The following is a 139,743-nucleotide window of genomic DNA, read 5'->3' as shown; positions in this document are numbered from 1 at the left end:
CTCTCTGGTGCTCAGCCAAATCTTAATTTACCTCCTCCCTCCTGGCCTCCTTTGTGGCTCACCCGTAGTCTGATGGCCTAGCTCTCAGTCTTCCCCAGGAATCCTTTCCAACTAGCTGACCTCTGCCTGGTCCCCCCCAATGTGACACAGCACCTGCTTGTTCCTGGGGAGGGGGGCTGAATGGAGCAGGTCCTGCCCACAGATAACCGATGACAACGGTCTGTCTGATCTGTGCACCCAGCGTGCTCTCTCTTCCACGAATTAGGCGGCATCCCAGGAGCTGCATCTGCTCGCTCTCCTCACCCCTCCCCAACGCAGAGAAGTGAGGCTACTACGTTAGTGCATCCTCCCCTTGCTCCCAGTTGCCTAACACTTGCCCCCCCCCCACATCGCTCAGTCACTAGAAGGCCACGAAACAGTCATGATGATTACAGCATCAGCTCCTGCCTTTCAGCTACACAGTTGAAGAGCTGTGCACTGGTCTAGAAAAGTCACCCTGAAAACCAGAGCTAGTAAGGGGTGGTGACACACTCTTGTTTTGTTCCGAGAGACATTCTTCTGCCATCTTTGTATCAGGGGGAGACTCCTGGGCTGGGTGCCACAGCCAGGCTGAGCGGGGAGGGATCTGGTCACCTCATAGGGAGGCCGAATCTCTCACAAATCCAGATGAGACAGGTATTTCTAAATCAATCAAGATTTTTTTTTATTTTTTAAATGTTTTATTTATTTTTGAGACAGAGAGAAACAGAGCACGAGCAGGGGAGGGGCAGAGAGAGAGGGAGACACAGAATCCGAAGCAGGCTCCAGGCTCTGAGCTATCAGCACAGAGCTCGACACGGGGCTCGAACTTATTGTGAGATCATGACCTGAGCCGAAGTCGGATGCTTAACCAATTGAGCCACCCAGGTGCCCCATCAAAAAAAATTTTTTTTTTAAATCTCCCTCAAAGATGCTAATGCTCAGTCAAACCATGGCAGCTACTGAATTTGCCCGGGTACATCACACAAACTCATTACCGCGTTGTGTCCTTGATTGCTTTATGAAACTAAGTAATGTTTCCTGATTCAGAGGTTGCAACTAAAATGTCCTGTAGGGAAACAGAAGGGGCAGCTTTGCTAACCGATGTGCCAGCATTTCAGAGCACAGAACTGATTCTGTGAGCTACTCCAGAAAGCATACACGCCATAGTATTTCAAGCAATGTGTGGAACATGGCAATAAAAACATGTCTCCCTAGGCTTGGGTATTTTGATTTGAAAAAAGGAGCTTCAAATTGTTTTCCTGACTTTTAAGAAGATCTTAAGGAAATCACAGAATCTATGAAATCAAAGATTGTTGATATCTTTTCCAAATGTAAATGAGACTTTGCTCATCTGTCTGCATTTTTGGCAAACGGGGCAGAAGAAAAATTTGGAATATTCTATTCAGTCTATGAACTTCTCACCAAAATTTCTTTTTTACGAATCTTACCAGCTGAATGTCCTGCTTACCTTTTCCATAACAATACAAAGAGGTGTGATTTGCTTACCTGTGATATTGAGACTTTCATAACAAAAATTTTGGTCACTTTTCAGTTTTCTCAAAGCTTGCAGAAGCACTTAATGAGATTTTTTATTTATAGAAGCGGAAGGAGATAGCCTCCTTAGACATATGCCTACAAGATGTCTTGTAGAAAAGACGTGAAAATGTTGGCCTGCTATAACATGGTATTTTCAAAGTGTGGAAACTTCTCTAATTTGGAAATACATTGCAGATGAGAATGGAGAAGGGGGCTGCTGTTAAATGGAAATTTACATGCTGTTTCTCCGAAGCTGTTTGATGACCTTTGGAGAGGCCATGGAAACGATGAACCAAGTGCACCTGACTAATTCCATTTTGGTTTAGGTGTGACAAAACACCACCCAGTGGGGAAAAAAATGACTCATTTCTTGGAAATAAGACTGCTTCAGAACGCAAAAAATTATCACCAGTAAAGGACAGCCAACTTAACAGGACTTTCTGAGTTTCTTTAGTAAAACTGTAACTTATCGGGGCGCCTGGGTGGCTCAGTCGGTTGAGCGTCTGGCTTCGGCTCAGGTCATAATCTTACTGATTGTGGGTTCCAGCCCCACATCGAGCTCTGTGCTGACAGCTCGGAGCCTGGAACCTGCTTCAGATTCGGATTCTGCTTCTCCCTCTCTCTACCCCTCCCCCACTAGTACTCTGTCTCTCTCAAAAATAAATAAACATTAACAACAACAACAACAACAAACTACAACTGTTCTGAAAGCCACTTCAGTTTCACAAGTCCAGATTACCTCTGTGTTTTAAAATGATTTTTTTCCAGAGAAAAGAAGGTTAGCCTGTGAAGACATTTGATGTGCTTCAAATTTAAAATGAGGGCCAGGTTGGTTAGGGGTGCCTGGGTGGCTCAGTCGATTGGGCGTCCGACTTCAGCTCAGGTTATGATCTCATGGTTTGTGAGTTCGGGCCCCGCGTCGGGCTCTGTGCTGACAGCTCAGAGCCTGGAGCCTGCTTCAGATTCTGTCTCCTTCTCTCTCTGCCCCTCCCTACTTGTGCTCTGTCTCTCTCTCAAAAATAAATAAATGTAAAAAAAAAATAAATAAATAAAATAAAATGAGGGCCATGTTAGACACGATAGCTTCTACGAAGGATTTATGAATGCAGAGGACCCGATTGACACACAGTGGGTCTACCAAGCCTGGCAGCACAAGAGAATGGGTCTTTCTGGAGAGGTGGAAATTAATTCCTACAGGTCTAAAAAGCTGTGATTACCTAAGTAAAATCTTAAGTATTCCACGCTCAAACACTTTGCTTGAGAGGATATTTAGCATGACGTCATCGCATTGAACTGACTCTAGGAGCATGTGAAATGAGGGCTTGAGAAAAGCAGAGTTAATTTTACATTTGTCTCTGTCTGCATTTACCACGACATGAAAGAAAAGGATATTCTAAAAGCTGCAGGCAATTCAGAGAAGTATTATCAAACAAGGAAGCCAAAAGAGTAAAAATATCCACCTGCAGCATAGGACAGAAGGAAACACGTCATCGCCATTTTTATTAAATATAGATAATCTCTGTTCAGTTGATAATACTATGTTTACATTTTCCTTTTTACAAGCCTTACATGTGTGTATCTTAAGAATTCGGGGCACCTAGGTGGCTCAGTCGGTTAAGTGTCCGACTTTGGCTCAGGTCATGATCTTGCAGTTTGTGGGTTCGAGTCCTGTGTGGGGGCTCTGTGCTGACGGCTCGGAGCCCGGAGCCTGCTTCAGATTCTGTGTCTCCCTCGCTCTCTGCCCCTCCCCCACTCACACTCTGTCTCCCTCTCTCTCAAAAATAAATAAACATTAAAAAAAAAGGAATATACATTATAAGGGGTTCCCTGAGTGGCTCAGTCGGTTTAGCATCCAACTTTGGCTCAGGTCATGATCTCACAGTTCGTGGGTTCGAGCACCACGTTGGGCTTTGCGTTAACAGTCTTCTCTGCCTGCTTTGGATTTTCTGTCTCCCTCTCTCTCTCTACCCCTCCCCCACTTGCATTCTCTCTCTTTCTCAAAAACAAATAAACATTTAAAAGTTTAAAGGGGCGCCTGGGTGGCTCAGTCGGTTAAGCATCCGACTTCAGCTCAGGTCACGATCTCGCCGTCTGTGAGTTCGAGCCCCGCGTCGGGCTCTGGGCTGATGGCTCAGAGCCTGGGGCCTGCTTCCAATTCTGTGTCTCCCTCTCTCTCTGCCCCTCCCCTGTTCATGCTCTATCTCTCTCTGTCTCAAAAATAAATAAACGTTAAAAAAAAAAATTAAAAGTTTAAAAAAAGAATATACATTATTGTCTATAAAATGTAAAAATCTGGGCACCTGGGTGGATTCTCTCTCTCTGTCTCCCTCTGCCCCTCTCCCCCACTTGTGCTCTTTCTCTCTCTAAAAAAAAAAAAAAAAAAGCAAAAGGAAATATCCAACAGAATTTAAAAAATTTAAATAAGTTACAGTATTGGGGGATCTAAAGAGTATATACAAATAATATATTTCTCTCATACATATTACATATTCATTAGTTCTACTATTAAATAGTATTAATTGCCACTGTTAATTGTTGTTTTGTTTCAATAATAGCATTTATGTAACAAAGTAAACAATACAGAGTAAATGTAACTTCAGATAAACACCTATTTTCATATGTGTATGGTATATTTTTATTAAAGTAATAGCACATATGTGTATAATTATTTATTATATATTGTATTGTGGATTTTTGTGGTCTGGCCTGGTGTGGCTGTGTCTTGGATTGTCTTTCTAAAAGTTGTTCATCCTGGGGGCGCCTGGGTGGCTCAGTCAGTTGAGCGTCTGACTTCCGCTCAGGTCATGATCCCACGGTTCGTGGGTTCGAGCCCCTCGTCGGAGTCTGTGCTGACAGCTTAGAGCCTGGAGCCTGTTTCAGATTCTGTGTCTCCCCGTCTCTCTGCCCCTCCCTTGCTGACGCTCTGTCTCTGTCTCTGTCTCAAAATTAAATAAACACTAAAAAAATTTTTAAAGTTGTTCATCCTGTTTGTCACTCAGCATAATGCTTCTGAGAGCTGTCCATGTTGTGTGTATCAATAGATCTACTCTTCTTATTAGTAAGGAGTATAGTTAATAGGATGGATATACCACTGTTGTTTTTTTTTTTTTAGTTTTTAAAAAGTGTTTTATTTATTTTTGAGAGAGAGAGAGAGAGTGCAAGCCGGGGAGGGACAGAGAGAGAGAGGGAGACATAGGCTCCAGGCTCTCAGCTGTCAGCACAGAGCCCGACACGGGGTTCGAACTCATAAACGCAGAGATCATGACCTGAGCCGAAGTCAGATGCTTAACCGACTGAGCCACCCAAGCGCCCCTTCCATTGTCGTTATTTTTAATCCATTCACTAACCAATGGACATTCTTGCTGTGTTCAGCTTTCGGCGATTATGTGCATGTAGGGATTTGTATGAACGTATGTTTTTATTTTTCTTGAGTAACTACCTGGGCGTGGAATTGATATGCTGTATGATAAATGTATGTTTCACATCATGAGAAACTCCCAAATTGTTTCCCAAGGTTGCGGTGCCATTTTGCATTCCCCCACCAGCAATGCCCGAGTTACTCTACATCCCAGATAGCATTTGATAATTGGAGTCCAATTTTTTTCCCCTTTTTCAGCCATTCTAGCAGATGCTTAGTGATATTTTGTTATTTACAAATTTCACAGCAGCTATCTTGATGGACATTCACAACTGTCTCAAATGGAACTGAGACAAAAAGAAAACAGAAAGAAAGAAAATTCCTCCGGTGAAACCGGAGAGTGGAACAGGTGTGGCGAGGGTCCTGGGAATGTGTGACACTGAGCATATTCTGGGTAAAGAATCTGTTTTTGGCTGAGCTAGTGTAGGGGTAGGGGGATCACCCAGACTCTCTCCTCCTCCGGAAGCTCGCACCAGAGCCCTGAAAGTTCTCAAGAGGAAAGGAGGAATGGAAGAGGGGAGGGGAGACGCTTGCTCAAAAGTTCATTCTCAGAGGGTGGCATCCATGTGAGCTCCATGATCGTCTGCTGTCAATCTTGTCCCCTGCTCTGTCCCCAGAACCTGGCTCGCTGCCTGCTTTGTGACCGGAGCCCAAGAGAGCCGAATGAATGAAGGAGTGTTGCTACACTGCAAGCGTTGCCCGTTGGTGGACGTGACCATGGATTAGTGACTACTTTCCGCCAGCCGGGAAAGCCCCCTATGCTCACCCTAGACCCAATTTGTGGCCCATCTGGTCACTTCCTCATACCTCTCACAGCTGTCTACCCCACTCCTCCTTGCATCTGCAATGGCTCCCCAGTGCCCACAGGAGAAAACCCAGTGGGCAGTCTGGGCCTGCTCGCTTCCTACATCCCAGCTCTTACTGGCCCTCTGCAGGGCTTGGGATTTTGGTCAGACTCCACCTTTATGTCTTCTGTCCTGCCTTTTTTCTGCTGATGCCGCATCCTATGCAGCCTGTGAGGCCCCTCAATGGAATGGAAGAACTAAGGCTTGACAATCAGACATAGGTTTGAACTCCAGTCCCCCGTCTCCTAACCAAGGGGACATTGACAGATTCCTTAACCTGAGCCTCAGTGTTCCATCCTCCAGAATGGGTGATAAAAATATCTACCTTTTATGTGGTTGGAAGGAGATGGGAGTGTATAAAGGGTCTGGCACAGATATTTAAAGAATGGCAGATAATATTTTGGGTAATTTCTGCCTCTAGTAAGAAAGAAAAAGAGGCTAAAAATAGGGATAATTAATTTTTTTCCCCTAATCCCCTCTCAGCCAAAACACTGGGGGATACTTTCCTAAAAACATCACCTGGAAGAAATAGGGCTTTGTGTGTGCCTGCTGATACCTTTGAGAAAAGTGTCCTCACCCTGGCATTTGGGGTCCCCTCACCCAGCCTAATAGCTTCTGTACCCCAGAAGCTGGTCAATCAAGCTGCTCCCCACTACTCCCCTCTACCCCCTTCCTACCCGCTGCCCAGCCTTCCTCCTTGGGAGAGAGATGAGATAAAAGGCCCAGTGCATGATGGGAAGAACAGGGAGACCAGTCAGTGAAGGAGAACTCTCGTTCTCCAGCATGGGCAACTAGGGTCATCTTATGTGGGAGCCTCATGAAGGAGGAAGACAAAGATAAACCAACAGAATGTGGTCCTGATTAGGCGCTCCCTGAGGGCAGTCACTGAGCCAGGAACGGCCAGAGGGGGGACCAGAAAAGACAAATGTTGGTTGGAGTTCTGTCGGGAAGGGGACCCTCAAAACTTCTCTAAAGCCATGGGCCTCCTTGGAGTAGAAGTTCCCCAGCACTGATAGTAGGAATATTATGATCGTGTGCTAGGGAGGAAGGAGCATGATGCTTCAAATGGGCTCTTTGATGAGATGCCCTAGCAAGCCCAGCCTCGTTCTGGGTCCTGCAACTGAGAAGTCTTTGGGATTTCCAAAGGCTTTCAGCTGCTCGAAAAGCACAAATAAACAGAAGATGCTCATACATCAACACTGCAAGCAATTAAGGAAAGTAGGGGCTATAAAACACCAGACAACGTCAGTATAAGAAGATGTGTACAAAGCTGGGTCATTTTTAGTATTTGGTGAAGGAATATTATTCTTTTGACAACAATAATAAAGAAAGCAATTAGAAACTCCAAGAAAATACAAAGCTGTACAAAAAGCCATGCCTGCAAAAGAAACATGACATGCCTTTGAGCAAGGCTTCGATGGAGCATGAGAAAATTGAATACATTTGACCTTGACGTGTTGTTAGTCACCCTTCCAAGTAGCCTGGACATTGTGACATTGGATCAGAAAAACAGGAAATGTAATTCTTAGGTACATACTCCTTGGCTCCATACTCATACAGGCAGAAGAATGTAATATTGGTTTATTGCTTTTTTTTTTTTACTTTTAAAATCTATATATGGACAAAACGCAACTGTCATAACCATGACTTCAAAACAGTACTTAAACATTATCATCTTCTGAAGAATTTTGTTAATGCTGGTTTATTTCTGAGAAAGAGAGAGAGAGAGAGAGAGAGAGAGGGAGAGAGAGAGCAGGGGAAGGGCAGAGAGAGAGGGAGACAGAGGATGTGAAGCGGACTCTGTGCTGACAGCAGAGAGCCCGACGCGGGGCTGAAACTCACGAGCTGTGAGATCATGACCTGAGCCCAAGTCGGACGCTTAACTGACTGAGCCACCCCGGTGCCCCAACATTATCATCTTTTAAGATAATAAAGGCAAGATTTACAGACAGGTTGAGAGGTAGAAGAGTTAGGGGAGAGGAAAAATGGGAAGGGTACATGTCTCATGTTATGCAGTGAGTGGGAAGTCATTAGATAGCATCTCCACTCTAGGGATCAGTAAGTAAGGGGCATTTAAAGCACAAATGTAACCAATAGAAAAACCGAGAACGTTTTAACTACCAAAAACCAGAAGGAGGAAGGGAGGGAAGAATAGAAACACGTTAAGTGAGCTAAAATCTTGTTTTGTAGAAGGGTGTATTAGTTTCCTGGGTGTGCCATAGCAAAGTACCAAAATCTGGGTGACTTACCAGAAACTAATTCCTCTCTAAAGACCCTTTTTCCGAATAAGGTCACATTCTGAGGTAGTGGGCTTTAGGACTTCAGCATATTTTTTTGAAGGGAATGCAATTCAACCCATAGCAGGGGGTGAGTAGATATTGTCTAAAGTTTCCACTAAGACATGGTAGTCTATGCATATAATTGAGACTTATTCAGGTCAAATCACTTTACTCCAGGTGAGGGGGGGGGTCCCTTCCCGGAGCCCCGAGTTTAGAGGGCTCTGCTCTGACCTTCCCTTTGGCCTAGAGTTGCCAGATTTAGTAGAATTTCAGATAAACAATGAATAAGGGTTTGTTGTTGTTGTTTGTTTTGTTTATTTGTTTTTAGCATGAATATATCCCATGTAATAGTTGAGATATACTAAAATGTATGGTTCTTTCTCTGAAATTCAAATTTAACGGGTGTCCTGTATTTTATCTGGCAATCCTACCCTGACCATGCCTTTCCAAGGGGACCTTTCTACTTAGAGCCTATATCCTTACTCTGGGGCAAGCTTTGAGGATCTGGGACCCTGGAATTCTCTGCCTAAATGAAATGGCCTGAGCCTGCTTCCAGGGCCTCTGAAAACCTTTTACCCTGACCAGTCCTGCCGAGGGAGGACTGTACCAAGATGTGTGCTCCCCTGGGTCTGAGTCAGTTTGAGGGAGGTTGGGGATGTGGACAGAGCTTGGGGTGTCTCCCTACTTACGCACAGGTCCCCCGCGTGGTGCGGGACAGAATGGGGTGGGGTGGGGTGGGGAGAGAAATAGGACAGCTGTGGGTGGGGGGCTGGGGACTGGGGGCTGCCTGTCTGTTTCTGGCAGGGGCCTCTGAGGAGTCCAAGGACTCTAAATTTGAACTTGGCCTTCAAGTGGTTATGAAGCACATTTGTCAAGACAGGAGAACGAAACATATTACACAGTTTGTAGGATTTATAACTTTTAAATATTTGGACGTATGGGATGTGTGCCTCCAAATGTCCTTTACCCCAGGCTCTGCAAATGTTCTGGGCAGGCCTGATGTGTGTAACCGCAGCGGTACTAAAAACAGAAACCATCCCAAACTGTTGCCCCTGGGGAGTGGACGGCGCAGGGGGCGAGGGGTGGGGTGGGGGGGGGGGAGGGACAGAGGGGGAATTTGATTTCCTGTGTTAACGTTTGCATTCTTTACTTTGTTTTGAAAATTAGTCAAGTTTCCAACCCCTCTCTCAAGTCTTCCTGACCCCACCTCTCTCTCACCTCCCTTCCAGGAACTTCTGGAACCCTCACGGGCTGTGCAGCTTTCTGTCCGGCCCGGACTGCTCTCCCAGAGGCCTCTGCAGCCGAAGTCACCTCCCCAGGCAGACTGGCTGCCCGTCTCCTCTTCTTGTGTCCCCTGAGAGGGGGCCTCGGGCCGAGGTCCGCATGGCCTGTCGCCTGCCTTCCCCGTGGTCAGCAGCCATGGCTGAACAAGCCCCTCAGGACTGAGAGAAGCTCGGGGACCTGCGGGCTGGTCCTTTCCGGTTGGTGGCATGCAGCGGGGTTGCGTGGAAACCACGCCACAGCCTGACCTGTGGATGAAAAGCAGGGACCACATGACTCTGCCATCAGCGAAATGCTCAGCCCTGCTCCTGGCTGTCCCCGGCCTCTCCGATCCCCGTTCTCTTTATGTGTCAGTCTCTGCCTGCTCCTCTCTCTCTCCACCCCGCCTCCCTGCTTCTCCTTTCGTCTCTCCGCATCCCTCTCTAGCCCTCTGCCCACCGCCTCATTTCCACGCCATGGCCACAGGGGTGATTGTCACCCTCCCATTCACACCTCAGACCCTGCTTCACTGACGGGTTACACTACCCTCGCCCCCACCCGCTACACCTGCACCACATCTAGTCCTGGTCTTTCCAGCTAACATGGGCCCTTGGCCCATGCCCCACAGCTAACACGGGGACTGGGATCCTGACCCTGTAACTCTGGTCCCAGTCTAGAAAGAACCTTAATTCAAACACCCTCATTCCTAACACTCCCGATCCTACCTCTCGCCTTTGGGAGGGGCTGGGGTGGAAAACTGGAATCTGCTACACGCCCTGGGTTGTGGCCAGGGCCTGGATTCCTGGAAACTGTGGGATCGGCCTGGGGAAGAACAAAAATAATTCCCATGAAATATGCCCCGGTTAGTGCTGCTGCTAAAAATGGCCCTGCAGACTAAGGGGAAGTTCAGGAGAGGTCAGCAAGGTTGGTGCCAGGGGAGGAATCAGAATTCCTGGCTGGTGAGGGGCCGCTGAGAGGGAGGGCATAGCCACGTAGAAGGGAGGGGCTGGTGAGTCCCTGGGCAGCTAGGAGGGCAGGAGGCAGAGGCTTCCCGGTGGAAACCCAGAGGCCACTTTTTCATCCATTCGTTCAACAAGGATTTACCGAGCACCTGCTCAGAGCCAAGTGCCCACCCGTGTGGAGCTCACGTTCGGATTGGAAAGATGGATGAAATGGATGAGACATACACTCACAGATGGCAGGGGTGGGTCTTGGGAAGAGGGACAACTAAACTGTGTGTGGACACCGAGAGGGGCAAAGCCTTTTTATTTTTATTTAAAAAATTTTGTTTTAATGTTTACTTATTCTTGGGACAGAGACAGAGCGTGAACAGGGGAGGCGCAGAGAGAGGGAGACACAGAATCCGAAGCAGGCTCCAGGCTCTGAGCTGTCAGCACAGAGCCGGACGCCGGGCTCGAACCCACGAACTGTGAGATCATGACCTGAACCGAAGTCGGACGCTTAACGGACTGAGCCACCCCAGGCGCCCCACAAATCCTTTTTACATAGGCTGGGCTGGGAAGGCCCTTCCAGGGAGCAGGCATTTGAACAAAGTGTCCAAAGACAAGAGGGAGCGGGCCCCTCAAATCCAAGGGGGACAGACTCCAGTTTGAGAAAAGAGCAATAGGGGTGGCCCCGAGGTGGGAGCAGCTGAAGTGTGGACCGGATTCGGTGAGCCGAGCTCGGCTGGAGATGAGGCCGGAGGTAGAGTCAGAGGCACATCCTGGTTTCCAAGGTGGGAGGAATTGAGACCCTCACGTCTGAGTGATGGGAAGGGTGTGTGGAGAGGAAGGTGGCGAGCGGGCGAGCGGGCGAGCGGGCGAGCGGGCGGGGTGGGGGGGAGAGGAGGCATGGGAGGGAGGCACCCGCTGTAGATCAGCCCGGGGCCAGGCCACCTCTGCCCGGGCTGGGCCTCTTGGCTGCAGCTGATTTGGGGGGGAAAAGATGGGGCCCGCCCTGCCGCCGCACGCACAGCCTCAGGGGCACGCAGTGAGCTAATAAACACACAGCCGCACGGGCCCACACGTGTGCACGCACCCACCATCACATACGCAGACCCAGCAAGGCTCACGCGCACACAGCAGAACTGACTGCGCATGAACACACGCATACGTGCAGACTCCTCACGTACACGTAAATGCAGACGTTCATTAGAATGGCAGGGCTGAAGGGCCTTAAGCCCTTTCCTCCATCTCCCACGCAAGACAGAGGAACTGAGACCCAGGAAAGGGAGGGACTGTCTCAAATCCCATAATCTGATGATGTGGGCGGATCTCAGTCCTCCGCAGGCGCACGCACACGCACCTGCACAACGTTCCTTCCGTAACCGCACCTTCTCAAGGGCCCAGGCTGGCCTCTCCCTCCCAGGAAACCCCCAGGAAACTTCAACCAGTCCCCCCATGAGCTGCTGAGCTTCCTCCCAATGATCCCGATGAGCCGTGGAGGGAAGGCAGGGTGGGACTGAGACCCCCCCCACTGTCTCCTCCCTCATGGAGCCGGCTTCAGGGCCCATTGGACCCTCTTTCTCCCTCGCTCTTTCTGGATCTTGAATCCTGTCTCTACCTCGGATCCAGCCCTGGCTGTCAGTGAGCACCTGCTTTCTCTCACTCCCATGTCTGTCTCAGTTCCTCCCCAGTCCTTTCTCTGCCGCGCTCTGTCCCTTTCACTCTATTTTCTTTCCCTCTCTCTCTGGGATCTTTTTTGGCCTTCCAGGAAAAGCTGACGTGGCCGCGCCAGCAGCCCCCTGGTCAGCGGGAGTGAGGCCCCTTTGGGGTGCAGGAGTCACAAGCTGAGCAGCCACAGCTGGGGAGGGGTAGCAGCTCCGTGGGAGGGGGTGCGGAGGAAAAGGAAGAGAAATTCTGGCCTCTGCCAAGGGCAGGGGGTGCAGAACAGGGAGCAGGAAGGAAAACCTCTGTGGGAAGAAGCGGGCACGTCCCCTGCCCCGGTGACCAGCATGCCTGGGACTGTCAGGATTTTAGCACCAAAAGTCTGGCATCTTGGAACACCCCCTCGGTCCTCGGCAAACTGGAACAGTTGGTCATTCTATGATGAACTACTGAGGACCACAGGAGCCAAGGCTGGGGTAGGCAGGAAGGGCTCCCAAACCTGGCCCCTGTTCTCCCCCTCCCCACTCTGCAATTCTTCCTTCCACTGCGGTGGGGCTCTTGAGGATCAAGGGATGGTGGAGGGGTTTGAGGGCCTGAGAAGGGCTCTCCAGTCCTGGGGAACTGAGCCCAGCTCAGAGGAGGCCAGGACTGGGAAGATGGTGGCCCAGGCTGCCGACAGGGAGCTCCTGGGCTACGAGGAGGTAGGAGAGCCAACCTCAGGCTCGCCTCCCGCCTGATCCCATTATCTCTTGTGGGATGGGCTGTTGGGGAGGAATTTTCAGCCTACGATAGTTACGAAGAGATTAGAGGGGGCTGCCTAGGAGGTAATAAGCCCCCATCCTTGGAGGTATGTGAATAGCTGGGGGCTGTGTGCGACCCTCCCTCAGGTATACAGGGGTGGTCAAGTACCTTGGAGGCTCAGATGGGTTTGGGTTGGGGCCCACTTGGCCATGGTAGCCCTTGTCTTCTCATCCTTCCTGGAGGAGACGGGGCACGGCTGCACCCTCAGGCAGGGGTGGGATCTGGACAGTGGGCAAGAGTCGTCAGTGATCAACGTGGGTAGAGTCAGTTCTGCCCAGATAGGCGAGTCCCTGTTACTTTTTCTGCCCTCAGCCCCCGATGGCTCCTCCACAGTGAGGTTCTGAGCGCCGACTAGTGTTCAGCTGTCATCAAGGCCTTCGAGGATGGGGAATGGGGGTGCAAGGGCTCCCCTCCTTCAGGAAGGCTAGTAATGTACTCAACCACCTGACAAGAGTGCGTCTCTCCCACGTTGTGTGAAATGTTCCTCAGATGTCCTATCCAAAGGCCCCTTTGGGGACGTGTAACCTTGGGCACGTCCCTGTCCCCGTCTGGACCCTGAGTGCCTATCTGTAAAATGAGGAGGTAGAGGAGGTGGCCTCTATGGTATTTTCATCTCTGGCATTTGATGACCACCCAGTTGGCCCGTTCATTGAGTCAAGGAATATTTATTGAACATCTTTTCTGTGCCAGAAATTAACAGCAACTGGGGAGATGAGATGTCTGCCTTCAGTGCACTTCCTCTCTAGTGCAGGGATCTCACATTAAACACATAGGAATACATTTCTGCCGAGCGAATTACCTGAGGAAACCGCGAATAGGAAAGACAGAGTCCAAACAAGCTAGCAAACAAGGAGACAGGCAGTGCAGACAGAAGGAAGCCTAAACAGAAAAGAGAGACAGCTATCATCATCTTCACAGAAATAACCTACGGTATCCATGAAACAAGAACTGGGTACGACATATATTAAAGAGAACAGTCAGCAAATTAAAAGGAATCTTTGAAATGTAAAGCTTACAAATCAAACACTCCATTAGAAGGACAGAATGGTAACATAGACGAGACTTCCTAGAAACAGCGACGGGAAGATACAGAAGTGAGACAAAGGAGGGGAAAGATGAGGACGTTAGGGGTTCCTCCACGAAGCACAACATCTGGTTGATTAAGGTTCCAGAAGGAGAGAACAGAGAAAATGGAGATCAGGAAATCATAAAGGGGTAAATCAAAAACTTTTCCAGGGCTGAAGAACATGAATTTCTGATTTGGAAGGGCAGGCCCTCAGCAAGGCACAGCGTAGTGAATTATCACCTCCAAGCTTCCAGAAAGACAAATCCCAGGCGGCACACACACAACTGATGCCAACACAGTGGTGGAGCCCCCCCTACACCAGCCCTATAAGCAACAACAGAGCAACGGCTTTCAAGGGAGGGCCCCTGTAAAGTTCTGGGGAAGACATCTCCATCTGGAGTTCTCTATCCAGCTAGACTATCACTCAGAGTGACAAAGAGTCTTCAGACAGGCAGGTCCCACAACACCTCTCCTACGAACCTTTTCCAGAAGGTACTGGAGGGCGGGTTCTGCCAAAGCAAGAGTAAACTGAGAAGGGGAAGATGTGGGATCCAGGAAGCAAGAGGCCCAAGCCCAGAGAGCTGAGCAATGGACCCCTGAGCAAGGGAGGTGGGCCATCTCTGTGTGACTGTAGCACAGCCGGGGTCCAAATAAACCGAACTGGAAGTGGCTCAGTTGGTTAAGTGTCCGACTCTTGGGTTCGAGACCGGTGTCAGGCTGTGTGCTGAGAGCGCCAGAGCCTGCTTGGGATTCTGTCTCTCTCCCTCTCTCCCTGCCCCTCCCCCACTTGCTCTTGCACTCTCTCTCTCTCTCTCTCTCAAAAATAAATAAACTTAAACGAATTGGAGCAGGTCAGAAGGCTCCGGGAGAGATTTCTCCAAGATAAAATTGATAGAGTACCTTATGGGTTTATTTACGTTGAAAGGAGATTCACCCAGCTGGGGGAGAGTGGGGAATTGAATTAGTGAGAAGCACTAAAAAACCCAAAACAACAAGCCCCCCTTCCCCGCACCCAGATGAAGACAACTCCAGGGAAAATAAGCGTCATCGAGAAAGATGACGGTAAGAACTCCGAAGAAAGGCCAGGGAGGTCTATGAGGACAATTAAGGGGGGAGCCTGTTTTAGCTTCGGTGGTCTCCGAAGAGCTGCTCTGATGAGGTGATGTTTAATGGAAGCCTGAAATGCCAGGTCCCAGCCACAACAGGAGGGTCTGAGGGCTGGGGGGGGGGGGGGGGGGATCTTCGCACTCTGGGCCTGTGTGCTTTGGAAGGGGGAGCCCGGGGGAGAGTGTGGGCTCCTGAGAGCGCCTCAGAGGCAGCCCCCTGGCGTGGGTGAGGCGGTATAGGCGGGTACAGCAGCACAGCGACGTCCCCTCCCCCAGAAAACCCTCTGTGACTGACACTGAGGTCGCTGAGTCTCCCCTCTGGTTACCTGAACTCCCGATGTATGTGCTTCCAGCCTCTAGTGGGCCTACCGAACTCAGGACTTTCCTCCCAATTCCCCAGCACAGCAACGACGACGCCAGACAAGGCTTCACCTGCAGTGGGTCGGAACTCGGACTGGGAGAATATTCTCAGTATCAGACTGAGGGGCTTTGCAGGGGGCACGCGGTGCTTGCAGCCCCGCTTGGTGACAGGGGGATGGCGACACGGTGCGGTGCGCGCTGGGATGGAGGGCTCCCCGGGGATGCTTTCATCCAAAGAGGATACCTGTTTGTCCTTGGCCCTGCCAGGAGGGTCAGGAGAGTGCTGAGCAGAATTCAGCCAGGTATATGGACAGGAGGAAAAGGAAGGCTGGGGCAGGGGGCTGAGGGGATATGAGTAGGCTTGTGCTGTGGAGGGCAAAAGTATCCAGTGCACAAAGTGTTTTCGAGGGGTTCTCTCATCTTTTGGTTGCTCTTCTGGCTCTTTTGTTTGGGGCCTCTTTCTCCTCCCCATTCTGACTCCTCCGGGCCCTCCTGTTTGGGGGGGAAAGCTCAGATATACCCTCACCCTGGAGGCCTATGTCCTTCCCACACAGTTAGTGCTGGGAGAGCGGGGCCCAGAGAGCAGTGCAGCCTCCACAGACAGGCAGCTCCAGTGGTGGGATTTCAAGCAGTGTGGGAGGACACAGAGAATATTCCGGAAGGAGCGAGACCCTCAGCCTCACCTCTGCCTGCCGGGTGGGCAGTCCTGGGTGATGGATCTATCTGTGTGAGCCTGGGTCTCTCAGAATCCCAGTCAGGGAAACTGAAGTCCAACTGATGAGTGTCCAAGGCTCTCTGCTACGGGGTTCGGAGCCTTGTCATACCTCTGCCTGCCTCCCTGATCTCTCCCCTCCCGGCCAAGTGGGGAGCCAGGTCTGGCGCCTTGGCGCCTGGGGACCTCCCTGGACCACATGTGCTTAGAGCAGCCTAGCCTCAGAGCCAGCAGGCAGGCCTGACACAGACGAGGAAGATGTGTTTTCTTACAAAACGAGGACTAACATTTTGGCTTCTCTCTGGGGTGTTGGAGCCTGGTGGGGTTTTCATACACTTGGGCCTTCTCTGCTTTTCATTGAAACACAGCATCACCCACACAGACACATGGACACAAAGACACACTTCTACACACACACACACCCCCTCCCAAATACACACACTCGCTTGTATACACCAGACAAACACAGAGACGACACAAAATGACACAGTCTCACACCTACACGAACACACGCTCAAACATTCCCAAACACACACATTCACACACAGTCCCACACCCACATCCACACAAACACACATACACACTCATCCACGCCGAGAAATGTCGCACGCATGTGCACACACAATCACTCATACGGCCCCAGCTTGGAGAAGACCCCCCCCCCAATCTTTCCTCTTGTTTGAAGCGAGGTTAGAAGTTTCCCACCTTCCGGGAGACTCAATTCTCACTCTTCGCTCCATAAAAATCCTCCTAGCCCCATCTTTTATTGGGTGCTGTCCAGCTAGTGCTGTGTCTTTAAGGAAGTTGAAGCTGCTAAAAGTGAGTGAGAGAGAGGGAAAAAAAGAAAAAAAATTTGGCATCTCTTCCCCCTCGAGTTTCTGGTGTCACTTATGAAACACGGGTCCTTGTTGCTGCAGAGAAGCAGTTGTTTTGCTAGAAGGAGGGAGTGTCCGGGCTGTCTGGGCTCCCTTCCTGCAGCCTGCTCTCAGCGAGGCCCCAGGCACCCTGTCTGGGGAAGGGCGGGCACGGGCGAGCCGTTCGAAGGTGGGGCAGGAACCAGGGTGCCCCTTCCTCCAGCCTCCGCATCCTCCCTGCACGCCCGGTGGCCCCGCAGCCTGCCCTGGGCCAACTCTGTCCTTTGTTGGTCTTTGGTTCCATCTTAGAAGTGGATCCGCTTGGCTAAGAAAGAGTAGTTTGAAGGTAAGCCAGCGGGAAAGGGGGAGGCCTGCGGGGCACAGAGGCTCGACTGCCTGGCACTTTCCCGTTGGTTCGGGGTGCTTGGGACAATCCCTTATTTGGATGTGTCCAGGGGGCGTCTGCCCCTCTAGCAACCGCATCCCCGGAAATCCCGGCAGCATTTGGGTTGAACCACTGGCCTCCCCCAGGCCAGCTGAGAGGTCCTGGCGGGGGTTTATTTAGGCAGCTGCCTGGCGTAGTCTGAAAGGAACAGGCCACGGGTGTGATTCTGTAGAAAGGGTTTGGTGTCTGCTGTGGTCATAGCCTGTAGGAGCGGGAGGGGGGCGGATGGGGTGGATGGGGGCGGTGTGCACTGCACAAGGGGCCTTGTCTGGGCCGGGGCAAAGCATACCTATGGGGGGCTCCGGTGGGAGGGACTGTGGCCAGGATGTGGGAGGGCAGGAGGGAGGTTCCGTGGAGCGCTGGGGGAGGGGGCGGCTGAAAACGGATTTCAAGTCATAAAATCAGCTCGGAGCTGGCCGAGGCAGGGAGAGCTCTCTGCTTGGAGGAGGAGCTGGGGTCCTCTTCCGTCCCGTCTTCGCCCCTTCTGGCTGCGTGACCTCGGGCAAGTCCTGGCCCTTCTTTGGGCCTCAGTTTCCCCTTCTGTAGAATGGGCAGGGGGGCCAGGTGGTGTTGGGTCTTAGCCGGATTCTGTGGGGGCAGGGCCTGGTGAGGGGGAAGAGCTCTGTCTGGCTGGGGTCTCGAGAGGGACGAGTGCCTTGCACGGGCCCTTGGGGTCACCTTGGTGGCGTGTCCTTCTCTGCAGGAGGTAGGATGCAGGAGCTGCGTTTGCTCTGCTGGGCGGTCCTCCTGGGCCTAGCGCAGGCCTGTCCTGAGCCCTGCGACTGCGGCGAGAAGTACGGCTTCCAGATCGCCGACTGCGCCTACCGCGACCTGGAGGCCGTGCCACCCGGCTTCCCTGCCAACGTGACCACGCTGAGCCTGTCGGCCAACCGGCTGCCCAGCTTGCCAGAGGGCGCCTTCCGGGAGGTGCCCCTGCTGCAGTCGCTGTGGCTGGCGCACAACGAGATCCGTGTGGTGGCCGCCGGTGCCCTCGCCCCTCTGGGCCAACTCAGGAGCCTGGACCTCAGCCACAACCTCATCTCCGACTTTGCCTGGAGCGACCTGCACAACCTCAGTGCCCTCCAGCTGCTCAAGATGGACAGCAACGAGCTGACCTTCATCCCCCGGGACGCCTTCCGCAGCCTTCGTGCCCTGCGCTCGCTGCAGCTCAACCACAACCGCCTGCACGCGCTGGCCGAAGGCACCTTCGCGCCTCTCACCGCTCTGTCCCACCTGCAGATCAACGATAACCCCTTCGACTGCACCTGCGGCATCGTGTGGTTCAAGACGTGGGCCCTGACCACGGCCGTGTCCATCCCGGAGCAAGACAACATCACCTGCACTTCGCCCCACGTGCTCAAGGGCACGCCGCTGAACCGCCTGCTGCCGCTGCCTTGCTCGGCGCCCTCGGTGCAGCTCACCTACCAGCCCAGCCAGGATGGTGCCGAGCTGCGGCCGGGCTTCGTGCTGGCCCTCCACTGCGACGTGGAGGGGCAACCGGCCCCCCAGCTCCACTGGCACATCCAGACGCCCGGTGGCACCGTGGAGATCACCAGCCCCAACGTGGGTGCCGACGGGCGTGCCCTTTCAGGGGCCCTGGCCGCCGGCGGCCGGCCTCGCTTCCAGGCCTTTGCCAACGGCAGCCTGCTCATCCCAGACTTCGGCAAGCTGGAGGAGGGCACCTACAGCTGCCTGGCCACCAACGAGCTAGGCAGTGCGGAGAGCTCAGTAAACGTGGCACTGGCCACACCGGGCGAGGGTGGGGAGGATGCGCTGGGGCGCAGGTTCCACGGCAAAGCAGCTGAGGGTAAGGGCTGCTACACGGTTGACAACGAGGTACAGCCCTCAGGGCCGGAGGACAACGTCGTCATCATCTACCTCAGCCGCGCGGGGGGCCCTGAGGCTTCAGCAGTGGGAGGAGGGGCCCCTGGGAAGCAGCCCCCCGGCCTGTTCCTACTAGGCCAGAGCCTCCTCCTTCTCTTCCTCACTTCCTTCTAGCCTTCCCCCGTCCCCACCCCCCCTCCCTCCCCTGACTCTGTGGATGTCCTTTATAATAAGCAACACCTGGGTCTGAGGGTGGCAACTCCCAAGGCCGGTGTGGGGGACTTCACATCTTCCTACCTCCCTTCTCACCTCTTCTGGAACCCTCACCACCCCCGACTTCTAAACTTGCTCAAAGCTAGTGACTAGACCAGAATTTGATCCCATACTCACCGTGTGCGGTGCTGATTGCTGCTAACCACATGGCCCGTGCTCCCCCATCAGGGCAGCTCGCTAACAGGGCGATGCCCTAACCCCCCGGGGGAAGCCCTACCGATGGAATTGCAGGCACTGGGTCCGACCAGCTGGCAAAGGCTGGGGGCACAGGGTTGGGGCCGGGGGCTTGGCAGGGAAGTGACCTGAAGCAGACAGGGAAGAGGGTCTCGGGCAGTGGCTGGCATAGCTTTGGGCTCTTGGTGACCCGCTTGAGTTCCCGCTGCCTCCTGGCATTCTCTGATGATCTGGGGGCTCGGGAGTCTGTGCCCTGATCTCAGACAGGATCGGAGGATCCGGGATGGCCTTCATCTCCTCCCACCCTGTGCCCCTCCACCCTGGACACCTATCCTGCCTTTCTCTCCAAGTATGCATCTGTAGCCTGCCCCTCCAAAGAGGCTAGCCGTCCCAGGGGGCGGCCGAGAAATAAACAGCATTTCTGATGCTCCCTTGCGTCTGCCTGGCATTTTGTCTGAATCTAGGGTCCTCCCCCACCGCCCCCATTCCGGTTGGGGACAGGATAGGGAGTCGGAGGATCAGGACAACCAGCCTGCTTGTCCACGCGTGACGGGGCCTGTGAGGCCCGCACAGACTGTGTAGCAGGTAGCACAAGGGGTTGGGCCGGTGGGCTCAGCGCCGGACCTCAAGCTGAGCTGAAGGGCAGATGATCCCTGTCCTCAAATGAGCCCATAGGACAAATGGGGGTGTGGGCCTGATGAGCATCCCAGAGGCTTCCCTTGGGTCCATGGCCCTGCACAGTGCTTCATGCCAGCAGTGGCCTAAGGAGGCATTGCGGGGGAGGGCAGGGAACGGAAGCACCCGGATTGTGGCCCCCCCCTTCCCAGTCCTATTCCTGGAAGGGATGTTAAGGAATGGAGAGGAAATGAGGACAGACAAGGCAAGATGGGGAGGAAAGAGAAAGGGGGAGATGGGACGCAGGGTAGAGGCGAGAAGGGGGGAGAGGAAAAACACCCAGAGAGCGAGAACAAGAGAGCATCTTTGAGGGGGGAGCCCAGGAGACTAACGGTGCTTTCCAGGAAGAGGAAATGGTGTTCCTGGAGGAGAAGTCGGCCCTGGGCGTCTTCCCCACACAGCAGGTGGATCGGCGACTGACCTGGGGGGTGGCGAGGGCCTGGCAGCAGCCTGAGGGTCTCTTAGAGTGGGGAGCGTGTGGATGGAATCAGAACCTGGAGACTAATCCCCACATCCGTGCCGAGTCACCGATGTGTCTCCCTCCCCACCCGTTTCCAGAACGAAGGGGGCTACACATAGGGACACGACCCTGTGGGAGAGGCTCTGCGGCCTCCCAGGTTCTGCACTCAGGACTGTTGAGCCCAGCAGAGTGGAGGCAGGGAGGCCGAGGAGTCTGGCCAGCTTCCCTTCCCCCTCCTCCTGGTCCACACGCAGCACCTCCCCGCCCCCCTCAGCAGCTTGCAGCTCCTGCTGAGCTGATGTCACCAGCAGCACATGTCAGGGATGTCTGCACATCTGGTGGGAAGCAGCAGGGTGGAGCCAAGTCCCCCGTGCTGTGCCACTTTGGGTAAATCACTGCCCATCTCTGGGCTTCAGTTTCCTCAGAAAACAAAGGACGAGTAGGATGCTTAAGGGTCCAATGGACTCTGATTATCGAAGGCTTGATATCCTAACTCAGCTTGGATCCCTGATGTCTCTGGCTCCCATTCACAGCTGAGCAAGCTTGGCTTTTGGAAATGGGACCTGGGCCTAAGACCTGAGTCAGGGGCAGCTGGGGAACAGCTGTGCTCTGAATGAAACAGTCACTCTCCTGCTTCAAAGTCATCTGTGGCTCCCTGTACCCTCAGAGTGACGCCCAAATTCCCCAGCCAGCCATTCATTGTCCCTCTGCCTGACTCTCTGATGTCACCCTCCCTCCACGTGACCCTCTTGGACCTGCTAATTAATTGTTCCCGTAATAGTCTGTGATGTGTTATCTTCTACATCTTTACATATGCTATTCCTTTGGTCTGGACACCCTTCCCCTCTTCCTCACTTGGCTAAGTTGGCTCAAGGAAGCCTTCCTGGGTGCCCCACCTCCTGGCCCCCACAAGGATGGGGTCCCTTCCTCTGGCTTACACAGCCCTGGGTGTCCAGTGTGCCAGTCTGATCACACTCTATTGTGACTGTTTCCTTGTTAAGGGAAGAGACCCAGTCTGCCTTCTCATCCCTGTGATGCTGTCGGTCACCAACACTGGGTCAGAAAGACATTTTTCAATGGGCTACAGTGGGATCAGAGCCCGCCCTCTTACCCACCCTCGCCCTCCCCTCCGGGGCAGCCTCAAAGGCGGGTTTGAGCTCCCTGGCCCCACCCCTAGCTTCAAGTGTATTTGAGGCCGTGGTGGAGTGTGGGAATGTGGGCGAGGAGAGAGGTTGTGCAGACATCTCTCAAGGCCCCGCTGACCCAGATCTGTGGAGTGGCCACCTTTCCCCCACCCTCACCAAGCCCACAGTGGACCCTACACCCTCAGTCATCCATCCCCCACCTCCACCAGTCCCCAGCAAGGGAAGGGATCCCCCCCCCCCGCCTCCCCCCCTCTCCCCCAAATTCAGCTGCCCTTCCCGGCTGCACACAGGGTCTACTCCTTTTAGGACAGCTCCACCCTGTGCCCATCCCCCCTCTTCCGCTTCTTTATTCATATTGCTTCCGTCTTCCTGAAATCTCTCTTCCCTAAGTCCTGCCCATTCTCAAGGACCCAGGAGAAGTCCTACCTCCAAAGCCAATGTCCACATAGTTCAGAGGTGGCATCATAGGGTCCCCAGTCCCTCTACCACCCAAAAGGATATGGCTATGGGTTCTCCTCTGCCCGCACGGAGTACCCAGCCCCACATGTGACCAGGATACCCCGACCCCACCCAAGCCCCATACATGACTTACTGGCAGTATGGGCAGTTTTCCCCCACGTACCCTCCTCCTACGGAGGACTGTTTCTCAGGGACAAGTTTATTACAAGGAGCACACTAACCCCTTTCATAATATCTAAAGGCATACCAATTGCAAAAATATCAGGCTCTCAAGTGTGGCCAGCTCGGTGTGGGGCCTGCTTTGAGCCATGACTTTGCTGCCCAGTAGGAGCCCATGGCTTCCTCCTGGGCTGCCTCGCAGGAAGGCACGAGGCCCCCCCAAGAGGAGAGGGGGAAGCTGGAGGAGAGAGGAAGCCCTGTGTCTGGTTCCGTGGTGGTGAGATCCAAGGCTGAGGTGGGGCTGAGCTGGAACGTGAAGCTGTTCTGGGCTGAACCTCACCGAGGCCAGGCAGGAGAAGACCGCAGTGAGGCTGAGGCTGGTGGCAGAGCCAGCATGGGGAGGGGCCTGGATGTGGCCTCCCCGGTTCCACTGGCTCCCAGACCAAGAGCCTACACCACCAATTACTTCCTCTGGAGCCCTTGCTGGCTTCCCAAGACGAAGGGTGCAGACCAGAGCCCTCTGGAAGCTCCTGGTGTGGGCAGACCTCCATCCAACCACAGCGACCCCTGGCTTCTGGTGCTGGTCGCTGATCCAGGGAACTTGCTGGCAGAGAGGCTGCCCTGGCTGGGGGGGGGGGGACACTGGGGATGCTGGGGAGGGAGTGGGCTGGGAGGAGGGGAGGACCCCAGCACAAACAAGGACACGGTGGCTTCCCGCACCCTCGGGGCTGGGCTCCGTTGACCTAGGCCCCCGACAGGGCCGTCTTCCGGAAGGCCTGCAGGGCCGGGTTGTGCAGCAGCGTGTAGGCCAGACCCCAGCGGGCCCTGCCTTGGCGGGCCCTGGGCCCTGCTCCTCTGGCCACGGGGTCCTTGGTCTGCAGCAGCTGTATCCCTGAGAGGGACAGACTTCCTGTGAGTCACTCAGCAAACACCCAGCCAACCCCTCTGGCGCCAAACCTGAGCAGTCTGAAAGCCTCGTGTGCGTTGTTGGGGAGGCTGGTGACCCCGGGGCTCCAGGGGCCCGCTCATAGGGTGGGAGGTTGGGAGAAGTGTGGGCCGCAGAGGGGTGTTTGTAAAGGCTCAGGGTGTTGTCCCGCAGGGGGCAGGCAGAAGAGAGAGGGGCCAGCTCTATGGAGGGGACTGGAGGAAGGGCTGGGACAGCCAGCTCGGTACCCACCTCCCTACTGCGAACTTCCCGGGCGGTAAGGAAGGGGAAGACCTCTCATTCTCTGCGTGAGAAGGGTGTGTGTGTGTGTGTGTGTGTGTGTGTGCACTCTTACGGAACGCGCAGAGGGAGACAGTGTGCGGTGGGATCAAGGAAAAAAATTACCTCGAGAGGCACCAGGAAAATGCTCACTTCCCTCCTCCCGCAGGCAGCGGAGGGAGAGAGGAAGTGAGCATTTTCCTGCGGTTCACTCCACTGTACGTCGTACATACGTCCTATGTGTGGCAGGGGGCGGGGGCATGCCTCCTCCCTCAGAGAAGGTGGGCTCAATTCCCGCCATCCCCAGGGGGAAGGCCCACCTTCTTCTTCCTCCCCGTGTCTGAGGCCATCCTGGGGGCCCCGGAGAGGCTGGGGCCGCTGTGTTCGCAGAAGCAGGTCACAGAATGCTGTCGTGGCTGGATGCAACTGGCTGGCCTCGATCTTCAAGAAGCTGCAGTATGTGTGGTAGCCTGCGGTGGGTGGAGGACGGCAGCGCTGGGGGAGGAAGCCCCCCCCCCTCCGCCGCCGCCCCTAACACACGTACCGGAAGTGTCCTGAGCAGCCTGCCGGTGCGCCCCCGGCCCCCTGAGCGCACAGCGCCAGCGCTGCCCGTGGGTCCCCCGCCCACACCGGCCACAGTCCCTCGTGGACTAGCTCGGGGCAGAGCCTCCCTCGCTGCTTGCACAGCCTAAGCAACCCCTGCTCCTGGTCCCTGCCCAGCGGCCCTACCGGGGTCGAGATTGGCGGCTCGAGGTGGCAGCAGGCTGAAGTCCATCTGGCCAAGGTGGACAGCATTGTAGAGGGCAGAGAGGAGCACTCGCCAGGCAGCCACCACAGCGCCCACCAGCACGTTGATGGGGAAGAGAAAGAACGTGACTGCGGAGAGCGCTCGCCTGGGGTGGGGGGAGAGAAAAGGCTGAGGCTGGCCCTCCCCCACCGAGCCCCTTCCTCGGGGTCAGGGTCAGACCTAGGTACTAAGCACAGCCGCTGTTGTTCACTGCCTATCATTTACCCAGTATACCTTCTAAGCACCCTGCCCTGTGCTGGGCCTGCTCTCTTCCCCCCACCACGCTGGGAGACAGGTGGTGGTACTGAGGCCCAGAGAGACTGGATGGCTTAGCTAAGGCTGTCAGTGGCAGAGCTGGGGCTTATGTCCTGGAACTTTCTGTGACCCCAGTGTCCCATCTCCCTCCTCTGGGTCCCTTGTCCGCTGACTCCAAGTCTCTCCTGGGGCTGAGGTCCTCCCACAGCCTTTCCATCTAACATGGAAATAATGTTTCTGTTAACCTCCTTCCTGCAAAGGGGGAGACACATGGTTTTGGGGAACACAGAGGGTCCAGGGGAGAGCGGTGCTGATCCCCAAAGCAGGAAAGCCTCATGGAGTATTTCTGGCACTGTGACAGGTGAGCAGAGAGGTATTCTGGAGTCGGCTGGGCCACTGTTCCCTTTCTCTTTGGGAAAGTCAAGCTCTCCTACTCTCCGCTGGGCTTCCCCAGAGAAAAGGGAGAGATGGCAGCGGAGGAAGAAGGACACAATAGGAAAGACCCCGAAGAAGAAGAGGCTGAGGTCCTGAGGAGACCACAAGCCCAGGAGCTGCCTCACCGGTTGGTTAGCTCTGGGTGTCCATGGCGAGTCTCTAGGAAGATCCAGTGGGCTGCCATGTTCTGCAGGACCACAGCCAGGACCAAGGTCAGCCAGAAGGGCCTGCAGGTGGGGTGGGGAGGATGTCACTGTTGGTGGCCCTTTGGGGGGTGGGCCTAGAGCCCTCAGCTCCTTGCCTCTCTCACCATGAGGACTCCAAGGATCGGAGGAGCAGGAGGTTCCTGCCATGGAGCACGGGCATGAACACCAGGAAGGCAAGGACCATGATCCCCAAGAAGAAGATGATCTGTTGCACCAGGAGCCCTGCAGGACAGGGAGGTGCAGGGGGACAGACATCAGGCTCTGTGGGACCCCAGCCCACCCTGGCACTCCCAGGAACCCAAGGGCTTAGGAATGGGGCAAACCTGGTTCCAGATCCCTGCTCTGCCACTGCCTTAGCTGTGCCAACTAGAGCACGTTACTTTACCTCTCTGAATTTCGGGTTCTTCCTCGGTCAAATGAGGTCATGGCCCCTACCTCAGCAGGCTTGCTGGGAGGATCCAATGATATAATGTCTGTGGCAACTCTTTGAAAACCACAAAGTGCTTTGCAAACGTTATTTCCCCCCAGTTGTCCCCAAGCCCTTGGGGACAAGATTGCATTTTAAATTAGTGTTGCATTCCTATTGGCCAGAGTCCTGGCACACAGTTGATGCCAGAAACTCGTCTATGGAAACAACTGGCTACTTGTTTACACGAGGTCATGTGTCTAAAAGAGCTTGGGCGGTATAAAGTCTACCGAGAGGAGGAATTACAACTTTTTGCACTAGTAATTTCTCTTCTCCTTTGTCATTCTTCTCCTCCTCCCCCAGGGAGGTGAGGACCGAAGGAACCAGTAGGCAGGGAAATCAGGCCCTGGGTTTGCCACACTGGCCCCAGCCCCCTCCCATTTCAGAGGGCTTTATTCACTGCACTGCCCGTGGGGAGTATCAGAAACGTGCTAGAAATTAACCTAACCTAACCCTCTCAGGGCAGGACCCCCTTTGCAGCCCCAACAATGACCACAGAACCCTGCTTGCATACCCCCAGTGATAGGGATCTCATTATCTCCACAAGGCAGCCCACTGTGGCATAACCCACCCTTATGTAAGCAGGAATGTGCCTCCGTGAACTTCCCACCTTCCAGCCCTGGGTTCACCCTCTGTGTAAACACCTGGTGGCAGTGAGGGGCCATCCTCATGTGAGGGGTATCCTTTCCCCAAGGGCTTCTGCACCTGCCCCTCTCCCTCAACCTGAGTGAGCCTCCTGAAGGCAGAGAAGGCAAGGGTGGGTCCCTCTTGTTGATCTCGCCCCAGTTTGCCCCAGCACGGGTAGACACCCAGGGGCAGCCAAGACCTGCTGAGTGCTCTCCCCTCCCCAGCTGGGGCGGGGGAGGGGGCAAAGGGGTGCTCACCAAGGCAGGTAAAAGCAGTCTGGTAGGCACTGAAGCTCATCCAACAGAATATGGCCTGGCGGGAGGGGTGGGGACTCCGGGGCAGGGGGCCCAGGTCCAGGGCAGCCCCTCGGTACAGAGCTTGCAGGTTGACCCTGGTTGGGGGAAGGGGGTGAGGAAAGCAGAGATCTCAGGGAACACACACACTCCCTAAATTCCTCCTCTGGGCCAGTCTCTGGCAGAATTCCCTGTCTCCTTACAACCTATGGCCACAGGCAGGAAAGCCAAGGGCTGTGGGAGCCAGACAGGGCTTCCTGGTGGTATCTGAGTAGAGTCTTAAAGGATGAATGAGTGTAAGTTTTAGTGCAAGGCAGAGATCGAGGGAGATGAGTTCAGGCGGAAGGCTCAACCTGAGCCAAGTCAGAAAGGCGAGGAAACGATTGTAGGAACGGAGAGTGACTCGCAGGAAGCAAGGTTCCAGGCAGGCAGAGGCTTGAGGGCCTTGAACACCGGCCTAAGTAGGGCCAACCCTGTGGGAAAAGATCCCTGGGTAAAAACCCTGAGGCCTGGCAAATGCACACTCTGCCGTTGCTCCCCTTCCCACCCACGCTGCTCCTAACTAGAACCTTCTTCCCCACTCTGCTCACAGCTCACAGTGTGCGGGCAAGCGAGGCAGTCTGGGATTCAATGGCCCATCACAATCTCTTCAGCGCCCCAGCACCAGCCGGGCCACCTCCACAGCCACGCTGGCATGTGGCAGGTTCACTCCAGTCCCTGTTTCTGACACTGTTCCTCCTGCCTCTGGCCACCGTTCCTCCCCCATCTCTTGCCTCTTCCAACCCCCGGCTTTCCCAGGCTGCCTTCCAGCCCACCCAGGTGGTCCCTTCTCAGAGGGCAAAGTCCACACCCCAGTTTGGGGTCTTCCAGCCCTGTATCACTCCCACCAGACAGGAAGCCCGGGAGGGTGGGCACGGCGAGGCCGCGCCTTCTCCACCCACCACAAGGCAGCTGCACAGGCGGACACAGTGACCACCTGGGCCTGCAGTGGCTCTCCCCTCTTCCCAGACCCAGTGCTTTCCCCACAGGCCTCCTGGCTCAGGGCTCCTGCACCTCTTCCCCACAGCTGCACTGGGGAGTCAGAGCCTGCCACTGACCTGTGTGTCACCAGTGAGCGGATCAGCATGAGGAAGGTGAGTGAGCACGACAGGACCAAGGCCGAGATGTAGCAAACTGAAGGGGGAGAGAGAGAGCAAAGTGGACGGCCTCCCCGGGGCCCCCAAACTGCTGCCGGGGCGGTGCCCGGGTAGGAGTCACCCCTGCCCCCCACCCACGCTCCGCCTTGAGTGGACACCCCTTGCCACCACCCCACCCCCTGTTCTCAGATGCAGGGCAAGTCAACATTCTCAGCGGTCTCCTGCCCAGCGACTTGGCGGCCAGGACAGGGAGAGGTCAGCTCTGAGGCTGCAGACCTGGTCTTCACATCTGTCTTGCTGCTTCCATTGCGGCGTGTTGCGTTCAGGCCTAGCAGGGATTGGGGGCTGCAAGCCGCCTGCCCTCCATCAACACCCAGCCTCAGTCTGCACCCTCACAACAACCCCACGGAAGGGGTGCTGGGCTGACCAGGGGGCTGAGGCTCAGCTAGAGGGCCTGACCCACCAGTTGCGCTGCTGGGAAGTGATGGCTCGAGACCTGCAATTGTTTCCAAGCAGACCCAGAATCAGCCCGGCCCCCTGCCCTCTGATCGCATCAGTCACCCTAGGGAAGCGTTCCTGGTGTCTGTGTTCCATCCAGAGACTGGGGAGCAGGAGCAAACACACAAGGAGAGGCAGGCACTGGTTCCCTGTAGCCTCAGGTGTCGGAGAGGTGGGTCTCTGCACTGACAGCACAGCACGACCTCCCGGAGCTGTTAAAACCCCTCGTGGCCCCGGCTGCACCCCAAGCCAATGAAATCAGAATTTCTGGGTGTGGGACCTAGTCCTTGGCTTTTGAATGCAGCCCGGGTTGAGAGCCGCAGCACTGGGGGCTGCGCAAAGATAGAGCCTTAATGATCCATTTCAATCAGCCATTGACTGAAATCAACCAGGCCACCGACAGGTATTGAGGGCCTGCTAACTTCTTGAAGTTAGGCTGGCGGCGGAATCACCAGGAGGGCTTGTTCAGTCATAGAGGCTGAGCCCCACCCTCAGAGTTTCTGGAGTCTGGCAAGCGGTTTGAGCCTTGGGATTTTAAAAAAAAGTTACCAGGTGATTGTCAGGCACAGCCAGGCTTGAGAACAACTGCTACCTAAGAAAGCACTAGGCACATGCAGCTCTGTCCTGCTCCTCTTGCCCTTCAGGAGCCAGCTCAGCACCAACTAGGGGGTGCTCTGGACCACCTTCTGCCAGGTGAGGGGCCTGTCTGTTAGCCTGTGCAGGTGAGTGGATGGGTTAACGCGGGGTGGGGGGGGCAGCCCCCTTGGCCCCAGGCCTGGCCTTTGATCTTTGTCCATCTACCTCCGCTCCTTTCTCCCTCAGTTGGTTCCAAACCTGGGTCTCTCCAAATCCTGGTACCCACAAAATCCTCCTGCTCTCTGCTTCCTCCCCCCAGACAGATCGGTCTTCCCCCCACTGGGTTGAGGGCCTCAGCGACAAGGCTGCCTCTGTAGCTTTAACACCTGTTTTGCAGTGGGGAAAGTCAAGTCCAGAGAAGTGAAGTGGCTTGCCCAGGGTCACACAGCTTTTAAGTGATGGAGCAGGAGTTCCATCTGAGCTGTCTGATCTAGTCCATGTGACTCAGAGGCAAGGCCCTCTGTGAGCGATGCTAGGCTTATGGTCCAGGTGCCCAGTGGGCAGCCGGAAAATAGGGTCTCGGGGTTCAGCAGACATTAGCTCCTCAAGCTAAGCACAGACCAAAGGACCCCTGAGCCCGGATATAATCTCAGTCCCATCCCTGGCTTACTGAGTGGCTTTGGACATAGCTCTGGACCCTCCTGGACCTCAGTTTTCCTCATCTGCGGACTAGGAGAGCAAACACTGCTCTGTTTGGCCCCTGAATCCAACAAGATCCAAAGTGGAAGCATTTAGGTTTGGAAGCTGCAGCAGGTGATTGTAAATGCCAGTGTGGTGAGTAGAAAAAGCCCACCATCCTGGACATGTCGCCTCCTGCCTCTGAGCCTCCGTTTCCTGTTCCTGTGGATTGATGAGGCTGAGCTAACAGGGCTGCTGTGACCTTGGATGTGTGCCGATGTGGGCCACGTCTGCTCCTGCCTGTGGCCCAGCTGGCAGCCAACTTAGAAAACCTCCCTGGAGGTGTCATTTTCAGCCCACCTAGCACTTGTCACCTGTCCAACTTGTAGGGCCACATGTCCAGGGTAGCCTCTCGAATGGGAGCAGAGGCACTCAGGAAGGCGGTGGGAGTGGTGGTCAGGGAAGGAAGTGGTGCCTGCACACATCTCTGCCCACCCCCACTTCCTGCCCCTTTCCGTGCTCGGCATGCCTGGTCTGCGGGGAGAGGATGATGTTAACAGTCAGGAACAGCTGCTGAGCAGTCACACCTCCACCTGCAAGGCTGGCAGCCTAAGTTCCGACCATCCCATGTTCCTCCTCGGAAGCCAGGGCGCTCGTACCAGCCCAGGACCCCCAAGTCAGCAGAGGGTGCAGGCCCAGGACTCCTGACCACCAGGCCTTGGCTCAAGGTGGTGGAGACTGTATTACTCTCTTAGCTCCACTCTGCCTGGCTGTGCGACCCCAAGTGAATGCTTTCCCATGCTTCAAGGGGGGACACTTCTCAGTCTCCTCCACAGGGCTACTGGGAGGGCCTGGGAGGTAGTATAGGTGGATGACAGGACTAAGGGCTAAAGGAGGCATCAGACCGCAGAAGGGGAGGCTGGTATGGTTCCCCGGCCCACAGGCTCATTGTCAAGGGAGGGAAGGAGAAAGGAGATGGCCCAGGAGGATAGGGATTGAGGAAGAGAAAGCATCATCCTGCCCAACCCCACCGGCCCAGTGTCCCACGTCATTGCCTCCTTTCCTCCTTCCCTACCCTCAGCAAGGCTCAACGGGCTGTCCCTTCAGCCCACACATCCAAGGCCTTGCCCATCTCCGTGCCCAGAGAGCTGCACCCTGGAGCCAGGGTGGGAGACACCACGCAAGCTGACAAGGGGCTTGAGATGACTCCTTCGGGTCTCAGAGACTTGGAACTGGATGCTGCAACCAGCCTAGTTTGGAGGGGAGCCAGTTGAGACCCACACAGAGGAAGAGACATACCCACGAGCACCCCGCATGTCCCTGGCAAGCTGGGACTGAGCTTGGGTGTCCGGCTCAGGTCCCCCCAACGGGCCCTCAGGGACTCCGGGGAGGCCTCACCTTCCAGAGCCCACAGCTGATGCTTCACCAGCCCCACCACTTCCTGCCTGTCCTCTGAGAGCACGATCCCAAAGCCGGCCAGTAGGTAGGAGGCGTCCGTGGTGATCCCCGCCCTCACCTTCTGGATGGTGGGTACCACGCCCACCAGCAGCAGCAGGGCCACCTGGAAGAGCCCCAGAATGAAGGTGCCAGGACCTGGCCGTGCTCACACCAGGCGGCCATCCCAGGAGAAGCGTTTTCTGAGCCAGCAGGGAGACTTCGGGGGAGAAACTGCGGCGGCACACAGCTGCATCCACAGGGCCTGCACCCGCCAGAATTGTTGTCTGCCCCGAGAGCGGCATCCTCCTGCCCCTACCCCGCACGCCGCGAGCAGATCTGACTTTGGCCTAACAGGCGGCGGCCGTGCTTCCAAGCGGCACAGCTGTGCCCATCTGTCTCTCGGACAACTGTCTAAACCTCAGAACATGAAATTTCCGATTTCCCATGTTGGCGAAAGCCGCGTCTCATACGGATGAGCCCAGGCTCACCGGGGTTCACGTTTTGGCTACCGTGAGGGATTAGCAATAGGAACTTGGCCAAGTCAAATCCACCTCTCTGAGCCTCAATTTCCCCCATCTGTCAAATGGAGAAAAAAATCCTGCCTATCTCCCAGGATTTGGGCTTTTTGGTTTTCTGGGGGTGTGCTGGGGGGTGGGGAGGGGAGTATTTCTTAAACACATATTCCTTCCTCACTGCCCAAATCTGCCTAAAACTTCCCAAATGCTCAAAGAGGAAAGTAATTCTATTTCCCCTATTTTACAGCTGAGCTAATGGGTTCAGAGATGTTGAATAACTTGCCCAAGGTCACACAGGAGGCAAATGATGGAGTCAGGGTTTAAATCCATGTTTGTACGACTCCAGAACTCATGCTCTGACTCTATCTGAGCCCAGTAGGAGTTGACACCCCCTCTCTTCTGGGTCAGCCAGCATTCCCAAGATGTCCAGAAACAGCTAGACAGGATTGTAGTTTGGGCTTTGGGGGAGCTGAGCTGGGCCTGCGCCATCCCAGGCTTGGGGGTTGGGAGCAGGGGTCCAGAGGCAAATGGCACTGCGGGGACAGGACATACCTGGTAGATGGCTGTCCCCGTCAAGGTCGCCGAAAGCACCAGCTTCAGAGGGAGTCGGAATCCTGCAGTCGCCAAAAGGAGGGATGTGGGAAGCCCAGCACCACTCAGGCCTGGGAGCCCCCACCCCTCCCAAAGAGCCCAGAAAAAGGGCCAGGACTTACAGGACCCTAGACCACCCAAGCCAGGCCAGGGGCTTTCCCCTTGTCCCCAGCTGGGGCTGTTCCTCCTGACAGGGGTTCTGGGGGACGGGAGCTGGCCTCCCACTGCAGCTGTTTCGTGCAAGGAATGGGTGAGGTCACCTGCCACTCTTGACCTCAGCTCCCCACTCCATACCTCGCTGTGGAGTGTAGATGTAGTTTCCGTAGCAGATCCAGACCCGGGACAGGAAACCGTGCTTGGAGGTGTGGGAGCTGCGGAAAGACCAAGGCAGGCAGGTGCCCTCAGGTGAAACCCCTGCCCTGAGCCCCAGCCCCAGAGTTTGGTTTATTCCTCCCTCTGCCCCACCATGCTGCCCAGGGACAGCCCCCCCCCCCCCAAACTAGCCTGCCTACCAGCTCTGCCCACTGGCCCACAGGCAATGCCTAGGACCTCACCTACTTTCCAGCTTCTTTCGGCAAAGGAGGGTCCTCAGATATTCCTCAGAGTAACTGCTCTGCAGCCCCTGTGGAGACAGACAAATGGATGAGCAGATGAGACCTGGAGATGGCCTGGAGCCATCCCTGGGTCCCTGGCTCAGGGAACCACAGGGGGCTCCACGAAACCTTCTTGCCTGTAGTAGGGTGCAGAGGGCTGACCTGGGGGGGGCGAGGTCCGTGCCCCCTTAAGTTGCCCTTTCTCCTCCCCAAATATGAGACTATCAGTCTCCCAAAAATACTCAGTGTGAGCAGTTCTTCTTGAGGTCTGTCTCCAGCTCTCTCCTGCTTTAGCCATTGCTCACTGCTTCCCTCCTGGCCCACAGGCCTCTGCCAGCTGAGACTGGGGCAGAAGGGAACCTATGTCCCACGGGCACATCCCTGACCAGGACACAGGAGGGGGCCATTCCAGGTCACATCCCCCAGGCCTCTCCTCCGACTCCAGGGAGATCACAAGGGTCACGGGATTTGTCTAAGCCCCATCCCAGGCCTTAAGCGGCCTGCCAAGTGGCAGAGGCCCACGGTAAGATGGGGTTAGCCCCTGCCCCTGATCATGAGACTGCAAGCCTGTCACAGGTTGCCATGGCAACCCTGAAACCCAGGGGAAGCGTGGGTCAGCTGGAAGCTTGACTGGGTCCTTTGAGGCTTAAACCTCCCTGACCCAGGGCCAAAGCGAATTTTACTTCTCCCAGGACTTCTCAAGAGGAAAGGCATGCATGGAGGGAGAGGTGAGGCAGAGAAGATCCCTGGAGGGGGAAGGGAAGGGACTAGGCAGGGTAGAGACGTGCCCAGTGTTACCACGTAAGAGCCAAACCCAGAGTCGGGCGGGCCCACGGAAGACCCAGGGTGGCCACTAGAGAACCTGAGCCCACCCAGCCTCTCCCGCCTCACTCCCCTTCTGTCCTTGGGGACCTTGGCTCCCTGTCTAGCTTCAGTCCCAGCCCCTCTCCAGAGCTCCAGGCCCGTGGGCCAGCTGCCTGCCACACCCCCATGACCGCGCCCCATCCCCTGCACACGCACGCACGCACACCCACGGTCCGTATAGCAGCCACCTCCCTACTGTCTGTCCCACGTGCCGCCTCAAGCCTGGCCTTCACCTTCCCCAACTGAAGGGTTAACCAAGCCCTTTTGGCATCTGAGTCCCCAACCTTTCCTGAGTCTGTCCCCCTCCCCCTGAGGGCCTCTGTGGGATGGTTTTCTTCCTCTCCTCCCCCACCAGGAAGAGTCCTTGACCCCCCAGTTCCATGCTAGCCCACGGCTGGGGGATGGGCCCCGTGCTTCTCACAGTGCCCTGCGAATCTTTGTTGCTGCCTGAATCCCCCCAGGGCAATGGGAGCTCCTGGAGGTCAGACACAAGTCAGTGGCTCTGAGTCCAGGGTACCTCGCCTGGGGCCTGACACTTGGTAGGTGCTTAGAAAGCTTCCTAATAAGATTGCCTTGTTTTGTAAGAATTCTCTCTCGTTATGATGTACCCACCCATCGATCTAAAAACTACACAAATATGTGTTGAGTATCTATCGTGTGCTGAGAACTGGCCAGTGCTACAAATTGTGTGTGAACAAAACAGACACAAGCCATCTCTGCCCCTTTACTCCTCTTTTCCTACACCTGCACACCTTCTCTTTATTCTCTCCCTACTCCAAATCCTTCCTGTCCTTCAGGGCCTCTACTGAAGCCTACCTCCTCCAAGAGGCTCCCCATCCCCCCCAATCCCACCCCGGCCTCAGTTCTTCCAGCCCACCCCTTCATCTGCCTTTATCCAACCATATCCAACCTAGAACTGATTCATGAAGCGACTCTGCCCTGGGTGTTTCCTGAATCATGTCGGCATCTGCAGGGCTCCTAGTGGGCACACGGCTCCTGGCCTGTCTCATTTCTCCACCCGGAGCCTCTGTGTCTCAGAAGCAGAGCTCTGACTTCTGCCTTCTGGTCCACTTCCCTTTGTTGGGTCCCCATTGTGCGTCCGGCTGGGTGCCCCAGGTATCCTGGGTGCCAGCTGAGGGCCTGGCCTAACCTTTTTCCTGGGAGGGGGGACTACCCAGTCATTTGGTGACTCAGCAAATATTTTCTGAGCACCTGCTATGTGCTATGCCCTACACGAAGCGCGATTGCCCACAGGGCACCAACAGACACGCAGGAGCTCAGGGTGTCGGGCGTGACCAGAAGCCCAGCCCAGCCAAGCCCCTTTACCTCAGAGCCCGCTCCTGTCCTGAAGCTTCTCACCAGCTGCACCGGGTACCAAATGCTCAGGAATCCGAGGCCCAGAAGCAGAGGCAGGGAAGCCAGCAGGGAGTAGTACTTGTAGATCTTAGGCAGACAGACAGACAGATTCCCAGACACATTAACCTCCTGCCTGCCTCCCCCAGCAGAAGGCCAGGATCAATTTCCCTTCCCATTTCACTCCCACCTGCCATGAGGGTGGCCTGAGGCCTCTGGGTCTTTCATGCCCAACCCCTACCTGGGCCACTCAGCACCAACACTCTCGCTTCCCCTTGTGAGGCCCTGTGGAGATGCTCACCCTCCCCCGGGTTCCCGGACTCCCACAGCCCTGGGAGGAGCCAAGAGAAGAAGCTATGTAATCCCCTCCTCCTTGCAATGGGGTCTGAAACCGGGGACACCCGCTTTCTATGTTCCTTCGTTCCTGGGCTTTGGGCACAGCCCCTGAAAATTAGAAGAAGGCCTAATTTTGTCTGTGTACAATTGCGACCTGGGCATCAGGGAAGTACATGCCCTACCTCCTGGCACCGAGACCTTCCCAGGGTTGGGCTCCTTCTGTATTCACTCACTTATTTGTTAGTTCAATACGTTTTTACCGGGAGCTCAGTAGGTGCCAGGCTCTGAGTGGTGAAAAAGACCAGTCAAGTCCCAGCTCTCAAAGAAAGCAACCAATCTGCATCTCTGCCCTGAAGGATTGGTGTTATCAACTCCGTTTACAGGGGGGAAACTGAGCCTCAGAATGGTGATGTGGTTTCCTCAAAACACTTAGCATCACCTGGCATCATTTTGTATATTTACTTATTGTGTCTTCCCTTCCGGAATGACAACTGTTGGGATGCCAGGGACTTCATCTGTCCTGTTCACAGCTGTGTTCCAGTGCTTGGAAACATCCCTGGCACGGAGTATGTGTTTCAAATATGTTTGTGGAAGGAAAGGAGGGAGGAGGGAGAGAAGAAGCTGGGTTTAAGCTCAGGTTGTCTGGCTCCACCTTTGGGGTTCTAGATGGGGCAGCGTCACACCCCCAGCCAGCAGCCAGTGAACCAGGTTCTGAGGTTCTAGAATTCTCTTTTTACCCTCCAAGACCATCCCCCTACTCGGGGCTTGTCTTCCTCCATCACTCCTCGCCCCCACTCCAGCCTGACCAAAGGAAGGCTGGGGAGTCAATAATGGAGGGATTTCAGGCTCTCCCTTTCCCCTCTCTGTCCCCTCCTAGACGGTGCTGAGGACAGGCCCAGCCTCATCCCCTGTTCTTCCCACAGACGGCCCAGTGTGGAAGGGCCTGTGTTTACAGGAGTGGAGTTCTGTGCACAGTGGAAAGCAGCAGAGAAGCCCAGCACATAGATAAGAGGAGAGGAGCCATGCTGGTTCATGCAGCCCTCCATGCCCCTCTGCCTCAGGCTGCTGTGAGTCCGCGGTTACCTTGGGTGCCTGGGGGCACTCTACCCTCTGCCACACCTGGACCCCGAAGTGAGCCCAGGACAGTGTGCTGCCCAGCAGGTGTGCGGCTCCGTGCCTGACCGTGGCACAGGCGGCCAGAGGGTAGTAGAGGGCAGGGTAATAGAGCAGGGCGAGTATCTTCCAGGGCCCTGGAAGGCAAGAGGGGCAGAGGGAGACACGTGCTGGAAAGGCAGATGTGGGGCCTGGGTCCAGCCCCCCCCTCCTCCCCCCCGCCAGGCCGCTCTCCTGCCTCTGCCTTCTGAGCCCCTCAGCTGGTTCAGTGAGCCAGAGGCCCACATTCAAATTCACGTTCTGACTAGTACCGGCGTTGTGATCTCGGGCAAGTTACCTCTGGGAGCCTCACTTTCTCCATCTGTAAAATGGAAATGGTGGTAGTATATTAGCAAAGACCTCATGAGAAGACACATGTACAGCGCTTAGCACAGGTGCCTGGTCAGCTGTCAATAAACTTAAAGTTGCTACTTTATTACCTTTCCCTTTCCCTTCCCGGACCCTCCTCAGGGTCCTCCGGTGTGAGATGGGGCTACTACCCGCCCTTTGCAGGGTCATTGTGAGGACTGGTTGATCTGAAGAGATCAGGTTGAGGACAGTGGCCCCTCTTGCTGGCAGCTGCCCTTTGTACCCTCGCTTCCTTGAGCCCAGCTCTCAATTCTCCAGAACCCCTCCTGCTTTCTCCCCACTCTCCTCCGTTCTCAGAGGGCTGGGCTGCCTGGGGGATTCAGCCTGCGCTGTTCTGGGGGTGTGGTTTGCACAAGAACAGAAGAGGCGGACAGGGCGGTAGTGACCCAACAGCCGGGACCCACAAAGGGCAGGTTTCATGCACTGTGGGAGCAGCTGGGAGCTTAGCGGGTCAGCATCTTCCCGGCAGCGGCTTACGACTCGGATGGGGGCTACCTGACTCGCTACAGAAGGGCCCTGCCCCATGCTCTGAATTCCCACCTGGTGCATCCCACCGATCTAGCCCCAGGGCCTCAGCTGCACTGGGTACCTCGACTAGTGGGTGAGGCCAAAGTCAGGAAGGGCAGCGGGTCCTCGGCAGGGAACAGCAAACACAAGGAGCTGAAGAGGACCGTGAAGACAGCGGCAGGCACCATCCAGGTCCTGTCCCCAGCCAAGAAATCCACAGGGCTGGCGCAGAGACAGGGACAGGACAGGAGGGAGTCACTCAGGCCCTGTTCCCGCCCCCCCACCCCATTCCCTTGTGCCACGTTCCATAAACCGGGGAGGTGGAGGTGGAAACTTTCCCGATGGAAACTGAGGCCCCATCACCCATTCATCCCACACGTGTTTGTGGGGTGCCTGCTGTGTACCAAGTTCTGGGCCTTGTGGCAAAGGGACTCCAGGACATCCCGCTGATACACATACACACAGTAGGAACAAGCCAGAGCACCGCTCCCTCCGCCCACCCTGGAAGCTCCGGGAAACAGCTGCCTCCACACAAATCAGTCTGTCTGGGCTGGCAAACCTTCAGAGAGCTCGGAGAGTCACAACATCCTTGTGCAATAGCCACCGCCCCGGCCTGGGTGTGGCCCGGGGCAGAGGGCAGACAGCGGGCACAGCCATCCCAGGCCCTGGCCCTCTGGGTTCAGGGCAGGCCTCTCAGACCTTCCGCTTCTGTCATCCAGCTTCACCTCATGCCTCGAGAGCTCCGTCCTGATTCCTTCTTCCCTCCAAGCCCACAAGCTCTTTCCTGGGCCCACCAGTGACAGAAACCCCAGGCTAGTCCTCCCCAAAACCATCATGGCAGGACCCACCTGGGTGTGTGGTCTGGGCCTGAGAACGAGGCTGTCTACACTGGGGCTCCCATCACCACCTCCCCCAACACTTTGGTCTCTCCCGTATAAGCCTGCCCAGGCCCATCTCCTCAGGGCCATCCTTGTCCCAGGCTCTGGGGTCGCAGGACTAAAGGAGATAGGGGAAGAAAGCTCTAGCCACAGGGACTGGAGATCAGCCTCTCGTGATCTGCCTTTAAACATCGGGGTCTGGTGATACCCTCAAGAGAAACGAACCCTCATGGGCATCCCCTGTCCAGACCATGGGCCATCTGAGGAAATGTATCCTGGAGCCGGGCCCTGTTGGGTTTGTGTCTCCCTGGGCCTGGAACGGGAGCAGGTGGGCCTGAGCGGGTCCCCACCCCCCCTTCCCTCTGGGGCTCCTGACTACACTGAGAACCAGGCAGGGGTAGGGAGAGCCCCCAGGCTGAAAGGATGGGGACGTCACCGAGACCTGAGCTGACGTCTAGGTACCTAACGAACCATCACGCTCCCAGAGTGGCTCCTGTCAGCCGGGCCACCTGAGTGGGAGTGCCCAGGCCTTGGCACCAACCTGGGCAGTCCAGGCCTGCCGTGCCCGCAGCGGGGCCAGAGCTGGCGGCGCCTCACAAGCACAGCCAGCATCAGCAGCACAAGGACCTAAAAGGAGAGCACAGAGCAGGACGTGGGTGCCCAGACCTTTCCCTGGGGGGCTGAGTCTGAGGGCTTGGCCTCAATGCCCAGGACGCCCCCTCCCTCCCCCTCCCCCAGGGCACAAGCATGAGGCATACTGGGGACTGGCCAGAGAGAGGTGGCCAAAGTCTGAGAGGTGGGACTTGGCTGCATCCTGGTTGGGGTCCTCACCCTGGGAGAGCTCCCGGGGTCCCCCCTCACCAGCCTCAGCAGGGAACACAAGAGCCCCTGCCCGGCCTGGCAGTCGGTTGCAAGGCAGTCCGGACTCAGGTTGGACTCACCGACAGCACAGCCAGGCAGGCGTGGAGGAGGCCGGACAGCACGCTGGGGTGGCAGGAGGGCACTTCCCTGCAGAGCGAGGGAAGGCTGGGTCAGGGCCGTGTAGGGACTCCCTTGGGCGTGCAGCCAGGTTCGGGGTCCCAGGCGGTCTACCCTGGGGCTCCACCCACCGCCCCCCTCAACCCTCCGGTCTCTCCTGCACAAGCGTGCCCAGTTCCACCTTCTCAGGGTCACTCCAGGGTTTTCACGCCCCTCGTGGTGTGCCAGCCCCGTGCCAAGCTCTGAGGTTACAGCGCTGAAGGAGACAGGGGGCTCCCAGGGGAAAACAGGGGAGAAACAGAGTGGGCCAGCTGGACCTGGACCCCTCTTCTTTCTCACCCACATTCTTCCTATCCTTCAAGGCCCACTTCATTCCTCCCTCCTCCAGGAAGCCTCCCTGACTGCTCCAGCCCTCATAGACCTCTCCTTCTCAGCACAGTGGTTGAATGTTATTGCCTGGGTCAAGCAATCAAGTGTTTGGCCCTATGATTTGGCCCTTTGATTTGAGTTTACAAGATGGTTAGCACCTGCTGAGGCAAAGAAGGGGAAAAGTAGCTCCGTGTAGAGGAAGGAACATGAGGCAGCCGACCGTGTGGCCGGGGCCAGGCACTTTCAGTTTACAGTCTACAGGGGGGAGGGCAGGCCAGAAGCAGGTTGCAGCAGGCCTGAGAGGCACTAGGGAGCCACTGAGGGTGTTTGAACAGGGTGGTTGTTCTGGATTTGGGGAGATTTCTGTGATTCAATTTGAATCACAACAGCAGCAAGTAATACTTACAAAGAATTTGACTAAGTGCCAGATGCTGTCTGTTCCCCGTCTTAACTCAGGCATTACCTAAGAGGTGGGTGCTATCATTATCCCCCTTGTTCAGACAAGGAGACCAAAGCTCAGAGAGGCTAAGTATCTTGCCCAAATCACACAGTTAGGAAAGCAGCAGAGCAAGGATTCGAACTGAGGTCACCTGGCTCCAACGCCCACATCTGACCAGGCGGGAGAGGTAAGGAGCACGGAAGGAAGTTTTAAGTTGAACCGTATGAAATGGTCATTTCCGTACATCAAAAATCTTTGAGAATCGGCATTTTCAAACAGTTGAGCACAAGCCGTGGCTGGGGAAGGGGGATGGCAGGGTGCGTCTCAGAGGTGTGTAGGAGGAAGAATGTGCATGCCTGGAGACAGGATAGTAGAAGGAAGGGGAGTTTCCAGAATGACCGCTGAGTTCTAGGCCTTATTCCAAGATGAGAGGTGAGGACCAGAATCACATGTAGCCAAGGAAGCCCAGGCTTGGTCTCAGACACTCAGGGACAGAGGTCAGACAGCAGTGGTGAGGACACCGAAGCAGAGGGGCAAGACCGCTGTTCCTAGACGTTAGGCTCTGAGCCTACAAAGGGCCCCACTCAGAGGGAAAGGCAAGCACATCTCTCTGGGCTGGGAGGGAAAGGCTGGCTGTCTGATGTGGGGGGGGCCTGATACCCTCCCCCCACCGCCACAGCAGAAGGGCCTGGTGTTGGCCTCTTGCTGGGAGGCAGGCCAGGAGGGAAGCCTCCAATTCCCCTTTGAAGTGAGGGGGCGGGGGAGGCGAGTGTCCTCCTGGACGGCTGCCACAGGCATCTGTGTCCCCAGGCTCTGGCTGAGAAGGTCAGTATTGGTGAGGAGGGGATAACACATGGGCAGATGTCGGGCTGGGCACACAACCTGGTCAGAGGGGCTCCGGGGGGTAGGAAAGGGTCAGCTCGGCTTACTTGGAGCAGTCCTATGCCCACAGAAGACCCCAGATGACACAGCTCACCCCATCAGACTCACTGCCCACCCCCTAAGCTTTTCTACCATGAGGGCCCCTGGCTAAGTGTGACCAGGAGACAGTCCAGCCAGCCACTGTCACCAGTGCCCACCAGCCCCAACCCCAGCCTGTTGGGGCACACCGACGTGCCAAGGGGGACTACCATCAGGAACTCCTCAAAGCTTTGTGTACCATCTCCCTGGGGTGTCTGACTCACTCAAGGAGAAGTGAGCCCAAGTTCATCTCCTTGGGATTCCCCTGAGCTTCCACCTTCGGGGGTGGGGTTTGGGGGACAAGCAACTAGACTTGGATTGGCCAAGTAAGTCGACTCAAGCAAACCTCCTCATTCTTCCCTGCGGTGGGAGGAGGGAGCTGCAAATCCCAGATGGCACGCACATGACAGGCAGTGCTCCCCATCACGCAGGCCCTGCTATGTACCCAACTTCATTCTGAGCCATATCTGAAGAGCCCGGCCCCAACCAATCCCCCAGGCCCTGAGGCTCCCAAGGACTCAGCTGCAGATTAAGGTCTTAACCCAAGTCAGGATCTGTGCCCTCATGGGTTCCTGGGCCCCTCCCCGTTCTGCTACTTCTCCCGCCCCCAAAATATGCAGCAGGGACTAGGGGAGCCCACAGGCTGTCCAGATCAGCTCGGGAAGGGGGTGGGAAACCCCTTGCTGACCGCGGAACTGCTGACCAGGTGGCCAGCATCCTGAGTGCTCCAAACAACAGCAGCCTCCCCCAGGCCTGGGTGGGGCCTCTGTCCCTGCTGGGTGACCCAAGCCTGGCCCAGCCGCAGCCCCAGCCCCTGGGGAGGCACACAGGCATGTCTCCTTCTCCAGTTTCCACTGTTGATGGAGAGCAGATGTGTATACATCTGGCTCTGCACCCCGCCCCCCCAGCCTCACCTTTCCAGTACTGTAAGCCCTCAGACAGAGGAGGGGGGTGGGGGTTGGGGCCAGGGCCAGGAACAGGAAGGGGAGAACAGGGCTCTGGGGCCCACACAGGCGAGGAGTCCTCGGTGGCCTGTGGGGCCCAGGGAGCCCCGGCCCCTCTGCCGGGGTGCCCAGACTCAACAAAGATAGGGGCTGGCAAGTCCTCTGGCCGCACTTGACCGCGCTGTGGTTGCCCCCTGCCCCTGGTCTCGCCTGAGCACTCCTGCAAAAACGAAAGGACCCCCTCATCTTCATGGAGACTCAGAGCCAGCCAAAGGCAACAGGGTGGTATGTTTCCTCAAAGACTTTCTTTCCTCAGGTCTCCCCCTGCCCTCGCCTGCCCAGAGAACCTAACACTTGCGAACACCACACCCCAGATGGTCACCACAGGAACCAGTAACCCCTTGAAGGCAGGCCCAACTTCCCTCAACCACTGACCCAGCACTCACTCTCCAGCCCAGTTGGAGTCACCCAGGGAGCCGCCCCAGACTGGCAGGATCTGAATTTGCAGGGATGGGGCCCAGGAGGTTGTATTTTTAACAAACCACACGGGTGCTTTGTGAGTGACAGTCCAGCCCAGGTCCCCCTCAAGTACCAACATCAGGGCAAGGGCTGTTATTCCCGTGTAGCAAGGGTCTGGAGCCCAGAGAGGCTGTAACTTGCCAAGGGTCACACAGCAAATGAGTGACATGGTTCATCTTAGCAGTCCTGGCCCAGGGGCTTCCCCATCCCCCCACCGGTGACCTCGGCCACACCCCACTCTCCTGGTGGACAGAGCCAGGGCTTCCAACTTACCCCTCTGGCTGGAGCTCCTGGCCACCCTGGGGCTCGTCGATGTACCAGTTGCCATAGGAGTAGTCATCCGTGGCTTGAGAGGAGGTCTGGTTCCCCACCGCCTGGGACGACATTCTCTGGCCTTTCTCCTTGCCCCCGCCCCCAGACAAGTCAGGGAAAAAGCCACCACCGATATGAAAAGAGGCTTAGAAGGGGAAAAAAAAAAAAAAAAAAAAGGAAGAAAGAAAGAAAGAAACCCAAACAAAAAACGTTTCTCTTTAATCCTAAAGGTTAGTTTCTTGCTTTTAGCTCTCTGGAAAAGTCTGTCTGGGAGAAAGGGCCAGGGCAGGCTGGCACGGGAAAAGGGGAAGGGCTTTTTGCGTCCCTTCCCGCCCCGTCTTGCCCGTTCCTGCTGGAGATAGTTATCCCCTGGGAAGAATGCACCCCTCAGGGTCCTTAGGTTCTTGCTGGAGCACCTGTCGGTCTGACCCCCAGCCTTTGTGCAAAGGACCGTTTTCAAAGAAAGTTTGTCCAATCCAAGCTGCCCACGGAGACCCCCCCCCTCTTCCTTCCCCCTCCCCAAAGCCACCCAGACCGACCCGCAGACACACACTCAAGGAAGGGCAGGGAGGAAGGAGCTTCAGAGATGAAAGGGTGGGCGGGCAGCAGGCAGGCCTAAACAGCCTGGACCCTCCCAGCTGAGCTCCAGGTCCTGTCTGCCCTCAGGGGTTGAACCCAATCCCCCTCTTTGTTTGGGCTCCCTCGAGATACCACTCCACCCCCCCTGCCCAGCCTTAGCTTGCCCGTCTCTGGCTCCCTTGGCCCTCCTGATGGGATCCCATCATGGTCCTGACAAAGTCCCCCTCCCGGGGCAGGAGGCCCCAGCTCCACCCTGCAGGGGTGCGGCCAGGAGGGTCGGGCGGGCACCTGGCTACACACACATACCTGCCCCCAGCGCCTGCCCCGAAGCGCCCACACCTTTGCCCACTGTAACTGCAGCGCGCCAGTTGCACACAAGTCCAGCGTCCTGCAACCCAAGGAGACAGCTGGAGCTGGGCTAGGGGCGGAAGCGGGGAGGGGGAGTCTAGCCATTCCTTCTCCTGGTGTTCCATGAAGGAGGCAATATGTGTCTCACTGGTAAACCCTTCTAGTTTCTCCAACTTGATTTCACAAGGAGATAACTCACCCCCACAAGGCGGAGATTAGTCCTTTAAACACAAACCAGACCCACGAGTATGTGAGTATGCGAGAAGGGTCCCTCCGGTCTCCTGCTCCTCCCAGGCTGTGGGGTGAGGGTAAGGGAGGCAGGGCCTTGGCAGAGGCTGGGGCTTCCTCTGCATCCTCCCTCCCCTGAGAGGCTGCACCCCTGGCCAGCTCCCCTCCCCCTCCTGGCCCCAGCTCAGAAGGGAGACAAGATGTAGATAAAGACAGAACAGTTCTCAGGCCCCTGTCCCAGGGTGGGGGTCAGGCCCTCTGAACCTTTGAAGGTCCCTGTCTTTCCAATACCCCAGAGGGGCCCTGGGACATGGCCCTCCCCAGCTAAGGTATTCATTCAACAGGATTTTTTTTTTAAAGGCATTCATCCATTTATTCTTTTTATTTTTTGTAAGTTTATTTATTTTGAGACGGGGAGCGGGAAGGGGCGGGCGGGGGGTGGGGGGTGGGCGGGCAGAGACAGACTGAATCCCAAGCAGGCTCTGCACTGTCATCACAGAGCCCGATGCAGGGCTCAAACTCACGAACCTCGTGATTATGGCCTGAACCAAAATCAAGAGTTGGACGCTTAGCCAACTGAACCACCTGGGTGCCCCCATCCATTTACTCTTTTTTTTTTTTTTTTAATTTTTTTTTAACATTTTTATTTTGTTATTGAGAGACAGAGAGAGACAGCATGAGCAGGGGAGGGGCAGAGAGAGAGGGAGACGCAGAATCCGAAGCAGCTCCAGGCTCTGAGCTTCCAGCACAGAGCCCAACGCGGGGCTCGAACTCACAAACCGAGAGATCGTGACCTGAGCCAAAGTCGATTGCTTAACCAACTGAGCCACTCAGGCACCCCTCATTTATTCTTTTAACATAAATTCATTGAACAATGACTAAGTGGAGGCACTATTCTGGGCCCTGGGATGTGAGAGTTTACAGTGTGGGGGGGGCAAGCGGGTAAATAACCTGGAGTCTGAGTCTTCCTGTCTACAAAGGGAAGGTACAGAATGCTCTGATGCGTACCAGAGGAAACTGAATTTGGTCCGGAAAAGTAGAGGATTCCTGAAAAAAAAAAACCTTTCTATGGAGATCTGAGGGCAAGGAAAAACCAGTGAGCGGAGGGTGGGGGTCTTGAGGGTGGGAGTGGGGGTAGAAGGAAGTGTGTTCCTGATAGAGTGAACAGCCCTGGGGGAGGCTCAGAGGAGACAGAGCTTGAAATCCTAAAAGCTCCCCATGTAAATTTAATAGCCAGGCCCACAAGGCTTCCCAGGATTAGGGCCCGAGTTCTCTGTCAGCCTCGGTTGCTCCCCCTCCTTCCCAAATGGCCCCTCTTCCAGGAAGACGGCTCAGAACTCCTGCCCCACCCCACAGAGTTGTCAGTGTCAGCTGACGCAGAACAGAGTCGGCACTTTGTGTGATGCGATGAGGGAGCCCACACTTCCTGTCTGATCCCAGGAACCTGGGGTGAATCCAGCCTCCCAGGCCTGACTGTGACGTCCTGGGGGCAGAGCTCTGCCTCAGTTGCTTCTTGCTCCCTCATTCTGCTGATGCACAGTATGGGGCTCTCCGGTGACAATGCCTTTATAAACTGGGTTTGCAAAGCCATGGCTTGCTCTAGTGACCGTCACTCCCCCAGGGGCCTGTCCGGTGCGGGCCACTATTTCTCCAGCCAGGTTTTGCAGAACTCTCTACTCCAACACCAGAGCCCCACACTCCCTTCACTGCTGAGGAGTTTTGGACCCCCAGCTGAGAGATCAACTAAGTCCCGTCTGATCTTAAATCCCCATCATGATACCTCCAACAATTGGAGTCCAGTCTGTGATGGGGAGCTCATTCCCTCTATGTTCATAACTGGACCATCTTGCCTGTCAGAGACTGTTTCCTTCCCTGGAGGGAGCCTCCCCAGTCTGCTTTGTTCATCCATTCATTTAGCCAACAAAGGTGGATTGCATGCTGATTATGCACCGGGGAAGGTTCTACAGACTGAGGATGTAGCAATGAGTGAGACAGGGAAGCTAACGTGTCCGGGGGCAGTGGAGAGACGGCGGGCGGTGTCATGAGTGCTGAGAGGGAAAATAAACTGGGACAAGAGAACAGACACAGACAGGAGTTGGCTGTGTTAGGCTGGATGGTCAGGAAAGCCCTGGTGAGGAGGTGACATTGGAGCAGAGACCTGGAGGAAGAGAGGGGTACCCAGCTGGGCACCTGGATGGAAAGACATTCAGGCTGCCTGTGAAGGAGTATCTCTCAACCTCGGGGGCTGCAGCTACGCTGGCAGGGAGGGGCCCTGCAGAGCCCAGGCCTGGTCCCTCCCCCACGGTACCTCTCCCCTAACCAAACCCTGCCCCCTCCCCAAAAGGGACTTCCAGTTAATGCCTTCCAGTGGCCTCTCCCCACCAGGGCTACTCCAGTGCCCATGATATCACCTCCCTCCTCACCAGGGAGATGCAGAAGGGATGTCTTCAGGGAAGCCCTAACCAGAGGTGAGGAAGTTGCGAGCTTTGTCCCTCTCCTTGGGTGTGGGCACAGCTGACAGAAGGCAGCCTGGTGCCCAGTACCTTGATCAGGGCCGTGCTGGAAACAGGCAGGAGCAGGCCCAGGAGGAAAGAACACAGTTTCTATATAGCAAAGAGAAATGCCCTGGTTGGGGAGGCAGCCTACCTGAGCCCTGGGGCTGGCTGTGTGATCCTGAGTGTTCTCTTGGCCTCTCTGGGTCTCAACCCTGCCTCTGCCTCAGGAGGGGTGGGGCTACCAGCCTGGAGATTCTTTGACTGTGGGCTCTCCTCTCCCCAAGGCCACTATTCACTGCTCTCAATGACTTCATGGCCCAAGAATGTGGAGCTAGCACACCAGGCACTGGCTGTAACAAGAAGGTCAAAGCCACAGAGGCTGTGACTACCCAAGTGTCCCCTGTTGTCTTCTAGCCACCCTCCTGGTCCCCAGCCTCTCCATTCAGTCTGGTGGGGGTAGAGAGGGAGGCAGAACGGGTCGAAGATCCATGGTTACTGGGTGGCCACATGGCTCAGGCTGGGAGAGGGACCCCACTCCTTGAGCCCAAAGTACCTCCTCGGCTTGGGGCTGGAAGAGCTTGGTGCCTGCATCTGTAAAATGGGAGGGTTGGCTCCAAGATGTTAGGAAAGATGTCACCTGACCAGACTGCAAGCTTGCCAGGAAATGTAATGAGAAGAGAAGGATGGTAATGATGTGCTCCTGAAGAATTTCTCCAAAGTCCTGGTGGCAGAGTCCACAGCCTACCCACTGGAATAGGCTTTTTAAAAAAAAAAAAAAAAAAAAATGTTTATTTATTTACTTTTGAGAGAGAGAGCACAAGTGGGTGAGGGGCAGAGAGAGAAAGAGAGAGGGACAGAGTAGGCTCTGAGATGTCGGTGCAGAGCCCGATGCGGGGCTTGAATTCATGAACTGTGAGATCACGACGTGAGCCGAAGTCAGAGGCTTAATCAACTGAGCCACTCAGGTGCCCCTAGAGTTGGCTTTATAGGGTGACTCATACCCAGAAGAGTCAGAGACTGGCACTTGCCATCAGGAGAGAAGGGGCTGGAGAGTGGAGGCACTTCAGAGACAGACTGCAGTAGCTCAGAGAAGAGAGGTAGGGAGGGGGAATAAGGCTATGTCTTGGGCAGTCTTGGAGGCTTCCCGGAGGAGGGGGTTTGGAGAAGGGTCCTGAGGTCAGACAGGGTCAGCAATGGTAGTAAGAATGAGGTGTCTTAGTAGAGCTGAGAAGGGGAGTGTGGAAGGCAAGAAGACAGGGCAGGGGTCAGGGCCACCTAGCTGTGACCTGCATAAGCCCATGTGGGCACAATCAGATAAGGCTGATGCAAATACCTAAGGGGCAGCCCAGGCCAGAGCTCCCAGCTGGGCACAGATTGGGGGGTGGCTAAGCCCTGTTCACTGTAGGAGGGGGTCACGAAAAGCGCTCTGCGCTCTGCGAAGATAAGGGCCATCTGCTACCTGGGCCTGGCACAGGGCTGCCCTGCTCTGCCCCGAGGGCTGGAGCTGGCCCACGAAGGCCTTGGGACCTTGGGACGACAGGGCTTCCTTCCTCCCCATGTTTTTGTTCAAGTTGATTAAATCTCAGGAATGTTTGCATCCAGGAACAGAGGCCCACATGTGTGCCTTCAGCAGCCTGTGGCTATCAAAATCCTCAAAGGGCAAAGTGCTAGGCTTAGAGGGAGTTGACAGTGGGCCAGCGGGAATAAGGAGGGCCAGCAGCATCCCCCAAATCACAGAAATACCCCCAAGGATTCCCAGGTCTTCCAGAGCACGTCCAGAATCTCAGTAATATCCTCAGAATTCTAGTAACACCACAAGAACTCCTGGAACCACAGAATCACCCCCATGAACGCCCAAAACTTCAGTATCACACCGGATCCTCTGATACACCCCAGAACCTTGGCCACAGTCCAAGGACCCTGAGACACTGGCAAATCAAGCACAGGTTGTTCAGAACCATGGTGAGCAGTTGCAGAAGGTCCAGAGACCCCATTGCCCACGACCCTCCCATCCTTGCTCTGGGCTCTCCGAGTTCAACTGCACCCCACAAAAGTTCCACAACACCCAAACCTCAGTGACAAGTCAGAGCCTCAGCAACACCCCCCATCCCCAGCAGCACAGCAGAGAATGCCCAAGGGGTGTTTGGCCCGGGAGTAGGGAGTGGGAATGTGCCTGCCTGTGCAGCTGGGCCCCGCCCCCGGGGTCCCCCGTGGATAGGCAGCCGGTGCAGGTTCAACATTATGCAGGCCCGTGAGCTCTGGGTCTGTTCTCACAGTGCCTGTGTATCGAATTGCCCTTGACACACACAGGTTCATAACCTGGCCCCAGACGGAGCCTGACCCCTTTCAGTGGCTGGAGGGCATGTTATCAGCTACTAAGCTCTTGGGGGGAGAGTGTGGATGGCTCTCTACCTCTTACCTCTCTACCTCCTACCTCCCTTGCTACGTGGGAGCATCAGAAGCATCACCTGACATGCCCTTTCTGGAATCCTCCCCTCCCCCTCACCAACAACATCATCATACATGAGGGACTTCGGCCAGCCTGCTCTGGTATGAGTGTAAACCCGGGTGAGAAGTAGGAGGAAGGTAGCCGGCTGTTGCAGGGAGAGACATGTTCTTCCCCTCCCGGAGCGCTAGGCTAGAAATGACTCAGAGGAGGGAAGCTAGAGGGGCAGCTTTCAGCTCAGGACAAAGGTAGCTTTCTTACCATCACAGAGTAGTGAGTCCCCTATCAGGGGAGGCAAACAAGAAGAGGCTGGTAACATCAAGATGCTACAGATGGTTTTCTGCCTTCAAAGGAGGACTGGCCACAGGGCCGTGAAGATCCCTCAGCTCTAAGAGCCCCGATTCTCCCTTCCAAGCACGTGCTCCCTGGAGTGGTGCCACCGTGCTCGGGCCTTGACACATAGACTTTGTGCTGCCTGCCTTCTTCACTGAGGAACTGACTCTGGGCAGGTCCCCTGAGTTCTCTCCCTCTCTCTCTCTGAGCTCTCTCTCCTTGTTCCCTGCTGGCCATAGGACAGGGTTCTCCATCAATCTCTCACAGCAAACTGTACTCAGACACAACTCTACTGATGTCTCCCTGTCTTTAGAGCCAGCTCCCCAGTACAGCCATCTCCAGGTCTCCAACTTCATCCTTCATAACTGTTCTACCCTACCATTCCGGCCACCTTCCTGCCTCCAAGCCTTTGTTGGGGCTCTGCCCCCCCCCCACTGAAGTACCTTCTCCCTGTTCCCCCACCTCTTCTGGTCTTACCCGTCCCGCAAGGCTTGGCTCCAGCCCCAGGGTGCTCCCCAACAACTGAGGTCTCCTCCTCTGAGAGCCAGCACCAGCTCTGGCTGGGATCCCGGAAGGCTGGCTGGTTGTGCAGTCTCAGCAGATGGCCCTAAGCAGGGTCCCCAGCACCTGCTTTAGAAGGTGTTTGATCTCCTCCTCCCGGAAAGGCAGATCCCTCCTTCTGCGGCTCTGGCCCTGCCCCTCCTCCCACCCCTCAGGCCTCCTGCCCCCCACCCCCCCAGGCCTCCCGCCTGTGATTCCAGGATCAGAGAAGCCCACCCCACCCCCATCTCTCCAGTTCAGGCCCACAGCCAGGCTGGGCCCCACACAGCACACAGGACGGCTTGTCTCAGAAGGAGCCTCTCCACCCCCACCTCCAAATCATTTGCCCGAAACTTGATCTCCCTGGCCCTCAGAGTCACCTCTGGTGGAGAAGCCTGCACAGGGCTTTGATGGCTGAGTTTCCCCAGCTGTGGCCCTGGAAGGGCTCAGGAACCCCCTACCTACCCTCATTTGTCACCATCCATCACTCCCGGGGGGCCACTGCCTGATGAATTGCTCCACGCCAGAGGGGAACCACCAGCTAAGCTTTTAATAACCAGATCGGCCTCCCGCTGCTGGCCAGCTGGGCTGAGGGCCCTGACCATGGGAAGGGGGACTTTGCAAACAGCACCGGAAAAGAGGAAGGAGGCTCAGAAGATGCTAACACGTGGTGCTGTGGCAGGCAGGGAGGGGAGGCAAGGGATAAAAATGGGGACCGGAAGCAGAGCCCTAAATTCCCAGGGGAAGGATCCCTGGGGAGACACCTTCACCTCCCTGAAGGAGAAGGGGGTCCAGTCAATAAAAGGGTGGGGCAGCCTAAGGAACACAGGCTTTAGGACGTGAGATTGGCTTCCATGACAGTGACGACCCCAGACAGAGGGGGCACAGCAGTGAGAAGAGATTTTACATAGAAAGGGGTAAACTACAACACAGAGAGAATTAACTTCTGGCCCATTTTCGGGAATCTATCCTCAAAGAACATTGGTGTACATATGCAGGGAAGATGCCCAAGGCGGGTCATACTGTACAACTTGGCAACGAGCTCAACATCCATCGACGAGCTTTGCTAAGTCGGTACAGTAAGGTACTATCGTCGGTCACAAAGAGTGAGGTGCTTCTTCCTGGACTGGCATGGTGGGACCTCCGAGACATAGGGACGAGTATAATGATCATGAATGCAAGTTGCTGAGCAATACCTAAATCACGATCCCATTCTATGCTCCTTTAAGCCGGGTATGTGCACATATGTGTGTGTGTGTGTGTGTGTGTGTGTGTGTGTGTGTGTGTGTGTGTCTGTAAATACCTTAAAAAATGAATCTAGCAGACATGCAGTAAGCTGTTCACCGTGGTCACACTTGGGTGAGGGAAGACTGTGGGGAAATGAAGGGGGATTTTCACTTGCTTGAAATCTATCATCTATCTATCTATCTATCTATCTACCTAGTAAGCAAAAGGAAAACATTGTAAGGCTGTATTGAAGCCTGCTGTGAGAGAGGAGCTGTGAAGGCATCATTGAGCTCTGTGAAATGGATTCTGTCCCCAGCCTAGTATGGCACATTCCCCAGCCTGTCTTGAAGTTTAGATGCAGACCTGAAACTAAATACAGGCCAATGAGCTAGAAAAAAAAAGTGTTGGCCACAACTTCCCAAAGGAGGTGTTCTTTAAAAGAGAGATGTTGGGGCGCCTGGGTGGCGCAGTCGGTTAAGCGTCCGACTTCAGCCAGGTCACGATCTCGCGGTCCGTGAGTTCGAGCCCCGCGTCAGGCTATGGGCTGATGGCTCAGAGCCTGGAGCCTGTTTCCGATTCTGTGTCTCCCTCTCTCTCTGCCCCTCCCCCGTTCATACTCTGTCTCTCTCTGTCCCAAAAATAAATAAACGTTGAAAAAAAAATTTTAAAAGAGAGATGTTTTCTTTACTTCCTCCTCCCTCCAGCTGGCGGAAATGCAGTTGTGATGGCTGGATCTCAAGCCACCATCTTGGACTATGAGTTAGTCCAAGGTCATGAGTTAACTAGGATAGAGCAGTAAATTAGCTGCAAAGAAAGAGCCTGAGCTAAGGCCAGATCTTAGGGCTGGAGGAGATCTCAGAGACTCCTGCTTTACCCATATTCACCATCACATCCAGAGGAAACTGAGGCCCAGAGAGGCCACATGATGTCAGGGGCAGTGGCTGAGCGAGGAGAAGTTTTGCCAGAAATCCTCTCTCCCCCGACACCCCCACGCAAATACAGAGCTCACAGCTCTTTGCCCAGAAACCTCCCTTTCCAGAGCTTGGACTCTGCTCCCTGCTGTGACTGGGGGACCCCATCTGGAACCCAGTCCCTGGGGTTGGGCAAAGGCCCTCAGAGTCGGTTAAGTGGCTGGCTCGAGACACAGCTCTCAGCATTGTGTCTGATGAGAATACAGAAGAACCTCTACCCACTGGTGCCTACTGGTGGGTCTGTCTGTCAGTATCTCCTTTCTCTTTTTCTCTCCTTCTGTCTCCTCGTCCTTCTGTTGCCTGTCTGTCCCTGCCCGTCAGTCTCTCTTTCCACCCCTGTTATTGTCTCTCTCTCTCTCTCTCTCTCTCTCTCTCCCACTCTCACGGTGTCTGACTCAGTCTCTCTGTCCCCCATCTTTCTCTCTCCTTCTCACTCTCTGTCTCTGCCTCACTCTCTGTCAGTCTCTGTGTGTCTCTCTCCTCTCTCTTTCCCTTTTCTATTCCCCTTTCCTGCTCTTTGTTTCGTTTCCCTCTCTGCCTCCCTGTCTCTACATCTGATTGTGAAGTTTATCTCTCCTCCTGAAGGTTTTAGGCGGCACCCTCCCTTGGCCTTGTGGTGAGCTAGCCTGGCACTGCCCCTGCCAGCTCCTGTCTCTCCCTCCCCGCTTACCTGCCCTATCTGCCTCCAGGGCCGGGGGGAGGACTGGCGCTGGTCTCCGAACCCCCAGAGTCTGTAGGACCCCCAAGGAGGCTGGCTCAGGAGTTTGAGTCCTCAGAGCCAGTAGAACAGCCGAGCGACTAGGAGCATGGAAGGGCAAAGGTCGTCGGTGCTGTCCCTGAGGCAGCAAGAGAGACTAGAACCCTCTCCTTCCTGCTACCTCAGGAGGTTTATCCTTTCTGAGCCAAGGCTGGCAGAGAGGAGCTGTCACGTGAGCCCAGGGGTCACGGGCACAGCCCCAGCTCCCACTCAGCAGAAGGCCAGAGCTAGAGGGCTGTAGGGATGACCCAAGATTCTCCTGCCAGCGTTCCGCACCAGAGCTGGAGTGGGAGGCCAGGAGGGGAAGGACACACACAGCCTGATGGAGGTGTGGGGACTGGATCAGACGCACCACTCAGAGGGGAGAGTGTTACGGCAGCCAGGTCCCAGCCCTGACCCCCCACAATCAGTGGAGGGAAGAGACCAAACTTCTAATTTTGCCTCTACCAGCTACTGAGTGACCACAAGAGAAGCTCTATCCCGCTCTGGGCCTGTTTTCCTATCTGTGCCAGGGAGGGAGGCTGGCTGCCATGCTTCACTTTACCAGCGTGAGTCTATGATTCTGTCACCCCGCGGCTTTTGGCGCTGTGGGCTTGAAAGGAGTGGGGTGTGGAGACTGTTCCACTCAGAGGGTTTGGGGGAGAGGCCGCGGGAGAGAGGCTGGGTGCTGAAGTCCCGGGGTGGAGGAGTGATGACCATGTGACCATACTGGCCTGGGAATCAGGAGGCCTGAGGTCCAGCTCCACCCCTCCACTCCCTTACCTGACCTCTCTGAGCCTCTGTTTCCCCATCTGTAGAAGGGGATAACTGTGCCAGCACTATTGGGAAGATCCAGGAACTCACAGATGTTCCCACTGGGAGGATTCGGCTCTGAGCAGAGACCAGGAGTCAGGGGGCGGGGGGCTGGAGGTGGCTCCTTGGGGATAGAGGTGGGGGTCTGAGGGCCCACAGGAGCCATGGGGGGTGTCAACAAGGGAGGATGAAAGGAGCCATTGTGGGAAGCAGGAAGGGGCCCTCTGGGGTGGGCTAATTACAGGCCAAGCTCTTCCAGACAAAGCCAGTGGCCTCTGAGTGGCCATTCTTTCAGGGAAGAAAGAAGACTGGAGGGTTCCATTAAGGCCTCTCATGCTGGGCCGAGGAGGGCAGTTTGGAAGTCAGCACTGCTGCCTCTCTCCTCCTCACCCACACCCTGCCCCTTCCTGACTCCTGTGGGAGCCAGGCCTCTGCCTGCTGTTTAAATCTTTTGAAAACCACAGAAGGCTGAATCAGGGAGGCAGCTGGGGAGTGGAGAGAATCCTGGGAAGGGAGCAGGGATCTGGTCATGGTCTGCTACCCTGGGCTCAATTTTTCTATCCATAAAATGGGAGTGCTATCCAGCCCTGACCTGCTAAAATTCACTGAGGTTTCCAGACTTGGTGGAACTGAGGCCAGGCCCAGAGAAGCCTGACCATTAGGACCCACTGTGTCCTGCCCTGCCACTTACCCCCCTGCCCTCCCTCCTGGGCGCCAGCCTGCAGTGAGGCACCAGAATGCATCTCTGAGTCCAAGTGTGAGTCAAAAGCCCAAAATGGTCTTCACTTCTCACAAATGGGATCCAGATGAAGTAGCCAAAAGAACCACTTCGTATGATTTTCTGTACAAGCAAAAGCTGGGTCGGGCTTGTCCATCGATTCATTTGTCCTTTCACTCATTTGTTCATGCATTCGTTCATTCATTCATTCATGCTTTAATGGTCCCCCAGGTACCTATCCCTTGCTCAGCCCTGGCCTGGACACACAGACATGATCCCTGAAGAAATACTCAGTCGAGTATGGCAAAGTCACCACTTGAGCCAGAAGAGGAAGGTGCAGAGTGGGGCAGAGGAGGGAATCACTGACCCGGCTCCAGAGGAAGAGGCTTTTAGCTGGTCCGCAGGACACCCAGGGTGACACCAGGTGTGGCGGGGCTACTGGGGCGGAGGAAACAGCACCAGCAAAGGCAGGCAGGGGAGTCAGGGCAGGCCTGGCCTGGGGCAAAAGTGAGCCTTCCCAAGACCTTCTGCTAAGTGAAATAAACCAGGCACAAAAGGACAAACAATGTGTGATTCCCCTTCTGTGAGGTGCCTGGAGTAGCCACATTCATAGACACAAAAAGTAGAATGGTGGTTGCCAGGAGTTGGAGGGAGGGAGGAATGGGGAGTTGTTTCATGGGTGTAGAGTTTCAGTTTTATAAGATGAGAAGAATTCTGGAGTTTGGTTGCACGATAATGTGAATGTACTTAACACTACTAAACACACTTAGAAATGGTTAAGATGGTAAACTTTATGTATATTTGACCACAATTTTAAAAGGTAACTATACACATGCACACACACACACACACACACACACACACACACAGCCTTCCCCAGGGACTGAGTTGGGGAGGGGAGGCCAGAAAGTGGAGAGGTCAAGGGCCCTCAAACCATGCTGAGACCAACATGGCCAACTGGACTAGGAGTATGCATGGGGCCTGCTTGCATGGGCGTGCACAGAGGTTGCCCCCAGGGCAGAAGGGAGTGACTCCCATCTTGTAATGTCTCTTGGGGTCACTTCAAACATGTAAGGGAAGAGAGCTGCTTCAATTGAATCACTGAATCTCCAAGACCTTAGACTGAGCAGGGGCAAGTCATGGCCTCTGGACCCAGGCTGGTGGGTCAGGCCCAGCTATGCAGGCAAAGGTTCCCGGGTGGCCGAGGCCACCCACCCTCTTCCCTAAATGGCCTTTCCCGAAACAACTTACAGAGTCTCAGGCCACCACAGCTGTGGGAAGACTTACCACCCAATTCACACTTATGGTACGGATGGGGCCACCGACACCCAGAGAGGGAAAGGGACCTGCTCAAGTTCATGTGCAAATCAGGTGACTGGAACTCTGGTCTTCTAAACCCTCTTTGACTCAGTTTCTCCTTGGGGGAACTGAAGAAACGGATTTTTAATCATTGCAGAGGAAGCATACCACATACATTGGGACCCTTAGTGGGGCTGGCCAATACCATCTGGTTATCTCCTACTTTATGAAAATAATGCGTTCCAATCAAGGTGAATTCAAATGAACTCTTAAATGAAATCTATGCTACCCGTAAATGTGCTTTTTGGACTCAGAACTGTAGAACTGTACTTCTCCGGTGTTGGGACACAGCAGCCCCTGGTAGTATGAATTTCAATCTTTGAGCCAGTCCCAGGACATGTTAGTAGGGGAAAGTGTAGGTATAGATACAGATCTCAGCTCAGCTTCTTACTAGCTGTGTAATCTGAGATTCTCTCAGCCTCAGACTCTTCATTTGTAAAATGGGAATGATTATATCTACGTCATGGAGCCACGTAGAGTGCCTGCTGTTCAATGAAGAGTATCATGGATGATGATGATGATGATGATGATGATGATGATGATGATGATGATACCGGAGGCGAAGATGGAGGGATGGTGGGGATGGTGATGACAGCAGAGATGGTCATGGTGGTGGTGGTGACGGTAGAGAGACGGTTCTTACCGAGGAGTGTTCAGAATTTCCCTTTTCTTTTCGGGTATCGGCATCGGGAAGGATGGGTTCCAGCTTGACAACTCTTTGGTGTGAGAAGCTTTGGGGTGTCTGTAAAGTGAAGCTGTGCCCCATATTGTGAGTTTTGATTGTGAAGGTAAATTGGTTCCGGAAGCAGGTGCTAAGGCCATGCTCCCAGAGAACAAATGCTGTCCCTTTTCCTTTGAGACCCTCTCACCCACCCAACTCAACAACTCCTGGGAATGAATAGGCATGTGGAGACAGTTTCTCTGGACAATGGGAAGTCCTGATTACCCCCTACCCACGCCAGGACTCCTCATCCCTGACCCTGCGCTAATTTTTCCACAGAACTTATCTTCTAGCATATGTTATAATTTACTGATTTTCCATATTTAGTGTCTATTTTTATACCAGCCTCCCAGTGGGGTCCCAGCCTCCCTCCCCCACTAGAAGAGAAGCTTCAGGAGGGTAGGAACCTTCATTTGGTTCACTGCTGTATTCCAAACGTCTAAAATAATGCCTGGCACACATTAGATGCTCAGTAAATATTTGTTGAATGACCAAATGCTAAAAGGGTGGGATCAATGGCAGCCTTTGTTCCCCAGGACAGGCCCAGCTTCCTGGCTTGTTACCTGGTTTCTCCTCAAACAAACAGAGAGGGGTGAGGTATAGCCCAGCGAGCCCGGCGTACAGGCTTTCGTAAGGGGCCCAGGCTGGGGCTGTGGGAGTGAGGGGGCAGTGCTCAGCTTGGGGGTTAGTCCCTGGCAAGACCATGGCCTTCAGGGGGCCTGAACCCTGGGTTCCTGCATCCCTGCAATACCAGAGGCTGAAGGCCGAGGAGAAGGAGCTGGATCTGGAGTTCGAAGTCTTGAGTGTGGGGTTTAATGAGGAGGGCAGATATGCCCTGCGGCTTACAGCTGAGAACCCCCTGCAGGCCGGCTCTGGGGCTGGGGTACTGTTGCAGGTAAATGATGGGGACCCCCTCCCTACCTGCTCTGCTGTCACCGACGTCATTGAGCAGCAGGATCCTGGCCAGAACCTCGCCCTTACCGGGAACAAGTTTGTCTTTACTTTGCCCAAAGGTATGAAGTAAGGGTAGTGGCTGGGGGGAGAGAAGGACCCTGTAACTCCTGCCTCAGCCCCTATCAGGGACCCCAGGGAGCCTCAGGGAAACTGGGAGGGGCAGGGTCAAAACTCTAGACTGGATCCCAAAGCTCAGCCTGTGTGATCTTGGGCAAATGCTGGCCCTCAGTGAGCCCTTGACTCCTTCCGTGTGACATGGGACACTGATGTTGAACACAGGGTTTTGGGTGAGGAAGAAATGAAAGGACACATGAGGAGTGGCTTTGTAAATTTACAAGAGCTAAGCGCACAGCAGGTTTGGGCACAATCCTGCCGGATGTCATACTGAGTAATGTTAAATCCCAGTGCCCTGAGTCCCCAGGCTGAGCACCACTGGACTGTGGGCATGGGGGTGGACAGGGAGGTGGAGACCCGGTCTGGCCTTCAGGAAGCTTCCAGACTAGGTAGAGAGGCAGGAATCTCAAGCAGAGAATAGTTAAGTGATCTAGAAGGAGAAGATCCACACCTTGACTGTGAGGCCATCTAGGCAGGCTACCTAGAGGAGGAGAGATGTGAGGGAATGCAGAAACCAAGTCCGAGGCCTTCAGGTGGCCAAAGATCAAGGACAGGTTGCACTGTTCCCTCCACGTGGCCTTATACAGGACCATGTACCCGAGTAAGAGCCGTCCCATCCCCACATCGGTAAAGTGAGGGGCCCTAGAGGTGTCAACCGCAGGGAAATCTTAGCCAAGCCTCTTAGCTTCCAGCCAAAGGGCAGTCCCGCCAGGTTTCCTGAGGGCCCTGCCAGTCATCTCCACCCCCCGGGGGAGGCAGGGAGACCCCAGACACCGTCCCTGAGCCCATGTGTCCCCCACCCCACACCCCCCACTTTACCCCGCCCGCCAGGGTTCTGCAAGAACGACTGGCAGCACGACGCGCAGCTGCGCGTTGAGGCGCTGCGACTGGGCGGGGCCTCGGGACACCCCGCCCAGCGAGTGGGCGAGGCCATCTTCCCGGTCTTCCCGCGCCCGGACCAGCCCCGCATGAACCTGTGGGCGCGGGAGCACGAGGACCTGTACCGCTACTGCGGCAGCCTGGCCCTGCTGCGCGCCAGCGCGGACCCCACGACCCGCCACTGCGGGGGCCTGACCTACAGCGTGGCCTTCCGCGAGCACCGGGCCCCTCAGCCTCCAGCCCCAAACTGCCCTCCGGGGGCCGGCCAGTCAGGACCCGTGTCATCACGCCCAGAGCCCCGGCTGCCCAGGCTGCAGGTGGGTGTTCCCTGGGACCCCGCTCAGCTTCTGGCATCACTGCTTCCCCAGTGAGAAGACCCAGAGCCTCTGATAAGCCTGGGTGTCCCCAAATCCCGAACTGAGCAACAGAACTTCCCAGGGTGGCCTCATTCAGTTCTGGGGAACGTGCAGTCTGAGAATGGAGGCAGGTCACCCCCAGTCTGAAGGGGATGACAGAAAAATAGAGCAAAGCCCACACAGGGCAGGGACACCACGGGGTGGGATGTCTTTTGCCCAGTGGGTAAGTGTCCCCGAGACCCTTCATTCCGCAAACTCAATCTCACGCGTTGTCACCAGGTTTTGAGAGATGCCCGAAGTGACCAGGAGACAGAAGTCTGTGTGTGTCCCCCTTCAAGCCCCTCCAGCTCCCACCACGGCCAGGAGGGACTCAGCCCTGAACCAGGATTCTGGCAGCCTCGGACCCAAGTAAGAGAGTCTGCTGGTCCTTGTACAAGCTGAAGGAGGGTTTCCCAGTATGGTCGTGTTTGGCAGCCGGGCAGTGTGTCTGGTGGGCCTCAAAGCCAGTGTAGGTGGAAGCTGGCAGCCCATATCATGGGTGGAGAAACTGAGGATCATCCCCGAGGATGCTTGAGTCCATTTAATACCAACAACATTTCCTGGGGAACTTAGTGTACAGTCGTGCACGGAATCCAAAGCTAGGTCAGTCCTGGAGCTCATGGTGCCACCCAGCTTAAAGACGGTGGGCACAGTGTGGGCATCATGCAGTCCTGGAAGCCATGTGCTGGAAGGGGCACTCTGGTGAGGGAGTGTGCAGGTCAGATTTTGGAGCCTCACAAAGGCTCCTCAAAAGAGATGTTATTGGAGATGAGTCTCTCGTTTATTTGTTCATCACTCATTTACCCATTCATTCAGCCATCAAACGTTGGTTAGGCGCTGACCCTGTCAGACCCTGTGCTAGGTGGGTGAGATTTCAGGATGTCAATTCTGGGCTTTGGGGAAGGTATTCCAGGCGGAGAGACTAGAATAAGCTGCCTGAGGAGAAGGAAGGGGTTTCAGTGGCAACAGGAGACTGAGCTAAGCCTGGAGCTGAAGGTGGTTGGGTTTTCCTGCAGCCCCTCTCCCGGGCAGTGCATCGGCCTGGGGCTTTAGCAGAGCCCAGGTGGTGGGCTGATCAGGCTCGGGGAGGGCTGATGGGCCAGGGAAAGTGGAGGGAATCAGGGTACGATGGCAGAAGAGCTAGGTGGCTATTCAATTCGGGAGGCAAAGGGGGAGACCGTTGATGCAGGAGAAAGATACAATGTGACCTGCTGGCATGTGCCAGGAAGATTGAAAGGAACCCAGGGGCCAGTTTCTCTTGCCAGGTCTCAGCCCGTTATGTGGACCACTTTGGCCCCTGTTCAGCCATTCATTCACCAGTCTATTAACAAATACTTTTGACCGCCTATTGTATGCCCAGGGCTGTGTGCCGGGGAGGCTGAGGATGCCCTGGGTGCTTGTGAGGGAGTTGGAGCTCCCCCGGTTTCTCGGTGACATTCTGCTCTCTCAGGCTGCAAGCAAGCTCCCTGACTTTGGGGCCCTGGCCCCTCTGTCCTAGTTTGTCACAGGACTGCATACACACACAAGAGCCTCAGAACTCAGGGAGAAGCAGTCCCCTGCTCTCTGTGACTGCTGAGAGGCCGGGCCTTGCAGACAGCTTGCAGGCTGCAGCCCTGAATGCATGTGATGGGGCGGCTGCTGCAGGGAAGGGGGGCCTCGGGGTGGCTGAGCCATCCTCAGCAGCTCTAATTTCTGTTATTTAATGCCATCATCTCCCTGCCATTCTCCCTCTTAAAGTGTCAGATGTCTGCTTCTACCAAGACAAGAAAATGGCTTTCAAGGGAGAGGAAAATAGCTTCCCTCCTGGGGGGTCAGCAATCACAACCCTGACGACAGGGTCAGGAAACTGGTAGGGAACAGATAATGCAGCGAACACCTTTCTGGAACTGAGACTTAGAGGCTCCACACTGGGGCTGGGGCAGCATGCCTGTGGCCAGCTCCCTGGGGAAGTGCATGTAGCCTAGAGCCACAGGGACCCTCGAAACCATCCTCCCTCCCCTCTGTGCAGATGGAGAAAATGGAGCCCTAGAGGGAAGGACTTCACCCAGCTCTCCTTGGCTGTCAACTGAGGAGGAGGAGAAAGACATCTGAAAGTGGGGGTAGGGTGAGATGGTGAGAAGAGACCATGATCCAGAAGGTTGGAGAAAGGAGACTGCATTCATTGCATGCAGTTCAGGGCCAGGAATGGATTTCTGGGCTTTGGACGCAAAGGGGTAGACTCAAGGTCACCTCCTCCAGGAGGCCTGTTCTGCATGGATTTTGTTCCTTCCAGACTATCTTCAGTCCTGTATGCCTCAGGCATGTGAACCAATGAATCTATTCCATTTACGACTGTATTGTGAGCTCGTAAATTGTTCAATTTGTGTGTCAGGGTTTTTTTCTTTTTAATGTTTATTTATTGTTTTGAGAGACGGAGAGTGCAAGCAGGGGAGGGGCAGAGAGAGAGAGAGAGAGAGAGAGAGAGAGAATATCCCAAGCAGGCTCCGCACTGCCAGTGCAGAGCCTGATGCCAGACTCGAACTCATGCATGACTTGAGCCGAAACCAAGAGTCGATGCTTAACCAACTGAGCCACCCAGGCGCCCTGTGTGTCAGTTTTTAGACCAGAACTGATCATGTTCGTGGGACTCAAGTGTGGCGTCACGGGCAGAGGGCAAGGGGGTTAGGAATGCAATGATAATGACTAGGCAGCAGGAGACTGGCCTCTGAGTGAGCTTCAGTGACTGACTTTGACTCTGACCCATTGTGTTCCACAGCCATGGCCCACAGGATACATAGCCCTAAAGTGACACACCAGTGCTGGTCACAGCATGTCCCGAATCCCAGAGACTCCACGGGAACAATCAATTCCCCCACAGTAACATTACGCCGACAACGAACACCTTCCCTTCTCCAAGTCTCAGGTTTCCTCCTGTGTGTGTGTGCTGGGGGGTGGAGGTTGATGGTGATGAAGGGCAGATCCCCCATGGATGTTTCCAGCAGGTACAGTCAGACTCCAGGATGGAGATCACTCCGTCGGCCCCTGACCCACGGATGGGGGACTGGGGTGCACAGGCAGAGGCTACAGAGGGAAGTTTCCCGTGCGTGGGAGGGAGCCAGCACCAGGTTTCCTGCCACCAGCTGCATGGGTGTTTAGTGGCTTCCTTTCTGGGCAGGGCTCCACCAGACCCATCCTGTCCCCTGACGTTACCTCCTTATCTTCTTGGCAGGTTTAAGGCCACATGGCTGTGCTACCCCAACACCCCCCAGCTCTCCTTCCCCCAGGGTAAGAGGGAGTTTATCTGACTAGAATGAGGGTGGCCCGTCCAGTGCTGGGCAGAAAACATCCCTGGGGTGAGGGGAGCAGCAAGGTGCAGGCCACAGTCTGGCTGCTGGGCTGGCTGGGGTGACTCTGGCTCCATTCTTCCCTGGGGGGGTTGGAGGGCAAGGGGAGGACAACACAGCCTGGAGCCTGGAGCCACAGAGTTCTCAGGGGCCACATTCCTTCTGGCACCTCACTGGACCTCTCTGAGAGATCCTGAAGGTTTCAGGACGAATTCCCACAGGCAGAGCTGTTTAAGAGCAAAACCTTGGGCTGGAAATACCCAGTGATAAAATTTCTGGAAACATGAACTTGAAAATTCCTTGCTTGTAGCTGTGGGAGCCATCGTGGGGGCTCCCTTACTCTCTGAGCGAGCGATTAAGCGAGCATCCTCCCACTGGAGCCGGAGCTGGGGGAGGGGAGGGTGTCGGGGCTCCCTCCCCCACTCCAGCCCGGCATTTACCTCTTCCAAACAATCGCAGTTTTGTTTCATGGAAACGATTCCGTTCCCCAGGAGCCTTTTAAATGACGCTTTCAAGGGTCTTTTTTTCTTATTCTTTCCATTTAAAACACCTTTTTTTTTTTTTTCCTTTTGCCCCGGAGGGAGAAAAAAAAGAAGAAAAAGCTAATAAAGCAATCACCAAATGCTGAGCACCTGGCTCTAAGCCTGTGGCTTCTGATTGTGGCTTTGGCACCGACAGGCTGGGGGCTTTCATTAACAAGAAGTGGAGAGGAACGGAGCTGGCGGTGGCTGGTCCGGGGCATCCCCTCTGCCCTCTGTCCCTAAACTTCTGGCTCCGTCTCTCTCCCTTTGTTCCCTGCCTCCCGGTCCCTCTCCCCCATACCTTTCCCTTGTTCCCCACCCCCATCCCCTCCGGTCCCATTCCGGCCAGCCGGAGCTCTGGCCCTGTGCACCGGGCCTTCCGCTTACTGCCTCCGGCCGGTGCACTCCACGTCTTCCCTCTCCTCCCCTTTCACTCTTTTAAATTCATTGTGCCTTTTATTGCTCGCTATTGCATACGCTGTTTCTATTGCCCTGGAGACTGGAATGGTTCAAGCGGAGAAAGGCACACAATGTGGATTTCATTAACTTTACTGCCTGTTTCATCTTAGGGTGGGGGTGGGGAGCTGGCCCGGCTGGGGGAGCTGGGCACCTCTATGCTCACACGCCTTCACCACGGTGCCACACTGTTGGTGTCCCTGCCAGCTTGCCTCATCTAGAGAAGCCTCCCCTTCTGCCACTCCCTCCCACTCTCCTGTTGGAGGAGGATGCCCATGGCCCATTTCACAGGTGGGGAAACAGAGGCTCCAGAAGGCAGTGCTTGGGATGCTACTAAGAGGTGGGAGGTGGGAAAGGTGAGAACAGGTTAGACCCTGCCTGCTGGCCCCCTCCCAGGCTACTGTCCCCTAGTCCTTCAGAATAGGGACTATACTGTCGCCCCTCCTCCTCCCTTCCTGAGCTCCAGCAAATACAGATGATTGGAGCAGGTCAGCGCCTCCTTGCAAATGAGGCAGTTTTATGGGCTTTAGAAAAACACTCCGATTGTTCCCTCAATTACCCTGAGCAGATTGAATATATTAATCTCTCTCTTAACTCGAGTGAGACTTGGCGGCTGCCCCTCCCCCAGCCACCAGCACCCCTCTGGCAGCACGGCTGGAGTGACTCCCAGCCCCTGGCCTTCTTGGCCCTAAGCAGGTCAGCCTGGGTCCAGGCAGCACACTTTTGCTGCCTGTGTGTGTGCGCACACACACACACACACACACACACGCGCGCGCGCGCGCGCGCACAGCGGACAGCTGCTTTACATTTCTCTATCAATTTTCATTGATTTCCTCCTTGGATGCTATTTGGAAGAGCCTTTTCCTCAAGTAAACTTGATCATGGGGATAGTGGGGGTGGGGGTGGGAGGGAGACTGCAGGCAGCTCCCCCTTCTGCTCCTGTGACAACAGCCTCCAGCTTAAACACACTCTGCCTCAGGCAGCTGAGCCCCCGTTAAAAGCTACCTGAGGTTTCCCTTTGTAGCTCGATTTTCTTTTATTTCAGAGGAACAAAGGCACTGTCAAGGCGTTCCAGGAGAGCGCTGTCACCCACGCAGGGAGGGATGCAGACCCATCACGGTGATGGAGGGCTGAGGTTGGCAGGAGAGTCAGGGCTGGCCCGTGCTGGCCCAGAGACAAGGACATGACCAGCCCCCTCAGGAAGAGAAAGGCCGTCAACTAAATGTACCAAATTGCCCTGCAGGCCACCTGATGTCCCCTCTTCCTCTTCAGTAGCACTGAAAGATTTTCTCTCTCAGGGACCTCTGAAAGAGACCTCAGAGGTCCCTGGACATAGCAGATAAGAACCTGAACATGCATAAGTTGGGGGGGTCTCATATTTATGTCCTTGCCAAGCCTGTCCCTCAGTCCTGCCCTGCCTGATTTCCAGGTCACCTCTATATGCCTTTGAGGTGCCATCAGGATCAGTGTCTGGAGCTCGGCAGGATGGGGTATACAATAGGTTTGGGATTCAGGCAGCTTACAATGAGAGGCAGGTATACTGGGGTCAGATGGACCTGGGTTCAGATCAGTATCTAGCATTTATTTAGTAGCTATGTGGCCTTGTGCAGATTACATAACTTCCCTCAGCCTCCATTTCCACATCTGTCAAATGGAGGAGAGCAATCCTTGTGTCCTCGACTGCTGGAAAGACACATGAACTAGCTTACGGTTGCCTCTGCCCTGCAGGAGGCGTTGAATAAATGCTTGCTGTTCTAGTAATGAGTTAAGATGTCTGTATTGGGCAAAACTGATAGGTCTGGGCCTCAGTTTCTGCATCTAGAAAATAGGGTTGCTTCCTTTTGCCTAGCCGGCCTCCCAGGGGAGGGGTGATGGGAACTTGTGAGCCCCACCCTCTGGGACCCCCAGGTTTTGGAGTGGAGAAGGCTGGCCCAGCCTGGGTGCTAGTCGAGGAAGAAGCTCCATTAGCAGATTGTTGTAACTGAGCGTGCCAGATGGCCCTGCTGCCCTTCCCCCACCATCTCCACCTTCCCCCACTCCAGCCAGGGGCTACTGCTGACTCACACCTTCTGGAGTCTGTGTGAGTGAGTGTGAGTGTGTGTGTGTGTGTGTGTGTGTGTGAGAGAGAGAGAGAGAGAGAGAGAGAGGGAGGGAGGGAGAGATGTGTCTGGTGAAGGGGATATGGAGCGGAAGGGGGGTGCCTGCTTCTGATGTCCTTCCAGCCAGCCCAGGGGAGGGAACCATGGTGGCCTTCTCATCTCCAGAAGTTACCTTCACAGTGAAAGAAGGAGGGGGGAGGGGCAGGAGGATCCAATCATGTGGCGTTTTATGGTTGTCTTCCTTTTTTCTCCTTCACTTATACCCCTGGAAGGTGGATGTGCCCCCAGCAGACACTCCTGAGCACAGCCACCCTCCTGGGTGTGCGGGTACACACAGAGCCACCACATCTCATCCTGGACAGGCAGGGATCCTCCCCATCACAAAGAGAGATTCACACCAACTCACTGATAGACACACGTGGGTCACACACCCTCCCACATGCAGATCTGTACCTCCTTGGGACCCTCCTGGCTTTATCTCTCTGTACAGAACACCCCCCACCCCTGCCCCAGTGCAGCCTCTACCAGAGGAGAAAGAGACTTGGGGACATGGCATGTGTGATGTATGAGGTGAAATTAAAACCCCATGTGAAGCCAATCTGTAAGAACTGATCTTTAATAAAACAGTGGATGGGGGAGGGCGGCAGGGAAGGAACACTGATGGGCATCCAGCCCTGACCTGGGCCTGTCAACTGAGACATCCCAGCCTGGGCTTGGGCTGGTTCTGCAGAGGTCCTGGGCTCAGGAGCAGCTGAGGCTAACAGAGCCCCACCCCCCTCCCCCAAGAGATGGAGAATGAGTGAGGATATCCCTCCTCCATCTGAATCTGATAGCCTGCCCTGGAGGCCAATGGCCCAACCTCCCTGAGCCCAGGGTGTTCATCGGTCCATCCATCCATCTGTCTGGCCATCCATTCTCCCAGCAGTAAACAAGGTCGCTGTATCCCCCAACCTTTGGGGAGCTGTCAGGCTGGGTGGGGAGAGGCAGTAGGAGGAGTTGGAGGACAGTGACTCTCCAAGCTGTCTGCGAGGGCTGCTGGGACCTGGGGAGGAAGTGATGGGCATGACCGGGTGGTCATCAAGGATTCGGTCTGCCATAGGAAAACCAGTTCTGGTGGGAGGCAGAAGACCCTATTTCTCAGTTGCATGAGAGCTGTGTGTGTGTAGCTTGGAGCAAAACACTTGACTTAACTGGGCCTCAAGTTCCTCATCTGTACAATGGGCAGAGCAGTGCCTACTGATGGCAAGGTTGTGAGGTCAGGTGAGGAGGGGGGTGGGAAATTGCTTGGTTCGTTAAAACCCACCTCACAGATGTCAGGGGAACATCTGATCCCTGCCTCAAAGAAGGGGTGGGATTCCGGGAGAGATTGAGGATCGTGGTTTTCAAGTGGAGAGGACAGTGTGAGCAAAGGTGTGGAAGCAGGAGTGTGGAGGTGTGTGCGTGGGAACAGCCAGAGGGAAGAAGGGATGAAGTGGGGAGAGCATGTTCATGGGATGGGGAGTTGCAGGGGTGCCAAGGGAATGGAGGGCAGGTACTGGCTCCATGCCCCCCAAACCCTCTGCTATCACCTGTTTTCCCAGGCCTCTGAGCCAGGCTTGCAAAGTTGGAACCTGCGAAGCCCACTGAAGCATCAAATGGGTCTTGGGAGGTGGGAAGGTAGCGTTCATAATGTCCATTTTCTGGAGCAGGAAACTGAGCCCCTAGTGGAGGTGGATGGCTTGCCTGAGTCTTCCCATGGAGTCAGTAGCAAAGCCAGGCTGGAAACCAGGGGCCCGCCAAGTCTTTTGTCGTTTCAGGTATAGCAACCAGCACAGAGGTGGGAGTGACTTATGGCACTCTGTCGCAGGGAGACCCGTATTTTGGTGAGCTTTCTACATGGTGTGGCGGGATCAAGGGGCAGCAGTTTGGGGGAACAGTTTTCTTCCCGGCAAGCCAGATCACTGAGGCTTAAGGTGACCCCAACAACGAGTGCTCACTGTGCTGGGTGATTGGGGAGAGGGACTAGGAATGGGGCTGGGGCTGTCAATGGCTCAGAGGCTCCAGGCAACCCCCCTAGCCCACTGGAGTTGGTGGATGACACAGAAAACAGTGTTGCATAAATAATCTCAGGACAGAATCCAGCCCTTTCCCAACCTGAGGGGTGAGAGAAAGTTGCAGCCAAGAAGGTGCAGTGGATAAACATGGACCTTGGACTCAGATCCCTGCTCTGCCCCATACAGGGTGTTCCTGATCAGGTCACTTCTCTGACTCTTTGTTTTCTCTTCTGTGAAATGGCTGGGGGCGGGGGAAAGGAGGGGGGGCGTGATGGTTACTTTGCAGCATGATTGTGAGGATTAAATCATATGCTAACCTGACTACAATTCGGGAGCCCTTCCTGGAGGAGAGGCGATTCCAAAGACTTCCAGAACAGAGACAGACTGGAAGGCACCAGGGATCCAGGCTTGGAGGCAGGGGCGGGACACACATCCGCAGGCCTTCTTCCGCTGTGGGGAGGTGCCTGATTCTTCCGCACAAGTAATGTGTGTTAAATCCTGCTTCTGTTCCAGGCCTGGCCTCTCAGAGCTCTTGGGGAGATAAGAGACCACAGCGAGGCCACTGTGGTCCTTGGATGTCAGAGGGGAAGCCACTGGGTCTACTCTGGGGGAAGGGGGAAAGACCTCTACCTTAAAGCCCTGCTTTGCCATCTTCCTGCGCTGGGACTTAATCCCTCTGTGCCTCCTTTCTTCCTTTATAAAATGGGGGATGACAGTGCCCCCCAACACACACAAGATTGTTGACTTGAATGTGCAATGAATTTAAAGAAGATATTAAATACTCACAGAACATTAGCTATTATGATCCTTGTGCTGGGTGAATGGCAGCTTGCCGGATAGACAGGTTGGAGGGCTACACTCCGGGGGAGGGAACGTTTAGGCAAAGGCCCAGAAGCTTGAGAGAGCACAGTTTCCTTTGGGAACTTGGGGGAATAAAAGGTGGGGAGCGTGGGGTCAGGTGAGGGGCCGGCCATGGGGGCACACCCAAGAGAGAGAGGGCGGAGTCTGCCCCCACCTCTCACCCAGCAGGAAGCCTGCCCTTGAGTCACTGCTGGGCTGGGAGGCGGTGGGGGCCACGTGGAGCTGAGGCCCTCGGGTGGGCATGGGGGGGGGGGAGGGGGAATATTATTTTAATCTTCCTCTTAAAGCATAATTGCTTTTTGTCGGCGGGTGTTCCGGGAGCCGCCTCCCCGAGAGATTGCTTTGCAGGCTCCTGTCCGCCAGGAGCCAGGCAGAGCTGGGCCAGCTCCGTGCTGCATTAATACTCCGCAAATGCGATTTCATGGCCTCAAATGAGATTAGGGCCAGAGGCTGTGCTCTCTGGTGGCGATGGTGGGCGGTGTGGGCCAGGGACCCGCGCTGAGTAGGGAATCTGAGAGGGAGGGAATCAGGGATCCCAAGCCCGCTGGCCCTGAATAAGCAGTTTCCTGTAACTGGAGCTCCCCCGACCTGCTGGCTCATCCCAGCTGCAGAGCAGGCCCTGAGGCCCTGTCTGGTGGCGTGGCGGGTGGTGGGTGGTGGCTGGGGTACTCTGGGCTATCTCCCCCACCCCAGACTCCCCACAAGCCCCTCAGTAAAGGCAAGGGCTGTGATTCCAAGCACAGTCTCTGCAGCGATGTGGCCTGGGTCTGAAGCTTGGCCCTTCTGCTCCAGGCTCTGCCTGTTTTCTCATCTGTGAAATGGGGACTAGAATAGTACCTATCTCATGCCTATTTGTGACAACTGAGTTCGTGTCTGTAAAACGTATAGATAGGGCCTGCCACATAGCAAGTGCTTGTTGAGTGTTTGATTTTACTATGAGGTTCACACACCAGCTATTTGTGCCCTAGAAGGGGAGAGAAGGCCACTGAGGGCTTGGACCCTGGAGGAAGGAGGATTATCTGGGAGGCAGTCACCGTTATCCTAGGCTGAAGTGGGGGCTTCTGGGGAACTACAGGGAGGAGGAAGACATCTGATGTTAATGTCATCCCTCACTCATTCAGTGAGCACCCACCTGGCACCAACTTTGTGCCAGGCAATAGCCCACCTCAGGGGACCTGAGGATGGGACCGCCAGGCACAGTCCCTGTCCTCAGAGGAGACAGTCCCTCTCCCAGAAAGTAATAGTGGGTCATGTACATAGGCGCAGAGAGACCTGGGGCTGTGGATCTGATACCCCTGGGTGGGGATGGGGGCAGTGGGAGAAGGTTTCAGGGCAGATTTGCTAGAGGTTGTTCCATTTGTGTCTTGAGGACGCATCATGAATTATTCAGGCTGGCAGAGGGACGACAACAGTCCAGGCAGATGGAGCAGTGAATGTGAAGGTCGGGAAGCTGGAGAGATCAGAGCCCATTTCAGGGGGCCACAGGCGTGTAGTGTGGCTGGAGCGTGGGTGTGAGGCAGGGATGGGTTTCCACGAGGCTGGAGAGACTGGGGTGAGTAGACTGGGAGGCCTTCCGGGGTCTCCTGAGAAAACTCCAATCTCTCCTGAGAGCAGTGGGGCCCTCCTGAAGTGTTTACTGAAACAGAGGAGGGACCTAGTCACATTTGTGGGATTGGAAGAGTCAGGGCGAGGGTTCAGCCTATGGCACCCCCAGCCCGAGTGGACCCCGAGTGGACCCCCTCCTCCACTTCAGTGGGTCTGGCTTCTGCGCCCCCACCTGAGGAAAGGGAATGGCAGGTGGCTTCCATTGCTTACCCCTTTATTTAGTTCTTTGTTAATGAGTTATTGATTTTTCAAAAGAAAAATGCCCCAAAGCCACGTTGCATCTTTAGCAAAGTGATTCACGACGTGAAGATAGGCCCTGGGCCGCCCCCAGTGAGAACTCTGGTTACCGAATGCTGAGAAGGCTCCTTCAACAAGGCGGTCAATAAATGTGCCTGCTGAGCCAACGAGAACAGCACGCCTGTTACAATCACCCCAAGTCCCCTGTTGCAGAGCGGGGGCCACAGGGGTTCAGGTGGGCACACGCTGGTGTGCACGTGGAGGAAGTGCGGTTCAGTGCCGCCCGCCATGTGCCGGGCCTCTGTTCTCTCACCTGCTCCTCACCAGGCCCCTGCCAGGTAGGCTATCCTCGCTGCTTTACAGAGGAAAAATTGCCGCCCTGACAGGCCAGGGGACTTGCCCAGATGCTTGCTGCGGGGCCTGGCCGAGCCAAGGTTAAGGCCAGGCAGGCTGCGGATTCACCACCATAATTATAGGAGGTGACCCTCCTGAAGTCTGCCACTCAACAGCCAACAGATGAACACCTGCTGTGTATTCCACTCCGGCTGCGGGGACGTGATGTGGTGTTTGGAGAACAGAGACTCTGTAAGAGAACTGCCTCAGTTGACACCTGTCAAATTCTGGGGGAGGGGCAGGGACTTGGCCAGGTGCCACACCCCTGCCTCTGGTTTATCACCTGTTGGGGGTGAACTCAGCAGCACAGACACAGGCAGGTGTCACCATGGACAAAGAGGACTGTTCAGAGCAGGGGATGAAGGGAGTCAGGAATGCTTCCTGGATGAACTGTCTTGAGCCAGACCTTAAGGACAAATTGAACTTAGGTAGGAAAGCAGGAGACTTTTCTGGCAAGGGGTCTGCCAGAAAGGTGTGGCTGTGCGGAGGGGTCCGGAAGCTGGGCATAGAGTGGGTCTGGGGAAAAGGGAGACCAGGGCTAGAATATCTGGTGGCGGGGGAGGGCATGTGAAGGTTTGAGCACTGGGTCGAGGTGTCTGTATATCACCCTACAGACATTTTTTGCTTCTCTGGCCCATTTCTGCTGGGGAGAACCTGCCAGGTCCCAGTTTGTTCAGCAAGGAAAAGAACAAGCATTTTTGGAGCACTCAACTGAGTATCAGTGCTAAGAGCAGTACCTCCATTGCCTCATTCAATCCTCAGAGCAGCCCTTATTTCCCCTCTGTATAAAAAGGGACACCAGGGGCACCTGGGTGGCTCAGTCAGTTAAGCGTCCGACTTTGGCTCAGGTCATGATCTTGTGGTTTTGTGAGTTCGAGCCCCGTGTCGGGCTCTGTGCTGAAAGCTCGGAGCCGGGAGCCTACTTCAGATTCTGTGTCTCCCTCTCTCTCCGCCCCTCCCCTGCTTGTGCTCTGTCTCTCTCTGTCTCTCAAAAATGAATAAATGTAAAAAAAAAAAAAAAAAAAAAAGGAGGGACACCAAAGCTCAGAGAGGGTCACTATTCTGAACCAAGATCACACAGCTATAAGCTTCGCTAAGTTTCCCACACCCTCCATCCTTTGCTTTTCCCAGAAGCCCAGTGCAGTGGACCAGACGAAATACAGAGAAAGTGATGGGGGTGGAGAGTGGAGGGCGGGAGGAATATGGAGGATGTCAAGGGGTGTGGGACAGGACTAAGGGGAAAGGAAGGCCAAGTTTGCGGGCCCTGGGAGACATCCTTCCCTGGACTGGCTGCAGGGATATCTAGGCCTAAAGGGACAATTGGAGCTGGGCCCTGGGACACAGCATGAGGGAGTATGGACAGCTGTGAATCACATGTCTGCACAGACTCTTCCTGCTGCACAGTAAGCCCAGTGCAAAGCCATAGGAGGAAGCAGGACCTTTCCTTCCCCAAGAGCCAGCCTCAGATCCAGTCCAGTGGCTTGCCCTCCATAGCTGGAGGCTCCCTAAATGGCTGTGTTTAACCCCTGGCCCAGCTTCGGGGCAGGTCCAAGTACTCTCTCCTGGAGGGAGGGGGGGAGGGTTACCTATTAGCTGTGAGATCACTCATTACCTGCTTCTGCTCACACTGGAATCTGAGTCATCAAAGCTTGGGGCTGGCCTCTAGGCATTTGGGGAGCAGACTCATTTCCCTTGGCTGGGGGAACAATGGGATGGGCAATGAGGCAAGAGGAGGCGCTGGGGAGGCAGAGGGAAAGGTGAGGTTCATGGTGTTGTTAAGTAGGAAAGCCACATGCAGTCCCAGGCTGATGGCATTCTCATTGGCCAGGAGGAAGCAGTTCTGGGGGTAGGGCTAGCGTGGCACAAGAGTGTCACAGGGGTCCTTGGCCCAGGGAGCCAGCCAGCCCACAAATGAGGTGGGAGGAAGGCCCTTCTGGTGGCTGCTGAGTGTGCAGGGCTCGCTAGCACTCCGGAGCCAGACCGCCTGGAACCAGTGCATTTATCTTCTTCCCAGGCAGGAAGGCCAAAGGCTAGGGCTCCAGGGGTACAAAGCTCAGATGGCTGGTAGGGCAGCTGGGTGAGAGCCAGAGCCCACATGCAGGGGGGTGAGGGGCCACAGTGAAGCAGGGAAGGGACTGGGGTAAAAATTGGAGGAGATGTGATGGCAGGAGTACTCTCAAGCCCTGAGAACCAGTGCTCACTGGTTTCCTTAAACTTTGCTCCCAAAGTGTCCTCCTGGCCTCTCTCAAGCCCCGCTGCAGAAGGCTGAACTGGGCTGTGAATGGCTCACGTAGGCACTGAGGCAGCACTGGTCCCCCCTCCCCTATCTGCTGCTGCAGCCTCGGAGACTAACAGGAAGGAGGAGGCACAGTAAGGTGGCTGGGGAACCATCCCTGAGACCCTTTCCACCCGTGCGCCTGCCTGGTGGGGATGAGATGGGCCCAGGAGGCAGGGGCCCCACCTTCAGCAGACCTGGGAGGGAGAAAACTGGCTGTGGGACTCCCAGCTTCCATCTCCGGCCATCTGGGTGACCTTGGCTGGTCTTTCCAATTCTGATTGTAGGTGAGGCCTCAGTTTTTGAGGCCTCAGTTTTTGTCTCTAAATTGGGGACAGCTGCATCCTTCCTGCCTCTCTCTAGACTAGGGGTGGAGGGGTAAGGAGGAGGCCTCCAGAAAGCCATAAGCTCCTGCCTCTTGTTGCCAGGATGGGCCTGCTTTGGTCCCCAGACCCAGGAAAATGGGAAGAACCCTCAATATGGGCTCTAAAACAGCTGGCAGAAGAAAGAGGCCGCAGGAGTTTTCCAGACACCTCTCAACCCCACCCAGTACCCCAGATCTCACCTTTGCCGGACCAGGGTTCTGACCATGTTTCGGGGCCCGGTTCCCATCTAGCCTCCCCGGGGAGCAGACCTCACCCCAGGCCAAGGGCCAGTCAGTCCTCATTCTGCCATCTCACTGCCCGGAAAAGGACTTCGAACCGCGTCTGGCACAGGGTAAGTGCTCAATAAAAAGAATTGTTACCTTTGTAATAATTTCTTGTGGAGCTCAGAATTGGATTTGTCGGCCGTCGTTAGCTATTTATAGTTTATTTTCAACAATATAATGAACACCCATTAGCTGACCGCCCAATCTAAGAGACGTTACAATAACATATCTACTTATTCCCCATTCTCTCTGTCACCTTCCAGCCCAGCCGCCAAGAAGGAACCATTTTCTTGAACTTTGTGTTTATTATTATTTTTTATTTTTTTATTAAAAAAAATTTTTTTTTAACATTTATTCATTTTTTGAGAGACAGAGAGAGAGCACAAGCAGGGGAGGGGCAGAGAGAGAGGGAGACACAAAATCTGAAACAGGCTCCAGGCTCTGAGCTGTCAGCACAGAGCCCGATGCAGGGCTTGAACTCATGAAACGCGAGATCATGACCTGAGCCGAAGTCGGACGCTCAACCGACTGAGCCACCCAGGCGCCCCATGTTTATTATTATTAAACAAACGAAAGACTACAGGCACCCAAAGAGTCAGGATGGCTGTAGATTCATTAACAGAAATAACTGTTTTTACCAACCAAGTTGCAACTTCCTGCGGGTAGCATCTGGGTCTCCACAGTGGGGCTGGGCATACAGAGCCATTGGTGAATCGGGTTGATAGACTGGGGTCTCAAAAGCAGGGAGGGTGAGGACTGGATGCCAGAGAGCAGGCAGGACCCACCTCCAAAAATAGGGAGAAGGGCTTCTGCTCCCCCGCCCCACTATACCTGGATTATACCCATGTGGCTTCTGCTCTGCCCTATGACGTCACACAGTGTTGCCCAGGTGACCCAGCTGGGTGGACAAGCTCACAGCTTTTCCAGGTCTTGGCAGAGAAAGGGCCACCCACCCCTGTCTTTACCTTCCTGGGGGTACAAAGAGCCGATTGTTTCCGTTGCTGACCTCTACCCAGCTGGTCACAGCCCAGAGCCCTGAGGACACCTCCATTCCAAGAATGTCTCACTTCTGAGAAAGTTCCAGGCTGCCCCCCACCTCGCCATCTCCAACCCCCCACTGTTTCCCCCTCATCTAGCTCCCAGAGCCAGCGTATGCCCCCCCAACCCGAGACAACACTGACGCTCTATACTGTTTGCCAAGCCCCAAGACTCCACGGTGCCCAGGCCAGCTGGGCAGGGCCAGTGCCTGGTCAGCCACCAATATCAGGTACTGGTCCCCAAGATTGTTAAACAAGGCCAAACACTCCTGCCCCCAAGAGGATGGGACGGAAAAAGAAAAAGGTGAGGGCTAGGGGCAGGGGTCATTCATCTGTATTAGCTCATCTCTCCTTCAAAGTCCCTTGTTTTATTTGCTCCTAAATCATGACAAAAGCTTCCCTTATCCGGGTCCCAGTTTTCACAGCCGTGAAATGGAGAGTGAGGCGGTCTCTCGGTGTTCTTCCAAGTTAGGCATGCTGTACTCTGGGGCCACGTGGGATCTGAATTCGGTGTGTTTGCAGGTGTTATCAGCTCCTGGTACCCTTACCTGGTTGTTTCTGTCTTGTATCCCCATGACCCAGAGAAAAATGTGGCTTGAATGGTATAGTACCCCTGCCCCCGCATAGCCTGGAAAGGAGTTTTTGCTGTGTTGTCACAAAGGCACAGAGACCCTACTGAGATGGCTCAACCGTCCCCCTCCAGGATCTTCTGGGAGATTCCCACACTGCTGCCCTGGGACTGCCAATGCTCCACCATCCTCCTCCCTTCCAGCCCTGGCCCAGACCCCTGCCCCAGGCTGCAGATGCTCCAACTCCTAGAAAGAAGGGCTTCTTGTTGGTTTTGATCACTGCTATATGCCCAGAATTCAGAACAGTGCCTGACACATAGTAGGCACTTAATAAATATCTGTGACAGAACAGCAAGACCTTGCCAGGAGGGGACTAAAATCTCTGAGTGGTGAAATGCAGACAGTTCAATATGAGGCCTCCCTTTTCTCCTGCTAACTGGCAAGGCTGAGCCTATGTCCTCGACTGTGCCAAGTACTGACTGGGGTGGCAGAATGAGCTAAGACCAAAGGCACCAGGTACTTGCTAAGTTGGGAACACCCTCTCTTGCTGTTAGACTCAAACCAAATAGCTACAGGTGCCCCACTGTGGTTTCTACTTTATTACCCTCGACTTTGGTGTCTGGGGTTCCTGGTGTTCTCTACCCACAGCTGGCTCCTCCCCTTGACTCTACCCTTGAAGCTACTTTCTTGAATGTCACACACTCAGGACCAGGCACCAGGCTGGCCTGACCTAGAGGCTTTAAGCTGCCAGCTGGTCCTGAAGCTCATTCCCACCCGCCCACCCAAGCTGGGTTTGGGGATCCAAGGAGCATTCGTAGGAGCCCTGAGAAGGAAATGGATTTGTTTGATTTATTTTTTTTAATGCTTATTTAAAAAGAGAGTGTGTGAGAGAGAGAGTGTGTGCAATTGGGGGAGGGGCAGTGAGAGAGGGAGAGAGAATCCCGAGCAGGCTCCGCACTGTCAGCGCAGAGCCCGACTTGGGATTTGAACTCACGAACCATGAGATCATGACCTGAACTGAAACCAAAGCGAGACGCTTAACCAACTGAGCCACCCAGGTGCCCCGGATTTGTTTTGTTTAATTCATAATTTTGTGGAACATTTTTAATGACTGGGTAGAATCTCCTATAAGAATGTTCATATTGTGTACATATAGTATTACATATTCCTATTTCCTCTTTTGTGAAGCTTCTATTCATGTCTTTTTTATTGTGGTGATGCTTCCAGATCTCTGTGTATTGGGGATATTCATCCCTTTATATATATTGCAGATATTTTCTCCTATTTGTTTTTTCTCTGGACTGTGGTGAATTGGAGGCTATTATAGAAGTTGGTATGGATTGTTAATGTAATCCGAGCGATCAATCTTTTATGATTTCTGATTTTTGCGGCATCTTCGAAAGAGTCTTTCCTTGTCCAAACGCCACAACTCCCATGGCTAGTACTTACTAACAAGTACTGGCTACTTGGGTCATGAGCCCGAGGGCGTATACGTTGTGGCCCAGAGAAAGCTCGGCATGTCCAGAAAACACTAACAGGGCAGAGCAGAGACCTCACAAGGTGGAGACACAGACCCCATCCCACTTCCCACTCTGCCCGCTAGCAAAGCCGAGGGCCGAGACACAAGGGCTTTGGTCTCCCTGAGCCTGATTCCCCACCTAGGAGAGGGCCCTCCAGTGGCCATTGTAACTCCCAAGCAAGTTTAGATGCTGAAACTAGAAGGAACATGAAGGGCCATTTTTTAACTCAAAGCCCTTAAGATACAGCTGGGGAACCTGAATCCGGGTGAGGGGGGACTTTGGTCCTGATGCAGACACAGCTCCGAGGGAAGCCTGCAGATTGTCCTTCCAGAGGTAGGAAGGAAGGAAGGGGAAGGCTGAGAGGTTGGTCCACAGTCCCCGCTCCAGGCCTCCCTGGCCCTGGGCCCAGCCTGCCCAGCAGCACATGCCTGCGGCCCTCACCAGGAGGCGCCAGCCTGGCAGCTGGCCTCATGCCCAGAAGTGAAGCACGAGCAGTTTTTGTCCAGCCTCCTGGAAGCTGTATTTCCCAGAAGGCTGTCCCACAAGGGGAGGCATAGAGGCAGTAGGGGACAGAGAGAGGACACAACTCATGGGCCTGGTCTGCAGAATCACTGGTTGGGCTGTGGGGCTACCGTGATGCTGGGTCCTCACTTCTGGGGGCCATAGGAGGCTGGGGACAAGCCCTGTACCCCCACAGAAACAAGGGGGAGGGGGCCACCATCTTGGGCTTCTCCTGGGCATCAGGGTGATGGAGAGACACGTTAGTCACCTCTCCTGACCTCACTGCAGAACCTTAGGCCTTCCACAGGGAAGATTACAAAACCATTCCAGATATACCCACTGACCAGGTGGGAAAAGTAAGACCCCACTGGGAGCTAGGGCAGACCTGGACTGAAACCTACATTTCTGGACACTCCAGGTCGCTGGTCTTGCTCCCCTGGCACTAAACCAGAAGACTAAGCCTGATGGAGAGTAGAGTGGGTTATGGGGGGCACACAGTGAGGGTGGGACATTGGGAAGGCAGTATCTCTGACCTATGAGGGGAGAGGTGACACTGAGCCTGTTTCCTCCCTCCCCGTCCCCTTCCTTCTGGTAGGGGTTCTTTCTGCACATTGACCTCCCTCCCCTCCTCCCATCATGGCCTGGCAGGGAGAGGGGGAGAGGGGGAAGGATAACTCTCAACACCTCTGCAGATGGTGATAGGCCCCCCCTGGGTCCTGCGGAGGGGGCCTTCCTCAGGCAGAAGGAGGGGTCTCTCTGTAGAGCTGGCACTTCTGGGGCTGGGGGTTTCTCACCTCCTAATTAGTCATCTTGTTAGTCAAGGACCACAGATTGTACCAAGAAGGCCTTTGTGTTAACATCAGATCTGTAGGAAGTGAGGGAACAAGCCACAGGGATGGACATACAGGGGAAGAGGGACCCACCCAGACAAAGGCTTGAAGGTGGGAGCCAGCTTGGGATGTGCAAGAAACCACCCAGAGGCCAGCGGGGCTGGAGCCAGTGGGCAAGACGCCCAGGGGCATGAGGCGAGGTCGGTTTCCTGGGCCGGAGTGTGTAGGTCCTGACGGGCCAGCGAAGCTCTGGAGGAAACAGGGAGCCACTGTTTTGAGCAGTGACAGATCTGGTCTGATTGAAATCTGTAAAGGATCACTCTGGCTGCTCTGTGAGATGGGCAGGGTGGAGGGAGTGCCAGAAAGGAAACAGTCAGGCATGCAGAAGGGGTCAGATTCTGGACATGGTTTCATGAGTTTTTTTTTTTTTTTTTTTAATGTTTATTTTTGAGAGAGAGAGAGCACGCGAGTGGAGGAGGGGCAGAGAGAGAGGGAGGCGAGGATCCTAAGGAGGCTCCGAGCTGTCAGTGCAGAGCCAGATGTGGGGCTCGAACTCATGAACCCTGAGATCATGACCTGAGCCGAAGTTGGACACTTAACAGACTGAGCCACCCAGGGGCCCCCTAGACATGGTTTGAAGGCAGGGCTGGTAGGCCATGCTGTCAGGGCTCATGTAATGTTCACCCCACCACTATCATCAGAACGGAATGACATTAAGAGGCGTCAAAGTCCTCAGGCCCTTCCCTTTCCCTCTGCCCAGAGGCTTCTGAGAGCCAGGAGCCACTGCGCCCAGAACCCCCAAGCTCAAGGTGGGAGCAGACAATGTGTGGGGAACTGGGGCCCTCACACAGGAAGCAGGGCAGCTTCCAAACAGGCTGGTCCAAGCCCACATTGTCCCATTGGGGAAACTGACTCTCAGCATGACGAGGCTTCGGGTCCATGGTGTTGAGGAGCAGAGCTGGTTTAAACCCAGCTCTGCTGAAGCTCGGTGCTCATCAGGACTGAGCCAGGGGATCCCCCTACCCAGGGCCTGCCCCCTGTCAGGGTCTGACAGACTGAACTTGCTTTTTTTTTTTTTTTTAATGTTTATTTTTGAGAGAGAGAGAGAACACAAGCAGAGGAGGGGCAGAGAGGGAGCGACACAGAATCTGAAGCAGGCTCCAGGCTCTGAGCTGTCAGCACAGACCCGACGCGGGGCTCGAACTCACCACTGTGAGGTCATCACCTGAGCCAAGTCGGACACCCAACCGACTGAGCCACCCAGGTGCCTCATGCAAACTTTCTAGATAAAAGGTCCCAGCCCTTCAGGTCCTCCTCTTCCCAGCAGCCTTTCCTGATTGCCCGGCTGCTGCTTCTGTCTCCTCTCAGCAGCTCTCACTGAATACCATGGTCCTTCAGGCCCTGAGTCACAAGCTGGTGAGCTGCCCACATGTGTGTCCGCTTGGGGCAGCCAGCCTAGGGGGCGCCATGTGCAGGCAGGTGCCACTCCTTCCTGGTCTGCAGGGTTCTCTGGGGAGAAGAGAGAGGGGCATCTGGGACAGACACGTTCGTCCCTTTTCATTAATGCCTTGGGTGACTCCATGGATGTGGATGAACTTTGTAAACTGTGAGGGGCTGTGCACAGGAAGGACCTAAGGTGACAGATGGACTGGGCTGAGGTTACAGGAGAGACCGAGGGAGAAGGCCAGCTGCAGGTGGGATTTAGGAATTAGAGGCAAGGGCACCCACAAAAGCAAAGGTTTTAGCAGTGAGACTGGACTTGAGAGATGAAGGCCTGTCTCCCTCCGCAGGAAGCGATCACGGACTGGGGCAGACGTGGGGTGTGGGACAGAGGTAGGGAGAAGATGGGGTCAAAGGCAAGTGCCCTATAGTTCCAAACTGGGTGGGGGTGGGTGGATGACAAAGGGAAAGGCACTTGGTGGGGAGGGGATCGGTGAGGGACTGGAGTTCTAAGGAGGCAGTAAGGACAGGGGACCACCAGGAAGAGACCACTCAGCCCTGGCTCTCTCCACAGGTCACTGAGAGCCCAGAGGAGCCCCTGAACACCTCACAGAGTGTGGAATCTGTCACCAGCCACCTGTCTCCCCCTAATAAGGAGACCATCATGGTCACTCTCCATGGGGCCACCAACCTACCCACCTGCAAGGATGGCTCTGAGCCGTGGCCATACGTGGTAGTGTAAGTGGTGCCGGGAGTAGGGGCAGGGGCTGGCGCGGGGCTGTGAGCAGAAACCAGCGGATGGACATTTGGAATGTGAGCAACCAAAGGTTGGGGGCGGGGACCGTGATACCCAGAGGGGAAAGCCAAGTGTGAATCACACAGGGGCTGGAGGCTCTGTACTCGTGAGGCCTGACATCTTCCCTGCTGCGTGGGAAGCTGTTCACCAGGACTGGGGAAGGAAGGAAGAGCCACTCCTTGATCCCACAGCCAGCTGGGCAGGGCTTGGCCACAGTTTGACCTCAGGGAGGCAGGGCCCCTGGATACAGAAGCCTGGGCTGGGCTGGGCTCAGAGTGGGGTGGTGGTCAAAGGAAGAAGGTCTGAGCCTGCCTCTCCGGGACTCTGGGTACCCCATCCCCCCACGCCCTATTCTGGGATAGGTCCTCACAGCCATCTTCTTCCTTGCCCCCCCCCCACTTTTCAGGTCATTTCTATCTTAGGGACTTCCCTAGTTCTGGTCCTTTAATGCACCCCACGTCCCCCGTCAGCCAGCTGCAATCAGGCTGCACGCTTCTCCCAGTCTGGTGGCCGAGTGAGGCCTGCCACGCCATCTGCTGCCCATGCTGTGGGCCTCGCTTCTCCCAGGAGGGCATCAGGGGGTAACAGTGTGTCCATCCGGCCAACCTTCCGTACGGAGGTCGGACATCCGTTCAGTCTTGGTTGTGAAGCACTGCACAGTAACCCCTCCGCCAAGCTTGTCATCCCTGAGCCCCTCTGTAAACAGTGGGAGCCACCAGGGCCTCCCCACTAGCTACTCTACACCTCCCCTCCTCTACTAATTCCAGTTCAGTGCCTGCCTCAGGCTTTTGCCCACATGTCCTTTGGGGGAGTGCCTGCCCCAGCCCTCACCCAACACCTGCTGAAATCCCACCTTCAAAGCCTTATTCTTGACTGCCTCCTCCTCCAGGCAGCCACCAGAGTTGAGCTCTCCTCTCTGGAGCTGCACAGCAATGGCAACTCTGATCTGACACACTTCACATAAATACAGTTATGGGCTGTTCTTCTGTTCCCCAAACTGGGGCTCCAGAGGACACATCCCAGGTCTTCCGTTTCCCCCACAATGCGCCCAGCCTGGGCCTGAGCGCCGACTTAGGGATCAAGGAGCCACAGAGACAGCCAGCCAGTAGCTATGATAACAACCCCCGCACCTCCGCACAGTTGAAAGGAGGGTAGATGGTGTGCTGGAGACCAACAGGTGGGACACTTGCTTGTCTCAAAAGGCCCATTTCCACCCACCCACCCAGCTCCTCGGCCCTCCCCTCCCCCAACTCCATTTCCGCCGTGAGGAGGGACAGGTGGCAGAGAGTGGGCTTGGCAGGGAGCTCGCCTTCTCCCCTCAGCTATTTCCATAAACCAATTATCGCCGATCATCTCGGGAGATTGAGGCCCTGCCTATCACCAAGCCAGCCTGGGCGGCGGGGCGGGGAGCGGGGCGCCGCGTTGCTCTGCGGCGGGCACCGCGACCCTCGCCTTCACCCGGTTGCCATGGGAACGCGCGGCGGGAGCCCAGCCGGCCGGAGCCTGGGTGAGGGGTGTGGGGGCGGCGGGGAGAGCGCATGGCTGCACCCATCTCCACCCAGGGAGGGGGCAGGGAGCAGAGCCCGGCCGAGCCTGCGGTCCCGCGTTCCGGGGCGTTCCAGGGCTCCTGGCGGCTGAGCCGCCACCAGCCCCGGGGGTGCTAATGAGATGCAAATGACAGCAGAAGGGAGGGCTTCTGAGAAGGAAGGCCCAGCTGTCAAGAACCTGAAAGAGGCTTTCGCAGCGAGCCCCCAGCCCCAGGCAGGAACCCCAAAGGGACGACCCAGACCCTCAGAAGCCAGAAGCCCTGGGAAGAATCTGATGGGCCCTGGATGTCTGATTCCACGTACGCCATTAACAAAGCAGACCACAGGCATGAGAAGCCAGTCCCCCGAAGTGTTCCTTCCTCTCACGATGAATATTGCAATGCTTAAAGTATATAGGGTATATATTTAATATATATTAATAATACTGATCTTCCATAGCCTTTCAAAACACTTCTCATCATTCTCATGCCTGTGTTTCTGGTGCCCTCAGCTTGGTCTCCTGGCTGAGCCTCCTGCTCTCTGCCATCCCTAGGGGTCTCACCTCTGGGGCTTCCTGTCCCTGCCTAGTTCCGCCCTCTCTCTGGGTCTGTTGCATCCCCAGCAGGCCGACCTGCGGGGACAATGGTGGAGTAGGAGTTAAGCACAGGCCTAAGAGTACCCCGGAGTCATTTACTCATTCAGCCCATTAGTGGGGAGCTGAAGAGAACTCAGGTCTAATGATGGGGACTCCCTAGCTGGGGGATTGGTCACTTCACTCCTGTGCAGGCTCCAGCCTTAAGCCAATCTAGTATAATAGAGCACACCTCTCGCCCTGATTGACCCAGACCAAGAAGTCCACATGGCTCATCTTGTGGTTCCAACTCTTTCCATCTGAGCCATTGACCTGCTTCCAGTCTGACCCCTCTACTCCTCTGAAATAGCTTTCTCTAAAATGGCGGCTGTGCTTGACCCCATTACATCCGCTGGGCATCTCATCTTTCCAGATGCTGGCCTGTCCCAGGTTTCAACCCTTGGTCGCTCCTCTTCCTCTGTACTGTCTGCATAACATCCTCATCCTGCTGTCAGTAGTCATATTCCTCCCCCCACCCCAACGTCCCCCCCCCCCACCCCACTCCATCCCCGAGTCCTGTAAATGTGTCTCCTGTATCTGAAATCTGGCTGCTTCTCTCTGCCGGCTCGCCCCACCTTAAGCTTCTGCACTTTTCTCTTCTTAGCACATCTGATCTTACCCATCTTCAAACCCCAAGGGTTCTCACTGCTCCCAGGGTAAAGAGGATTCTAGACCCAGCAAGGTTGGGTCCTTGCGGCCCCCTCCAGATCCCCAGCAGCATGAGTCCCATCTCCCTTTCTTCGCTCCAGCTGTACCACGTGTCTATCTCTCAGTTCTCTGAGCAGACCCTGTTTCCTCCCTCCCTAGGCCTTTCAGGATCCCTCCCCCAGAACATTCTCCCTTCCCCTCCCCTCTTTGGATCCCAGCTAAATCATCTCCTCCGGAGGTCCCCCCTGACCTCGCAGACCAGGCCAAAGTTTCCTACATTCCACGCCTCCCTAGGACTTTTTACTGCTGCAGTGTCACAGCTGGTCTCACAAGTTTGATGTGCTTTCATGGGATTCCTGGCTTACTCTTCCTCGAACCTACCCCCATAGTGGCCCTCTAGTTCAACAAGTGACCACCGGGTCTGTATTGCTCCCCATTCTATCCCTACTAGTTAACACAGCACCCGGAGCGTAGGAGGCTGTCAATAACTGTTGAATGAATCCGGCCCCATTTCTAGCTTGCTCTGTGACTTTGGGAAGTTTCCTTGTCCTCTCATTGCTCAAATGCCTCTCCTAGGAAGCTGCCTTAGAGGACTGTAGGGATGGGGAGCCAGTAGGAGATGCTGACAGGTGTAAAGTATGACACAGAGTAAAGGTTACCCCCAGTGCCCACGGTGGGCATGGAAGATCTGTCAGAAGAAAGCGGTGGGGCAGTGGAGAAAAGCGAGAATGGGATCAGGAAACCCCAGAATCTGGCTCACTGCCCCTGACAGGGTAGTCCCTGTCCCTCTCTGAGTCTTAGTCTTCCTGTGGCCAGGATGTCTATTCTGGTCTCTGTGCTGTTTCAAGGCTTGCCAAGCTGATTCGTGCTCTGGCCTGGGAAATAGTGTCCATTCTTAAGAGACAACAAGAGCCCCAGCTGTACATGCAAGACAGATGCCAAGTCCAGGTCTGCTGGGCCAGTGCCCGGGCCCCAGGTCTCCCCTGACCGATCTGAGCCTGAGCAGTGCCCAACACCTGTCTCCTGGCCTGGCACAGAGAGACCTGCCAGTCAGAGCCCAGCAGGGACAGGAAGGCAGTGGCCCTGACAGGTGGGGGGGGTGCCCTCACAGGCAGGGTCTGGGGAAGGGGCCAGCCAGGAGACATCCTGTGGGGTTCTAACCCTCGGCCAAAGGATTGGTGGCTGGGTTGCCAGTTGGCAGTGGCTGCTCTGACCGCCTGCTGCCCAGAGCTAAGGAACAGGGCTGGAGCCAGGACCGGGAGGGGAAGGGCTGCTTCCTCTGTGCACGTGGGGGAAGGCTTGGCTGGAGCCACAGTGGGCGGGGCAGAGCACAGGTCAGAGCCAGTGAGTCATATTTGGAGGATCTTTGGTTTTCTTGGGTGAGCCTGAGAGCCTTGACCCTGGTCCCAGACTGAGACTGACCTTGGTCATATGCTGAGCCCTGACTCCGGTCATAGACTGAGCCCTAATCACACACTGGGCCCCTACCCTGGCCACAGACGGAGCTCTGACCCTAGTGACTAATTGGAGAAAGTACTGAAAGTAGGACAATTTTGTAAGGTCCTGGTAGGAGAAGGTTAAAGGTCATATTTACCAAGTGCCTACCATGTACTTGGCAAATATGCTAGGAATGCGTGTGTTTGTCCATGTGTGTGTACGTGTGTGTGTGGTACGTATGTGCTTCCCATAATTTAATCATCACTTAGTCCTTTGAGCTAGGTAAAATATTATCCCCATTTTGCAGATGAGGTCACTAAGGGCTCAGCATATTTCTGTGAGGTGGCCAGAGTCACAGAACTATAGTGCATACCCAAGCCAGGATCCAGGATTCCAAAATCTAAAAGCTTTTTCAACCTCACTCCCTGACTTGATCCTCATGCAGTGGTTGCCCCTCTTAGAAGGGGTGTTGGCCTCAGGGTCCTAACCCAGACTTCCAGAGAAGATCCAGTGAGCAGTCTGAAGACCCTTCCTGGGATCTGGATTGCCCACACCTTCCCCCCCGCCTGGCTGTGAGCCTTGGCCAAAGGCTCCAGAGGGCAGGGATTTGGGCAGAGTGGGTGGAGGCCTGGCATGACTCATAGGTGACCCGTGAGCTTGTCTCAGCAGCCAGAGGGCTGGGCTCAGCAAAAATAACAAAAATACACACAGTGACAGTGAGCATGGGACAGTGCCAGGAAAAAAGCAGCCCCCATTTGCTGATGGTGGCCCACGCTGAGCTCACGCAGAGCTCGGTTCTTCTGCACCCTGGCTCTAATACAGCAGCCCTGGCAGGCAGGTTGCATTAGCCCCATGTGATGGCCAAAGAGGTCAAGACCCAGGGAAGTGAAGGGACTTGTCTGGTTGGCCAGTAAGAATGGAGCAGATAAAGATAAGTGTCCCTGTTTGGCCACTAGTGACTCCCTCTGGTAGAGGCCAAGGTTCCTTCCCTTCCAGCAGGATGCTTGTGGGAAAAGGCACAGCATGGGGGAGAAGGCCCTGGAGAGGCCTGAGAATCTCGGGTCTTATCTCCCCTGCAGAGTCCCCAGCCTATGGTGTGGCCAGACCTCTCCACACCTTCTCCAAATGATGTCAGTCCCTTGAGGCTCAGAGCCTCAGAATTTTTGTTCAGTGAGAACGGCCTTGTATCCCAGAGCTGTAAACACAGCTGGTGTCAGTGGTTAAAAGGGGAGGGTTGCCTGAGACCGTCCCCTGCCCCCCCCCCCTGCAAGCCAGACTGAAGCCATAAGGATCTTTCCAGATGTTCCCCTATCACCGCCATGCAGGGCCCCTGAGGTCCTTCTCATGCCCGAAACGCTTATTCAGACCCAAAAAGCATGAGCTCTTCTGCAGAGGCACTGGAATCCTGGAGGGCAGCCCAAGAGGCCAATGCTTACCAAGAGAAGCAAGTTTTAATGGGGACATTTCAGGCAACGAGGCAGGCCAGTGGGGAGCTTTCCTGGTGTCCTCATTGTATAACACACAGGCTGTCTCGGCTGCTTATTTCTAAGCACGGGCAAAGCTGCTGACAGGGCCCCTCCTTCCCCCACCCCTGCCTCCGGGGCATCACAGATGGCCAGGAAGTGGGGTCCCCCCTCGGGGCTTTGTCGGGCTTCTGTGCCCCTTGCTTCCCACCTCAGGCTTCCAGGTCAGATGCTGCATGGTCTGGCATCCATCAAAGAGGGAGGCAGGCTACTGGGCAGGGAACTGGGGCTTGGGGTCCAGTTCAGCTCCCCCTGCCCTTGTGCTGTCTCCCTACACGCAGTGAGCTTCCATCAGAGGGAGGGGCACCGGGGGCAGCAAAGTCAGTGCCTTCAGGCCTGAGGAGCCGGCTCCACAGATGCTGAAAGCGGCCGGGTGTGTGAGACCAAGTCAAGAGCACAGGGCTCCTTCGGGGCAGCAGCCCCCAGTCAGCCCCTCGGGTTCCTGCCGTGGAGGACTGTAGGCTTGGGTTGTGGGCTGTCTCTGTTTTTCATGAGAAGTCAGAAATCCACACTGTTGTGTGAAATTAGCCAGTTTCTACACGCAGACCAAACACCTCTGTGTGGCTGAATCTCTGGGCCTCGCGTCATGTCTTCTCCTGATCCCTGCACCCATTCAGACTCAGCCTCCAACTTGGCCAGCTGTCCTCTTCTCCCAGGGGCCTCCCCGTGGGGACCCACTCTCTATATGTGTCTCAGAGGCACACCCCCCTTCCTGAAGCCCCCTCTTGCTTCGCTTCCAGGACGAGCCTCCTTTGATTCCCTCTTCTCTCTGGCCACTCCTCTGTGGGATCCTTTCACCCCATACCCGGTCAATGTTGGTGCTCCCTGTTTAGTCCTTGGCATCTCCCTGGATCTCTCATTCCCCCCCCCCACCACTCCGTGAAGATCTCCCTCATCCCAGGCTACCCCCAAGCCCCGTCCTGAAGGTCCAGGAATGTCTAGCTCCAGCCCAGTCCTCTCTCCTGCCCTGCAGCCCCATGGACCCACCAGCCGATGTATACTCCACCTCAGACTCAGCCTTCTCAAACCGGCCTTCTCGTCCCCTTCCCCCCTGCGGCTCACCATCCATCCAGAAGCCTGTGAGATATGGAACACTGTCATGAGCTCAGAGATGTTTAAGGGATGAGCCCACGCAGTCGGTAGGGCTGAGACTCAAACCCACAGCCTGTGAGCCTGAACACTAATCCACTCTCTCCGGCCTTCAGCATGACTGGCCCAGAAATGCTCAGGAGGCTGTGGGGTTTTATCCCTGGGGAGGGCAGGCGGTGGCTACCCTCAAACAAAGGTAGGGGCAGATTTGCTGGCCCTGAGTGGGGAGAGAGGTTGATTGTCCTGTATCTCCCTCCCTGTCACCCGTTGCCTGACTTTCGGGCAGCTCTGGGGCCTGTGGAAAGTGCCGTGTACATGCTAGGGTGCCCTGGGGGTGTTGGAGAAGCAGGGCTTGGGGCCAGCCTGTGACTATGACTGGGGGCCCTTAGGATGTCAGTGTGGCAGGAAAACCAGACCCAGGATCCGGCCCTGGGGCCCCAGGGCCTTCGGGGAGCCCAATCCCCGCAGCTGGGCTCTGCTTCCCTCCCTTTGAGGATGTACTTGGGCTTAGAACTTGAGATCTGAACCCTCGTCCCAGCCCAACAGCTGCTTCTGAGGCAGTACTGAGAAGCTGCCCCAGATTAGAGCAGGTTCCCAGCAGTCTGGGCCAGGGGCCTGGCCTAGCAGAGCTGGAGAGGAAAGGAAGTTTCTTCCACACCTTCCCCCATTCAGTAAACACTTGCTGGGTCCCACTGTGCCTAGGTGGGAACTGGAAACAGCTTCAGCAGTGATAAGACAAGCCCTTGAGGGGCTCACCTAGCGTGTGTGTGTGTGTGTGTGTGTGTGTGTGTGTGTGTGTGTGGTGGGGGTACTAAACAGATAATACCCACTTGTCCTTTGCCCACAGTCTCCCAAGGCAGAGGGCGACTGAGCAGGCTCCAGACCCCAGCCAGCACTTGGGTATTTGGGCCCCTTGGGAAGGGTGGTCTCTTGGGAAGGGGGCAGGAGGCAGGGCTCTATGTCTGAGATGCCAGACTCAGAATGTGGACCATACACCATGCAAGTTAGGCCAGAGACAAGAATGAGAGTGATTCAGGTCATTCTCCTGAGGTTGGGAAGTTCACCTACATGTCTGCCACCTATATGTCTGTCCACATTCTTCCTGTGCTAAGGCGGTATCTATGAGAAGTTGATACTCAGAGAGGGGGTGTTCAGAGTGATCAAGAAGGATCTCAAGTCATGGAGAGACCTCCCAGGGCTGTTTCACCCAGGCCTATACCTTGCCAAGGGACTATCATTTCATCCCGTAGGGCCATGGTATTTCCTAGCCAGCTGTACCCTCTCCCCTCTTCCTAAGATGTTTCTCCGGGCCCCTCGCCAAGCAAGGCCACAGGGTAGACCGCAGCTGGACACTCCAGAGGCTGGCAGATAACACTTGCCCATGCACCACCTCCTGCTTCCATGGAGAGAAAAGTTTTCCCTAGAAAACCAGGAAATCCTTCCTGGGAGAGGATGCAGGGTATGACCATGCCCAACAGACTGGAGCTTGAGTCTGGCTTTGCACCCATCACAAAATTCTGTGGGCTGAGGTTTTGCCCTGGGTCGTATGGACCGAATCCCCCTGCCCTGCTGCCTCCCTGAGCATGGAGAGGGGTGCATGGTTGACCCTGAGGGGGTCCCCTGAGAACAATGGGATTATTTCAGATGAAGTATGGGTAGGAAAGTGAGGAGCAGAATTCTTGTTTTGTAGAAAGAATTTTCCCTCTACCGGAGTGCTCGTTTCTGATTTCCAGGGCAGCACCCGCCCCCTGTGGGAAGGTACGGCGGGGGGGGGGGGGGGGGGGGGGCGGAGAGCAGCCATGCCCATGTGGACGGGGAGTTGGCTGGCCTCCAGTGCTCCAGAGTCGGTTGTTCCTTAAATCGAGGCCCACCTGTAGTGGTGTAGCACCATCAGCAATTAGTGATGGTTCATTAGAGTCCAATTAATAAATGAAACCCAGGATGAGAGCCATTGCTTTGCTGAGAATAACAGCCCTTCTTATGCCTCAAGTGGCAGCCTCCCAAGAGCTCAAAATCCACAAGAACCAGCTGTACTGGGGGCTGGGTGGGGGGCACACATGGAGGGGGGATGTTGATGGTGATGGGCTATTGTCTGGTACGGTGGGAGGGGGAGAGAAAGGAGCTTCAGACCAGACATTCCTGCCTGGGGTCTTAGCTCCTCTTTTCAGGAAGCCTTCTTGCCCAGCAATCCCAGGGGAGCCTGGCCAAGGCCAGAGGTAAGAAGGCAGGGCTTTCTCCTCCTTCCTGTCTGGCCTCAGAGGACAATGCACATGCGTGTGGAGAGAAGAGGGCTGGAAAAGGCACGAGGTCAGGGAGGACCACAAGCCTCCCTGTTGTCTCTGACTACCCCAACCCATGTCCCAACACACTGACCCTGGGTCAGCCAGCCGTGCCCTCCCCAGACCTGTTCATGGCTCCTCAAAGCCTCAGGCTCTACCCTCCGATTGGAAAAGTTCTCCTCTCTGTCTGTTCAAGCCCTGCATCCTCCAGGAAACCTTGCCTCCCCAGTCCAGCCCAGGCAGGGTCACAAACCCAAGAATCCAGCCTTTGACCACCCCATTCAGGTGACCACCTCTGCAGGGGCCAACTCTCCCATTCTACCCCTGTGGCATAAGGCTGGAGACCTGGGCAGGGGACAGGTCATTGTTTTTTTTTTTTTTTTTTTGTGCCCTCCAGGGATGGAAGGAGGTCCATGCCTGGGAGTCAGGCTGCCTCAGACTTCTGGGGGATGGGGAGGCTGGCCTTCCTGGCCCAGAGGCTGACATGGAGAGTGCAAGTAGAGGGGAACTGCGCTGCCTTCTCAGGACAGAATGGGGTCCAGTCATGACACACTGGGCATCTGGCCTTAAGGAATCTTAGTCTGAACCTGTTTCCTCACCTGCCTCTAAGTTTCCCGGGTGAGCAAGTGATAGGGTTGTGGAGGACCCAGACAAAAGATTACAAGGCCTCTTGTTCTGCCACCCATCTATGTAAAGGTTCTGCCCTTCGTCCATCTTCATTCTGCCCAAGCATCTCCTTCCTTGGGGCTTCTGGGAACATCCTTCTGGTCTTCCAGGATTCCGGGTCCTGCCTAGCCAGGACCCCTGCAGCCAGAACAGGTCCAAATTAGGGTCCTCCCTTTCCCCCTGATACCCTAGGGGCTGCCCTGGGATCGACACTCAGGACAGGCAGGTGGTCTGCATCCTGAGCTTCCAAAGCCCTGGACCCTGTCAAGGCCAGACTTTGACATTTGTTCATGCTCTGACACCTTGAGGAGTGTGGGAGACCAAGCAGACAGGCAGGGCAAGTGCAGGGGGTGGGCTTAGAGAACTGGGAGGCAGCTTGAGGGCTGGTACGTGGAGGAGGGTATGGAGATGGGGTAAAGTGGCACACAGACCTCCCTGGGGAAGCCTGTGTGTCCGCGCACACACGCACGTGCACGGGCTGGTGGAGGGGCTGGTCAGGGGAGCCTTCCTGGAGGCAGCGACAATGGCACACACCCCCACCCCTAGAGGTATACAGGCTCTAGAGGGCATTTCAGAGGATGGGTGGAGGGTGGGGGAATGGCTCAGGAGCCTGTACTCACCACCCCATTAGTGCCCTGTACTTTCCCACTGCTCACCTCACCAATGGCCAGACAACGGTCTCCCTTAGTGACAGTGTAGAAGGAAACCAAAAAATCCGGCTTCTTCCCTCCCACTCACAGATGTGCTTGGGCCTGGCCCCCACCCCCTGCTTGGGTGGGAGCCCCAGGGCCTCCTGGCAGCTTTGTCAAACACACACATACCCCTCCAGTGCTCTGGGGGGTGGGCCTGGTAGGGAGGGGTTTCTGTTTCTTGGCAGCTTGGGACCCAGGATTGCTAAACTGTACCCCTGAACCCAACCCCAGTTCCATCCTGGTATGACTGCTCCTCCCATGACTGGATTAAGTCTAAGCCCCTGACAGCAGGCTCCCAGCCTGGAGCACCCAGCAGCTCCCCCAGGGCCTACCTGTGAGAGCCAGGCCAGGGCTCTAAGGATCGGAGGGAGGGTCCTGCTCTTATAGTAAGCTATATGGAGGCAGGTCCTGGAGAGGTCCCTTGGGCTCGGAAGCTTCCCTAGGAGACCTGAACCCCATCAGGGGCCAGGGGTCCTACAACCTAGCCTTCCATGTGCCCAGCTGAGAGGTGCAGAATGGGAACTAGGAGCAAGGAGTGAACTGGCCCCCTTCGCCCCTCTAGATCTCTAGTTTCTAGAATAGCATCAAGGCCTGAAGGAGTCAGCTGTGCCAGGAAAAGCCATTACCCTGACAGCCTCCCTCCACCTGCTAAAAGCCTCCCTCCTTCCCCTGGGGCCTCACCCCTCCTGAGTTATTTCATCTCCACTCACCTAGCTCTGACAGACCTCTCCTGGTGAGGGAAGGGAGGAAAGGGATGCTTGCTTAACCCCTTCTATGCCTGAGCAGCGTCAGCGCCAGCAGGCTCCCTTGGCCTTGTCCATTGTCCTTCCCCATCTCTTTCCACCTGGAATCCCTCCTGCCGGCAAGAGGGAGACAGGCTGGCAAGTACAGGTCATGGGTTCCGACCTGCATTCTGTCACTGCACTGCTTGTGGTTCAGGTCCCTTGCTCACCCTCAGTCTGTCTGCTCTGACACAAAATACTGGGTGTCCGTGCAGGAGCAGGTCAGATGTTTGGGGTGTAGAGGACTGACCTCATCCTTACATAGAGTGTAAGGCACAGAGGGGCAGGAAGAGGGGCTCAGACGGCACCCCTGAGTTAGCGGAGGTTAGCAAGTCAGGAGGCAGGGAGCTCCAACCCCTGCCAGCCTTGATGTCTTCTCCTCTCCAGCCTGGCAGCCTCCTTCACAGCCCCGGGCCAGAGGGGCCTTCTTCGCAGGTGTGCGGAGACAAAGTGTCTGGACCAGGGCTGAGTCTGGGAGGCATGCCCCTCATCATCCCAGCCCTCTCTCGGTGCTCCCCTGCCCCTGCCAGGCTGCCCTGGGTCAGCGACTTTTGAGAAACACCCAGCTTGTGTCATAAATGAGGGAATAACATGAACTGGGGCCTTCTGTGTGCCAAGAGCTTAACATGCTTTCTTCTCAGTCCTTATAACCACCCTGGGAGGGAGGTCCCACCTACAGAGGAGGAAACTGAGGCTCAGAGAGGGCAGGTGGCCTGGTCAAGAGGTAACTGCGGCCTCAGACCCAGTTGTGTGTGGCTCTGAAGCCTGTCCTCTCCCCAGGATTCCATACCTTGGCCATGGCAGCCCGAGATCCTCAGAGGTAGACCCAGAGTTGGGGGTCAAAATGGGGGGACACCAGGCCAATTAAAACAATTATGATGATTAAAAGGGCAATTAAAACGATTATGATGATTAGCACCATCATGATACTTAACAACATGTCAACTACTTTACACACATGAATTCATCTCATGCCCACAACCGCCCTGCATTATCAACCCCATTTCACAGGTGAAGGAAGTAACGTACCACAAGAGCACGTACCTTGACAAAGTCACACAGCTAATAAGGGACAGAGCTGCGATTAGGAACTCCAGGGACCCTGTTGTCATCACCAGGCCACACTGTCTCTCAGCTGAAGCAGAGAGGAATCTCCAGCTGAGCCCTGGAGCTTGGAGACAGGACTCTTACAAGAATGGTTGTCCGCAGGAGTCCTGTAGACAATTGGGGAGCGAAGATCCAGGCTGCTGTGTCACTCAAGTCCAGAGGCCAGAGGGAGCAGGGAGGACCAGGGGGCTCTGAAGGCTTCCTGGAGGGGAAGAACAGGGTGGGCTGGGAAGGCCACAGGCTGATTTAGCTACCATATGGGGCACTTTGGCTCTGAGTTTCTGGGCCAGCTCGCCTGCGCCACACTCCCTTTGGGGGCCTCCGGGGTAGCGCCAAGGCTGGTGAGGACACCATCTGTGCTTCCGCCTGGGGAACCATTGGTGCACAGCACCTCCCCCTCCTGAGTCCATGGCGTGGCTCCCCCTGCTCCAGGCTCTCTGCGATGGTTCCTCATCCACGATTGCTGCAGTTAATGTAGCAGCGCTATTTACAGCCCCAACATAATAACCTCCTCACCAGAAGAAGTATTAACTCTCTTGCTGAACTGTTTGATGGCTCGGGAGCTCAGGGACATAAGTGTCAGATACCTGTGGGATGCACTGGGAAGCAGAGGGCCCAAGATCCCACCTCTCCTTGGACAGGCTGGCCCTGCACAACCCCTCACCACCCCCCTGCCTTGCCCCGTGCCCAGCTCTAAGTGTCCAGCCCAGGGCCCTGCACGAAGTGGGTGCTGCAAAAGTCAGTAGTGTGCATGTGCTCCGTTGAAAAGGTTCAGAGCCCAGGAAGCTGGGCTGAGCCTTGGGAGTTGGGCCAGCAGCTTAGGGAAACGAAGGTCAAAGGAGAAGCCAGCCAGGCGGGCACCACACAGCCGCCCTGCCCAGAGACTTCCTCCCACTGAACAGAACCTAGAGAAGAGAGTCAGGATGGGGAGTCTATGCACACAGGCGCCTGCTGGGGAACCCTGCCAAGGCAGAGGGCAGGAAGTCAGACAGGCAAGGAGTCTACCCCCATTCCCATCCCCACCCTTGGCCTCGGGTGCCTGAGTCCACATGAACACCTCAGCGGTGGCTGGAGAGACAGGGTGGTCTCCCAGGCGGTCAGGGCAGCCAAGGAGAGAGACATGGCGTCCCCTGGGCCTGGGATGACAAGAGTGTGTCTGCCTGGGGGGGAGCTCTCCATTCTCTGTCCGCCCTTTGCTCAGATTTATGGACAATGTGTCTAGAAGGGGTGAGCAGCAGGCAGGACACCCTTCCTCTGACTCAGCCTGCTCCTCCCCTCCCCAGGGAAACCACATCTGAGGATGTGAAGGACCAGAATGCCAAGGCAGTCACATCTGTGACCACAGAGCCCACCATAGCCCCCATCTGGGGGGACACGGTCAAAGTGGAGCTCCAAACTGAGGATGCGGGACAAGAAGGTGAGGTGGGGGCGAAACGTGGCTTGGCGTGCACGGGAGGGGTGTGAGGCAGAGGCAGGCTCCCTCTTGAGTCAGCTGGAAGCCACCTGAACACCTCTTTGGGCTCAGTTAAAAGCACTTTAAAGAAAAAAAATCATAATACTGTCACGCCTCATCTCCTCAGTCTGCTCGAAAAATGAGTTGTTCCACATAAATGAATTTCCCAGACAATGAAAGCTTATCTTTTTACGGCCGCTGTTATTATTTTCACGGTTGTTATTACTACCATCTCCCACTGAAACGGCACATTACAGCTTCCTGGCACATCCCCACACATCGCTCACTGGGAGCTCCTCCTGGGAGGAGCAGTGCTGTTCCCATTGCTTAGATGGGAACACTGAGTTTCAGGGAACTGGCCCAAGCTCAGGTAATCAATAAGTGGAGGACCTAGGATCAGCCATACACACTCTCGCTGAGGCTCCAGTGTTCTAGGTTTTTCCCTAGAATGGTTCCTTATCCTGCTTTGTCTCCTGGGCACTGCCCATTGTGAGACAGCGGTGTTCCTGTGCTTCCTGAGGGCCACGGGCCACTGTCATAGAAACCGCCTACTAGTTCCTCTGCCTCCACCCCCGAAAGCCTTTCCAGCTCCTGTCTTTCAGCAAATTCTAACACTGGAGGTGATTTAAGTTTTTCAAGGCAGGGCTTACACCGAAATCTCCAGGTACAGGTGTACATGAGTATGTGTGCGCACTTTGTGGTTTCCACTCTTGGGTGAGACCTGGGGCTGGGCACCCAGGAGTATTGACTGGCAGATGCCAGGACAGCTATGGGCACTGGCATCAGGCATAGTCAGCACAGACCCACAGGTGTGCACAGCGTCTGTGCTCTTATCCAGTCAGAAGAACCTCAAGTTCCTATCTTGCAGGTGGCCCTTCCCTCAGAGGACCGGCTTTACTTCCCCCCCTTGAAATCTCACCAGGGACTTAGAACTCCCGTCTGCCTCATAAAGAGCAGAAAGCCAGCTGCTAAAGATGCAGAAAGATGAGAGACAGAGGGTGAGGAGGCCCATCAATAAAGGGGGACAGAGCCAATTCTGGGTCACACCAGATGATATTTTTCTGCCTCTAAAGGGATAGGTGGGGCTGTTGGGGTGAATTGAGAAAATGTGGAAGAGGACAAAAAATTGACCTAGGATTTCACGCATGTGCCTGTGTGCGCCTGAATGTGCATGTCTCTGTGAATGCCTACCCGCTGGCTCGTATGTATGTGTGAGTACATGCTTGTGTCTGTACCCAGAGGCATGCGTGTTTGTGTCATGTATGTGTGTATGCATGTGTGTGTGTGTGTGTGTGTGTGTGTGTGCATGTATCTATGTGGCTGACAGGAAGTTAGGGTTTGTGGTGAGTAGACGTGGTCTGGGACCCCACCTTGAGCTCTGCACATGTCATGTAACTATAGGAAAGGACATGATGAGTCAGTGGCCTTGGGGCCCATCTGTGCAGCAGAGAGGGGACAGGACTCACTGCAGGAACAAGAGGGTAGTGAGGCCTCATGGGCAGGCAGGGAATATTGGCAGGTGCCTCTTTGCAGATTGAAGTAGCTGGATGCTCATTGGAACCTGGTTGGAACTGGTTGCTGTGGTGATGTCTGTGGTGGGGGTGGGGAGGTGGGGGCCAAGCCAAGAGGTGGAGGGAAGGGGGAGGGAGCTCAAGGAGGTGTTAATGAAAGCAAAGGGGAGTTGCAGACCCGTGTCAGGGCGAAAGCAGGCAGGTGGCAGAAATGGCTTGTTGGCCACACAAAGGGAACGGTGGGAGGCTGGAGAGGCACAATGCCCAGAGAAGAAGCTGATGAAGCGTGTTTGTAGCATGGAGACAGGAACAGGGAGGGATGGCTGTCCATTCCCCCCAATTACAGCTCATCTGCTGGCTGCCCACACAGGGCTCCAAAGACTGGGGTAGGAGGAGGAAATGCAGGACACTCACCCCTTCTTCAGCTTCAGCAAATTCCAACCAGATCTAGGGACTCAGGGCCCATGCATAGTGGCCATGAGGGGCTGCAGCCGCCATAGCTACTGATGAAGTTTTGGCTGGGAGCACTGGAATCTCCTAGCTGAATTTTTTTCAGTTCTGCCCAGGGCTCAGTGAGTATACAGAGCACTACAGATGGTTAATGAAGAGGAAAATAGTGACAGCTACAAGGAGCATTTGCTTAGACTTTCATAGCTTGAAAAACACATTTCCCTCCCCGCAACAATATTAGGAGAGAGACAACGATTTTCCTTTCTAAAATATTAACATTTTGCAGAGCAGGAAAATGAAGCTCAGAGAGGTTAAGTGACTGACAAAAGTCACAGAGCAAGTTGGCGTGTTTGTATTAGAAGCCAGGTCTTCTCACTCCAAACCTCTTGTCTTATTCTACTTCCTTCAAGGCAACTTCAGGTCTTTTGGATGCCCATTTCCGCATTTCCCCTTCTTTCTTTCGAGCACAGATCCCACTTGGCCAGCTCTTGAGAGACTCTGGCAAATGTATTTCCCTCTCTGTTTCCAGGGTAGCAGTGAGAAAAAAGAAGAAAGGAAGAGTAATTAGCAAAACTCTTCTCCTCCTCTGCCTCCTCCTCCTCCTCTTCCTCCTCCTCATCCTCCTCCATATGCTCCTCCAACAGTCATTTTTAAAATTCTTTTAATGTTTATTTTTGAGAGAGAGACAGAGAGACAGAGAGACAGAGTGCAAGCAGGGGAGGTGCAGAGAGAGAGGGAGACACAGAATTCGAAGCAGGCTCCAGGATCTGAGCTGTCAACACAGAGCCTGACGTGGGGCTTGAACTCACAAACTATGAGGTCATGACCTGAGCCAAAGCTGGACACTTAACCGACTGACCCACCCAGGTGACCCTCCATATGTTCACCCAAATGACCCACCCAGCTCCAAGTGACCCAGCCACACAGGGCTCCCAGACTGCTGAACCCGCCCCTCCAGCAGCTGTCCATGGTGCTGATGTGTCCTTGTCTCAAGAAAGAGGCAAAGAGCAAGGGGCTACCCCAGTCTCCATCAGGTACTCTCGTCCTTCCCATCCTCCCTTTTCCATTCTTCTCTAGATCTTTTAGATCCTTCCCTCCTCCATCTCTCTTATTCTCCTCCCTCTCCTCCCTCCTCTTTTTTTCCTCCCTCCTCATCTCCTTTTCTCTCTCACACCATAGACTTCCAGAATGAAAAGATGCCTCCAGGGTTACAAGCCTAGCCTCTCCCATCAGCCATTTACTAGCTGTGTGATGGCGATCAAGTAATATAAACCTCTCTTAGCTCCACTGTCCACAGTTTAAAAACAGGTGATGCCTACTTGAGGGGTTGTGGTGGCGATTTGTTGGAATAATGACTCAGGAGCACCCATCCCCATGTCTTGCACACAGCAGGTGCTCACTAAGGAGCATTTCCATGATTATTTCTAAGTCATTGATGTTCTCAGAGTTCATCCTGAAGTTCATGCATTTTTTGACAAAATGTAGTCTCTTTGGAGGGAGTTTTCTAAGTGGTGCATTATTCTTAGTGTTAGACTAATTTTCATTTCCTTGAAGATATTTTATTGATATTGGAAGATTTCTTGAGCAAATCACTTTTCCTTACTGAGACTCAGTTTCCCCATTCACAACATGTGGGAGATAAGCCCTCCCCTTCCTGCCTGAGCTGCTGGTGAGAATGTCTTTGACTAAGGGAAGCGGCCTTTTTCCTAGGAAGAGGTACTGTTCCTGCTTGCGTGCATATCTCTGTGCCAGCTCATGTGTGTGTGTTGTGATGGGAGCTCCATACTGTGTGTGTCCATCTCTGGGCTGGGAGTTTCTGGACCACTGGACAGAATTGCATCTTTGGATCCCAACAGCACCTAGCACGGACACTTGCCCTGCACAGGAGCTCAAACAGTGCTTTTAAAGTTGTGTACATGTGTGTGTCCCACACATGTGTTGGTTCCTCAGCATGGCCCCTGCTCCCTGCTCTCAGCCATGTCTCACCTCCCACTGGCTCACCTCACCAGGGGTGACGCTGGTCCACTAAGCCCTGTTTTGACCTTGAGCTCATTTTTTCTCTCTTCAGATATGGTCCTCAAGGTGATGGACAATAAAAATAAAGAGGAGCTATTGTCCTATCAAATCCCCATCAAATACCTGAGTCTCTTCCACCCCTACCACTTTGAGCTGGTGAAGGTAAGTCAGGGCCCTGGGTGCTGGGCCCATGTGGGCCTGGAACAGGTAGAGGAAGAACAGATGGTAACCATCCTCATGTGCCCAGCTATTCTCTCAGAGCCTCCCATGCTCACCGTACAGTAAGATAAGTCTTGGGTCGTATGAAACTCAGGAAGCACAGCTCCTGACAGGTAGACGTGAACGATTTCCATGAGAAATTTGGAATTCTCCAAACTCATCTCTGTAAAACAGCCCAATAGCATGGAACATCTACTACATGAAATGAATACACCAATTAAAGATATATTCTGATTTCATGTATGTTAAAAGTGGGAATATATCTAAAAATCAAAGAAATACGGTATTTTCATAGTACCTACTGTGTTTCAGGTCCTGGGCTAGACACCATCTTTAATCATCAAGGTGAATTCTGTTTTGCACACATAGGACTGGGACCCAGAGAGGGGAATCCTCTCAACCTGGGTGAGAGAGCAAGTGAGTAGCAGAGTGGAGGGTGAGCCCAGGTCACACTGTCTCCCAAGTCCGTTCTTTCTGTGCGGCCTCCACACACTGCTTTAGCAGGAAGAAGGCCCAGGAGAGTTGGGGTGTGTGGGAAAGAAAGTGCTCCCTGGAGTGCACCCCTCTTGTAGGGAACCTGACATGAGCCTGGAGAGGGGAGCCTCAGGGACCTCAGTCCATGGTCTGAACTTCCCATACTAGCTCCCCTGCCCGCTCCCTCTCCCCCATGCTGATTGGTGGAAGGAAGAACTCACTCTTTGATTGCATGCTAGGCACTGGGCCAGAGATGAACAGAAGCATACTTTCCCCTCAGTGTGCACTCCAGACCCTATTATGGTTTGGCGGAAAGAACAATGTGATGCAAGATTGTGTGGGTTTCTATCCCAGGTCTGCCTCTTGCTAACAATATATCCATAGCAGCCGCTTAACCCCCTAGGCCTCTACTTCTCATTGGCAAAATAGAGACCCTGAGCATGGCCATTTGGACAATTGAACGCAACAATGAGCATAAAGCCTCTAGTGAGGTACCTGGCACATTGTGGGTGCTCAGTTCAGGTCAGTTCCCCTCCTTTCCTCCCTCCCTGCTTCCCACCAGGTCCTGCGTTGATCCTCTTTCCAAGCACCACCTCAACCATGGCCTAGGGTCTTTACCTTCCTTATGCCCCTTCCCTAAGCCTGGATGAGATACCTGGGGCAGGCAGGGCTAGGAAGGCCCAGAGAGATTCATGACTCACCTGGAAGACAGTGCTTTAGCTGTGATTCTGTGATCATCACCCAGACCTCCTGGCTCTCTGTCCACTTACAACCCAGGCCTTGTTATCACATCTTTACAGAGAGAGCAGGCAGGCAGTGGTCCTTGTGAGGGCGATGAAATATTCAAATAGAAAAGGGAAGATTTATTATATTGATCTTGGAAGGGCTCGCAGGGACCATGAGCTTTAATTATCAGCTCGGAGCCCCGGTGGAGCAATGCCAAGTGATTGTGTGCAGAGGGCTGGATTTATGGCCAGGGTCTGCCCCTTAGTCACTCTCCTTCTTGTGTGTCTTCTTCCCTTGCCCTGTTCCCAGCCCACCCAGTCTGGGAAAGCTGAGGAAGCCACTGCCAAGACCCAACTGTATGTGACCATCGTTCGGAAAGGCAGTTTCTTCCACCGCGACATCGGCAGCAACCACACAGCTCTGGAGGTGCCAGGACTGGAGCAGGGGGTGGGGGGTGAAGGGGCAAGCTTGGAGCAGACCCCAGGCCCTGCCCTTGGCCACCTCTGGTTAGCCTGACTTTGTGGGGCGGGGAAGGGTGTCTGGGGAAGAAATTAAGAAGGAAGAATGCAACAAGGCCTTCCAAGAATAGCCAAGGTACTTTGTGAAGAACCCACCCTGGGATGATGGGGATGATGGGTTAGGGATGGAGATGAAAATGACGCCTAACCTTTTCCAGCACTTCCCAGGCATACAGTCCTGCTCTGCTCCACACATACCAAGCAGGGAGGATGGAGAAAGGGAGGCTCCCAAAGCCTTATGTCTGTTTGAATCTCATGGGGGGTGGGGAGGAAAAGACCCCCCACCTTGGCCCACATTCCCTTCCTGTTTCTCTCCTTTTCTGTCCCACTTGGAGTAGGGACCCCTGACCCACAATACCCAAAATTTTAGGGCCTCCCCCTCTTCTTTGAGTCCTATTTCTGAAGAGGTTTGGCTGGCCTTCCAATTAGGCATTCGTTCATTCATTCATTCATTCATTCATTCAATAACTGCTTACGGAGCCTCCTCCAGGCTTGGCTCAGCTTAGACCTAGCTGGCACACATGATGCCCCAACCTTCTATTTCTCAGCTTTTCAGCAGCTTCAGAAAGATGGGCAATGCTCTGGAAAGATGTCCAGGGACCTATCCCCCCTCCCTTTCCCCTACAGCCTTCAAACTTCCCAGAGATGACAGACTTAAGTAGTGTTGGCCTGAGTATGAGAGGGGGATCCGAGAAGGCCCAAGCTCTGGGCTTCCCCTGCCCCAACGTGGCTGATCTGACCCACCCCACGACACTATAAGTCTGGCAGGACAAAAGTGTTCTTTAGTCCCATTTCACAGCTGGGGACACCGAGACTTGGAGAGTCTGGTATGGAAGTCCAGAGCTCCTGACCCACATCTCTGCTTTCCCACAGCCACCTTGCATGCCAGTGTATATCAGACCTGTAGGCTCCCCCTGTTCTAATCTCCCTCCCTTTTCCATCATGTTCTTTCCTGGGATCTGCCAGCAGTCCACACACACACACACACACACACACACACACACACACACACACACAGAATAAGGAAGAGTGGTAACAGCTTGGCCTTGCTGTTCCCAGGCCCCACCCCACAGGGAGAAGACTGTACCTTTAAAGACCTGGCAGAACCCTTGCCTGTGGGAGTGGGGGGTCCCCACTGAGGATCTGCCCCACTCCCACCCCAGCCTCCAGACTTACCTGGGAGAGTCTCAAGCACCCCACCTACTCCGCGGCCCCAGCGCAGATAGATGCCCCCCTTCCAGTCCTGATAGCAGACTGGAGAGCACAGTGGGAAGAGAAATTGCTTCTTTTACTCACCGGCTGTCATGAGCAGGTGCACCTGGGCAGCTCTCTCATTCACACCTGAGCATATAGCACTGAACAGGTGTAAATTAGCCAGCACCCCCCACCTCTCAGAGGCCCGCTCTCGGCCGCTACACCTGTTGGAGTCCCTGTGTGCACCAGGGCCTGACAGCTCTGCAGTGGACTCGCTCAGCCCAGACTCCCACCCCCACCTGAAGTTTGAAATGCCCGCATCACGTTCAGTCCTTTGAATGTGGGGAAGGGATTCAGTCTCCAGGGGCCCCAGTGAGCACTGAAAGGCCCTGAGCACTATCTTAAGGCCTTATCAGCTCACAGCTGTGTGGAGTTGCTAGCCACCTGCTAAGATGGGTCCTGGCACAGGGTCCTAGGAGAGAGTGCCCAGGGAGGAGGAAAGAGGATCCAGAACAAGCCCTTACTCCCAGGCACTCTCATCCCATTGAAGGTCAGAACTGGGAGGACCAGGGACAGTCTGGTCCAACCCCTCAGGGTATGAGCTGGGATACTAAGGTCCGGCATGGAGCAGGGACTCGCCATGGTGACATAGTGACCCAGCTGTTGTGAGTGGGCCCTCAGCTGTGTTCACAGCCCCTTCTTTTTCCTGCTCTTCTTCCCATGTAATTAGGGCCCCCATCCACCCTCCAAGACCAGCTCAAGCCCAGCCCTCCCACCCTGCTGAGGTCACTTCCTGGCTCCTGCCCTGCCCTCCCAGGTCTCAGTGATTCTGTTTCTCTCGTGCTCAGAAACACAATCAGCCTCTCCCTCCCCATCCTCTACTTTTCTCCTTCCTAAATGGTGCTCATTTATTCCCCAAACACATACTGGGCTCCTACTCTGTATCACATGCATTTGCTAACAGCTGGCTATACAGCAGTGAATGAGGTAGACATGATCCCTGCCTCTGTGGAGACTAGGTTCTAGTCAAATGGACACAATGTGAGCAAGAAAGAATTAGAACAAACACAGGCTATGATGAGTGCTAGAGAAGAGACAATCCAGGGGCTAAGAGAATGGGGTGGGCTACTTTAGTAAGGTCACAGAAGGCCTCCAGAAGGTGGTGACATTTAAGCTCTAAAGGAAGAGAAGGAGCCAGCCACTGAGTCACTGGGGGTGGGGGTGGGGAATCTAGGCAGAGGGATCAGCGTATGCAAAGACTCCGAGGCAGAAACGAGTGAGTATGCTGGATGTGTGAGACAAAAGAGGCTAGAGCCAAGGACTGAGGGATTGGTGGAAATGTGGGCTGAGGGCAGACAGGCCACACATGCAGGCCTTGACCATGATGGTTAGAATTATAGAATTCATTCTAAGGGCAGTGGAAGGAGGGTCATCTCTGGGTCTCAAGCAGGAGAAATAACATGATCCCATTTATTTTTACAAAAGTGGTTTTTGCCATCATGTGTCAAATTGCCTGAGACAGGGGATGGATTGGGGGCCAGAATACAAGCAGAGGCCACTGATGGGGGTCAGAGAAGTAGAAGAAGCCACAGGAATCACAGCTGGGGGGAGTTGGGGTGAGGACTGAGGGGCTAGTGGGAACCCATTTGGTGGGTAAGGGGTGAGGGCCAGTAGCCAGATCAGGAATCGCTTGGGTTGGCAATAGAGGTATGGGGGGACAGAATCTGTGTCTTCTCCCCCTGCCTTCCCAATGCCTAGCCCAGGGTCTGAAGGAGAGCAGCCTTGAGCAGAGAACCAAATGAGGCAGATGGAGGCAACGATGATCTCATTACTGGGGAGAAAGATGGTAGATGGGTTGGCCTTGTTTCTGAGAGGGCCCAAGGCCACCCAAGGCTCACTTGCCTCCTCTCTTCCCCAGGTCTTTCTCCGGGGAATCAACGAGCCCCTGGTCAACAACTCTGACCCCATGGTGGTCATTGCCAGGGTGGTTCCCAACTACAGTGATTTTAAGTGAGTGGGGCCCACACTCACTTAAGGAGGGTGGGGAGGGCAGAGGACAGAGGAGGGGAAAGGCTGTCATTGCCACACGATTCCAGGAGGCCTAGAAACCTACCCTCCCCAAGGCCCTTTAAACCTTCCCACTGGGTCTGAGGTCCCAGGAAGGTGCTCTCAGCCCCTGGAGAGGGGTGGCTCAGAACTCTCTGGAGAGCAGGCTGCAGGGCAGGCCAACATGTGGAGGAGGAGAGGAGGTCCTCAGCCCCTCCCAACCTGATGCGGTGGGTATGGGATGGGGAGGCAGAGCTGTCTGCCTCTGTCACTGCCTCTGGTGGCCCAACAAGACTCAGCCAAACCATCTGTTGAGTTCTGATGACCTGTGAACACCCCTTGCTTGTTGGAGAAATGAAGATGACTGATTCACTCATTCCCAGCCCTCCTAAAGAGCTCAGCACATGCACACACCCTGAATCCTGCCCTTACAACCTCCGTGCTCCCCACCTTAAGCCTAAACCATGGGGGTGGGTCACTCTGGCAAGGACTTCCAAAGGTGAGGCATTTTAAAGATGGGCCAGCTGAGACATTGAGATGTGGCCAAGGCCACAGTGAGCCATGGGGAAAGGAACCTGGGAGTTGCAGCCTATCTCCTGACCAAGATGAGCTTTCCCAAGGCTTGGGCCAGCAATCAGGAGGACCATCCATCCCCTGTCCTGGTGTCCAAGCCACTGCACCCTCCTCCTCTCTCACATCAGCCCAGAGTCCGTCCAAGCGGGACCCCATGGCTTCCAGGCTTGGGCAGATAGTCAAGAGTACTGGGCATCTGTAGCACTCATGGGCTGACCCCTGTCTCCTTGCCTCCCCAGGGTCAATCAAATGAAGCAGGACCCAGCCTTCGTGGGGCTGCCCATCACCCCACTCCCCTTCCCAATCCCGTCTCTTCTGCACTTGGATGTTCCTCGGGTCAGCCAGAACGGGTGTCCTCAGGTATGGCTCCTTCCCCCACACACCCTGTCACTGGCTCAGACCTCTAGTGTCTCACCCACATGTCCATTCATTCATTCCTTCAGTCAGCGATTCCCTTGACTATTAAGGAGTTTATTGAACCCAGCCATGTACCCAGAGCCATGCCTGTCTGTGCTGGGGAGGAGCTGCCCTCGGGGCACTCTTGGTCTGCAGAAGGTAGGCATCACACATAGGAAAAGGTCAAACATCAACACAAGATAATATGTAATCTAATAGCAAACCAGGAGGGACTGTCAGAGCTGTAAAAATCAGAGAAGACACAAACGGACAAATATTATCTGATGCCACTTATATGAGGTTCCTAGAGTAGGCAAATTCATAGAAACAGAAAGTAGAATGGTGGTTGCCAGGGGGAACAATAGAGTATTATTGTTCAATAGGTACAGAGTTTCTATTTGGGATGATGAGAAAGTTCTGGAAATAGATAGTAGTGATGGTTATGCAACACTGTGAATTTACTTAATGCCACTGCACTGTACACCTAAAAATGGTTCAAATGGGACCGTTTATTTGTGTATATTTCACCACAATAAAAAAAAATTTTTTTTAATTGGAGGCCATAGGGATATGAAGCCTGGGTGATTCGAGTGGGTATCCAGACACAAGGCTCTTGAGTTTTCAATAGGGGAGGGTTGGTGCAGGGCAATAGAGAATAAGAGTGCGAGAATAGGGATGGGACACACGGGGCATGAAGCACATCATGTCTGGAGAGGAGGGTAGTGTATTTGAAATTTTTTTTTTCCAACGTTTTTTTATTTATTTTTGGGACAGAGAGAGACAGAGCATGAACGGGGGAGGGGCAGAGAGAGAGGGAGACACAGAATCGGAAACAGGCTCCCGGCTCTGAGCCATCAGCCCAGAGCCTGACGCGGGGCTCGAACTCACGGAGCGTGAGATCGTGACCTGAGCTGAAGTCGGATACTTAACCGACTGAGCCACCCAGGCGCCCCAGAGGGTAGTGTATTTGAATATGTTGGGGAGGGATGTGCAGATTGTGGCTGGGCTCCAGGCAATGGCCAGTTCAGTCTCTTCCCATAGTCTCTACTTCAGCGGGAGCTTGCCCCACATGGTGATCCCCACATTCCTGGGCCTTGAAGAAGACCGGGGTGCCTGGGAAGTCCTTCCTCCCATCCAAGTACTAACCAGGCCCGACCCTGCTTAGCTTCCGAGATCAGACGAGATCAGGCGCGTTCAGGGTGGTATGGCCGTAGACCTGGGAAGTCCTTCCTGTTGTCTGCCCACCACAGTTCATGTCTGGCAGGGCAAATACAGAATGAGGCACCCCTTTGGAGCCCCAGCCTTCATTTAAAGGCAAGGACATTTGAAGGCTCAGACACAGGCAAGAGTGATGGTGTCAGGGAGGGGTGGGATGAAGGGGGACCCTGGGGACAGAGGCTTCAAACCCAAACCAATCCTCGGCCTGATTTCCCCAGAGTCATCTCACACATGGCCCTGCATTTGCCCAGAAAATTATGAACCAATCAGCAGGCGGTCCCAAGGGGCAGGAAGCACTGGCTGCTTTAATGAGGGAGCCCCCTCCCATCCCTGGACCCTCTCTGGCTGCCTTTGCTAATGAATCTTTGTGGGAGGGGGGGGTGGGGGGAGGTGCCCCTAGCTCCAAAGACTTGCCTCCTGTGTCCCATGCATGTGTGGGACTCAAGGCCAGGGTTCCAGTAATGGCAGGACACTTGTTCACTAGGCAACATGGTAGTTGGGTCAGGTTGAGAACTCACAGAGGTGCCCACGTACCAGCAGTGAGAGGACAGGGACAGGCCTCTGTGGTACAAGGTGGGGGTGGGCAGAGCCCTACTCAAAGGGGCACCAGTCAGCAGCTTATACACACCCCTGCCGCAGCCCCTTTCTGAGTTGAGAGGTGGTGGTTGGACCAGGTAATTTCTAGGACCTGCCTCTCTGACATCTTCAGTTGCTGTGACTTCCCACCAGCTGCCCACCAAGCCAAAGCACCGTGGGCAGAGATTTGAGAGCCTGGCACACCTGAGTTCGACCCCCACCCCCACCCCACTCTGTGACTTACCAGCTGCATGAGCTCAATTTCTCCAATTCCAGATTCCTACCTTTACTGGGCTGTTAGGAGAGATTAAAGGAGTAACCTGTGCACGGCGCCCAAGCCCAGGGTGGAAGGAAGCTCAGTGGACCCCATCCCTTTCAGAGCTGCCCCTCCTAGTGTCCAGTGCCTCCTGAGGCCAGCCTGGCCATTGCCCTTGTTACATTTGGCTACAAGTAACAGAAACCTCATGGACTTAAGCTCTAAGGATATTTATTGTTACAATTGTCAAGGGGTCCCCATGTAGGATGCTGCCAGAATTGGTTGATGCACCATCTTAGCAATGTCCTCAGGACTCAGGAGCTTTCCACCATCCCTGGATTGCCATCTTCAGGTGGCTAACAGCTCATGGAGGCAAAATATTCGGGGTACCCCAGACATGACCAAGACCGGAGAAAGAAGGAGCCTCCTCTCCTCCTCACCTGTGGCTTTTAAGTAGCGTTGGAAACCTCCCACCCGCAGCCCCTCCGCAGACCTCCTTTCTCGTCTCATTGGCCAGAATTGGGTCACATGCACTTCTCTCACAGCCAATCACTGAGGAGGGGTGTGGCATCATCGCCTTGCTGTAGCCGAAGTGCACAGGTGAGGTGCAGGGTGGCCGCCTGGACCAAAGCAGTTTCTGTTGGCTAGGAGGGAGGAAGGGGAATGGTTGAGGGGTAGGCGGCTCTTAGAGTCTGCTTCACTCCTCTCGGAGCCTGGTGATGACGGCAAAACTGGTGAGTGAAGAGATAGGTGGGCCCGTAGGGCTGACCTGACTCTACCGGAGGGACACGAGATAGGGTGGGACTTAGGAATTACTCCTCCCCTGCACCCCGCACCTTTGGGGTAGGGCCATTGGCCAGCAGGCTGCTCCTGTCATCTCCTCCCGTCTCAGTTCCCATGGCCAGTCGGTACCCAAGCTCTCATGGGGCCCCTTTCCAACCCGCAGACCTTGCCCTAGTGCTGGCTGCGTCTTCTCTTGGCGTGACCCACCGCAGCAGCCTCCACTTGGGCCCATCTCATTCAGCGTGTGAGAAGCAGGCAGGGCAATGCCTCCCCCAGATCGAGGCTCTTCCCCTGGATCCCTGACTCCTTCACTGACAGGACAAAGCCCTCGCTGGCCACCAGGTACACAAGGCCTCGTCCCCTACAGCCTCCTGTTTCACTGTTCCAACCCGCACAGGCTTTCTGTAGTCACTCTGGATGCCCAGCTCTTCTCCACGTTCGTGCTGTCCTCTCTGGCCTCCCAACTCTGCTGCGCTCAGCCTAGAATGGCCTTCCTCCCTCAGATCCTCCTTTACCCCGTTCAGAAGTCATCACTTTCTCCTCTGACATCCCAGCTTCCAGAACTCACAACTTGCTTAGGCCTCTGCATAGATCATAGGAGTGTGTGTGTGTGTGTGTGTGTGTGTGTGTGTGTCCTATCACCTAGGAAGATGGTGAACTCCAGAGCGGACAGGGTCTGACTCTAGGTCGCCTGTAGGCCCTGAGCACCCCTGAGGTATAGAGCATGCAGGAGCCCCCAGTCAGCATTTGCTGAGTTCAATTGAACTTTCACCTCGATATCAAAGTATCCATTATCTCCTTCAGCCTTCACAACAGTCTTCCAAGGCATCGAGCATAAGACAGTTCCCAGTGGACAGTGACAGCTCGGTTCCAGTGAGAGGAAGGGACTTCCCGGAGGTCTTGCAGCAAGGTTGAGGCAGACCTGGGCCCAGAGCTAAGGTGTCCTGGCTCCCTTGAGGCCCTCCAGCATCAGCCACTGTCAGCTACTCTTTCTGGAATGGGCAGAGCAGACAGTGGCAGGTGTGGGTGTGGATGTGGTGGGCCCAGGGGGAATGGAAGGAGGGCCCATGGGCCCATGTAATGAAGGCTCTGTCCCTAGGGAAGGCAGGTCTGCCTCAGTGGCAAGGGGTTAATGGCTTTGCTGAAGATTACAGCTGAGGGTTAATCACATCCCTTAATTCCACAGCCTGCCATGGCCTTTCCCATTAGCATCTGTGGTCAATGGCTTCCCCACCCCATGCCCTGCCCACTCCATACGTGCATGTGCATGCACACACACACGCATGCCACTGACACCTTCACCAGGGCCTTGGCATCAGACTGTGAATGTGATTAATCCTTGATTCCTTGCCCCTCCCCCTCACTCCGTCCATACACAGGAGAGGCTGGACCCTGTCTCCCCAGTTGTGGGTCTGAAGGGATCTTTCCTGGAGGACTCATCCTGGGAAACCATTCAGGGAAAGAACTGTCCTTACTGAGCAGTCAGACACTATTTCTTGCTTAGTAGGCTCCATTTAGACACATTAGTAGGCCCCAGAGAGGACAGCTAGCATCCATTAAATACCCCTCTTCCCCAACCCCCCACCGCCGGGTGGGAAGCAAGGGATGGAGGCAGCAGGGGACTGAGTCACAGGTCCTTCTTGAGTGTCCCAGGGCCTGGCAGATGATCCAGGCTATGGGGAAGGCCCTCTGGCACTCAAGAGAACAGGGTGGCTCTGGGATGGGCATGGTTTGGGGATCAATCCTGAAAGACCACTCCCAAGCCCCACAGAGCCTGAAAGCAGCTTCTCTAGCCTGGCCCCAGGGCCAAGTGGCTGTCCCCAAGCTCCCTCCAGAGCCTGTTCTCAGGAACACTCCCATCGCCCCAGTCACTGCCCCTGTGTTCAGGACCCCTAGCCCCAAAGTGACTGCAGCTCATGTCTCCAGGGGCAGGGGCCAAGGCAGACACAGCTGAGCCTCAGGCCGGGCCTCAAAGAACCAGAGCAGGCACATTAGTGTGACAGGCATCAGGGCCCTGCCACCACGGGGGGAGTGGGCCCACACTGATATTTCGAGATCCTGCATCAATAACTCCCAGAGCCAGCGGTGCATTTATGCTGACCTTTCTGAGCACTGACTGATTCCCGCAGGGGAGCAGGAGGTGGGAGCGGCCACCACTGTTGCTGACAGCCCCTGGCTGGGGACAGAGGCAAGGCAGCCTGCTGGGGGTCCGCACCAATGACCCCAGCCCCTCCCTGTGTTGGGACCATGCAGGGCTGCCTGCTGGGTGTTCCAGGCTAATGCCCCTGTGTTCCATTCCCCACTCCCCATTTTCCAGCCTTTGCAGATGCCAGTACTCCTCTACCTGGAGTCCCTCCTCATTCCAGGTGTCGTCCACCCTTGCCACGCTTGCTGCCACACGGACCTTTTTCTTGGGCTGTTTTCCCAGCCGGAAACCCCTCCTCCTTCCCTTCACCCTGCCATATTTTACTTCAGAGCCTTCCTCTGGTCCTTCGTCCTGCAAGACAACTCTGCTGACCACCTTCAGGAATGTCTCATCTAGCCCCTTATTCTGCGGCCATAGTCAATGCTGTCTTGTCTCATTGTTTAAATAGTACTCATGTGTGCTCCAGCTGCGGACTTAGTATGCTGTCAAGTCCCCCAGATGCCCGTTGGCATGCCCTGCAGACACACCAAGGCTCAGGCATCTGCAGACCTGCCGTAGTGTCTGCAAAGGCCTGGGGAACCTGTGTGGGGCAGAGAGGGACTGGTGACAAGGGTAGAGGTCATGTCTAATTTGGCATCTCTGATACCACCACAGCCCTGGGTGTGAATACTAGTGTGACTTTTCAGGAAACTAGTTTACCAGCGATCAGTCAAATGCCTTAAACGGCACATCCTTTAACTCAGGGTCTCCATTTTGGGTACTCAGGAGACAATTTGAGATACAGAGATACATGTCAAAGAATATTCAATGCAGTGATAGTCTAGGAAAACATGGGAAGGGAGAAGCCAGGGTGCTTGGACATGAGAAAATGTCCTGCAGCTATGAAAATCGTGGATAACAGGGTTACCTGTGACTCTGGATATGCTCAGGTTTTCATGGTGAATGAAAAACATAAGATGTTAGGATGACAATTATATACAAAATAGGCTTCAGAGAAAAAACTAGAAAGAAATGCACAGGCTTAGGATAGTTGTCTTTAGTGTGTAGGAATTTAGGGTTTTTCTTTTTAATCTTTTTATTCTTCTGTGTTTTCCAAAATTCATGCCTTACACGTATGCTGCTTTGGTAATTGGGACAAACGTTTGTGACATATATAGACACACATAGATGGATATATCTGGACATCCTTCATTTGGGAGAAGCTGTGGGCTCACCACCCACTCCCACTGCCTCCTTTCAGCTGTCCAAGCCTGGGGGACCCCCGGAGCTGCCCTCATGGAATCAGTCCTTCCTCTTCCAAGGCCGAGACGGAGCCACCAACTTCTCAGAAGACACAGCCCTGGTGCTGGAGTTCTACCCCTCGACTTCCAGTGAGTGCGTTTGCTACCAGGCCAGGGCAGCCGTGCATCAGGACATATGATGAAGGGGTGCTCAGACCACCTGCCTCTGCCCCCTGCAGGGATGGGTTAAGGGGACCCAGTTCCTAGTGCATGCAGACAGGTAGAGGAGCACCTGGCAGCCTTCCTTGTCCTTGTTCCATGGCACGGGCCAGGATACATGAGTCCTATTCCTGTATTAGATCCATGCATTTTTATTGAACCCCTGTCCCCTCCCCATGTACCTGTCAGCGAGGAGGGAGGGATCCCCCAGGGCTCACAGACTACAGGAGAAACAATTCAGAGACCAGATGATCCAAGCCTGAGTTCCACCTTCAGAGAGTAAAGCCCCCAAGGGCAGAGACAAGGGAGATCCATGTACACACCCCGAAACCCAGAATACATTTGGAGTTTGGCCTGGAACTCAGGAAGCCCTAAAGAGCAGAGGAGGAGGATCCTTGTGCAGGGTAAGGCCAGGAGACAGGAAAGAGGCTGGCAGTGAGGGATGGGAGAACTAGATGTCGGGTACCAACGGATCGGGCGCCTGGTGGGGCCTCACATGCTGGGATCCTAGGAGCCTGGGGTGGGGGCTCTGGTGGGAGTCCCAGCTGGTCCTCCCTCTACAGTGAAAGGCAGTGAACCGTGGACCCTCAGCAAGCCCCTGGGCATCTCCGTGTTGCCGCTAAAGAACCGTTTGTACCGCAAGATGCTGACAGGGAAAGGTCTGAATGGGCTGCACGTGGAGAGGCTCCCCATCACTGTGAGTCCCCAACCCTGGACGGAGCTCGTGATGGGTGGCCTGCTCCCACCCCTCTGCACCCTGCTCCACCTTGCCACGCTAGCACAAGTGAATCTGGCTTCTCCAGCAGCTTCCACCAGGGCCCCTACCAGGGAAGCCAACCACTGTCATGTGTAAGGAGCTCCCCTGAGCTCCTGCCCCAGCAACACGAGCAGAAGTACAGGGAGCCCCCATGGGATGGTGGCAAGAGCTCAATCCTTTAACCAGCCAGACCTGGGTTTAAATACTAACTTGCCCTAGTTCTCACTGTGCAACCTGGGGCAAGTTTCTTCGCGTTTCTGAACCTCAAAGTGCCCATCTCTAAAATGGGAACAACATGCCCATATAGGATCTCTCTGTATGACAAAAGAGTCAAGGGCCCAGGCTCTAGAGCCTGACTGTCTGGATCCAAATTCCAATTCCACCCCTTAACAGATTACATCACCATGGGAAAATTAAAGTTCCGGTGCCTCAGTTTCCTTATCTGTAAAATGGGTTCATAGTAATAGAATTTTTCTCCTAGGGTGGCTGTGAGATTTTTCTGAAGCAAAAGTATTTAGAAAGTAGAGTATTTAGAACAGAATAAATTCTCATTAAGAATTAATACACGATTACATCATTGTTTATTTCTATGCCACCTTTTCCCCTGAAATACTTATGGCCATTCTGACATAATAGACCTCAATAAATGGGAGTTTCCCTACTCTGCCAGGAAACAGGTCTGGAAGTGCCAGTCAGGTCTACGGTGGAGTTGGGAAGGGAGGTTTGAGGCAGTGAGGGTGAGCGGAGGCAGGGACCAGCTCCCACCTCCCTCTCAGGCCCCGGGCAGAGCCCCTGGCAGGCACCTTCTTGGGCAGTCCAGAGCATTGGGCAGAGCAGAGGCAGAAGCTGTCTTGGCCAGCATGGGCTGACTGCTCCTCTCTCCTCCCCTAGGACACCAAGCTGAAAACCATAAATGGTGAGGCCCCCACAGTGGATATCTCCTTCCAGCTGCTTTCCTCTGAGGTAAGGCTGCAGCGCATGGGAAGGTCAGGGCCTGGCAGCCGTATGCCAGCTCCTGGAGCCCCACAGTGGGTTCCAACCTCCTTCACAATTGCTGGCCTTGTTCAGGGGCTGGGGCCAGGGGCTTCTGGGAGGAGGAGACAGCTGCTTTGGGTAGAAATATCTGAGGGGGATTTGAGGCTCTGGAAAACAAGATAGAAAGCTGAGATTAGGAAGAAAAGAATTGAAAGCAGAGGGCCACCCAGACCTGGGAGTCAGTCTCTAACCCAGCCCAAGCCAAGCTGCGCTCATTGGGATCAAGGTTCTACCAGGGTGAAGTAGGATTTCGGCTGCTGTTGCTGTGGAACAAACTAGCACCTTAAAACAGCACCCATTTATGAGCTCACATTTCTGTGGGTAGGCAATCTGATACAGCATGGCTGAAATCAAGACGTTGGTGAGGTCACATTCCGTTCTGGAAGCTCTGGGGAAGAATGTGCTTCCGAGCTCATTTAGGTGGTCATCAGAATCCAGTTCGCTGCCGTTGTAGGACCAAAGTCCCTGTTTCCTTGCTGGCTATATCCCAAGGGGCCTCTCGGCTGCTGAAGGCCACCTGCATTCCTTCTCACAATGGGCCCCTCCATCTTTAAGCCAGCAGGCATGTCAAATCCCCCTTACACTTCTAAACTCTCTGGCTTTCTCCTTTGTCAGCAGCCAGAGAAAACCCTCTGCTTTTAAAGGGGCTCATGTGATTAGGGCAGGCCCACTCTGATAATGTCCCCATCTTAAGGTCAACTGTGCCATGTAACATAATCACAGGGGTCATAGCTCATCATAGACATGGGTCCTGGGGATTAGGGTGTGGAATCTTGAGGGCCCATTTTTGGAATCCTGCCTGCCACAGCTGGGTTGATCCAAGTGGAAAGATACCACTGGCTGAGCCCTGCCTGATGGATGGGATCTCTTCCTCTAGTCAGCTCTCCCTGGACTCAGAGTCCAGGTAGGACCCTGGTCATCTGGCCCCAGTGCACCGGCCAGGCACCTCCTGGAATTCCTCCACTTTTTAGTCGGTAGTGCTGGGACAGGCACGAAGCCGGGATATGGGCAGTTCAGGACCATGAACCCAGGAAATGCTGGCAGGGGCTGATGTCTGGGTCAGCCCACTCCTTCCAGCGTCCCATACCAGGAAAAATAGCCAGAAGCACTGGGGTAATACTTGGCCCTGTGCCTTATGCATGGAGAACACAGGAATTCCATGGTGAGGGGTAAGAGGTATAGTCTGGGAATGCAGCCACCTGCAATTGTGTCCCTGCAAGACCTCTGGTGAGTACCTGGGACCTCCCGTTAGCACTTCCCCTTCTGGAATGTTCTGCATTGTCTTCTAATTCCTCTAATTCCTGGTGAAAGAGAGTTTGTTAAATACAGCCAGACAGCCCTCACCAACACCAAACACCAAACCACATGTAGGACCAGGAAGGTACTGAGAGGGGAAGACACAGAAGCAGTGAAAGACCCCAGGAAAGACGAAGGGTCCTTAAAGAAAATGTCACGGATTTCCCAGATCGGAGCTCAACACTCCACGGCCTCTTCTCGGGGTCTAGAGTCTGTCAGTGGCCACTGCCTGTCCCCTCCTCACCTCGCCCTGCCTCCTGTCCCTTTACTGGGCACCTGTGTCCAGAGGACCGAAAGGAGCATCAAGTGCCCCTGGTCAGGCCACTGGGGGACCCAGGCAGGCAACAGGCAGGTGGACGGGACACTTCCCCAGTTGCCCAGGGGCTAGGCACAAAGGTCTCAGTAATGAATTATTCACTGGAGCTGTGCTAAGTGCAGAATTAATCCCTTTCCTTCCAGCTGGCGGCCTCACTAAATTATCCCTCCAAGTCATGCGGGAAAACGCTGCCGAATTCATTTAGCTGCTGAGTGTTTTGATCTGGGCCTTGTGATTTTAGCTTCCCCTTCCCCCAGCCCCCCTCCCCCTGGAGGCGGGTAGAAAACCTTTCAGTAATGGATTTCCGAGAAGAAAGGAAAAGAAAGGGATCGAGATTGGGTGTGTACCAGGAAAATAGTATGAGAGGAAATTCAGATTCTGCGGCCAAGTGCTCACACACACAGTTGTACACGTGCACACTCTCTCCCACCATCACATTCAAATACCCGTGTGCAGAGAACACATATGCACAAACATGCACACACACACTCCTTTGCAAGGGTGCACACATTTAATGCATATATACATCCTCACACACACATGCAACTTGACACACAGACGTTTTTCACACCCACATTGGCATACAAAGAAGCTAAATCTCTTTGTGGCTAAACTGTTTCTTGGTGAAACTATCTGTGAATTGGCCAATAACTGACTCACTTTGATTCTAGAATCTTGAACTCCAAATTTGGGGGTTGACTGCTCATGTAGTGGACCCAGCATAAGGTTCTTGCAACCATCCATTCATACTTTTATTCCGCATGTATTTGACGAAGCCTAGAATTTGGGCTGCCCTTGTGGATTGCAATGCGGAGAGGGAGGGGCCGGCAGCCATGGAGCCCATCTGCCTTGAATTCTCCCTCATCAGGCTTGAACATGGCTCTCTGCTAGAGAGCCATGAGCCCTTTTGGCATCCTTCTCCCTAAGGGGTAATGGGAGGATGTTGAGAATTGATGAACAGGTGGATGGCATTGCAGCCGAGTCCAGGGGGCCCATCCCCAACTCCATCACTCACCATCACCTTCACTCTTCTTGCCCCATTGTCCTCCGTGCAACTGCAAATGTTTATTGGACACCTGCTATGTAGCAGATACTGTCCTGGTTTTAGCGATCTTACACAGAGGACAATGAGAAAAAGGCCCTGTCCTCATAAAGCTTGCATTTTTAGAGGACAGGGAGTGTGGGCCAGACAATGAGCCAGTCAGTTCATGAGCAGACATCACCTCCTCGTAAGGGGCCTGATGAAACCCAGCGAGGTGATGTAATAGCAAACACTTGACAGGTTCTGAATTCCTTCCGTCTTATTGTTCCACCTGAGATGGTGTCTGCAAATCCATGGTGGGAGGTACCTGGCCTTCACATTTGCATTCTAGCCTGTGGGACCAGAAACATTGCTTCTTCCCCCATTGAAATCAAACACAGCTCAAAGCTCCATAAGCCACTGCCTGAAGCCTGGGATCTTAGAGTCCTGTGGACACTCAGATGCAGGGGGGCTTGGGATAATGGGCCTCTTGGGGCCCCTCATCCTTGTGGCTAACAATTCCATCTGAGGGGCACATGATCAGATGTGCTACTGAAAAGCGATGCTTCAGGAGAAGTGAATATGCATGCCTTATCTGGGTACCTCCCTCCTGAGGATACATCCTCTCTCTCACAAGCCTCTTTCTCATGAGACCGGTCATCCGGGTTAATTGAGGTTTTGGTGAACACCATCTCCCCACACCCACTGCTTCCACATCACCCCTTCTCAGCGTTCTGGGGAACAAGAACATTGTGGAATTTCCAAGTAGGCAGAGACCACAGAGGTGTCTCTCAGTCGCACCCCCTGGACAGGACTCTCCTTGACAACATCCACCACAGGTGGTCTTACTCTTGCTCTGCCATGACAGGAAGCTCACTACCACCAGAAGCACCCTGCCCCGTGGCTCAGTGGCCACGACAGATAGAACTGATCGCCCCACATTGAGCCTACCCTCTCTCTTTGCCCAGGCTCCTGGCTCCGCCACTTGGAGCTGCAGTGAAGCCCTGGCCAGCCTCCTGTACCGGTTCTGGGGACACTGGCGCATGGTCAGCCATTCCGCATGCCGGCTGGCAGACCAGCTGACAAAAACCGTGCAGTTTCTGTAAATGGCAAGATGGAGTGGTCTCCTGGTTTGGGATATTGTGTTTGAAGTGGTTCTGTTGGTGATGGGTTAAGCTTTTTCCCTCTGATGGGACTTCTCTACAGGCACCTGCTGCTTACAGTGATCTGCTTTAAGCTGGAGTTGTGTGTATAGTACATGAATAACTACACGTAGGTTCACAAAAACTAGAAAAGAATGTACACCTGCATATACACAGCAGACTTCCCTTTATTGCACATTCGGTGGGGGTTGGCTTTGGAGGTCCATTCGGCTCTGAGAATCCAGGAGCCCGTGGCTACTCCACATACACATATATGAATAACCCTTTGCTCTCCTCCATTCCCCCTCTGATGTTGGCCTCTTCTCTTTGAAGAGTGTGATCTGGTCCCTCAGGAATCTGTGCTTCTCCAGGCTAAACAGTCTGCCTCTTTTAATGAACTGGTTTCAAGATCCCACAGCAGTTTTGGTGCCCTCCAGCTTGCAGGCAACCTCTTTGAAGTGAGGCCCACACCTGACCAGGTCTCCTAGGTTGACCCGTGCGGATTGGAGCCCAGCATGCACACGATAGGTGCTCATTGTGCCAGTCCCTGCCTCCTCGCATGGAAATGTGCCTCCTGCAAGGTTTGAGTGTTTGGCAACCGTGTGCCCTCTTGAGCTGGAATATGGAATCCAGAGTCTTACCCAGGCAGAGCACCAGGGCACCAGGCAAAAATGGGGCCCCTCACATGGGTGGCTGCCTCCTTCTTAGCCCACAGCCCTGAGAGATGCTGGGAGGACTTGAAACCCACAGGTTTCCTTGGATGTTAGCACAGGGTGAGTGCCTTTGTGGAGAGAAGGAGGTGGCGCCTGCTGCCACCCACTGAGGGAAGAGGCGGCTCCCACAGTCCTGTCTGACCCTCCCCCTTTGCTGTTCTCACAGGGAGAGGCGGGCAGGTCTTCAATGCCATGCATGGACTGCCCTGGTGTTCTCATTCGAATCAGTTACAAAGCTCTCTGGAGGCCAGACCAATGTGGGGACAAAGGGCTGTTTGACAAATGTGGAGGGGAGCCCAGAGGACAGGCAAAATCACACTGGCTTTTGATGAATTTTTATAAATTTCTTTGAAGGCCACATATGAAAGCCCTGAGCTGGTCCTCTGAGAAGCCCCAATACAAACCTACCTCCATTTCCTCACCAAACGCAGCTGCCTGGAAGGCCCAGTGTTTAGGATGACACAGGAGCCTCCTTGGCTGGTTCCATCCTCTGGAGGGTTGGTTCTGTCCCCACCCCTAAGTCATCAGCTCTGAAAATGCTACCACATGGATGATGATGGATCCAGAGAAAAAGACCCTTTCCCCTCCCACAACTTCCCAACACCCCTGCCTGTCTTTCCTTCTATCCCAGTTCCCCTACCCAAAGAGTACATCCTTAGATCTGGGTTTGAATCCTGGATCTTTCACTTGACCTTTCACCCTGAGTTCCACCTTCTTCATCCATAGAAGGGAGTCATGATCCCTACCAGCCAGGAATATAGTGACCATTGAATGAAGGAGCCTGTGTAAGTGCCCAGCCCAGTGTAGTTGCTGACAAACATGCTGAACTCATCAGAGATGAGGACAGGGCTCCTGGGGGAGGGGAGCAATGGAGCCTTGCTAATTCATCACTCGGCGCCCGCCCTTCATGACAGCTGCTCCACCAGATTCACATACATAAGGACATCAGGAGGCCTTGTCAAGTGCTGAAGATAAACATCACCAGCCCCACATTTGGTTTCACAGCAATTTTTCAGGGAATGAAGAAATGGAGACGAGACAGACAATCATCTCTCTAGAGGCCAGATTTGCTGAAGTCCCCAGTACATCCTGCCTTGAGCTGGGGCTGTGGAGGAGGTGGAGAAAGTGAGGACCTGCTTCCTGGCCTGTGAGTGGGCAGGGCTGGACCAAGAGCCATACTGCAGGCTCATACCAAATGCCTCACCAACCACAGGACTCTGTAGCTTTGAGAATGTGAGCCTTTGACCCTCAGCCAGAGATGGAATGTATTGAGTCTGGATATAGGGATGGCTAAGGAAGATGGACATTTGGGCCCTCCTCTGGCCTGCTCTGCTCTCCCATGAGCCCAGTGCACAATTGGTGTATTGAAAAGGGGGGAGGGGAGAATAGAGAGAGAGAGAGAGCAAAACTTCTGGACCAAACCACTCAGAGAGTGGAGGCTGCTCTTGGATTTCTCCCCATCTCAAAGCCAGACTACCATAGCCTAGACCTCTCTTCGGCCAAACCAGATGCACCCCAGTCCACCCAAGGCCATTCAGGCATGAATTCATTAACCATTTTTTTATTTGTATTTTTATTTTTGCCTCTTAGTGTTTATTTTTGAGAGAGGGGATAGTGGCAGAGAGAGAAGGAGACAGAGGACCTAAAACACTGGGTCCAGAGAGCACTGACTTCAGAGAGCCTAACACAGGGCTTGATCTCATGAACCGTGAGATCATGACCTGAGTCAAAGTGAGACACTTAACTGACTGAGCCACCCAGGCTCCCCCCTTAGCCATTTTTTAGATCCCTAATCTGTGCCAAGGAGTAAAGGACCCTGACAGATCATTATCACCCATGTTGCTAAGGGTTCTGGTTGAAGTGCATTGCATACAAAGGTCGGAGGAAGAGTCACAGAGAAGAATGGTTTGAACTCTGCTTCAAAGAGTGGCTTGGAAATTGGCAAAGCAAGGGTGTTTCAGGCAGAGAATCACAAGTGCAAAGCCATGGAGGCATGACAGTATCTGAAGCACATGGGACATATGGAGGCTGTTGTGGGAAGCGAGACTGGAGAGTTAGATGGGGCTTACATTGTGGAGGGCCTAGATGCCAGGATATAGAGTTTAGACTTCGCCATAAAGTGGTTCAAAGCTAAGGAAGGTCTTTGGCCAGCAGTAGGATGTGATCTGACCTATATGTTGCACAATGTCTCTCTAGATGTAAATGAGAGACCAAGGGAAAAGATTAAATGCAAAAAGACCAGGTTTCAAGCTAACAAGAGTGAGCCCACAGACTCTCCAGTCAGCTATAGCTAGAGCTCTATTTAATACTAAAATCCTTGCCAGAATTTTTAAATATCCTTATCATTGGCTCCCCTCCCCTGACCCCCAACTTGCTTTTAGATTAACCCTCTGATACCATTTTCTGGAGAATAAATTATGGCCCCAATGAGGATTAACACTCAGGCCCTTCTTTGCTGGCAGACAGACTCAGAGCTTCAAACCCCACCGCAGCTGCAAGACCATGCGGGATGCCATAATGAGGCTTGTGATATGCATGGGAGGCAGCAAGCCCTCTTGGAGGGGCCCGTTTTCTGAGCCTCGCCTTCAGCTGAAGAGATAAGAACCTACAACTGGGGCCACAGGAAATGACAAAGCAGTGACTGATCGGGGAGCTGCTGCACAGGGCTCATTATGGTGCTTGCCAGCGGGCGAGACACCCTTATCAGGGAGTAAATTGCATCAGGCCTCCTGAATTACTAGCGATTGGAAGCAGATTTCTTGGGACGCACTTTGTTAGATACCTAATGAGCGGGATACAGGCAGGCAGAGCCCAAGGCCGGCGGGGCGGGGGACAAATGTCTTTGTTAAACAGAATTTGTCAGTTTCCGCTCCAGGCTCCCTGGGGAGGGTTCAGGGCCAGCTAATTGAATTAAGAGCAAGTGCGCTCCAGCGAGAAGGCTCAGGGCGGGGCAAGAGGCGGGCAGGCCGGAAGGCGGGCGCTTTCAGCACCAAGGACAGCAGCTGCATCCTGGCTAGTCTGTAATTGCCAGGGCCGGCTGGAACTGTTGCATTTTGCATGATCAGGGATTTAGGGGATGGAGTCGGTAGGAGGGAGGCAGAAGATGTTAGGAGAGGAGGACGAAACAGGTGACCCAAGAAGCCTGGAGCCTGTGATGCTATTGGCCTGGTCTGTCTCAAAAGACCCTCCTCTGCAGGCAGGCAACAGTGAGGGCTGAGAGGCATGAGGAAGGGGTGTCTTCTCTCCACCACGACACTCACGTGGTGTGGGGCAGCTGCGGAGCACAAGGAGTCGTGGGATGCGCATCGAGTCTGAGCCAGTGCATGGCTGTGCATTGCTTTGAGCTTTCAAAGTAGGTCTCCAATTACAGCTCTAATGAAGCAGGACATGCTGCAGCCACGGAACCACAGAGTGAGAGGCCACTTGTCAGCCCAACGCTGCCTCAGCCAGCAGGGCAAGGTCTGCCAAATAGAAAAGCAAACAAGCAGGCTTATAGGGCTAGCAGACTCCATCCCCACCTGTAAGAAAGGAGGAGAGCTAGGAAAGGCTGGGCTTACATAGGGAGGATTTAGTCCCCAAGGCTCTACCCGCTCCTCATCCCCATTTAAGCATTATCCTCTTCCCCCATCGTCCACCTTGACCACCCACCGTTTCCAGCAGCCTGGCCCCTTCCTTTAGCCCCAGACAAGCTCCCTTCTCATGAGAAGCAAGGAAAGGAGGGCAAAATCACCTCCCCCAAAACGTGGGCAGATTGAGACTGAGGAGTCTAAATAGGCAATATTGGGAAAAGGAATGATTAGGGAGAATTCAGGCACTGTGTGGGACATTGTGGTCCTCCTGGCACCCCTTATATGACCAGACTACCTCCTTTGGGGCTTGTACTGTATGGAAATCTAAAGATTTTTCTGTAAAGGTCACCTACTGACTTGCCCCCAGGTCAGAATGGATCCTGGCGAAGTTGATTAGAGCAGGGGACTAGAATTGTGGGCAGGTGTCCCCTTCCTCCCTCACCACTACATGTACATCTCTCCAGAAGCTGACTCAGCTTGGTAGATAGCGGAAGAACATTCTTGGTCAAGGGCATATGAGCATATGAGTAGCTGCACTCCCCTGCTAGAACTTCCAAACAAGTTCTCAAGGTCTATTTGTAGGAGAATGTAGGGCAGTCAAGCTTCCAAGACCCCAGACACATCTAAATGGGGCACTGTAAGTGGCAATCTGCCTTTCTTTTGAAAAAAAAATTTTTTTTAAGTACCTAATAAGTACCCAGCTCTGATCAGGGGCCCAGTAAATGTCAGGTCTGGGCCACTGAGTTTACCCAACTGGTGCTGAACCCACACAGGGTGGATGTCAGGGAGATAGGTTTGGGGGAGGGGACACCCTCTGCAATGTGTCCCTGCTTCAGAACTGATGGGGCTCCTCTGGAGACCTCTCCCTTGATTTCATTACTTCCACTTCCTCCCCTAACTGGATTAGATGGCAGTCTATGAAATCCAGGGCATTGAGATTGGCTTTCTGCCTGGAAATGAGGAGAAATGTCATTATAGGTCCTGAATCAGCATCTCGCCTCAGCCCCAGCGGCCACCTGGTCAATGGGGACTTAGTCTTTGCCCTGGCTAGTTGTTCTTCCCTTCATTCTCTCCTGCATCCATCTACCTATGCATGCATCTGTTGTGTATTCCGTAGTTCTCCTGCTATAGCCAATTTGGTGCTTAGCTGTTCAGAACAGGAGACACATGTGGTGCCTTTTCCTATCTAAAACACAGAGATAAGGCAACCCCAAATCACCTGACTCAGATGCTACACAGAGGCACTGGGTGTGCTCAGTGGGGAGCCTCTAAAGGAATCTTGCCCTCTGGTGGGGCGCCTGGGTGGCTCAGTCGGTTGAGCAGTTGAGCTTCAGCTCAGGTCATGATCTCGCAGTTCCTGAGTTCAAGCCCTGCGTCGGGCTCTGTGCTGACAGCTCAGAGCCTGGAGCCTGCTTCAGATTCTGTGTCTTGCTCTCTCTGCCCTTCCTTTGCGCTCTCTCTCTCTCTCTCTCTTAAGACTAAATAAACATTAAAAAAAAATTTTTTTAAAGGAATCTTGCCCTCCCTAAACGATAGCCACTGGGAGAGGCAGCAGAGAGAGATAGCAGGCCTAAAGCTCAGAGACAAAACAGGCCCAGCAGTTTGGGTTATGAAACAGTTTGGGTGGGGTGCCTGGGTGGCTCAGTTGGTTAGGCGACCGACTTCGGCTGAGGTCATGATCTCACAGTCTGTGAGTTCGAGCCCCGTGTCAGGCTCTGTGCTGACAACTCAGAGCCTGGAGCCTACTTCAGATTCTGTGTCTCCCCCTCTCTCTACCCCTCCCCTGCTCACGCTCTGTGTCTCTCTCTCAATAATAAATAAACATTAAAAAAATTTTTTTAAACCACAATAGGTACCAAAATCAGCCTCAAGGTCACCCAATGCTCCACACTTCTCATTCCAAGAGTCCTCATATAGCTGCTTTCTCTTTGGAATTATCTGTCCTTGTACCCATCTGACAGGAGTGGGAGATGAGAGCCATACTGGACTGGATGCCTCTGTCCTTGTACCACTATCCATCCCTTACTCTACTGACATAAGCCTGAAAAGACTTCATGTTAATGAATTCCTGCATACCAAATTTTACTTTTTTTAAGTTTATTTATTTTGAGAGGGGAGGAGGGGAAGAGATAGAGGGAGAGCGAGAATCCCAAGTAGGCTCCACGCTCAGGGCAGAGCCCGACTCGGGGCTCGATCCCACGACCCTGGGATCATGACCTGAGCCGAAATCAGGAGTTGGATACCCAACCAACTGGGTCACCCAGGGGCCCCCCTAAATTGTATTTTATAAGGGCATAAAGGAATCATTATTTAAAGGATCTGAGTGGTAACGTTAAGCATCCTTGTCCTGATTCATCTGTCTCATATTTGTGGGTTTTCATATAGAGTTTACACTTAAAGAGAGGCCCACCTGTACTCATTCTCTCTGTTTGTTCAGGGTCAGGCATTCAGGCACCTGTAACGCTGAGAACATCTGTCCTGGTTGGCACTGTGCCCATTGTTCTCTCAGCTTCTGGTGCAGACGATGGCATATTTATCTGCTATGTGGCCATGACAGAATTCCAACAATTGATATAGGAAAGACCTTTGAGGTCCCTACAGCCTTTGAACAACGGGCATGTGTTAGGGCTAACCATGGATTTCCAAAAGAGCTTTAAAGTAACCTCTCCCCAAAGGGAGCCTAACACATGTCCCTAAGCCCAGGAAACTTAAAATTTGAACAAAAAAATAAAAATGGCAAATAAGCCTGGAATTAGAGAACAGTGTAAGAGCAGAGAGAGCCAGCTGCTGGGCTGGAAGATCCCAGGAAAGCTTTGTGCAAGTATGGGTGGAGGCCATCAAGATTTCATGGAGAGGCTGAGTTGTAGACAAGCAGAGATGAGAGAAATAGTCATGCCAAGGGAAGAAGAGAAGAGGAAAAAGAACAGGGAAGGCCAAAGAGGAGGCGCAGTGGAGTACAGAGAGAGGAGACTAATGGGTTATAATATGGGGAAGGTAACAGCAGAGATGGAATGGAAAAGAAATCTACCCAGCAAAGGGTGTCAAAGGAGCTTGGAGATTTTAGAGGCTATTGTTACTGCACCAAGTATGAGAGTCCTAGATGGCATGGTTTATTTATTCTTGTGACAAATATTTACTGAGCACTTACAATGAGGCAGACACTAGGGATAAACAAAGTATCTGCTCACATGTCACTTCCGTTCCTAGTGTGGGTACTAGAGGAGGGAGACAGCATTTTTTGAAAGTTAATTTTCTGGTAGAGTTAAGTACTCTGGACAGTAAAATGGGATAATGTGAATAGAGAGTATATTGGAGCAGGGCTGACTTTAGAGAGGATAAGCCTCTATCTTGAAGGCCAGGGCCTCTCTAGAAAGATCACATCTGGGCTGCGACCTGAATGATAAGAAGGGGACAGCCATGTAAAGACTCATGAGACTTCTGGGCGGAGAGAAAAACAGATGGAAAGGCCCTGAGGCAGGAAAGAGCTTGGCATGTTGGGGGAATGCCAAGGACAGTGTGGTAAGACCCCACGGAGCAAGGGGGCAGGTGCTAAGAGGTAGACAGGGGCCAAGCATGCAGGGCCTCCTGAGCCAGGAGGAGGAGAGGCTTGGGGGTCTCGTAAGCACACTTGTGGTAGAAAGACAGAAACTTCTTTGCACCTTCTCTCCCCAGAAGCCAGAAAACTTCTTGACACCAAACAACAGCAAGGCTCTGCCCATCCTAGACCCCAAGATCTTAGATGAGAAGCTGGGTACCATCCATGCGTCCAACACCCTGGTGAGCTCTACAATGGACTGTAACACATCTGCCTCTCAGGAAGCAGAGGAAGAACCTCTGGTGCCCAAGATATCCCACGAAATGGTGAGTGTCTCCACCTAGTGCTAGGAGGACCAGAGCGGTGATAAGGGCCACAGAGAAGAGGTTTGACTGCCACCTGATTCATTCCATAGGTGGCAAGTAAGACTTCCCTTCAGATATACTCTGTGAGTGACTCACCCCAAAGCTAAACTGGTAGAAGGTATGGATTCTTTATCTTACAGTTTCTTCACCTTTTGAATGGAACCCTCACACAATTTCCATCAAAGCACACCCTTGCAACACTTGTAAGGCAGGGATCCATTGACTCACGTAGTGATCAACCCAGAACTTTCTCAGGAGCGGGTCCACTGGGTAATGGGAAGCCCCTGTGAGTCATTGGCTTGCTTTTCAAGTTTATTTATTTTGAGAGAAAGAGAGAGAGAGAGAGAGAGAGAGAACGAGCAAGGGAGAGCAGAGAGCGGGGAGAGGGAGAGAATCCCAAGCAGGCTACATGCTGTTACTGCAGAGCCCGACACAGGGCTCAAACCTGTGAACTACAAGATCATGACCTGAGCCAAAATCAAGAGTCAGACAGATGCTCAACTGACTGAGCCACCCAGGTACCCCATTAGTTTTAATTTCTAAAAGAAGAAATTGGGACTTAAAGAAAAGAGGACACCATCTTTGATTACAAAGTCTGTGTCCTTGGTCATGGGAGCTGCAGTGGCTTCCTATTGCCAGTTGACCAGATGCTGGGAAAGGGTTGGTAAAGATGGCAAAGGCGGTATCTTAATTTGGTGAGGGGTCGGTGCTGAATCCTGGCCCCTTGATGCAGAGAGCTTAAGAACAGGCTACCAAAAGACAGTCCAGTTGAAGTCCCCACTTGGGGTTCCACCCCAATGACCGTGGGTGAATTCACATGTGGCTTCCTTCCCTCTTCCACAGCGGATCCCATGGGGAACGCTGTTCAGAAAGATCCTGAGAAAAGGCCCAAGCAAGGCCACCAGTCCATAGGGAAGCCCTCGGCCTCCTCTTCTCAGGACCTGCCCCTCTCCACCGACAGCCTCCGCATCTTCCCCTGGCACTTCTGCACCTTTCTGGAACATGTCCCATCAGATGAATAGAAAGGGTTGCTATCTGCTGGGTGTGCCCAGGATGCTCCCACATGGGTGTCCCTGCCCACCCCAGAGCAGGCCCCCACTGGCAGGTGCCAGAGCACTCGTGGGCCACCTTCTGTACCCCTTTCTCTCACCTCTGCCCCTTGGGAAAGCAGCTCTCAGGCCTGACCTGCCAGCTCAGCCCTCAACTTGGTTGAATAAACATTCAGACCTTGCATTTGGAGACTCTGGCAGTGTGACTGGCCTGCAGTCCGTCTTCATCTTCCCTTAAGGATGAAACCCTAAGAGATGGCACTAGACTGCAGTCTGAGAAATCAAGCTGAGTAACTTTTGAGCAAGAGACCGAGTAACTGAGCAAGAAACTGAGCAACAAAGGGAGGGGGAGAAATAAGTGGCCCAAGAGCACTAAGACAAGATTCTAGAAGGCTCTGAGTGCATGCAGGGGGGCTTAGGGCTCCCCTGTACCCACGGACTATCAGAGATGTTGTGATTCTGGAAATCTCCCCAGCACTCCTGTTGGTGGGCTGGTTCCTGCACCCTCCCCCTTGCTGGGCACCTGGCAAGATGTTGGTAAATACTTACTGGGCCTTGTGATAGAAACCCTGGCTAGACAGCAAGGGCATCCGAAAGAACCTTAGAGAGCATCTAGTCCAATCTCCTAATTTTATGAAGGATGGCCATGAGGAGGCTCTGAGGTGGGATGACCCTGCCCAAGGCTTCCTGACCCTACTATCCCATGCTGTCTTGCTTATAACCAGGTGAATACCAGAGAGTGGCAGAAGCCTACACACCCAGCCCTATACCGCTTGGCCAACCTTACACCACTGGGTCCCTCAGACACATATAGTATTCAGTACAGTGGGCCTGCTCTTTCCCCTTGCCCATCACAGCCTTCCTCAGGCCCAGCCTGTTCCCTCCTTGATCCTGACTCTTGGTTCCATTCCATTTTTCCTCCCTCCCTTGCCTTTGTCCTCCAACCCATTATTCGTCCCTTCCTTCCTTCCTGTCTCTGTCTCTCTCTCTCTCTCCCTCTCTCGGCTCGGATTTACCATCTGGCTATTCCCACCTCTGACTCTCTGCCCTAGTTGGGTCCTGGAGACCCAGCCCCCAGCTCCAGCTCCTACCCACTCACCAGAGCCTGCCAGGACCAGGGCAGGACCCAGACATTCACATGCCCAGCAGAGCCCCGTCACAAGCAATTGAACGTGGGTGGGTAACAACAATCTGTAGCTCCGTGAAATCACAGGTAGCCATGTAGCAATGGGTCACTGTTTCATAGCAACCAAGCAAAATTACATAGCAATAGACAAGCTCATTCACGCAACCAAGAGACAAAGCGACAAGCAATAGAACACAGTGAGGGAGCAATGGAGTATAGTTGCATAGTGGTAGACCCAAGCCAACAGTGATATTAAACAGCACTGTATTATAGGAGATGCAGTCGTTGAACATAGTAACGAGCATAGAACACAGCGTGTAAGCTGCGGACAGAGTCACACAGCAGGAGGAGACACTCGACTAACACTGGAACACATCTGGGTGGCGATGGTGCCATCACAGTGTATGACGCCTTGACGTGAGGTCAGCAGCAGAGCCTGGGGGGTGGCAGTGGGCCCCAGTGACATGGCAGGTGACAACCTACCTCCCTCGGCTCTCTGACTCTGTGTTCAGGCTGTGAGCCTCTCGGTGGCACCAGATTCCTGGAGCGTGGTTTGTCTGAGTTTAGTCTTGTAGCGCATTTCCAGAGGCCAAGAAACAATTTTGCTTCTGAGTCCCTCCAGAGGCTACTCTGGCTTAATAAGAAATGGAACATTTTCTGGAGAAAGGAGCACCTTGGGAAGGGAGAAGGAAGTGGAGGGGACACATGGTCTGTTGCCCTCTCTGCTGGGAGCCACAGATGCTTCCCGCTGCCCCAGAGCCTGCCAGTCTCACCTCTATGGCCCCAACAAGCCCACTTGGCACCCATTCCCAAGTGTACCCATGGGTCCGCCTTCATTCTTCATTCTCAGCTGCCAACTCTTCCATCTGGGGCTGGTTTTATTTTATTTTATTTTATTTTATTTTCCAATATATGAAGTTTATTGTCAAATTGGTTTCCATACAATACCCAGTGCTCATCCCAAAAGGTGCCCTCCTCAATACCCATCACGCACCCTCCCCTCCCTCCCACCCCCCATCAACCCTCAGTTTGTTCTCAGTTTTTAAGAGTCTCTTATGCTTTGGCTCTCTTCTGCTCTAACCTCTTTTTTTTCTCCTTCCCCTCCCCCATGGGTTTCTGTTAAGTTTCTCAGGATCCACATAAGAGTGAAACCATATGGTATCTGTCTTTCTCTGTATGGCTTATTTCACTTAGCATCACACTCTCCAGTTCCATCCACGTTGCTACAAAGGGCCATATTTCATTCTTTCTCATTGCGACGTAGTACTCCATTGTGTATATAAACCACAATTTCTTTATCCATTCATCAGTTGATGGACATTTAGGCTCTTTCCATAATTCGGCTATTGTTGAAAGTGCAGCTATAAGCATTGGGGTACATGTGCCCCTATGCATCAGCACTCCTGTATCCCTTGGGTAAATTCCTAGCAGTGCTATTGCTGGGTCATAGGGTAGGTCTATTTTTAATTTTTTGAGGAACCTCCACACTGTTTTCCAGAGTGGCTGCACCAGTTTGCATTCCCACCAACAGTGCAAGAGGGTTCCCGTTTCTCCACATCCTCTCCAGCATCTATAGTCTCCTGATTTGTTCATTTTGGCCACTCTGACTGGCGTGAAGTGATATCTGAGTGTGGTTTTGATTTGTATTTCCCTGATGAAGAGTGACGTTGAGCATCTTTTCATGTGCCTGTTGGCCATCCGGATGTCTTCTTTAGAGAAGTGTCTATTTATGTTTTCTAATCTGGGGCTGGTTTTAACACAGGCCTTTCAGGTGCCACTTTGTCCATGTGGGGCAAAGCTCCTGTCCTGAGTGGACCCACCAGAGCCAGGGTTCTGCAGGTGTGATCTCAGGTCAAGTGTAAGGGCCCAGGCAGAGCTAAAGGAAGTCTTCACCTCCCTTTTGAGCAACCCAGGAAGTCTTTTTTGGAAGAGCTAGGCTTCTGAGTGTGAAGAGTGTGATGTTAAGACTTGTCTTGCACACGGCAATTCCCAAATATTAAACAACTTGCAAGCGGTCCCCTTCACCCCCATCCCTCCTGAGCCCACCTCATGCTGAGCCAGGCAATGTCAAGAGCAGGTAAGATGAGGGGCTCCGTGCAGTCTCCAGACAGGCCTGGTTCCATTCACAAAGGGCTTATAAAGCACCTGTCGTGTGCCAGGATTCCCCATTCCCCCGGCAGCTCTATCATCAAGCACTTCCTCCAACCTTCCAGAAAACCAGAACTCCCTACCCCTTCCAGGTTCCTAGTTGCTATGTCCAGCTGTGTGGGGGGCAGGGTGGTGGAGGAAGAGGCCAAGGCCCTGAGTCTGGAAGTTCCCAGCAGGTAGGAGCAAGCCACACTTCAGGAAACAACAGAGTAACCCAGGGTAGGCACACAGGAAATATTTGGTGAGGGATAAATGACAAAGGGGCATGGCTGAGACAGTTTATCTTAAGTGCCACACTTACCCAGCATTGCTGGGCACACCTAGTAAGCCCTCAGTACAGAGGGAGGAATGGAGGCAGAAGTACTCAGTTGCTATTCAAGAAATGTGTGATCAGTGCTGTTTCTAGTGTAGAAATTCCAGCACAGGGACATTACCCTCCTCTCTCTGGCCCTCTCCCTCCATTCTCCCCCAACACATCCCTTCCTTTCTCTCTCTCCCCCCGCCCTTATTTCTGCCTCTCCCTGCTTCTGCCTTTTTTCAGTTGTTTCTATTTCTTTCTGATTCTCTGGCTTTCTCTCTCTCTCTGACTCCCCCTATCCCCCCCCCCTTTTCCTCCTGTGCTCAGAGGAGATTTGTGGCAGACCAGAGGGCCCTCATACCAACAGATGAATAATTGACAAGGGTTGTTTAAAGATTCAGTTGAGTTTTCTCAACCTCACCACACTGGAATAACTCATCTCTTTCATTCTGTCTTTGAAAGCTTTTCCCCCTCCCTCCATCTCTCCCCTTCCTGGCCCCCACATGCCCACCGCTGCTTTCGCACAGCTTCTGTCTCTCCTCCTTTCTTAAATCTGCTGGACCCCAGAATGATCCCTTGGTCCTCATTTCTTTAACTTCACTTACTGGCTGTGCCACCCCATTTAACCTCTGCTAAGGGTGGTAAGTTGACTTCTGCTCCTCTGGACACCATTGCCCCAAGAGAGGGGGCCCCATTTCATGGGCAAGGACAGGGAGGAAGGCCTGAGGATTGGTGACCTCTCCCAGGCCACACAGCAGCAGGGGTGGGGTCCGGACCGCAGGTAGGCAGGAGACCCCCCAGCCAGGTGGAGAGGTGCCAGCCCTGCCACACCTTCCCATGGTGGCTGTGAGCACTTTGCGTCCCTGAGCTTTGACAGCACAGGAGAGCTGTGCACCCTGCTCTAAGTGCCCCTTAGGGCCAGATGGGGCAGGTGAGGGGCCTTCATAAAGGGGGGCTGGCCGTGCAGCAGAGATACCTGGGAGCATGGTCCTGCATGCCTGCCTGGCATGGCCCCAGGGTGCCCAACCACCCCTGCCCAGATCTGAGGCATCCCAGAGCCGTAGGACTTGTGGTGCTAAACCAGAGACAGTCTCACCCTGCATGACCTGGGCACTCCCCTGACCTGGGCCTGCTCCACTCACGGTTGCCACGCCCTTGCCCTCTGAGCCCCATAGCGACAGGGCACACACCCTCTGCCCACCCAGCTCTGCTCCACATGGTCCCCTGCTCTCACAGAGCTCTCTGCACCTCCTTGAAGTGACCTTGAGCTCTCTTCCCCTCCCTGATCCCCAGTTCCTTTCCTCCATTGGCAGAGGAGGTTGGAGCAGATGTTCCGGGGTCCCTTGGGGCCCCTGCACTGTGACTAGGGCCATGGTCTTGCCTTTGGCCCCCCTCCAGGATGAGGTCTGCAGGCTGGTGAGGCTGAGAGGCTCAGACCAGGCCCTGCTCCTCAGGCACCACCTGGTGGCAGGTGATGGGTCCTGAGCAGGAGCCTCCTGCAGCCACAGGCAGTGGTTAACCTGATGACACTGCCCAAGTTGGTCACTTGCAGGAATGTCTGCTTGGGATGGTGGTATCACAAAGCCCAGGAGCCTGGCATTGGCCCCCATGAGCTGGAGTGACACTGGGAGGCAGATCACCCAGGTCCTGTGTCTAAGCCCACCAGGGGACCCTAATACTTTGGAATCAGAGACAGACAAAGAAAGTACAGCCAGCAGCCTCCAATCAGATGCCCCCAATTCCCAGGCCACGCCACACAAACCACCAGACACGTCCCCCAAACACCACCTTATCCCTCTAGCTCCCCAACTCCACTGCCCAGTGCTCATGGCCCCAGTTTGCCAGGTCAGTCTTCTGTCCCGTCACCTCCACAAGTACCCCTGTCCCATCTGTCCCCGTGGCCAAAGGCCCAGGTAAGGGCATGTGTTCATCACGCACAAGCACCACATCACGCCCACCCCACCCACCTCTCCAGGCCCAGCTCCCGCAGGCAGGAAGTCCTCTCAGGGATCCAGCCCTCCACGGTTCTGCCCCTGCACTCCTGCGACCCCTAAGTTGTGAGCCCTGAGTGCTGACACTGGGGGTGGATTCCTGAAAACAGATCTTGTGAGTGTGCCACAGTCACAGCTCCCGGGCTCAGCTGAAGCCCTCATCAGCTCCTGACTCTACCTCTCCTGACTCTTCTTCCCTGCCTCTACCAGTTCCTACACATACAGAAAAGCAGAGAGACACAGAAAGAGAGACAGAGAGAGGGCGCGTTCACAAGCATTTGAGGAAGGGAGGGAGGCGAGAAAAGTGGAAAGGAAGAAATAAGGAGCCCGTCCTACATGTACCCTGTTGTCTCCCCCTGCGGCCCCTCCTCCCCTCCTCTCCATGCAGCTCTGGAAGGCTTTGGTCTGTCCCCACCACTCAAGATCTGTGTGACCTTGGATAAATCATTCCATCTCTCTGGGCCTGTCTCCTCATGGTTAAGTGGAGGGAATGCTCTCCCCTGTCCTGCTCTTGAGGCTGTGAGGAGGACTGATAATAGCGGATGGCAGTGTGTTGGAAAGTGAAGGGCTGTCCACTGTGCAGGAGGCTTATGATGAGTCACTGTGTTCATGAGTCCTTGCAGGGGGGGTGTGGGGGCGGGGGGGGGGAGGCCTGCAAATCCTGCAAATCCTGCAGGCCTCCGCCCTCTGACCCTTTCTCCAGAAGGGATGTTCCCAGACCCCTGGCCCACTCCTCTCCCCTCCTTGCCCCCGCCCTCTGAGTCTCTGGTGGGCCATTCTCCTCCCCCATCCATCACCTGGGACTAAAGAGATTAATAAACAAGACTCATAACTCAGCTGCTGGGATGCAGCAGATATTTACGGCTCCGTTTCAATTTGCAGAGAGATTAAGTGTTTGTCGATTTATTGTCTCTCGGTGTGTGTGAGCGCTGAGCAAGGCCCCCCCGCAGGCCAGCTGCCCTCCCCCACTCCACATACTCACAGCACTTATGGGTGCACCACCCCCTGCCTGGTTCCTAGAGCAGGTGGGGAGCCTGGTGCAGCCCAGCACGGGAAAGCCACTGGCCTCTGGAGTGGGTTTGTCTTCCTGATCAACTTGACCAAAGGAGCAAGTGACCTTGGCCCCAGGAAAGGGCGTCCAGGCCCATGGAACAGGGTTATTGGACAAGATGGGGGTACCCTCCCTAGATGATTCAGAGGGTCCTTCCTGGGCTTTCTCCATACCCATCTCTCCCCAGGGGGCAGGGGTCCAAGGGGCTGGTTAAATGCACCCCAGAGCCCAAGGCCCACAATTCTAGATCACTTTCTAGGTAACCAAGACCTGAGAATTCCCTGCTCAGATGGACCTGAGCCTGCCCTTGAGAGCCATGCCGGCCTCTTCCCAAAGCCCACCCTCCTCAGAGCCCAGTACTTTCAGGGAGAAGCACCACTAGGCCCAGGGGATGGCCCCTTGGGGAAGGAGGGTGGCACATGCTGAGAGCCTGTCTCAGGACCCACAGACATTAGGGACTGGATCTGGACAGTGGGAGGTACACGTCCAATGAGAAAGCCTCCCAGCCCAGCTGGGGAGGAGTCTGCAGGGACCACGGAGAGTGAGACAGCATGGGGAGGCTGCTAAGAAAGGGGCACCAGCCCCAGGGGTGCCCCAAGGGTAAGAGTGCTTGGGGAGCCAAGAAGGGGACACAGCGAACCAATGTCAAGTATGCCTGCACCCCCATGGACCCTGAGCTTCCTCTCTCCTCCCCTGTTGACTTTGTAGTCTGACACATGTATTCATTCATTCATTCATTCGGCCAGCTTTTTTCACATGTGCCCTGTTACCCTGCCCTGCAGAGCCCTCTAATCTGTGCAGCTGTCGGACATTTGAGTCCGGTCTCTACCACTCAAGAGCTGTGTGACCTTGGATAAATCGTTCCACCCTTCTGGGCCTGTGGCATCTGTTAAGTGGAGGGAATACTCTCCCTGTACCTGACTGTTGAGGCTTTGGAGAGAATGGAGAGATTGACAAGAGAGCGGATGGCAGTACACAGGAAACTGAAGGGCTGTCCACTTTGCAGGAGGCTTATTAAAGGCCACTGTGTTCATGGACGCTTCGAGCTGAGGGAAGGGGGGAGGGGGTAGCAACATGACTCACCCAGGCCTCCCCTCTGACCCTTCTCTGGAAGCACATCCCCAAGCTCAGTGATAGTAACATAAAGATAACTCCCTACAGGGGCGCCTGGGTGGCTCAGTTGGTTGAACTTCCGACTTGGGCTCAGGTCATGATCTCACAGCTTGTGAGTTGGAGCCCCGCATCAGGCCGTATGCTGACAGCTCAGAGCCTGGAGCCTGCATCGGATTCTGTGTCTCCCTCTCTCTCTGCCCCACTCCCACTTGCACTGTGTCTCTCAAAAATGAATAAATGTTAAAAAAAATTTTTTTTAAACCCACTTGAAAAAAAAAAGATAACTCCCTACAAAAGTCCTTGTCCTACAAAAGACACATGGGGAATCAGTGTGGGAGGGTGGCCAGGACTGGGGTGCAGTCGGCTCAGGAGACTGTGAGAGCACCATCCCGCCCCAGATGTCAGTCATCAGTAGTTGTTAGTATGAAAGCATGATAGATCTTTGATTTGCTAGTAGGAGTATAGGTTGGTGAACTTGTTCCTGCCAGAGGAACGTGTTGAGTCAAGATTACCTATGTCTGTCTGTCTGTCTGTCTGTCTCTGTGTCTCTCTCCCAGGTGGGGTCCTAGCCTGGGGTCTCACCAAGAGGCACTGTGGGGCCTTCATGCTAGTCCCTTCCCTCTCTGGACCTCTGTTTCTTTATCTGTAAAATGGGGAGAACCCATCCATGCAGTGAGAGATGAGGAAGTCTTAGGGCATGGAGGTTAGAATCGAGGGAACAGATGGGACAGTGAGTTGGCCAAACCAGGGCCAACAGCACCCAAACATCGGGCTGAGAGGAGATGTGGATGAGAGGCCCACTGGGGCAGAGCCTCCCCCACCACCCTGCCCCCCTGCCCAGTGCAGAGAGAAAATTAACAGCTGATGGAGCGTGGGGCAGGAGGGGCACCGAGAGACCTGGGTCCGCCGACCAGAGCGGTCACCCTGGCTGCACGCCTCCCCTCTCTGGGCCCCAGCTTCCCCTCTGTGGAGTCAGAGACCTGGTCTTGGTGATTTGCCCTTTTTGTCCTAGCAAACAAGGCAGATGGAGATGGGATGGCCTCTGGCTCTGCTCCTTAGCAAGACCGCTGATGCATCCCTGTGTCATTGCCCATCTCCGCTCCTGATTGAACAGTGGGTGGGTGGGGCAGAAGTGCAGCTCTCCCGGTAAATAAAGCCAAGATGATGAGGCCATAAATTGCTGAAGGCTTGAATCATTGATTGGTGAGGGTGGGAGGGACAGAACCAGGGGTGACACCTGGGAACTGGGACCCATTCCTTCCACAAACTGCCAGCTTAGCCCTCCTTTTAACAATGCTAATTACATCCATCAATCTTTATTGAGCTCGTACTCTGCTCCCCGAACTTTAGCCGTAATCTCATTGCATCCTTGCACCAACCTGATGAAGGATGCACAGTTATCATCCCCACTTTAGAGGTGAGCAAACTACCGGAAGCTCAGTTAGCCCTCCCGGGACCATGGGGCAAGACAGAGGGAGAGCAGTCACTGGTCCAGCACAGGCATGGGGTCTCCAGCCCAGAGCCTGCTCCTGCAGCTGCCTTGGCCAAGCCTCGTGACTCAGAAGTCAAGAGCCTGGTGAGCTTGACTCATCGTGTTCCCAGCCCATCTGTCTGGGTGGGAGGGCTGCCTCAGTTTCCTAGTCAAGAGCAAAACAGAGCTCTGTGGCTGCAGGTCCCCTCCCCAGGCCCACCCCAAACCTTTGAGAGCACAGGTAGAGACCTATACACCCTCTGTCTGAACCCAAAAAAACTGAAAACTATGAATTAAGCTGTATCTGTCTCAACAAATACACCTTATTAACCACCTCAGAGAATTCCCAGATTCTATCTACGTTGGACCCTTGGCTACACGGGGAGAGCAGCGCCCAGCCCCCAGTCCCCAGTCCCCCAGATCCTAGAAGATGGCCCCTTTCCTGTTAACCTGGCTCAGTTTCAGTCCCACACCTTAATGGCCCAATGACACATTGCCTTCAGGAGGATGGGCCCTGGAAGTCAGAGGGAATTCCGGGGTCCCAGGTACTGGGCTGTGGTCTGGAAGGTGCTTAGGCTCTGGGTGGACATGTCTCCTTGGCCCTACCAACTCCTCAGCTCATGGGGAAGGTTGTGGCCCTAGGAGGCCCAGAGCAGGACCCTCAAACACACAGGGCCCAAGGCAGGGGCCCTGCTTGTCCAAGGCTAAGGGCCAAACAGCCCCTCCCCCATCTCTGTGACTCTATTAGGCTGTACTCCTGAGCTCCGATTAAATGCTTTTCAGTACAATCCAATTTCCCCCTGACATGGACTAGAAAAGCCTGGTCCCTGCGCGCACACACACACACACACACACAATACATTTGGTGTTAAATATCCAATCAGGTCCAAAGATAATAGAGAAGAGCCAGTTCACTCCCAGTTTAATCAGATAAAATGCCCATTCATCGGCTCCTGCCAGCGGCAGCCATCCCCTCCTCAGCCTCCAAGACTGAGAAGAGGGGGCGGGAGAGGCTGCAGGAGAAGGGCTGGAGCCCACGGGGAACTGTGGGGAGGAGAAACGGGTTGAGTAGGTGGGCTGTGCCTTTAAATCTTCAAGGAGGGGGGACAGCATTGCCCACGGGGGACTAATTATCCTTCAGCCTTTAGCCAGCTCTTACTCAAACAGACAAAAGGGGGGCTCAGCCGCCCTGATGGCGCTAAGCTTCTGCCGACAGAATTTTTTTTACTCTCAGATATGCAAATCCACCTCCTCGCGGTGGACCCTGGGGACAGCTGAACAGTGGTCTGGGGATTTAGAAGGGCCAGCAAGGGCAAGGGCCTGGTGGCCAGACCCCCTCAGAGGACTGGTTGGGGAGACTGGAGGCATCTCATCCTTCCTCCTCTGGCTGCGTGGGGAACCCTGCTTCACAGTGGGGGAGAGCCTCATGGAGGCCAAGAGGAAGACCCCTTCTTCTCCTCTATGTGGGTGGGGGGCTCCCTCAGCAGGCTAACTCAGAGACCAGGAGCTGACAGTCCACTAATGGGGCCCTCCTGCTCACTTGGCCCCCTCCGTTCTAGGACATAGCTACCAGGTGACCTATCCTAAGTGCAAATCCAGGCGTGTTGCCCTTACTGTAAACCTGCCATGGCTCCCTCACCTGCAGCATGAGTCCCTCAGCCTTGGTGGCCCCCGTGACCTCTGAAACCTGTGCTCCAACCCAGAATATTCTACCCACGCCTAACCATAATGGTATTCACTCACAGCTCCGAGCCTTGGCTCTTCTACATTCTGTCTTATGTCCCCTTCCCCAACCCCACCCCAGGTGCCTGGTACACAGTAGGTACTCAGTAAATGTGGCCATTAATACATAAAAAGGCCGCTTCCTAGGCAGCCACATAGCCTGGGGAGATGATAGGTCTGGATCAGACACTGGAAGTTTGCTTTCCGCTCAGCTCCCAGCCAGCGCCTACAAGAAGCTGAGTCTTTCCAGCTGTGAAATGGGATAATGATAACCCTTACCCTGTAGGCTGGCTGCAAAAATCCCATGGTGCCTGCAGAGGGCTCTGTGAGCCGTGAGGGGCCTCTGGCACCTTCATTCACAGAAAGATATAGGGGACAGTGTAGGGAAGTGGGGGGAAGGGGTAGAGAGCCTACCTCTCTCAGCCCCTCCAGAACCTTCCTATCAGACAACAGACAACCATCAGCCCCTCCCTAAGGGAATCCATTGCCAACTATCAGCCCTGCCTATCCCAGACCTCTCCAAGTCCTCTGCCCTACTGAGGATTTTACTTCCATCTCAGCAGGCAGGGCCTGAGATCTGGACCTCAAAAATGGGCAGGGAGCTTAAAAACTCTGGGAGGGTGGTCCTGAGGCACGACTGGAGATGGACTTGAAGCAGAAGTCTAGCTGAGATTCTAGAAGAAGATTCTTCTTCTTGAAGCAGAAGTCTAGCTCAGGATTCTGAGACAGAACCCTGGGCCCGAGGTGGGCAGGGGCACAGGCATCCCAGGAGACTGAGTAGGGGAGGGTGCCCCCAGGTGGGAGTGCCCCTCAGGAAGCCCCTCCCCTCACTGCTGCCTGCATCGTGAAGGTCTGGGCCCAGGAGGATTCATGGGGGAAGGTGAGTCATGAGGGGGGAGGTAGCCAAAAGAGGCCGGGTGACAAGCCAGATGAGAAGGGTTTCTGAAGGTGCCAACTGCCGCGAGGCTCGAGTTCCCAGAGGCGAAGTGTGTGACACATGGATTACCAGAAGCATTGCACAGGAGTCTGAAAGCAGAGCCACTTTGTGAAGCTGTGGGGTGAGCCCGGAGCCTGGCAGAGAGGGAGTACCATTTCTAGCAACTCAAGGCTGCGAAGGATGTGCTGGCATGAGCTGGAGGCAGGAGAGGCAAACCAGCCAGAAAGGGTCCAGCCAATGAGGATGGGGGTGAGTAGAGGACATAATGGCCCCTAAGAAAGAATCTAGATGAGGTTGGAGAGGCAGAGGCAAAGTAGGTGAGCTCCCAGGGATGGGGCCCTACAGATGTCCCAACCTCAAGTACTCTAAGAGATTGCCCAGTCATGCCAACCTCCCCTCCAGAAAGCCCTCGGGAATCTGCTCCTTCTAGCTCACTAGAAGCTCATTGACTGTCCTAGTGCTGGCTTTCCAGGGGCTAAGGTGAGCGCTGGGAAACAGGGAGCTCCAGTCTCTCCATCCACTGTCCCCTTGGCTCAAGATTATCTCAGCCTCCTTGGATCCCCCCAGATGCCCGGATGTCCTGCCTGCGGCTCCTCCTCCCCACACCAGAGACCTGGCAGGTGGCCCTCAGGACCTCTCCCCCTTCCTTGCAGCCCGGCTCTGAGGCTTTCCTCTTGTGGCTTGAGGAGGAGACAATGAATTGAAAGCAGGGGGCACGCACACCTTCACAGAAATGATGAAAGGGGCGTGGGTGGGTGAAAATAGCCTAGAATTCCACCCTGGAGAACACAAGAATCTAAAGAGACAGTGCTCTGTACTCTGTACTCCCAATCCCCTCCAGCCAAAGACAGCCAAGTGCACACCTGTAATAGAACTGAGTTTATTGATTCATTGCAGCCAAGGAGTGGGGGCATCGGGAAGGATGTGTTGGAAAGGACGGAAAGGATTCAGCTCTAGTTAGGTGATTTGAGACAGTGTTTGAGGACACAGGCCTTTGCTCTGGTTGCATGCTCTCAGGAGGCGGAATAATTCTGAATTCTCATCCAGAAGGCAGGAGGAACAAAGCTGTCCTTGATAAAGGAGCAGGCACTCAATTTGGCCAGAGAAGTCGACTGTCTGGTCATTTTTGTTTGTTTTTTTTTTAATTTTTTTAATGTTTATTTATTTTTGAGAGAGAGAGAGAGAGAGAGAGAGAGAGAGAGAGAGAGAGAGAGCGTGAACAGGGGAGGAGCAGAGAGATAGGGAGATACAGAATCAGAAGCAGGCTCCAGACTCCGAGCTATCAGCACAGGCCAGACGCAGGACTCGAACTCACAAACCGCGAGATCGTGACCTGAGCTGAAGCCGGACGCTTAACTGACTGAGTCACCCAGGCGCCCCTCATTTTTGTGGTTTGAACAATATTCGTGTTTTAGCTGTGTTCAGACATGATTTCTGAGTGGCTTTGTTTTTGTCTTGCTCCATCACAGTCAGAAAGTGGCTTCATGTGATGCTGTGAAGTAGGCCCACAGAACACCCAGGTGTAGCGGTGCGGCTGGGCCAGCTCCTGGCCCCTGGGGCTGCTTTGCTCTCTCTCAGTAGCATTAGGCAGGGTGACGGGGGCGGGGGGGGGGGGGGGCACGTGTTATACACGCACCGGTGCCAGGCTCCGTGCTCGACCCTGGACGCTTAATCTTCATCATGGCCCTCTCCCCACTATACAGATGATGAAACTGAGGCTAGGGTGAGGGGGGCGTGGCAGGGCAAAGTGCTCAGGAGAGTCAACACTAAATAGGAAAACCGGCCTGGAAACCCTGAGCTCTCTGGCTCCAAAGTCTTCACCCCTGTGCCCTTGGCCTGGAGCTGAGCTCCATCAGCTCCACAGGGCACAGGACTCTAAATTGTGACCCCCCCCCCCAAACACCCCAGCTGGGCATCTCTTGCTGCAGGGGTTCAGCCGGGCCGTCACGGGCCAGCCGCAGTGTCAGCAGCCGCCATGCCGGTCCCCCGTGCCTAGAGGTGTGAGGGGTAATGAGGCCCCATAATTAAGGTTCTTGGAGACATGGCCGGGAGATTTATAGACAGGCTTTGTCAATAACCGTGCTCTGGCTGCAGATCCAGAGAGACATCGATAAGTGCTCGTTACAGCTTCTGCCGACTCCCTGCCCTGCCCCCCCCCCACCCCCCGCCACCTCTCCCGGGCCTGTCACGCCGCCTGTTCACAGCGCCTATGTACACAGGCTTCGCTCAATTAATTTGCACTTGTTGGCACCATCTGTTCTTTTCATGTGTCCTTATCAGGCATGTATGGGTCCTGCCTCCACCTCAGATGTGCTCCAGAGCGGGCACATGACACCCCCATCAGACTGGGGCTCCTCAGGGTGGGGCACTGTCTCCTCCCTTGGTCTAGGACCCCTGAAGGTACGGCCAAAACTTCCTCTTCCTCCATCTGGATCCCCGCACCTAGCCCCCCGCCCTGGGGAGCTATGCTTGGTCTGAGGCCCTTGCAGAATCCCTCTGAGCCTGACTTGGCCAGGCCTTGCCCTCTAGAGGAAGCCCCCAGATGTCAGTCAAGCCATCCCCTGAAAGGCTGGCTGCCCCTGGAGGCTGAAAGGCAGGGTTCTGGTTCTGGTCCCAGCTTTGGCTCCCACAGCCTGAGGTTTGGAAGGTGCCTGCTCCAAGAACAGTGACATCAGTGAGTCACGGGGCTGGAGGGGGCTGAGAAGCCCCTGCCAAGTCTCTCTTTCTCTTGAGTAGCATGGGTCAAGGGTGGTGCAGGGGCCTAGACTTGGGCAGCCCCCAGAGCAGAGTGGGCATGGCCTGGTGGCCCCAGGATGCCAGGCAGATGGCCCACCCAGACGACTGAGAAATGGCAGCATCCTAATAATGCCTGCCCTTGGCCATCTCCTCATCCCAAGGCTCTTGGCAGCCGGCATCCCAACCCGACTCCTCTCAGGGCTGCTCTTTCTTCCAGAAGGG

General features: G+C 54.5%; 3 protein-coding genes across 5 annotated transcripts; 2 read left to right on the top strand and 1 right to left on the bottom strand.

The window, feature by feature from the left end:
- Nucleotides 1–16,760: 16,760 nt before the first annotated feature.
- ISLR (immunoglobulin superfamily containing leucine rich repeat) lies at nucleotides 16,761–20,010 on the top strand. Of its 2 annotated transcripts, none has more exons than XM_045449106.1 (2): nucleotides 16,761–17,210; nucleotides 18,013–20,010. In XM_045449106.1, the coding sequence occupies exon 2, from the start codon at nucleotides 18,021–18,023 to the stop codon at nucleotides 19,305–19,307; it is 1,287 nt and encodes a 428-aa protein (XP_045305062.1). In that variant the 5' UTR covers nucleotides 16,761–17,210; nucleotides 18,013–18,020; the 3' UTR covers nucleotides 19,308–20,010. The 2 variants fall into 2 exon arrangements, with proteins under 2 accessions (XP_045305062.1, XP_045305063.1); XM_045449107.1 differs by lacking the exon at nucleotides 16,761–17,210 and adding an exon at nucleotides 17,711–17,811.
- A 2,452-nt stretch (nucleotides 20,011–22,462) lies between these two features.
- On the bottom strand, nucleotides 22,463–44,935 carry STRA6 (signaling receptor and transporter of retinol STRA6). 2 transcript variants are annotated; one of them, XM_045449104.1, is made up of 20 exons: nucleotides 44,919–44,935; nucleotides 43,882–43,977; nucleotides 42,717–42,900; nucleotides 39,176–39,242; nucleotides 38,776–38,861; nucleotides 37,439–37,578; nucleotides 36,779–36,802; nucleotides 36,412–36,578; nucleotides 34,966–35,082; nucleotides 32,737–32,804; nucleotides 32,477–32,553; nucleotides 32,144–32,205; nucleotides 31,038–31,200; nucleotides 27,849–27,924; nucleotides 26,716–26,849; nucleotides 25,470–25,587; nucleotides 25,285–25,386; nucleotides 24,412–24,575; nucleotides 24,003–24,152; nucleotides 22,463–23,370 (listed from the first exon to the last, which is right to left on the bottom strand). In XM_045449104.1, the coding sequence occupies exons 3-20, from the start codon at nucleotides 42,827–42,829 to the stop codon at nucleotides 23,222–23,224; spliced, it is 1,977 nt and encodes a 658-aa protein (XP_045305060.1). In that variant the 5' UTR covers nucleotides 42,830–42,900; nucleotides 43,882–43,977; nucleotides 44,919–44,935; the 3' UTR covers nucleotides 22,463–23,221. The 2 variants fall into 2 exon arrangements, with proteins under 2 accessions (XP_045305060.1, XP_045305059.1); XM_045449103.1 differs by lacking the exons at nucleotides 42,717–42,900; nucleotides 43,882–43,977; nucleotides 44,919–44,935 and adding an exon at nucleotides 39,394–41,001.
- A 7,896-nt stretch (nucleotides 44,936–52,831) lies between these two features.
- Nucleotides 52,832–133,845, top strand: LOC123583620 (coiled-coil domain-containing protein 33-like). The gene is made up of 17 exons (XM_045450791.1): nucleotides 52,832–53,227; nucleotides 54,421–54,613; nucleotides 55,443–57,282; nucleotides 58,169–58,533; nucleotides 58,852–58,980; nucleotides 72,778–73,131; nucleotides 79,535–79,698; nucleotides 93,420–93,553; nucleotides 97,619–97,728; nucleotides 99,295–99,411; nucleotides 102,616–102,707; nucleotides 103,556–103,676; nucleotides 109,932–110,061; nucleotides 110,694–110,827; nucleotides 111,779–111,850; nucleotides 123,652–123,840; nucleotides 133,668–133,845. Exons 3-17 carry the CDS (start codon nucleotides 56,973–56,975, stop codon nucleotides 133,803–133,805), a joined length of 2,559 nt encoding a protein of 852 aa, XP_045306747.1. The 5' UTR covers nucleotides 52,832–53,227; nucleotides 54,421–54,613; nucleotides 55,443–56,972; the 3' UTR covers nucleotides 133,806–133,845.
- The last annotated feature ends 5,898 nt before the right edge of the window (nucleotides 133,846–139,743 follow it).

This window comes from Leopardus geoffroyi, chromosome B3 (genome assembly GCF_018350155.1).
Source record: "Leopardus geoffroyi isolate Oge1 chromosome B3, O.geoffroyi_Oge1_pat1.0, whole genome shotgun sequence".
NCBI lineage: Eukaryota > Metazoa > Chordata > Mammalia > Carnivora > Felidae > Leopardus > Leopardus geoffroyi.
Note: the sequence above shows the minus strand (reverse complement) of the source record. Positions and strands in the feature narration are given on the sequence as shown.

Bases quoted from the DNA above. Each gene is read 5' to 3' on its own strand.
- STRA6 (XM_045449103.1), bottom strand. From the start codon at position 39,557: ATGTGGGTGAGAAAGAAGAGGGGTCCAGGTCCAGCTGGCCCACTCTGT. The intron at 36,803-37,438 runs GTACCCAGTGCA...TCCATTTTACAG, and splicing joins GGCCTCACCCACTAGTCGAG to ATGGAGAAAGTGAGGCTCCC. The intron at 32,206-32,476 runs GTATGGAGTGGG...TGGCGACTGCAG, and splicing joins CATCTACACTCCACAGCGAG to GATTCCGACTCCCTCTGAAG.
- ISLR (XM_045449106.1), top strand. From the start codon at position 18,021: ATGCAGGAGCTGCGTTTGCTCTGCTGGGCGGTCCTCCTGGGCCTAGCG.
- LOC123583620 (XM_045450791.1), top strand. From the start codon at position 56,973: ATGGCCTTCAGGGGGCCTGAACCCTGGGTTCCTGCATCCCTGCAATAC. The intron at 102,708-103,555 runs GTGAGTGGGGCC...TTGCCTCCCCAG, and splicing joins CCCAACTACAGTGATTTTAA to GGTCAATCAAATGAAGCAGG. The intron at 110,062-110,693 runs GTGAGTGCGTTT...CTCCCTCTACAG, and splicing joins GTTCTACCCCTCGACTTCCA to TGAAAGGCAGTGAACCGTGG.